At 36.9% G+C, this 144,179-nt stretch overlaps 3 protein-coding genes and 1 pseudogene across 13 annotated transcripts in view; 1 reads left to right on the top strand and 3 right to left on the bottom strand.

Annotated features, from left to right (window-relative positions):
* sh3d21 (SH3 domain containing 21) overlaps positions 1-3,250 on the bottom strand; it is a 15,879-nt gene extending 12,629 nt beyond the window's left edge. The window contains exons 1-4 of the mRNA XM_028471618.1: positions 3,083-3,250; positions 1,842-1,999; positions 1,604-1,661; positions 748-857 (exon numbers count right to left, since the gene is read on the bottom strand). Coding sequence (XP_028327419.1) covers positions 748-857; positions 1,604-1,661; positions 1,842-1,999; positions 3,083-3,086 — 330 coding nt within the window. The 5' untranslated portion in view covers positions 3,087-3,250. The remainder of the gene's footprint in view (positions 1-747; positions 858-1,603; positions 1,662-1,841; positions 2,000-3,082) is intronic.
* Positions 3,251-5,616: 2,366 nt separating this feature from the next.
* thrap3a (thyroid hormone receptor associated protein 3a) lies at positions 5,617-31,265 on the bottom strand. Of its 3 annotated transcripts, none has more exons than XM_028471615.1 (11): positions 20,488-20,684; positions 20,269-20,409; positions 13,853-14,758; positions 12,609-13,292; positions 11,924-12,096; positions 10,477-10,588; positions 10,119-10,203; positions 7,982-8,136; positions 7,719-7,905; positions 7,491-7,619; positions 5,617-6,431 (listed from the first exon to the last, which is right to left on the bottom strand). In XM_028471615.1, exons 1-11 carry the CDS (start codon positions 20,511-20,513, stop codon positions 6,237-6,239), a joined length of 2,793 nt encoding a protein of 930 aa, XP_028327416.1. In that variant the 5' UTR covers positions 20,514-20,684; the 3' UTR covers positions 5,617-6,236. The 3 variants fall into 3 exon arrangements, with proteins under 3 accessions (XP_028327416.1, XP_028327418.1, XP_028327417.1); XM_028471616.1 differs by lacking the exon at positions 20,488-20,684 and adding an exon at positions 31,135-31,265 and having other exon boundaries at positions 6,237-6,431; XM_028471617.1 differs by lacking the exons at positions 20,269-20,409; positions 20,488-20,684 and adding an exon at positions 16,074-16,233.
* Positions 31,266-42,974: 11,709 nt separating this feature from the next.
* On the top strand, positions 42,975-43,091 carry LOC114478662 (uncharacterized; annotated as a pseudogene).
* A 39,863-nt stretch (positions 43,092-82,954) lies between these two features.
* map7d1a (MAP7 domain containing 1a) lies at positions 82,955-138,734 on the bottom strand. Of its 9 annotated transcripts, XM_028470840.1 has the most exons (20): positions 138,378-138,734; positions 121,003-121,045; positions 118,703-118,897; positions 111,750-111,818; positions 110,092-110,112; positions 106,780-106,943; positions 106,594-106,705; positions 103,318-103,422; positions 101,601-101,723; positions 101,369-101,514; positions 100,317-100,447; positions 98,234-98,472; positions 96,852-97,110; positions 95,744-95,924; positions 94,187-94,291; positions 90,087-90,137; positions 89,938-89,992; positions 89,169-89,232; positions 87,661-87,902; positions 82,955-83,771 (listed from the first exon to the last, which is right to left on the bottom strand). In XM_028470840.1, the coding sequence occupies exons 3-20, from the start codon at positions 118,875-118,877 to the stop codon at positions 83,761-83,763; spliced, it is 2,253 nt and encodes a 750-aa protein (XP_028326641.1). In that variant the 5' UTR covers positions 118,878-118,897; positions 121,003-121,045; positions 138,378-138,734; the 3' UTR covers positions 82,955-83,760. The 9 variants fall into 9 exon arrangements, with proteins under 9 accessions (XP_028326641.1, XP_028326635.1, XP_028326637.1 ...); XM_028470834.1 differs by lacking the exon at positions 121,003-121,045; XM_028470836.1 differs by lacking the exon at positions 121,003-121,045 and having other exon boundaries at positions 87,661-87,899.
* Between the last annotated feature and the right edge of the window lie 5,445 nt (positions 138,735-144,179).

The raw sequence follows: 144,179 nt of genomic DNA, 5'->3' as shown, positions 1-144,179 counted from the left end.
CGTAGTAGGCCTAAGTATTCATTAAAAACAAGGCGGAGGTTTTATTTAACAAGTACTGTATATTTATTATTGTTGGCCACTGTAACATTACGCATGGTTTGAACACTAACACAGTGTTTAAATATAGGAAACCACAAGTGTTACACGTACCAAAGTTTGAGAATCAGTGAAAGAGTATGCGAGAAATACCCAGATGTATACTATATTGGACATTTTTTAAGTATGCACAGTGGGCACACTAGTCATACTCAACCGTCCCATGATGCATTGCAAGCAGAACGTAAAATGGTCCTAGGAGCTGCTTCAAGCTAAAAGTCAAACATCCCCTTTTCAAAATAAAATCCACAGAGATATTTAGCCTTAGTGTGAACAAGGTTTTTAACGCTGTAGGTTCCAAATGCATCTTGGGAAACTTGGGAGTATACTTCAGTGGGAACGCTCATCATCATAATCATATTTATAGTATATAGTAGACAGTATATACTCATTGAGTTTGTAGTGTGTAGTACGGAGGGTTTCAATATTTGGTTCAAAAGGATAAAATGAACCAGATTAAAAATAAATTACCAGTTCTGCAAAGTTGTTCCACAATTGTTTTACCTTTTTCATCATCAACTCTAGATTTTAAAACAACACACTAACAATTGAAAGCATTTTCTATAAATGTATACACAGTCACTCAGTCATTTTTGTCAGATAACCTAAGGTTTGATTTTGTTTAAGGAAAAAAGATGAATATTATTCTACCTCTCTGATGATCTCCAGAGTTTCTCCAGGTACCAGCTCCAGCTCGTCTTGAATCGTGGGCTTATAGGCGTACAGCACCTCACATCTACGGGTTTGCTTCATCTTCTTTGCTGAATGTGAACATAAACCAACGCATCATCTTTATCTAACGGTACCGTAATACTGATGAAAACCTGTTTATAAATAAAGTACCAGACCTTAAGAACACTAGTATCTGCACTTTTTTGTTTGTAATTTGGTGTTTTAGTGCCAATTTCCTTCCAAAATGCACACAATTGTAGATACATTTTACACAGAACCTACGTATATAACTCGGCAGATATGTAGCAATAATAGCCTAAGATGAAAATGTGTACATGGGTGTTTTTGAATATGCTCTATTTTTTATGGGATCCACACTGACAAACCAATGGTTCCCGCTCAAAATCAAGAAATCCAAGATGGCCGCCATCCATATTGCCTTTGGTTCTATTTGACATAGAAATATGATCTCATTGACAAAGTACAGGTTTCCAGGGTCAAGGAATTCAATGATAAATTTTAAAATACCGCAAAGTGTGCTCAGAGCAAGATCCAAGATGGCCACCATCTGTATTTCAATCTAACCATAACTTTGGTTCTGTTAGATATAGAAACATGATCTAATATACATTTTAAAAGTCAAATTATGTGGTTTTTGTGTGTGTTTGTGTGCCTTTTACATTCATATCTAAATACAGTATTTATACTAGATATATCAAATTACATTATTTGTTTTTATGCTTTTATGATGGATTATTTCTATATATTTTTGGAACAATTTGATTACAATTGTTTTTATTTGTTTCTTATTGTCATTGATGTTGGAAGTTTGTACTTGTTCTGATGCTCCGTGGCTCCCTTTGGCTGTCGCCCCTCAAATAGACTGGAATCTCCTGCAATAAATCAGAAAAAACAACAACACGAGAGTGAGGATAAACACGAACACACACACACACACACACACACACACACACACACACACACACACACACACACACACACACACACACACACACACACACACACACACACACAGCATAACGTGAACTGCATTCATAGCATTGATGTCAGACCTTAACAAAGCTGGCAGGGAAGATTCCTTTCTTGCCCCTCAGCTCCCCGTACAGCCATCCTTCGTCACTGGCCTTGGTGACACTTTTGATCACATCCCCCATCCTCACTGTGAGCTCGTCGCCCATGGTGCCCTCAAAGTCCACCAGCACCAGAACCTCTGCAGGGCAAGTAGAAACGGGGCAGAAAATGTTGGATTCCTTGCTTGCACAGAGGCTGATGTATTCAAACAGTAATCACCGCGTTTCAGAAATAAGGCGTAATGTTCAGCTACCAGGCTCCTCCCCTTTGGAACCAGCTCCCAGTCTTAGTACTGGAGGCTGCTAACCTCTCCACCTTTAAGGCTAAAGTCAAATCCTACTTATTTGCAAAAGTGTATACTGTATAATAGCGTTAACCTAACCACTAGGAACAAAGCTCTAAACCTAGAGACAGGAACTAAAAACTCAGATTTTATAGTAGAACATCAACATTACATTCAAACACAAAGGGTGATGTTATGGTTAAGATGTAGCCTCATCTCCACCACCTGACCCTTAACCTTTCAGAGGCATTCCATCAACACACAGTCCTCTAACGCAGTGGGTTTCAACTGGTCTCAACCTGGGACCCACATTTTCCCACGGTCATTCAATCACAACCCACTGTTTTTTTTTTTTGTTTTTTTTTAACCAACCAAATTTATTTTTGTGTTGAAAACACACACATATATATAATCTTTTTTTAAAAAATAAATCTATATATTTTCCAGTGCAACAGTCATTTCACAGCATGCCGGTCAAAAGAAAAGTTTCTTTCAAAATAAAAGACAAGTCCAACATGGGAGACATTAAGTATTTATTTATTTTTGACCAGCTGTCCGTGACCTACTTTTGGGTCCCGACCCGCCAGTTGAGAATCGCTGCTCTAACGGGTGCTGTCCAGACAGCTAGTGACCTCTGACCCCTGCTTACACAGCATATACACTGATGTCCAGTCCATACTCACAAATAGTGTAGCACCAGGTGTTTCCATGCAGGCAGACCTGCTAATACTGTATCATGTTTTCATATTTTGTTTTAAACAGATATGTACATTCTCTCCATGCCAAATGATGTTAACATAAACCAAAGCTGTTATTTACTTGTAACAAAACCTTGGGCTACAGCAGCAGTTCTAACATCAAGCACATAATAGATGTTTTTTTCTGCCACTCCTAAAGAAGTTTAAAAATAAGTCATAAAAAGTCATAACGCTGACTCACCCATCGTGTCTTTTATCTGTTTCTCCTTAGAAGTGAATCTGAAATCTGTTCACGATGGCAGCAAACAAGCAAACAGAGGCGTGCTGTGGTCTGAAACCAAGCAGCTTCTTCCTTCTTGTCAAACATTAAGATTGAGCAACTTTTCCTGAGGGCCAGTCATGGCATGTCTCGAGCACAGAAGTAGGATGGGTCACACGGTTCAGGAAGAAGAAACGAGAGAGAAAACCTGTGAACAGGTAGGACCAGTTTACAGTCACAGGCTCACAAAGTGGACTTTGTGATGCCTTAACAATGACTCCCCAAACAAAATAAAACAGTATTCATCAGCAAAACAAACGCATATGGATGTTCAACATAAATACACAGCTTCACTCATGTTAGATGTAAAAAAAAAAAAAAAAACAATGTTTTTTTTTTTTAAAGTACGTTAAATTTGGTTCAAAAGCTTCTGGCGAAACAATGTCGTCTCCACTTAAAGTAGCAACAATGGTCAGGATTTAAACTAATGATTATTTATTTAAACTGATTATTTATTTAATTAATTATAGCCAGGTTTTTTAGCTCATTTGGTCTTTTTTCTATTTATTTACATATATAATATAATCACACGTTTGCCAGCTATTATTATTATTAATATTTTAAAATATTCTTTCAATTCCTTTTTTATTGACCAGAAGTTCCTGTTATTGTTATGGTGGTTTTTTCTTTTTTTCCTCTTTTTCTTTATATTTTATTTACAAAACAAACAAGGTATATATGTATATATTACAGTACATCTATATATTATACATATATAATAGTGTGTTTGATTTATTGTTTCCATACCTTGTACAGATCTGGCTTCTACTTATAGGGCGCCAAATGTAAAGTTGTACGGTTGCAGTTTGCACTTTTATTTTCGTACTTCCGGTGAATATGCATATCAACTAAATATTTAGTTTCACCTGTGACATTTAGATTTGACATTTAGATTTAACATTATAATTTATAGTGAACATTTAGATTTATACCTAACATTTAGATTTAATATTTCACATTTAGATTTAACATTTAGATTTAGTTATAGATGATTATTTTCATCACAGTTTGATCACTTTTCTTTTTCCCCACATGAATAAGTATTTAAAATCTGAATACATTTAGTGTTAAACACATTGTTAAATAAATTAAGTGTTATATAAATTGTCATAAATTGTTAATTGTCAGTAAAACACACAGACACACACAAAAAACAAAGAATAATGAAAGTAATCAGTGTGTCTTTAATTCACAACCTTTGAGAAAAAAACAAAAACAAAAGCCTTACAGCTGTTTCAAAAAAACATTTCTTGTGAATTAGCATTTTCAAAATTCCTGTAAATCTGAGTGTGTGAAACAAGCACAGCGACAGAAAGGCACGCAGACGATGTGTAAAAACCTTTGGTATGACAACGACGGCCGTACGAAAAGGTGCTATCTGTGTTTCTTTCAATTCAAAACATCTTCACCTACGCCATTTTAATTCTTTCACTAAAGTTACATTAATGATGAAGAAAAAGTTAGCAAAAACATGAAAAATACACCAAATGCTTCAATATGAAAAAAAAAAAAAAACTCATTACAATCCAACTCATAATCCTGTCCGACAGGGTATAAAAGCTTGACAATATTCAGTTGTGCTATACAATCAATAATAAGATGATACGTCATCATCAAAGTGTTTTTCAGATGAAGGTGAATTGTTTGACTCTTCCAGCTAGAGTTTGTAAACTAGACCCACATTTAATAAATGACGGACTGCAGTAGTCGACCCTGTTAAGTTTTGGTCCCATCGTCGGATCACGGTCACGTGTAGAGTGGAGACTTTTCCTTTTTAACTTTAACGTTGCAGCAGTATAAGCAGTTCCAGTATTTATTTATTTTTTTGGTTTAAAAGGTACCTGTAGTGAAAATGCATCATTATGCCCATCATCGTAGACCGGTGGTGTGACAAAATCTGTAACCTGACAAAATGGTGACTCCAGTTTTGGAGCCTTTATTCCTAAACATGACACGATAAAGAAAAATAGTATTAATAATTCAATTTGTGGCCAGAAAATACACATTTGTTGCCACAAATCACTAATTTAAACTAGTATTTTATGTATTAGTATTTTATTTTAAATGCACAAAAACACACATAATAACAATACATATACAAATAAGTCAAAAGACAAAACAAAATAACAGAAAAATACACATGCCCCAAAAAGAACGTACAAAACACTAACAAAAACACACACAACGGCTCAAAAAACACTAAATGACACCAGAATATACACAAAATGACTACAAAAACACATGTAACAACAACACATGCACAAATGACTCAAAAGACACAAAAAATGCTGACACAAAATGACAGAAATTACACACAAAATAACTTCAGGATTCACATAAAATGACTAAGAACTCACAAAACAAACACTTAAATGCACAAAAACACACATAACACATACAAAATGACGTAAAAGACAAAACTAAATTTAAAAAGAAATTACAGAAAAATACAGAAAATGACAAGAACGTACAAAAAAATAACATAACGACTCAAAAAACACCAAATGACAGAAATGACAAAAAATGACTCCAGGATATGCACAAAAAGACTAAAAACCCACAAAAACAAAGATAAACTCCTTTGTTTTGTCCTGTATCAGTGCTCAGATTGAACATATTCTAAATGCTGACCAATGTTGATCATGTCAACATAAGATCTTTTGATGGAGTTTACAATTACAGTTCACAACAGGTACCCTTTAACTTTATTTATCAATGAAAACTTCTACCCTGTAGTAAACATAACGTCATCTGATCAAAGCGTGTGCAGTTCATGGTAATTTAAAACACATTTAGGGGTTAATCAGTAAAAGCCTCTACAAGAAAAACATTGACTTTCAGTTAATCACAAAAAAAGCCACAACTAAGAAATGTAAAAACCCAAATATATTTCTAGAAATGAGCAGTGAGCAGTAACACTATGTAGTGTTAAAGAGAAAGGCATCATCTGCAAACATGAATGCATAAAGCGTTTGTTAGCACTGACTTCAGACGTCGTATTTAATTGTCTTCATGTCACTGTAACAATATGTGATGATAGCGTCCCAGATCAGGTATCTGCTTCATCCATGTCTGCTCATTTATGGTCCTTCTTCTCCGTGTCCTCCTGCTTCCTGTCGCTCTGCTCCCCGTTCACTTTATCACTGGCCCATTTGGGGTTGCAGCTGTTTGGGGGGGCGGAGCCTTTGCGGATGATGAATCGAGCTCGTCCTCGTCCTCTTCCCCAGTTCGCCGTCAAGCTGCGTTCTGACTCCTCATCTCTGTCATCATGCTATGAAGTTAGAAATTTACAAAGATTATGCTTGAAGACAGATTATGCAACATTTCAATAGTCAACGAGAGGCGGTCCTCTTTTTGTCCAAGTGAGACATCTTTAGTTTTTATTCTCTTCTGAAGTAAATATATCTACAGTATTTAGTCTTAGTTTTTAAGAAATCGTTTTTTATGTTAAATATCATTTGTTCTATATTAATTCTAAGTAGCACAGTTTTTCTATTTTTAGAATATACTCCTCAAGTCTTAAGTAAGTCTCAAATCATGTCACTAAAGTCCCAGAGTCAATGAGTTTTCATTGTATTTGCATATTTGCAAAATATTTAGCTTCACCCGTGACATTTAGATTTAACGTTTAGATTTAGATTTAACATTTAGATTTAGATTTAACATCTAGATATAGATTTAACATTTAGATTTAGATTTAACAGTTAGATTTAGATTTAACATTTAGATTTAGATTTTATATTTATCATTTATATTTAACATTGACATTATATATTTACGAGAAAATTAAATTTGCACATTAACTAAATATTTAGTTTCACCAGTGACATTTAGATTTAACATTTAGTAAATGTAACATTTATATTTAACAATGACATTATATTTTTACAAGAAAAGAAAATATCACAAATTTCACAAATATTGCTGTAAATCTGGTCCAAAGTAACATAGAAAACAAAAAAAAAATTGGTTGATTGCAAATGCTGCAAAAAGTTGCTGTTTATTTTATCATTCCCAACTTTACAATCGGCGTCCCATAGATTTCAAGTTTTAAGTCAAGTTGCAAGTCCTTTGTGATTTTGTCAAGTCGAGTCTAAAGTCATCAGATTTGTGACTCGAGTCCACGTCATGTAACGTGAATCCACAGCTCTGAATAAAAGGCAGATATCTAAAGAAATACCTTCATGCTGTGACATGTCAATTATTAGAAACTTGTGAAAATATGTAATTTGTATTCCCTACTTCACAGCAATGTGTTTAAGAACAAACATAGCTTTTCTTCGTTCTACCTCTGAATACATTGTTACCGTGTAGATCTTTGTAGACGTACCAAGTAGTATTGTTTGCTTTTTGGCGTATAATCTGGGTTCCAGTCCTCACTTGTTGGGACAGGGTTATTTTGTGAGATATTCCCCTGGAAAACGCCTCTGTTCCAGGTCCTTCCACGAATTCTTACTTGCTTTGAATTAAAAAAAACAAACAAACACCAAAGCATATTTATATACTGTATGTTCACAAAAATGTGAAAACATTTGATTGTGTTCTTAATCAAACTCACTATAGCACCACTTGGCCGCCCTCTTTCAAAAGTTCCTTGTGTCTCTCTTTGATGAACAAGCTGGGACTTGTTAAAACCTTCATTTTTACCCTCACTCTTCTCCTCGGGGGAGCCTTCATCTTTCTGGGACTTGGAGGATGATGAGGATGAGGATGAATTGGAGCGAGAGCGCTTATTTGGACCTTTTCTACAAAATCAGATTGAAATAAGGATGCTTTTACGTCCAGACATTAGTAGAACACTCTGTGCTCGTCGATACGTACGTTGGCCTGTTGTGGTATTTGGAGAACCTCTCCACTGACTGTTCTGCACTAGAATTGGGGGATTCTCCCATTTCATGAGTGGAATATTTTTTACGACGCTCAATATCCAAACGAAGGTCCGTTGAATCGCCTTTCATTATTTTGTCTCCCCCAACCTGAGCAAATCAAAACACAAAACAACGTGGTGGACAGACTTTTGATTAGCAAGTTCATGCTAATCAATGTGTGAATTCTAATTAAAACGTGGAAAAGTCCGGTACACGGAGATCTGGTGCACATAAAACCACTAAAGTCCAGTGAAATAAGGATGTGTACAAACTCAGTAACCCTGCTTTAGAATGATCCTGTACAGCCAGACTAATGTCTTTTTTTACACATTATTATAAAGCAAGAAAGCCTCTTAAACAAAGAGGACTGATGTGTCAGAACTGGTAAACCAGTAGCATGCTATGTATGTAGCATCTAGAAGAAACAACCTAAACAATCCGAAATGTGTTAATGTTAAATATCTGTCTTTGTGTCTGAAGCCTTTTATCTGGAAGTAAAACATTATGTTTGCTAATTTAGCTAACACAAACTAAGATAGCTAATTTAACAAGTTAAGCTAAAACAAGCTTAGAAAATTTAGTTAACCGAAGCTTACATAATTCAGCTAACACAAAGTTATATGATTTAGCTAACACAAGCTTACATAATTTAGCTAACTGGACGCTAGATTCTTTAGCTAACACAAGCTTGGATAATTTAACTAATACAAGCTTATATAATTTAGCTAACCAAAGCTTAGCTAATTTAACAAGTTAAGCTAACACAAGCTTCGAAAATTTAGTTAACCGAAGCTTACATAATTCAGCTAACACAAAGTTATATGATTTAGCTAACACAAGCTTACATAATTTAGCTAACTGGACGCTAGATTCTTTAGCTAACACAAGCTTGGATAATTTAACTAATACAAGCTTATATAATTTAGCTAACCAAAGCTTAGCTAATTTAATAAGTTAAGCCAACACAAGCTTAGATAATTTAGTTAATCAAAGCTTACATAATTCAGCTAACACAAAGTTATATGATTTAGATAACACAAGTTCAGATCATTCAGCTAACACAAACTTAACTAACACAAGCTTATCTAATTTAGCTAACACGAGCTTAGATCGAATAGCTAACCGAAGCTTCGATAATTCAGCTAACACAAAGTTATATGATTTAGCTAACACAAGCTTACATAATTTAGCTAACTGATGCTACATTATTTAGCTAACAAACTTATATAATTTAACTAACATGACTTTGGATAATTTAGCTAACACAAGTTTATATAATTTAGTTAACACAAACTTGGATAATTTAGCTAACACAAGCTAAGATAATGTTGCTAACACAAATTTATATAATTTAGCTAACACTTGCTAGGCTATATTACATTATAGTGTGCTTAGTTGTTAATAAATGAACATTACACTTAATTAAATGACAAAGATGAAAAAAGAAATCTGATTCATTCCCACATTTAAAATAATTGAGCATTAGCAACAAATGACTTCCACTAATGGCTGCGTAAAGGGCAAACATTAAGAGGATTTTTATCATTGATTTTTTGATTTGGTTGAACATGCTTTTTTAAACTTGTGACACTTTTATTTTGAGAAAACAACATAGCATAACAACCAGCTTGGCCAGCATAGAAAATCTAAAATGACTGTATGTAGCTTATAGTCTATGTTTTTTAGAATTTATAATGAAAAATACAAACCTGTTGAAGACTAAAATGTTAGGCTGTGTAAATGAAAACTTGTGTGCAGTGTTGGCTGTTCCAAGCCTTATTTCGTTTTTTAAGAGAATACTTACAAGGGCAATGGCATTGCATCCTTTGAACAGCTTTGGCTCAGAAGCTTCCATTTCTGATCCTAGTGGATTATTAGCCTCGGTCAGGTTTGTGCCCGCAATACAATCAATTCACCGTGAGAGGCCGTATAACAAACAACAACTTCAAAACGTCTTATTTTGCATTTCTTAGACTTTGAGCATCTCTTCAATGAAAGCATGGAGCTTTGAGAGAGTGCAGTCTACGGGCGTCTGGCTCGTTTGTTGTTTGTTTTTCCAACACATTTCATACAGCAAAAGGATCAGTCACCTTGTGAGTGGCTTCGTCTGAGCTTTTCATGGCCTCAAAAAGCTGAGGGTGCTTTCTAAAAGCACTCGGAGAAACATCGATTCGCCTGTGAGAACAAAACACAGTTAAGGCAGGAAAAAGGACAAACGAACACATATACAAGCCAAGCTGCAGGTGCACCACAAATCCAACCAGCTTTAGGACACACTATAGTGGAAATGCCAACATCCAACTGACCTCCACCAGGCATGAAAAACAAAAAAAACAAGCCAAGATTATCAGGTAGGAAAGATGAGAGAAATACCTGAAAGCTGTTAAAAGAGGAGGTGAAGCCACAGCACACTGAAGGTGAGAGGGTCACTCAATAGGGCGACTCTACCTGTGAATTTCTGGGCTTTTTCTGGGCTTCATCATTTCCTTCTCAGCAGCTTGTCTCTGGTACAAGGTGAAGCGCTCGTTTAGAGTCAATCCAGAGGATGGAAAGTGCTGAGCTGCAAAGTTCAATAGTATCAGACGGACTTGGATTGGTTCAGTAGCAAACCTGTGATTAGGCTTGGCAACGATCAGACTAACTATAAATATACCAAACCATAATGACTTATTACAGAAAGGGCTCCATTTAACAGGTGAAGGTGTGATGTCATGTTTGAAACAACAAGTTTTACAGCAAATTAATACAACCTTTATGGACAGATTGCTTCTAGTCACTAGCTGAGTTTCCAATGCAGATTTTCGCGATGTTTTGAGCATCGCAACTCCTGTGAAATCTCATCCCGTGAGACTTCACTGCAGAAAGATGGACCTTATAACGCTCCATATTCCTTTGTTGTTTAGTAAGTATAAGTATAATACTAAGAAACGTCTGGGTGTCCTCTTCTGTTTACACATACCGCGCCATGTTTTCTCAGAGAGAAGTGGTCATGTGACCTGGTACGTCACATTCTGAGGTGTACTTGCAGAATAAGTGTTTCCATTTCACTTTTGCGACACATTTCAATATCAAAACCTCTGAAATACCTCCTCATGAAAGTGAAAAAACATTTTTGCAATATTTGAGTGTTTTTTTTTTTTTAATTCCAATGTTTCCATTACCAGTTTTTAAAAGCAGCTATGGATTGGCAGGAACGTAGCTATATACAGTAATCCATAAAATTTTGGAGGGGATCCAGATCAATATACTGATTCTGGATCAGTTTGAAAATTCCTATATTTCATTATTGGTAAAATTATAAAAATTCACATCTCGGTTCATACTTGACTGATTTTGACAAAATTTGACTCCGCTATGTCAGGTTGGTTCCTTAATTATCCCACTGAGTTTCATCTGGATCAAATCTGAATTGCGCATTTTATCGCAATTTTCTGGCAAAAATGGGGGTGCTCATATACATTTCGACCTACTGTATGGTTATTAATATGATAGAAATGTCAAAGTGTGAATGATAATGGTACCGTGATCCAGATAACTGCCAATATTTAGCAAAGAGGAGATTTGGTTGGGTTGGTTCCTCGATTACCTCACTGAGTTTCATCATCAAAAAATGGGATGCCCATACATTTGGAACAACTGTATTGTTATTAATGGGGATAGACATTTGTTCCAAGCCTTTAAAGTGTGAATGATCCTGGTATCATGATCAGGATCTCTGATCCAGATAACTGCCAGTCTCGAGTAAAGAGATTTGGCGCTTGGTGGAGTTTGGCGCTTCCTGAGTGCACTTGTTTTGAAATAATCTGTATCAGAGAAGCAAGCTTCCATAGACTGTAAGAAAAGGCTTTTTACACAAATACAAAGCACATGAAATGCATTGATATTAATGACTCACCTTTGATGTGATGGACAATAGCCACAATGTGTTGAGCAAACAGCTCAGAGGGATTCTTTTGTAACTGGGCCGACTGGACGTGCTGAAAGATGGAGCGAAACTCTTGATTCTTTTTCGAGGCTTGCACGAGGTCCTGAGACAACTGTCGCTCTTCAGCTAAAATATCTGAAGAACTGATCAAAAAGATATATGTGAATTAAAGATTCTATCAAAGCACATGTGTCAAACTCAAGGCCCGGGGGCCAAATCCGGCCAGCAGGAGAAAGTAAGAATGTCAGAGAAAACATGAATTATTGTGTAAATTACCAAATAATCCAGTTCTAGATGATGCATTCAGCAATTTAATGAAACTCCACTATACTATATTATAGTCATTTTGGAATTTCAAATTGTGGAAATAACTCTGTTTTTCTACAAATCTTGCAATTTCTCACAAACAATGGCACAAAATTCCTCTAAATTACACAAAAATTGGTGACAAAATCCAAAAAAATTAAAGTGAATTGGACTGATATTGAAAACTAGGGCACAATGATGGTAAAGTTCTTCTTTTTTTCACATCACCTATAATTCCGACTGGTCCGTATTTGGCCCCTGAACTAAAATGAGTTTGACACCCCTGTATTAAAGTCAAACATGAACAAAAAGATTTAAATAATGTTAGATATATTGATGAGCTCCTCACCTTAAGAGGCTTTCTCCAAACAGATCCATCCTAACATTGACCTTTGCTACTTTTTTCTTTGAGGACATTGGAGACGAGTCGTTGACTCGGACACTTATCGACTCTCGGTCAGAGTTCCTCCTCAGCAGAGAGGACGAACTCTGACATTGAATTGTGGGAGACTTAGCCATTTTTTTGGCTTCGCACATCATGTCAGGTGACATATCGTCAAACCTTCCTGTGAACTCCCTCTTGGTGAGGGCTGCTTCTTGCTTTGTGAGGCGGTATCTGTCCCCTGCCTCTGGGTCAGTGTCACTGTCGGCAAACGTTGAGTAGGACGTTTTCGGCCACTTCCCAAAGCGCTCCTCAAAGAGCTCCCGGGCCGAGTGACTGACATTTTCCTTTAGTTTCAAAGTCTCATCGCCGTTGTGCCGCTCTTTATGAAGCGACTTTAAATGAGACTTGAAGATCACGCCACCATCCTCTTCCTCGCCATCGGCGGATAGAAAAGGAGACGCTTTCAACAAGCTACACAGAGACATGCTAACATCTCCGTCCTCTTTGCATTTTCTTGATGCTGCGTCAAAGATACCCAAAGAGGGTTTACCATTTAGCCTCCCTTGCTCATTATCAGCAGCATTCGCTTCCATTTTTTTGCCATTTTCCAAAGTCGATTTAGCTTTATTGTTTTGATCTTCCAAAAATCTAGAAAGTTGAAGAAGAAGAGAAGTTGAACAGAGAAATAATAGGATTTTAATGTACAAGGAAAGAACAGATCATAGTAAAAACATACAAGATAATTCAAATACAAATAGTTTTAACCCTCCTATTATCCTTGGGGTCAATTTGACCCCATTTAATGTTTATCATTCAAAAAACAATAGTTTACTTTGTTTTGGGGTTTTTTGCTTCATATTTAATGACTTTTAAAATGATCAAGATCATTTTTTTTCAATGTGCTGAAGACATATTGCACTAATTTAAGAGTTTGTCCTGATGGTGGTGCTAGAGGTCAAGGTTACATTATCAATAGGTTATTCATGTATTAAACAAATAAACAAAGTGCCTGACACAAAAAACTTGGTCAACACTTGAAAATCATTTTCCGGAGGCAAATATCCCTGGGGTCAGATTGACCTCAAGGGTAAGTTGTGTTGGTAATATTTGAGGATAACAAGAGGGTTAAATCAAACCAGTTATCACGAATGTTTAACCATCTAGAACTGCAAGAGCAATACTGGGATCAAGAACAATCTTAATCTTACTTCCTAAAAGCGATGGAAATAGCTTTTTTCTCTCCATCCTGGAAGTCCTCACTGGAAAAGAAATCAAAACTGGAGAGCATTGGATTTAGGCCTTCGTTAGGGAGAGTTGTTTTAGTTGGAGATGTATTACATGCTTTCTTCCAGATGGAGGCGCCATTGCCAGTGTCATTAGTGCTTTTATTCAGGCCAGACTGAGCAGCCTTTGACTTGCTCTCTCCATTAGAAGGAGCACAACTTGCCAGAGGACTTTTTTTCTTAGGAGTGCCACTGCCATCCACCACGGCCTGCCAGCTCCCTAATGTTTTTCCACTCTCGACTCCTTCTCCGGCATCTCCGGTTACTGATTCCGAACATGCTGCCGGCTCCTCATTTCCTCCATCTTCCCTCCCTTGGACTTCCTGGGAGGCCAATTGCTTTGCCTTCACAACATTGGTGTTTTGGCTCGAGAGCATTGATGCAGGCCTACATTTAGGGGAGGAGGAGGAGTGTGACGAGGAGGAAGACTGGTGTGAGAGTCTGGATAAAGGAGAAGGGGAGCGGTCTGAGTGTTGGGGGTGACCATGATTGGGGCTTCCTGAGCGATTCTGCGATCGACCTTGTGAAAAGTTTTGCTGTTGTTGTTGTTGTTGTTGTTGTTGCTGCTGCTGCTGTTTGTGGAAGTTCTGCTTGTTGTTTTTCCAGTTTGGGCGAAAGTTGTGGTTGTATCCCCCACCACCTCCACCACCTCCGCCACGTTGGTAGCGTCCACGTGGAAAGTAGCCTCGTCCTCGGCCCCTAAAGTTGTACGGCCTCCGGAAGCCCCGGTGGTAGCCCCGGTACTCCCGGTTAGTCTGGTATCCCCTCTGGTATTTCTTTTCCCGGTTATAGGATGGAGAACGAGACCTTGATCGTGACCGAGACCTAGAGCTGTAGCAAAATAAAGATGATTAATGAAAATATGAAGCAAGTTTCTAAAATGTCAATTTGTAAGAGTGTGGTCCAACATTTTTAATCAAACTGTGCTAGGTAGATTAAGTGTGTCTGATTGTCAAAACAACGTAGCAAGAAAAAGTGATGAAAATAGGTTAAAATATGGCAAGTTTGGTGTAATTGCAGAAAAAGGGTAAAGATAATCAAAAATGGGCTATTCTTAGTTTCTTAAAGGCATCTGGCGACCCCCTCCCAGTGTTTCGCAACCCCAAATGGGGTCCTGACCCCGAAGTTGAGAACCCCTGCTCAAACCTACTGTTGCTGACTTTTGTTCTCTAATATCACTTGATGAAGCTTTTCGAACATTCCACGCTCCAAAGTAGTACTTAATAAAAGTATGTATGATTCATGCTGATATTGTGTCGGATTAATCTGTGTCCACCATTACTGGTATCATATCAGAAGAAACCCCTAAAAGTAACTTACAATCTGTGTAATGACATATCCAAAATTACAAACAAATACTCTGCAAAAATTCAGAATTATTAGAATTACTCAGAAGTTACATCTGCACTGAATGACACATGTACATTAGCCACTTCAGTAAAACGTGAGACATGAGCCATAATGGTTCACAAGCAGAACAGAACATATGGAAATGACATAAGTGCTTCAACACATGACATACACACATACAGTTAGCATCTAGGAAACATAGATCAACCAGAACGAGCAAAACATGTGTTGAGTACATGACGTGTGTTTATTTTGAAATCCACAGAGCTTTTAAACAGTGTAGTAGTGCTAAACTAGTGCTAAACTAGTGCTAAACCAATGCTGTACCAGCGCTAAACCAGTGCTAAACCAGTGCTAAACCAGTGCTAAACCAGTGCTTAACCAGTCTCGTCCACCAGGTGTCTCTGCTCTCCTTTTAAACCCATTAAATAAAGCTTGTGCAGCACTGGTCATAACCTTAATACAATGTTCAGACTCTAATATTCCCATGATACAATTATTCCTCTGTACTTTCACTGAGTCATTCCCAGCACTGCTGCTTTTTCCAAAACACCAACCACTCTCTTTAGAAATCACTCACCACTAGCTTTTGCGCTGTGTGAATTACTACTGCTTAGGAAGACTTCAAACTTCTTGTGCACGTTACTAAAAAATAAAACTACAACTGAGCAACAGAAATCCAATCAAAGTCTGTGCATCAGCAGTAAACAGCAGAAAACTCAACTAATGGAATTATAGATTTGCATAAAAGTAAGAAATGCATTAAAAGCCGAGTGAAAGCCAGCAGATAACTCACCGAGTTCGCCTTTTCATTGGTGTGATTAAAGGAGGCAGCGCTCCCAGCAGTCGTGCACACTCACACACACAGAGAGAGCTGCAGACACTGCATCAACTCTATCCAGCGTCAGAGCAGAGAGCAGTGAGTCACATGGACCACAAGAAGAAAAAAGTTTCACTCTCTGCTTGGCAACCACTGGAGCTTTGGATTAAGGAGATATAGTTTCACGTCTAACTCTCCTGCTCCTTCAACTAGGATTCAGTGTCATAGTTCTGACTTTTAAGAGAGATGTAAACCCTATAGCTGGGTCGTCTAATATGGGGGCCAAAGTCAGCCTTTTGGAGAATGTTCTGCTCTCTATAGTACTCTACACTATATAGTACTCTATGCAATCTCTATTTCAACAATTAATGTAATACAGTACGGTGATTTATAAGAAGAAAAAAATCTAAAGCTAAGCTGCAATTACATTTTTTTATTGAGTTTTAAAGGATGGTTCAAGGCAGTGGAAAATATAGTGTTTTGATGATATAGAGGAATTCCCATTTTACATGTCTTTGAAGATATTTAGATGTTTTATAATTTTATGCCATGGAACACAATAAACACAAAAAGTGTTCTTCGATTTCTAAACTATATTTTAAGTGAATCCGTGCAACATTCGTTCATTCATTTTTCATTATGTAACAAAAACATGAAAAACAAGAAAAAACACTCATTATTTGATATTTGTTTCCAAAACAAAAAATGAAACAATGGAAAACGCCTTGTTTTTCAAATTCAAGCTCTTTTGCTTTGGTACAGAAAACAAAAAACGCAAAACGAACACCTTATTCAATTTCGCCATTACCGATTTGCCAAAGTACGTGACCCGGAGGTGTACTCTCATCCGACGCTAACGGCTATGCTAACGGCAGTTAGGCATTACAATGTCGCTGTTTCCGACTGTGCATCAGAAACGTGTCCTTTTCTTTTTATCTGGTGTTGGACACAGAACCTCCTCACGGACATTTCAGAGGATTTAGAGACTCTAAGTGTTGCAGAGATAAAGATGTCTCGGAATGTGTAACGCTTCACTTCCGTGATGGAGAAAACGAATAAAGGTGTTCGTTTTCCGTTTTTCGTTTTCTGTACCGAAGCAAAAGAGCTTGAATTTGAAAAACAAGGCGTTTTGCGTTTTTTCATTTTGGTTTTGGAAACAAATATCAAATAATGAGTGTTTTTTTTTTTCGTTTTTCATGTTTTTGAAACATAATGAAAAATGAATGATACACGGATTTCAGTGTTTATTTTGCACAGTTATGTCCTTATATATCATTTCATGCTCTGCACATTGAATGTTTAGCTTTGGCCCACAGCCCTCCACCACCTTCAATTTTTGGCTCTTCAATGAAAAACGTTCCCAAAGTAGGGTACGAGTACCCCCAGGGGGTACGTGAATAGAAATTAGAAACTGCGTGACAACATTGGAAACTATACTGTATATAAATAGAGTAGTAGTCAGGAGCCTCTGTAAGTTACTCTCTCACAGAAAAACAATCTCATCAAAAAGTGCAAACATGACGAGAGCTATCACTGCTCTGCGCTAGCTAGCTAAACGTGCTCAATGCCCATTGCCACCACGTACTTGTGTGAAAGTAGATTTTCATCTTTGACAAACATGAAAACTAAATATAGAAAAAGAGTTTTCATGGAGAACGATTTAAGACTCAAACTCTCAAATTCAGCCAAACATTGTAGTTAAATTATAGTAAGTTGTATTTCACAGCATCAGGGTGATGAATATGTTGTATTATTACTGATATACAGTATGTTTAATCAACAATTGTTTGGTAAATTTTCAGATTAGTTTCTCACTGAAAATGCCAGTAGGTTAATGAATTAAATAAATCAAGTGATAAATCTGAATAAGATGTTTTCTTGTGTGCTTACTTCTTTTGTTTTTTTATTATATATTATTCTTCAACAAGAGTGGTACAATTCAGGGACAAATTTCACTGTCGAGCTACATTACACATGACATTACATTATGATGTTTTTTAAGTGTGCAGGGATTAGGATGGACGTGGTACTGGTGGTACGGGACTGGTGTAAAATTTGGGTCGATAGTTTTGAACAAGTTCTAATTGTAAATGACATTCAGTCCTATTGCATTAAAAAAAGTGGATTCACATGGACTATACTCACTGTATCACATCATTATTTTCATTTTTCTGCACATTTATCGTGTTCGTATAATTTATAATCACGTTTGTAGAATAATTTGTATTTAAATAATAATGTGTATATAATAATTGATTGGTTTCACTTTTTCTCCCCCAAAAAGAAGAGATTTGTTTCTCACTAAATTATTCCTCAACAGGATAGGTAAAATTCTGAGACAAATTTCACTGTAGGGCTACATTGTATATGACATTACATTATTATGTTTTTTGTGTGCAGGAGTAGGGGTGCATGGCTACAGGTTAAATGTCGGAAGGGGAAAGTTTGGGAACCACTGACTTAATTAATCACCGAGGTGACAACTTGAAGAACAAGATACCGTATAGTGACGAGAACACTGCTGCGAGGACAGAAGCGTTTACTGCCAACTTTAACAGCTGATAAATATGTCGACCCAGCAGGTTTACACACACTGAAGGGAAAGCCCTGCTGGGTTTCTCAGTCACACACTCATCATGAACTTATCAAAGGTAGGAGATCACTGCCATCATCAGGCGATACAATGGACTCTATGATTTGAAATATAATTTGCATGACCACGAAGCCGCTGGCTCAGGAAGAGTAAACAATGACATCATTTACATGTCTGATCTTTATGGTAATTCTGGTCAAAAAGCTGCAACGCCTTCAGGATATGAATTCTAACCATCATTTGAATGCTATGTCATAACGAAACCAGCAGAAAGCCCTTCAGAATAAAAGTCTGCTTTAATTAATTACCAAAGGCACCATTCTATACATCACCAATGGTCAGTATTCATGGGTTAACCCCCCCCCCACACACACACACACACACACACACACACACACACACACACACACACACACACACACACACACACACACACACACACACACACACACACACACACACACAAAACCCTACATAACACTAGGATGTAAGAAACGAGGCGTAAAGCCAAGACTAAAGTCTGTCAGAGTAAAACCAAGAGATCCACAGCTGGTAAAACACTAAAAAATTAACAAACATTGAGGTTTTTTTTTTTTTTTTTTTTACAAAACCAGAGTCGTGAAGAGTTTGAGAAAAAATATGCATTCTTTAAAAAAATAACTTAAAACAACCTTGGGGCTGTGACCTTATGTGGGTTTGCCCAAAATGTCTAGTTTTTTTGGTTTTTTTTTAATTGTATTAATTTATTCATTTTTATTTATCTATCTTGTACAATTAAAAAAACAATACATAATATCACAGAATTAGACATACAGTGCAGGAAGAGGCTTAAAAATCTATTATTATTATTATTATTATTATTATTATTATTATTATTATTATCATTATTTTTCAAACAACTGTATTCTATACTTTCACTTTTTCAAATATAAATGTAGTTCAAATAAAATGCAGTATAAAAAATATCTGAGCTGCACATTTTGTGAATTTGTCCAATAATTCTTATTACACAGTTCAACAAAACATTTTAGAAGAAAAAAAGTCACTTCTGGGGTCACAGGGTGATATAAAAATGAGGTCACGACAAGAAAAAGGTTTGAAACCATTGACTTAGTTTGTAACAATAGCGTGAGAGGAGAGCGTTAAGCACCTGCTGCACTTCATCTTTCCTCTTTTCCGTATTAGACGTTTTCCTTCTTTACGATAGTTTTAATTTCTATAAACCTTCCAAAATAAAAGCCTCTGAAACCAAAATACTAAAGTTAAGGCATTCTTCTCCCCCTCAAGGTATAAAGAGCTACTTAAAATATGTACTTTTATTAAACTAACGTCACAGTTTGGCTAAAATGGACTCATACAAAGTGAAAGCAAACAAGAAAATTTTAACCTTTATATATGTATATTTATTTATATAACTTCATACACATAAATTATTTCACTTGTATTATCTATATCAGTGGTTCTCAAACTTTTTTGACCCTTTCTTCTTATTTCTGAATCCAAATACCCCCTTTGTCAACTACAGTTATTGTTAAAACAGCCACAAAGAATGAACTGGGTGAGAAGTGCCGTTCAAACCTGTAACGGTGTTTCCTGGACCTGGACCTAGAGCGACTCCTGGATCGGGACGAGGAGCGAGACCTGGTCCTGGACCGGGAGCGGCTTCTGGATCTGGATTCTGATTTAGTAGATCTGGTCATCACTGCGTTTACAGCCCACCTTAAGATTAAATAACACAACTACTGTAAATTCTCCTTTATCAATACAACAATACAATCTGATCATATTTAATCATACTGGCTACATGGAGTAGAATCCATCATTTAAACCATCCATGATTTAAAAAAAAAAAAGAATATTTCAATAAAACTCAGCAGTGAAAAATCCCTGGGGGCAAAGCTCCATCTGAGACACTAGAAAAGGCGACAGTGAGGAGCCAGAGCAGCTGTGAGAATGGAAGAGGGTAATCTGTGGTGGATGGAGCCCAAACACAAGCCGTCTTATTTGGTCTTATTTGGTCTGACATCATTTGCATACAGGGCCGTCTCCTGCCTATCATCTGACTGTGTGAGCGTTTATCTTTAGAGACTTCAGCCCGTATTAATAGAGACTCAGACAAACACTAAAGTCACTTTAACTGTTGTTGAAATCACAAAACACTCAATAAAACCTTGAAAAATCAAACTTAGGTATTTACATCCAGTGATTTTGAACCTGGGTTCGATCGTACCTCATGTGGTCAGTCTCAGGGGTTAAATCTCTATGATAAACTAGTTTATTAAAATATAAACTACAATAACATTATTTTTGTATTATTATTTCATTTAAAAGTGTTTTAAACAAAGCTAAAGAGAAATCATATTTTATGTTTCCAATGACAATAGGTTGGGTGAATGTAGGCTTCAGTAGTACCTCCACTGTCCTAATCAATCAAAATGGATCAATCCATTGACACAAAATACACTTTTTAAAACCTACTTATTGTTTTTTCCCCTAATATCTTTCATAGATGTTGCATAAAATAAGACGAGATATTTGTCTGTATTGAGGGTCTTGAAACATATTATTAAAAAAAGTGTAAAAACCTTGATTTAATGCAAAAAAAAAAAACATTCATACAATAAACCGTTGACACTAGGAGTGGGCATTGCCATAAATCTGACGATACGATTCACAATTTGCATGTCACGATACGATATATCCCGATACTAAACAATACGATACACATTGAAATATAAATAAGAAAGTGTCTATTCATACAGTTGCCGTACGGACAACCCCTGGTGCTATTGGTACGTTTACGAAAGTACACGTACGTATCGTTTTAGGGTTAGGGTTAAAACTGGCCAATGAGGGGTGCTGGATAGAATGTCGGTGTATTGATACGATAGCCACTGCCTTTAAATAATTACACGTTGCACCTTTAAAAGTACATGCATGAATGTTGGTGGTGGTCAGTGTAAGCCACGCTTCTGTCAGTCTGCCCCAGGGCAGCTGTGGCTACAATGTAGCTTACCACCACCAGTATGACTGATGTAAGTGACTGGTGTGAATGAAGAATGATTTCTGTACGTGCTTTGAGTCTCCTCAAAAAAAGCCTCAATAAATCCAAGCCATTACTATTATTGATTAATAATTAAATACGAGAGTCGTGCGGTGAAATATCGCGATATATCGCAGAAATCGTTTTTTTACACCCTTAGTTGAAACTGAAAGATTCCTCTTCAACCATTGCTTTCTCAGTGTGAAAAAAATAATTCTTTTTTTTTGTTTCTAAGTTTAATGGGTTAAAATATGCTGGTTGAAAATATTTTTAATTGTCAAAAAAAATAAAAAAAATAAAGACTCCATTCAAAGAATTTGAATGTCCAGGCTTTACAGGGTTAATGCAAAAATAATCTAAACTTTAGTTTCCATTAAACTAAGCTGCAGCACATTTACTGTATTAACAATCGCTTTATGATCATAATTCTTTCTACTGTTGACTTTAGCTTCAGTGGAAATAATCTGCACTAAAGAGTTCTTGTTGCACTTCATGTTCTTCAAACACAGATGTGAGTATTTAGTCTTAACGTTGAAATAAAAGAAGCTTCTCCAGAGTAAACGTCCTGCTCTATAGTCGGAGCATTGAGTTCCTTCCAAGGTCCACAGTATATCATCCATGACACGTGAGCCAAAGAGCAGAAAAACTCCAGGGATCAACAAGGAATTGATCTTTCTTCACAGGAGGAATTTTATTCTGGAGGACACTGGTCCATGGTGGTCTTAGTGTTTATGCTTGTGCTACCATTCTAAACAGCCATGAAATAGATCCAGTTTGTGTGTGTGTGTGTGTGTACCCCCCCTCGGCTCCTCCTTGTGCTTGGTTTCTGGCAGTGTGTTGTTTTTGGCTTTGAGGGGATCATTTCCTGTGAGTCTGGCCTCAGCAGACGCTTGGTTTAGCTGACACAGCACAATTCAGAAGTAGCAACGTACGTCGTTTCATGGCTTAACGTCTACAAACAGTGGTTTATTTACTTTTACAAGCAGAAAATGTTGGACAACTGTAAGAAAAATCAATAAACACATCTGTGTCCAACGTTGGGAGAAACACATTACAAAAGTAAGGAGTTACTGTCATATATTCCTTTTTTTTCTGTAATGCGGTAAAATAACGCAACACTGAAACAAAAATCAGCAATATTATACTCGTTATAATCTCAGTAACGCAACGTACATGGAGACTTTAATGAATTCCACTTATATTACAATGAAGACGAAAAAAGTCGAAAAAGTGTTGACGACACCACCGTAATTTCTACCCTTTTCTGTGGCGTAGAAGAAGAAACTCTGCATTGTGATATAATTTACATTCACTCATTAAGTTATTCTATTATTATTCTATTATTTAGACATAAGGTTTTTGTTTAAGTTATACAAACTTGTATTTGATTTATAGCTCTAGGGCATATTTGATATGTTATGTTAATTACATAAAAAATGTATTTACAGTTACATTTTACATTTCCAGTCATTTGCTTTATGACTGATTGAATGTTGTTTTCCTAGATGATGTTTTTGTAACGTTAGCTTATGTTTAGACATTGTTTTGCAGATGTTGCACATTTATCAATGTAACAAGAGTAGTTTTTTTTAAACTGGCTTTACATAACATAAATGTGAGATTATGTAACTTAAAGTAGTGTTTATGAATTCATGGTAATGTTGTAATACAAATATGTTTTTATGTCTGTAACGAGTAATATAAAATGTATAAACTTGCCCAACACTGACTGTGACTCATACACAGATTGAAAACAGCTGCATTAACACACATTAAACCTCTAATCAGTGATGAATGAGCGGAACAGGCCTGGATGCTGTGTTTGCATAGTCACACTAAGACTGATAACCAGCAGCAACTGTCTGTGCTTCACAATGTGTGGTCCACAGACTAATTGTTGGTCTCAGATACGTAGGCTGTGGGAAAGTTTGGCCTTTGAGCAACTCTCAACTATTTTAGAACCAGCAAACACAACCATGGACTGTAGATGAAATACAAAACAAGGCAAAAACCAATGAACACTAGAGAAAAAACAACAGAAGCCTTTAAAACTTTGATAAAAGTTCAATATAAATTTGCATTATTATCCAAACTGATGCGACGTTGTTGTAATTAATGGTATAATTCTGCAATATATCGCAATATTTCACCGTACGATTGTCGTATCGATCTGAAAAATGTGCAAATTGATTTTTTTAATCATGTTTTTTAACAAAATTTTGTTTTTTTAATTGCGCTAACATATGCATAACACGTAAACGCCCAGTCACTAGGTGTCAGTGAACGCATCATCAGATCTTGTTAAACTACCTCACTCCTTTATGCATTTTAGCTGGAAGTTGATTTATTTTTCATGTGGTTACTTTAAAAAAAAAAAAAAAGAATTGAAGAATTTAACAGAATCTGAATCAGTTGTAGAAGTAAAAGTTAAACTTTTTTGAAAAATGTAATTTGACAGTTTGATAAACGTTCCACTTGTTTTTGATATTTGTACTTGAATTACAGTTCGTTACCATTTACTTGTTCTCCTTGTTAAAAAAAATGTGTGTTTTTTTTTTTTATTTCATCCCATTTTGTACTTGTGAATGTGAAATGTTTTAGTTATTGCAATATATTGTGATGTGTATCGTATTGTTTAGTATCGGAAATATACCGGGATATATCGTATCGGAAATATACCGGGATATATCGTATCGTGACATAAAAATCGGGAAGTATATCGTATTGTCAGATTCAGTGGACAGCCCTAGCTGTAAGGGAGTAACTTACAGTTTGACTTTGGTTTGAATTTATTTTTTTATTCATTTATTTTTTTAAATAGGGGGAAAATCCTAAACTAAAAGGTAACCCATCATTTAAAAAAACAAAAACAAGAACACACCGCCAAGTGCTAATCTCTACTTTACCAGATATTGTCAGTTAACTGGATCAATAATCCTGATCATGTGACCATAATCATTCACACTTTAAAGAACTCATTTCTATCTCCATTAATAACAATACAGTAGGTCACAATGTATGGGTGCCCCTATTTCGTCAAAAAATCACCATGAAATGCGTAATCCAGATCTGATCTGGTTAAAACTCAGTGGAATAATTGAGGAACCAACCCAATATTAATGGGTCAAAATTCATAAAGATCAGCCATTTACAAACTGTGATATTATTTTTTTAAATTTCACCAGTGATGAGAGAAAGGGATTTTTGAATTTTTAAAACTGATCCAGAATCAGTTTATTGATCAACATCCTCTCCAATATTTTATGGAATCTTCCATGGCATAAAATCTATCTTTGGTTAAATTGTTGTCAAAAATCTGTTGAGTACTTTTGACGTAATCCTGTTAACAGACAAACAAATAAATAAATACCGATAAAAATATTACCAACAAATCACGGACACTCGTTTATTTATGAAACTAAGTCTGTGTTTATGTAAGGTTTGTTTCTTCTTATTTCTCCGGTGTCATGAGTTAGATGCAATGGAATTCTTTATTTATTTATTTATTTTGAGTGAAATATTAATACCTCAACGTCACATATTATATTAATAAAAAGAAAAAACAGAGACACGTGCTCTTGCACTGATATCAGATCAGAAGTGTTTACAAAGTCACACACACACACACACACACACACACATGATTATTCCGCCCCCTGGAGAGAAGAAGAGCAACAGCTGCGTAATCCTCCTCAGCTGCTTCTTTCATGTCAGGCAAAAGTCTCTCTGATCAACAATGGTGCAGCAACTTGATACACATCTCAAAGTGCATGAGAAGAAATGCTGCGCTCAATCAGCCAAAGCTATCGTTAGAGCAGGGATGGTTGCCGCGGTAGCAGCTGGAATTACAGTTGCCATCTATATTATCGACCCCTGAGACACACTTCTGCTATTTCAGAAAGACACAACAACTGCTGTTGGCACAATGTTGGGTTTCTGAAACATGGACCCCCCCCCCAAGATTTAACATGCGTGCACTTTGGCAGCAAAGGGACAAAAAGCCAATGGCAGTGTTGGGTACGACATGATACAACTGAACAGCTTTAATGGAGGTGAACTCAGGCCATCATGGCTCTAGTTTGGCTTCAGTTCAGTTTTCAACACCGACGAATCCAAGAGCGTAAAAGCTGCACAATTAATCCAATAAGTGAAAATTGGCAAATCTATCCCACATTGCTAAGGACATGGTCCCTATACAGATTGTTGAAAGAACAGGTTTCAAACACATTTAAAGTGATAGACCCCAACAACAACCTCTTCTTTTTAAATGTTGATTTTTTTTTAGGTTCTTCAAAGATAATATCCAGAGTTTCTGAGAAATCTATGTTTATGTATCATTCTTTTGAAATGAGAAAAAATCTCTAACTAGTCTTTTACTATGGTCTACTGCCGGTGGTTATTCATATACATGAATGTATATAAGTCCCTCCTTCGTCCCATAGACCCCTGTACAAATGGAAGAAAGCGCAGACTTCACCCAGCCAATAGGCTTCGACTGTCAACTGTCAATCAAAGTGAATGCACGTGTACCGTCACAACATCAAACAGGTATCACTGAGCAGCGTAGCGCCATGGAGGACACTCCAGTTACACATTACACGATTGTCAACGTATGAAGCTTCTATTAAAAAAGAAAAACAAAGCTTGTGGATAAACGTCTTCGTGACCGCAACAGAATTTATGCTTTTCAAAGGGGGAGGGGCTTGCTGCTTTTAAAAGGATTCCGATCGGACCAGGATCTGGTGACATTTCTCATGGACAGGTAATAAACATGTTTTAATCAAAAGTTATGGCACTCTAACAATAATAAAAAAAAAAATCTAAATCTGAAATCAAAATTTCAAAGTAAAAAAATCTGGATTTTGTTTTTAGCTCAAATCGGACAGCCATACTAGAGCGGTTTAAATTGCTCTAGGATCCTTTTGCTCTGAATGTTCTCATCGAACACAGGAAGTGTTGAAGATGACGTAGAACACACAACATTGTGGGTAGTCAGGAGATCCGGCGACGGCCCAAACCGGAGCTTTAAAAACCACCAACTTGTTGCTGCTCCATTGTTGAATGTTGTGAAGGAAGAAGTCTCTGACCCCCCCACTTCTGCCCCCGTAGCACACCCACCACACTGCTTACACGCCATTTACACCCGTGTCCACACCACCCCAGACTCATTCACACATAGTCCAACACCAGGTGTTTCCATGCAGCAGACCTGCTGATAATACTGCATCATGTTTTTCTGCAGTCTGTGCCTTCTCCTCGCTCTTCTTTTCACAGTTTTTGTACCAATGTCACATTTTACACATTATAAAATACAGAGTTAAAAGTAATGGATTACAAATACTCATGTTACTGTAATTGAGTTGCCTTCATGGGTACTTGTACATTTTTGAGTGTATTTCTAAATCAGTAATTTTACTTGTACTTAAGTACTTTTTAAAAGTGCAAGAGTTTGTTCTTTTTCTGTTTTTCGCACCAATTACCAACTTAAATACCTTGTACTTTTTTTAATCTGTACTTGGCGAATAAAAACCATTCTGATTCTGATTCTGAAAAAAAAAAGTAAAGTAATTTGTCACATTTCCACACCCAACCGTTACTGAGTAAATTATTATTATTTTGTTTTAAAATGATTAACAGACAATGTGAAACTAAATGACCAGACAACGATTAAATGCATCACATCATAGCCGACCAATCAGATTAAACGTAATGCACCGCGCCAAAACAGGATTTTGGCGCGGTGCCAAAGAGAATTTTAACTTTTTTATTTTGAATTGAATTCATCGGTATTATTTTATTTAAAAAAATTTACATTTTGACAAACCTTTTATTTCATACAGATACATTTGTGGAAAATGAATAGATTGTCTCTCTCTTTTTTTTAAGTTTCTACATGAGATGTTTACTGTATGCAAGATAACCGTGCCAAGATTTATTACCAAAAATAAATGTGGGGGTTGAAAGTAACTAATAACTTTTACTTTGAGTACTATTTAATAGAGCTACTTGAGTATTTTATGGATGACATATACCTTTACTTGTACTTGAGTACAATTTCAAACAATTTCAAGCAAGTAACAGTATACTTCTACTTGAGTGGTAGACCACTAGTATACCACTAGTAGTACTAGTAGTAGTAGTGACTTGGCATATATGCTTAGTATGTACTTTGATTTTTTTTATTTAGATTACTTTTAAATACATGTTACTTACTAAAATACTTATGTAATTTATTCTGTTATTCAAAGTGTCAAAATATCATGTGGTGCGACTGTCTGGCCAAATTTTTTCCATTTTCGTACCTCACTACATACTAACCTTACCTCAGAAATGTGGGTGTTTTTCACATTTTTCATGCCTTACTGCATTTTTCCCACTGGTTAAGTGTTCTCATCATATTTGAAGCAGTTTTAAGGTCTTAAGATCGCCTTATCAAAAGAATATCCAAATGTTTTTCATTTTTATGTCTTATGATAGTTTTATCTCAGAATCAAAATTTTATGCCTTGCCTCTGTTTTTAAGTGTTTGACACTGTTTTCTCTTTTTATGCCTGACTTTAACCTTAGCTCCGAAATGTGGATATTTTCCCATATTTTTGTTATTTTTCATGTTTCACTGCATTTTCAACCCAGTTTAAGTTTGATCATCATATTTGCACTAGTTTTTAGGGTATTTTGATTGTTTTATCTCAGTAAAAAAAAAATCTAAAACGTTTCCATTTCATGGATTTTGGGTGTTTGCCCTATTTTATGTCTTACCTCAGAAATTTGTGTTTTTCAAATTTTTCTCATTTTTCATGCCTTATTGCATTTTCACCGCAGTGTGTGCTCATCATATTTGAACGAATTGGGTTCAAATATGATAGCCTTTATTAAAAAATATATATAAAATGATGAAAATCAGACAAACACCTATAATCAGATGTAAGTAAAAAAAAAAAAAGGCAAAATGTGAAAATTCTCTTTTCTAAATTCTATTCGAAAAATAATTGTACATTTTGACAAACTTTTTTATTTTTTACAGAAACCTTTGTGGAAAATAAATAGATTGTCTCTTTTTCCAAATAAACATGGGGGCTGAAAGTAACTAGTAACTTTTTTTTTCAGTACTATTTAATTGAGCTACTTTTTACTTGTACTTGAGTACAGTTTCAAGCAAGCAGTACTTCTACTTGACTGGCATTTATCAGTCCTCTTTACACCTTCGTCAGTTACTATAAACATACACATTTTTTATTCCTAACTTCCAATGAATGGGAAAATCAAGATAAAATGAATGGTTTTCAGCACAAGCTGCAGCCAAGTTATTTATAACTTCAACTTTATTGGGAATCTAAAAAGATGTTGTGGGATGAATGTGTAGAAGAGCTTTGTCTGTCTGTAGTTCATGATAACAGAGTAAAAGGTTCACTGGGACACAGACTACTGGTCTCTCAGCTGTCTGTCATCACCACATTCATCAGATAAAGATTTTAGTCATAAGGAAAAAACTCATGTGAACAAATAATGACTTTGGTCTTTTCTTCCTGTAAAGATTACTGTAAAAAAAGAAAGAAAAAGAAGAGAAACTCAGCTTTTCTGACGTGAAACCAAATCTATTCACGTTGCAATGAAAAGCATGAGTTTCTACACAGACACACCTTTAATTAATGATGTTCACTAAAGAGGATTGACCTCAGCTTCATCCTGCAGCACAGAAAGCTTCACTCAACGTTATTCAAGCTTTTGTAGACGTTTCACATGAAATAAAAGATTCAAACTTAAAGACTAAAACCAAATGTGCATCTACATGTAGGAGCATGACATAGCCTGGAATCAACACATTTCATTTGTGTTTAGTCTCTGAGAGGAGACAACTCTGTGAAATGTGTAATTACGCAACACAACTACCATTCACAGAACTGACGTAGCCCCAGCTCTTTGTAGAGCTTTGTACAGAAGCAGATTAGGGTCAATCTGGATGGAGTCAAGATGAAGTCAAAATGTCGAGATTAAAGTTGAAATGTTAAGAATAAAGTTGAAATACAATGTAGAGATTGAAGTTGGAAAGATGAGGTTGAAGTCAAAAAAAACATTAAAGTCAAAATTTTGAAAATAAAGTTGAAATGTCGAGATTAAAGCTGAAATTTTGAGAATGAAGTTAAAATATAATGTCAGGATTAAAGTCAAAATGCTGATAATGTAGTTAAAATTTGAGATTAAAGTCAAAATTTCGAGAATAAAGTCTGTATGGAAGCCAATTAGGGCCAATTTTTAATGGCGAAAAATATTTTGGGCAAATCAAAAATAAAGTGAAAATGTGGAGAATAAATATGAAATATAATATTGAAATTAAAGTCAAAAAACAACGTTTAAGTTGAAATTTCAAAAACAAACTCAAAACACAATATTGTGATAAAAGTTCACCATGAATTGGCCCTAGCCAGCTACCGTAGATTTGACTTTATTAGCAAACCTTCTACTTTTATCACAATAATAAGTTTATTTTTGAAATTTTAACTTTAATCTCATCTTTTCGGCTTTAATCTCAACATTATATTTCAACTTCCATCAGTCCATTTTATTGCCTGCTTGTTCCTGTTTTCAGGGTCGTGGGAGTAAATTTCAACTTTAATCTTGACGTTTTGCCTTTGTGGTCATTCCAGTCTGTCATTGGCTGATCTCTGTAGATCTCTGAAGCTAAGCAGGTCTGGGCCTGGTTCGTGTTGGATGGTGAACACTGAGAATTCCAGGAGCCACAGTGGGGGACAGTCACCTCAGTGGTATCTGTCATTGTGTCCTTGGGCAAGGCACTTCACCCACATTGCCTAGTGGTGGGAGGAGCCGATGGTGCCTCTGTCAGTCTGCCCCAGGGCAGCTGTGGCTACAATAGTAGCTTACCACCACTAAGTGTGGAGTGAAAGAATAATGCCTTCAATCTGTAAAGCGCTTTGAGTGTCTATGATAAAACACAATATAAAATCCAATGCATTATTATGATCATTTATTCTTGATTTGACCAAAATTATTTTCTCCATCAAAATTGTCCCTAATCCACTTCCGTAGCTTTGAGACACAAAAATAACTGTCTTATATGTGTTCTATATCTGTACTATTCCTGTCATTCAAATGAATGGTGGGAGTGTGCGCGTCCTCGTGCGCGTCAGAGACATGCAAAAAAAAAATAATAATAATAATAATAGCGTGAGGGTTCAGGAACAAGAATTAAACACACTATTAAACAGCCTGAACAAATACAGTAAAGGCGCAGCTTTGAATGTAAAATTGTGATTTTGTTGCATGGAAGGAGAAACAAGTTGGAAGAAGAATGATAGACTTTCTTTAAACTCTCTCTACTAATGGTGAAACATGAATAAAAGACCGTTTCAACACTAAATAAATGTGTTCATAAAGGCTTCTTACCGGTCGCTGCTGTCGTTCCCTGTGTTTTACAGACTCTCATTGGCTTCAGTAACAGACAGTAAGTCACATGCAGACTGTAGCGCCTCCTGTGTGTGTGTGTGTGTGTGTGTGTGTGTGTGTGTGTGTGTGTGTGTGTGTGTGTGTGTGTGTGTGTGTGTGTGTGTGTGTGTGTGTGTGTGTGTGCGTGTGTGTGCGTGTGTGTGTGTGTGTGTGTGTGTGTGTGTGTGTGTGTGTGCTGCAGAGAGGTTCAGATTTCATTAGAGAACAAAAAGCTTCATGGCTGTGTATTAACACACTGTCATTCTCTGTTCATAATGTTAGTGCAACACATAGTGCACTGTAAAAAAGAGTGATTGATTGATTGATTGATTGATTGATTGATTGATTGATTGATTGATTGATTGATTGATTGATTGATTATTCTGAGTTCATTGTACATTACATATACACATGACTCTTTTCAAACTAACATACTTTCATATATACATGAACTCAAAAAGGAGTGGGAGGAAGTAAAGTTATAAGTTCCCACTCCTGTAATTGTCATAATTCATTTCAGTGGTTGCTTTCTTTCACAAAACAATTAACATAACAGTTTACATGCAAGAAACATACATATGTATACACATAAATATACAAAAAGATGTTACTAACAATGGTAAGTACTTTAGTAGATCACAATCTATTGTCAAGCTCTTATACGTACATTTTTTTTTTTTTTTTTAATATATATTCATATCATTCTTATACTAAGAACACCTCCCACATTTTACACCATTTACCTTTATAGTCTATACATATATTTTATTATTTTATTTATTTTTTAGTCACAAAAATCACAGCTGTTGTTATAGTTCAGCGTCATCAATTGCAACATTTCTGTAAAAACGTACTAAAACGTAAAAAAAATTAGGTAACTTCAATTTCTGCCTCAGAGGCCTCCATTAACAACATTAGAGAGGTTTTTGCTCTTTTTTCTATTTTTGGGTTTTACAGTTAATTGTTTTTCAGTTTTTTTTTTTTTGAAATTTCCAAAAAAAAATAAAAAATAAAACAGCTTTAGTCTTGTTCAGATTTAAGGATGTTTGTTTGTCCATCCATTTTTTTCACTTTCCTTAATTCATTGTTGACAGTACTAATTAGTTTACAATAATTTTCATTTGAATAAAACATATTAGTGTCATCTGCAAATAGAATCATTTTTAACAGCTGAGAATTCTTAAACATGTCATTTATATACAAGGTAAATTATTTTGCACTCAAAATTGAACCTTGGGGCACTCCACAGGAAATGTCCAAACATTTTGATGCATGCGCACCCATTTTTACAAACTGCATTCTCTCCAACACATTATGCACTGTAAAAAAGATTGTGTGGAGAAAAGTCTTCTCAACTTTTAAAAAATCCTGCCATGCAGTGTTAATTTAATGGTTTTGATCTGTGGGTCATTGACGTCACCTAAATACTCAGTTCAATAGCATTTCTTTGGGTTAAAAAAAAAATAAATTTAAATGCATAAAAAGACACCAAATATGTGGTAACTTAGTATGTATGTATAATATCATGTAGTGCGATTGTCTGGCCATGACTGAAAAAAAATAATAATGTTTTTCCATTTTTATATTTTACTGTATATACTGTATAACCTTACCTCAGAAATGTGGGTGTTTTTCACATTTTTCTCATTTTTCATGCCTTACTGCATTTTTCCCACTGGTTAAGTGTTCTCATCATATTTGAAGCAGTTTTAAGGTCCTATGATCGCCTTATCAAAATAACATCCAAATGTTTTTCATTTTTATGTCTTATGATAGTTTTATCTCAGAATCAAAATTCTTTCAATTTTATGCCTTGCCTCCGTTTTTAGGTGTTTGACACTGTTTTACTGCATTTTCAACCCAGTTTAAGTTTGATCATCATCATTTGCACTAGTTTGTAGGGGATTTTGATTGCTTTATCATTTAAAAATGTTACCGTTTTATGCCTTACTATAACCTAACCTCCATTTTTTGTGTTTTTCAAATTTTTCTAATTTTTTATGCCTTACTGCATTTTCACCGCAGTTTGATTGTTCTCATCATATTTGAACAAGTCGGGTCTTTAATAGCCTTGTCTCAAAAAAAAATCAAAAGTGTTTCCATTTTTATGCCTTACTATAAACTTGTGACATCAGGATAACTCAGTGGTCTCCCATCCAAGATCTGCCCAAGTCCAACCCTGCTTCTCTCCTGAGATTTTACTGGATCAGCCAATGACAAGCAGGTTTGTCACTTTTTAAGCCCTATTTTTTGCCTTACCATAGCCTTATCTCTGCACAAACTAGGGCAAAAAATGTCAAACACCTAAAAATGGAGGTACGGGCAACATTTTATTTATTTATTTTTTAATACGGCTACCACAAGACCCTCAAAACTAGTGTCAATCTGATGAAAATGCAGCAAGGCATGAAAAATGAGAAAAAAGTAAAAAAATTTGAAAACTTTTAGAATTCTTTTTCTGAGATAAGGAACGGAAAAACCAGTGCAAATATGACAATCACACTAAAATGGGTTTGAGACTGTATTACAGATTACAAAATGATGAAAATCAGACAAACACCAAAAAATCAGAGGTAACACTGACGTGAGGCAAAAATAAAAATGAGTCCGTTTGCCATGTCAGGTCCTTTTTTCAAAACTGTTTTTGAATCATAAACACCACAAATCATTATCATAACAGTATGAAGCAGAGTTTAGCTTACCCTGTCAGAACGGCTTCTCTAACCAACAGTGTATGGGTTCAATACTCTCTGTTGGAACACATGAAGTTTTAGCTAATATCCACAAATGTTAAAGTCAAATACCCTATGAGTGATATAAACCTATAGTGTACATGTAGTGTAGTGGTAAAGCAGTTGCTACACTTTTCCTTCTTTTATCAGGAAAGTATTGTGTTCCTGATGGCTCACACCGCAACAAGCTTTTGGATTAAAATTAAATTAAAAGTCAAATATGATACGAGAAGTCAGCAGTACAAAGAGGTTTAGTGTAACTATCTCTGGCACAGCATTGGTTCAAATCCCATTTCTCCTCTAAAAACAGCACGTGTGAATACTTTGTGTTGGTAAAATTTTTCAACTCAATGACCCTAAAAACAAAAGTCAAATACGCAGTGAGAAGTGTAAGCAGCAAGAGGAGCTTTAGTGTGGTGTGTCATCTCTGTGACTCTGGCACAGTGGTGCAGGGGTTCAAATCTCATTCCCTCAATAGAAATGTCACCTGTCAGTGCTTTAAATGAATATAATTTTTCAATTCAAATAACCTAAAGTTAAAAGTTAAATACGCCACGAGCAGGTTTCAGTAAGTGGAGTACTGATGGTGTAGTGGATAAGTCTGTGTAAACCGGTGTCATGGATGTCGCTGTCCCCACACAAACATGGGTTCGATTCCTCCCAATAGCAGACAGAAATAAGCTAAGGCAAAATAAATTGTGAGAAGATTTTAAAAGCCTCCAAATGGAGGTAAGGCTATAGTAAGGCAGAAAAAATTGTAAAAAATTTTCAAACGGCTCCAAACGGAAGTAAGGCTATAGTAAGGCATGAAAACGAGCGAAAAATCTTCAAATGCCTCAAAATGAAAGTAAGACTATAGCAAGGCATAAAAACAGGCGAGAAAATTTCAAACAGCCAAAAACGGAGGGAAGGCTATAGTAAGGCATAAAAAAGGGCAAAAAATCTTCAAACACTGAAAAATGGAGGTGAGACTATGGCAAGGCATACAAATGGGCGAAAAAATTTCAAACACCGAAAAACAGAGGTAAGGCATAAAAACGGGTGAAAAATCTTAAACCCCGAAAAACGGAGGTAAGGCATAGAAAAAATTTCAAACAGTGAAAAACGGAGGTAAAGCTATAGTTAGGCATAAAAACGGGCGAAAAAATTTCAAACACCAAAAAACGAAGGTAAGACTATAGTAAGGCATGAAAATAGGCGAAAAATTTTTCAAATGCCTCAAAATGAAGGTAAGGCTATAGTAAGGCATAAAAAACGGGCAAAAAATCTTCAAATACCAAAAAACGGAGGTAAGGCTATGCCAAGGCATAAAAACGGGCGAAAAAATTTCAAACACCGAAAAACAGAGATAAGGCTATAGTAAATCATAAAAAACGGCAAAAAATCTTCAAATACCGAAAAACGGAGGTAAGGCTATAGTATTGCATAAAAATGAGCGAAAATGTTTTTAATGCCTCGAAACAGAGGTAAGGCTATAGTAAGGCGTGAAAATTTTTAAACCCCGAAAAAAGGAGGTAAGGCATAAAAAAAATGTAAAAAAATTTCAAACACCAAAAAACGAAGGTAAGGCTATAGTAAGGCATGAAAACAGGCGAAAAAAATTGAAACACCAAAAAACAGAGGAAAGGCTATAGTAAGGCATAAAAACAGGTGAAAAATTTTAAAACCCCGAAAAAAGGAGGTAAGGCTTAAAAAAAATGTGAAAAAATTTCAAACAGTGAAAATCGGAGGTAAGGCTATAGTAAGGCAAAAAAACAGGCGAAAAAAATTGAAACACCGAAAAACGGATGTAAGGCTATAGCAAGGCATAAAAACGGGCAAAAAATCTTCAAACACCAAAAAACGGAGGAAAGGCTAGAGTAAGGCATGAAAAACAGCGAAAAATTTTCAAATGCCTCAAAATGACAGTAAGGCTATAGCAAGGCATAAAAACAGGCGAAAAAAATTGAAACACCAAAAAACGGATGTAAGGCTATAGTAAGGCATAAAAACAGGTGAAAAATTTTAAAACCCCGAAAAAAGGAGGTAAGGCTTAAAAAAAATGTGAAAAAATTTCAAACAGTGAAAATCGGAGGTAAGGCTATAGTAAGGTATAAAAACGGGCGAAAAAATTTCAAACACCAAAAAACGAAGGTAAGGCTATAGTAAGGCATGAAAAACAGCGAAAAATTTTCAAATGCCTCAAAATGAAGGTAAGGCTATAGTAAGGCATAAAAACGGGCAAAAAATCTTCAAATACCAAAAAACGGAGGTAAGGCTATGCCAAGGCATAAAAACGGGCGAAAAAATTTCAAACACCGAAAAACAGAGATAAGGCTATAGTAAATCATAAAAAATGGCAAAAAATCTTCAAATACCGAAAAACGGAGGTAAGGCTATAGTATTGCATAAAAATGAGCGAAAATGTTTTTAATGCCTCGAAACAGAGGTAAGGCTATAGTAAGGCGTGAAAATTTTTAAACCCCGAAAAAAGGAGGTAAGGCATAAAAAAAATGTAAAAAAATTTCAAACACCAAAAAACGAAGGTAAGGCTATAGTAAGGCATGAAAACAGGCGAAAAAAATTGAAACACCAAAAAACAGAGGAAAGGCTATAGTAAGGCATAAAAACAGGTGAAAAATTTTAAAACCCCGAAAAAAGGAGGTAAGGCTTAAAAAAAATGTGAAAAAATTTCAAACAGTGAAAATCGGAGGTAAGGCTATAGTAAGGCAAAAAAACAGGCGAAAAAAATTGAAACACCGAAAAACGGATGTAAGGCTATAGCAAGGCATAAAAACGGGCAAAAAATCTTCAAACACCAAAAAACGGAGGAAAGGCTAGAGTAAGGCATGAAAAACAGCGAAAAATTTTCAAATGCCTCAAAATGACAGTAAGGCTATAGCAAGGCATAAAAACAGGCGAAAAAAATTGAAACACCGAAAAACGGATGTAAGGCTATAGTAAGGCATAAAAACAGGTGAAAAATTTTAAAACCCCGAAAAAAGGAGGTAAGGCTTAAAAAAAATGTGAAAAAATTTCAAACAGTGAAAATCGGAGGTAAGGCTATAGTAAGGTATAAAAACGGGCGAAAAAATTTCAAACACCAAAAAACGAAGGTAAGGCTATAGTAAGGCATGAAAAACAGCGAAAAATTTTCAAATGCCTCAAAATGAAGGAAAGGCTATAGCAAGGCATAAAAACAGGCGAAAAAAATTTAAACACCGAAAAACGTATGTAAGGCTATAGCAAGGCATAAAAACGGGCAAAAAATCTTCAAACACCAAAAAACGGAGGAAAGGCTATAGTAAGGCATAAAAACAGGTGAAAAATTTTAACACCCCGAAAAAAGGAGGTAAGGCTTAAAAAAAATGTGAAAAAATTTCAAACAGTGAAAAACGGAGGTAAGGCTATAGTAAGGCATTAATACGGGCAAAAAATCTTTAAACACCGAAAAACGGAGGTAAGGCTATGGCAAGGCATAGAAACGGACGAAAAATTTTCTAATGCCTCGAAACGGAAGTAAGGCTATAGTAAGGCATTAAAATGGGCGAAAAAATTTCAAATGCCTCAAAACGAAAGTAAGGCATAAAAACAGGCAAAAAAATTTCAAACACCGAAAAACGGAGGTAAGGCTATGGCAAGGCATAAAAATGGGCAAAACATTTTCAAACACCGAAAAACTGAGGTAAGGCTATAGTAAGTCATTAAAATCGGCAAAAAATCTTCAAACACCGAAAAATGGAGGTAAGGCTATAGGATGGCATAAAAATGAGTGAAAAAATTTTTAGCGCCTCAAAACAGAGATAAGGCTATTGTAAGCCATAAAAACGGGCGAAAAAATTTCAAACACCAAAAAACGAAGGTAAGACAATAGTAAGGCATGAAAATAGGCGAAAAATTTTCAAATGCCTCAAAATGAAGGTTATGCCTTTTTTTAAGGCATAAAAACGGGCAAAAAATCTTCAAACTGAAAAACGAAGGTAAAGCATGAAAACGGGCAAAAAAAATTCAAACACAGAAAACCGGAGTTAAGGCATGAAGAAAAAATTTGAAATCCCTCAAAATGAAGGTAAGGCTATAGTAAGGCAGAAAAAATTGTAAAAAATTTTCAAACGGCTCCAAACGGAAGTAAGGCTATAGTAAGGCATGAAAACGAGCGAAAAATCTTCAAACACCGAAAAACGGAGGTAAGGCTTTAGTAAGTCATAAACATGGGCAGAAAAATCTTCAAACACCAAAAAACGAAGGTAAGACTATAGTAAGGCATGAAAATAGGCGAAAAATTTTCAAATGCCTCAAAATGAAGGTAAGGCTATAGTAAGGCATAAAAAAAGGGCAAAAAATCATCAAATACTGAAAAACGGAGGTAAGGCTATAGTATTGCATAAAAATGAGCGAAAATGTTTTTAATGCCTCGAAACAGAGGTAAGGCTATAGTAAGGCATAAAAACGGGTGAAAATTTTTAAACCCCGAAAAAAGGAGGTAAGGCATAAAAAAAATGTAAAAAAATTTCAAACACCAAAAAACGAAGGTAAGGCTATAGCAAGGCATAAAAATGAGTGAAAATTTTTTTTATGCCTTGCTATAGCCTTACCTTCATTTTGAGACATTTGAAATTTTATTACAATTTTTTTTTATGCCTTTACTCCGTTTTTCGGTGTTTAAAATTTTTCCCCCTGTTTTTATGCCTTACTCTAGGTTTACCTCCGTTTCGAAGCATTAGAAATTTTTTCGCTCATCTTTATGCCTTGCTATAGCCTTACCTTTGTTTTTCAGTTTGAAATTTCTTCGCCCATTTTTTTGCCTTGCTATAGCCTTACCTCAGTTTTTTTGTGTTTGAAATTTTTTTAACCCGTTTTTATGCTTTACTGTAGCCTTACCTCCGTTTTTCTCTGTTTGAAATTTTTTCGCCCGTTTTTATGCCATGCTATAGCCTTACCTTCGTTTTTTGGTGTTTGAAATTTTTGAACCCTTTTTCATGCCTTACTATAGCCTTACCTCCATTTTTCTGTGTTTGAAATTTATTTGCCCGTTTTTATGCCTTACTATAGTCTTAGTTTCGTTTTTTGGTGTTTGAAAAATTTTAACCCGTTTTTATGCCTTACTATCGCCGTAGCTCCTTTTTTCGATGTTTGATTTTTTCTTGCCGATTTTTATGCCTAGCTCGAGCTTTACCTCCGTTTTTTGGTGTTTGAAATTTTTCCGCCCGTTTTTATGCCTTACTCTAGGCTTACCTCCGTTTTGAGGCATTGGAACATTTTTCGCTCATTTTTATGCTTTGCTATAGCCTTACCTCTGTTTATCAATGTTTGAAATTTTTTCACCCGTTTTTATGCCTTGCTATAGCCTTACCTCCGTTTTTCGGTGTTTGAAATTATTTCACCCATTTTTATCCCTTACTATAGCCTTACCTTCATTTTGAGACATTTGAAATTTTATTACATTTTTTTTTATGCCTTTACTCCATTTTTCGGTGTTTAAAATTTTTCTGCCTGTTTTTATGCCTTACTCTAGGTTTACCTCCGTTTCGAAGCATTAGAAATTTTTTCGCTCATCTTTATGCCTTGCTATAGCCTTACCTCAGTTTTTTTGTGTTTGAAATTTTTTAACCCGTTTTCATGCTTTACTGTAGCCTTACCTTCATTTTAAGGCATTTGAAAATTTTTCGCCCATTTTCATGCCTTGCTTTAGCCTTACCTTTGTTTTTCAGTGATCGAAATTTTTTCGCCCATTTTCATGCCTTGCTATAGCTTTAACTTCATTTTGAGGCATTTGAAAATTTTTCGCTCATTTTTATGCCTTGCTATAGCCTCACCTCTGTTTTTTGGGGTTTGAAAATGTTGTTGATCGTTTTTATGCATTACTATAACCTTACTTCCGTTTTGAGGCGTTTGAATATTTTTCGCCTGTTTTTATGCCTTACTATAGCCTTATTTCTGTTTGAAGGCGTTCAAAATTTTTTCACAATTTTTTTTGCCTTACTATAGCCTTACCTTTCTTTTTGAGGCATTTTAAATGTTTTCACTTTTTTTTATGCCTTAACTCCGTTTTTTCGGTGTTTGAAGATTTTTTGCTCATTTTTTGCCGTACTGTAGCCTTACTTCATTTTGAGGCATTTGAAATGTTTTTACGTTTTTTTATGCCTTAACTCCGTTTTTCGGTGTTTGAAGATTGTTCGCCCTTTTTTAAGCCTTGCTATAGCTTAGCCTCTGTTTTTCGGTGTTTGAAATTTTTTTGCCCGTTTCTCTGCCTTGCTATATCCTTACCTCCGTTTTTCGGTGTTTGAAGATTTTTCGCTCGTTTTTTGCCTTACTATAGCCTTACCTTCATTTTAAGGCATTTGAACATTTTTTTCTCATTTTTATGCCTTTTTATAGCCTTACCTTCGTTTTTCAGTGATTGAAATTTTTTCGCCCGTTTTTTTTGCCGTGCTGTAGCCTTTCCTCCGTTTTTCGGTGTTTGAAATTTTTTCGCCCGTTTTCATGCCTTGCTATAGCTTTAACTTCATTTTGAGGCATTTTAAATTTTTTCGCTCATTTTTATGCCTTGCTATAGCCATACCTCCGTTTTTTGATGTTTGTTTTTTTGTCCGTTTTTATGCCTTACCTATGTTTGTTGGGCTTTGAAAATGTTTTTGATCGTTTTTATGCGTTACTATAACCTTACTTCCGTTTTGAGGCGTTTGAATATTTTTCACTTTCTTTTATGTCTTACTATAGCCTTAGCTTCGTTTTTCGGTGTTTGAAGATTTTTCGCTCGTTTTTTGCCTTACTATAGCCTTACTTCCGTTTTTCGGTGTTTGAAATTTTTTGCCCGTTTTTTTGCCTTGCTATAGCCTTACCTTCGTTTTTCGGTGTTTGAAGATTTTTCGCTTGTTTTTTGCCTTACTGTAGCCATACCTCCGTTTTTCGGTGTTTGAAGATTTTTCTCCCGTTTTTATGCCTTACTTCTGTTTTTCAGTGTTTGAAATTTTTTCACCCGTTTTTATGCCTTGCTATAGCCTTACTTTTGATTTCGGTGTTTGAAGATTTTTCGCCCGTTTTTATGCCTTGCTATAGCTTTACATCCGTTTTTCGGTGTTTGAAAATTTTTTGCCTGTTTTTATGCCTTGCTATAGCCTTACCTCTGTTTTTTGGGGTTTGAAATTTTTTCGCCCGTTTTTATGCCTTGCTGTAGCCTTACCTCCGTTTTTTGGTTTTTGAAATTTTTTCGCCCGTTTTCATGCCTTGCTATAGCTTTAATTTCATTTTGAGGCATTTTAAGTTAGCCTTACCTCCGTTTTTTGGGGTTTGAAAATGTTTTTGATTGTTTTTATGCGTTACTATAACCTTACTTCCGTTTTGAGGCGTTTTAATATTTTTCGCTTGTTTTTATGCCGTATTATAGCCTTACCTCCGTTTTTCGGTGTTTGAAGGTTATTCTCCCGTTTTTTTGCATTACTATAGCCTTACTTTTGTTTTTCAGTGTTTGAAATTTTTTCGCTCGTTTTTATGCCTTACTATAGCCTTACCTTCATTGTGATGCAATTGAAATTTTTTCACATTTTTTTATGCCTTACCTCTGTTTTTCAGTGTTTGAAATTTTTTTGCCCGTTTTTATGCCGTGCTATAGTCTTACTTTTGTTTTTCGGTGTTTGAAGATTATTCTCCCGTTTTTTTGCATTACTATAGCCTTACTTTTATTTGGAAGCGTTCAAAAGTTTTTCACATTTCAAATGCCTCATTTTGAGGCATTTGAAATTTTTTGGCCCTTTTTTGTCCCTTGCTATAGCCTTACCTCCGTTTTTTGGTGTTTGAAATTTTTTCGCCCATTTTTATGCCTTGCTATAGCCTTACCTTCTTTTTTCTGTGTTTGAAGATTTGTCACCCTTTTTCATGCCTTACTATAGCCTTACTTTCATTTTGAGGCAATTGAAATTTTTTCACATTTTTTTTTTATGCCTTAACTCTGTTTTTCAGTGTAAAAAATTTTTTCGCTCGTTTTTTTTGCCTTACTATAGGCTTACCTCCGTTTTGAGGCATTAGAAAGTTTTTCGCAAATTTTTATGCCTTACTATAGCCTCACCTCCATTTTGAGGCGTTTGAAATTCGGTGTTTGACACTTTTTCGCCCTATTTCATGCCTTACGTCTGTTTTTTGAGTGTTTGTCAGTTTTTTTGCCCGTTTTTATGCCTGTATGTCTGAACCATTTAAACTCTTAGCAAAGGCATGGACCTGTATCTTCACCTAGAGGCATCTCTGTTTTGAGACATTTTACATTTTTTCGCCCGTTTTTGTGCCTTACCTCTTAAATGTAGGTGTTTGAGTGGTCTTCCATCCAAGTACTAACCAGGTCCAGCCCTGCTAAGCTTCTGAGATCTGATGAGACCAGCCAATGACAGACAGTTATGGACACATGGACTGGCCTCCTATTTTGGGTGTTTTTCCACATTTTTCTTATTTTTCAGGCCTTACTGGATTTTCACCCCAGTTTAATTCTTGCATTCATTTTTAGGGTTTTATGATAGCCTTTTTTCAGGGGGGAACCCATTTTTTTTCAATTTTATTGATTCGGCACTGACAGTTTTTATAGAATTTCCATGACAATTACAATTACAAAGTCAATTATCCAATCTCAATTACAACGGCTACAGATTTTTTAAGATACAATTATAATTACGTCATAATTGTACTGAATTAAAAATTACCTAATTACAGTAATAATTGACCCTAACCCTGGCTGTCAGTGCAGTGCTGCAGGTGGAGCCACAATGATGACAACACTTAAACTGTGATAATGCTTTACACAAGTACACTGTGACCAATAATATGCAGCGTAAAGTCAGACAACAAAACAGGCCTACAGTCACTCAACCAAGCGCTCACTTTATTATAACCACAGATGACAGATGAGGGGCAGCAGCAGAGAGGGAGGGGCCATGAACACGTGTAGAAGATGAATAAGAGACAGAGACAAGTAAACACAGACAAAACTATAAATAAAGCCTCAAAATAAATAGAAGTGAAAAAACATCACATTTAAACCAATAATTGTACAATGTTTATTACAGACATTAAAACATCAAAAATAAAAGATAGAATTAATAGCATTGATGTGGCCATACCAACCTGTCATTGCCCGATCCCATTAGATCTTGGAAGCTAAGCAGGTCTGGGCCTGGTTAGTAGTTGGATGGAGACCACTGAGAATTCCAGGTGCCACAGTGGGGTGGCAATCGCTGCAGTGGTATCTGTCATTGTGTCCTTGGGCAAGGCACTTCACCCACATTGCCGAGTATGAACGTAGTGTGTGTGTGAGTGTTGGTGGTGGTCGGAGGGTCCGATGGCGCACTATAGCAGCCTCGCTTCCGTCCGTCTGCCCCAGGGCAGCTGTGGCTCCAACAGTAGCTTGCCACCACTAAGTGTGGAGTGAAAGAATAATGCCTTGATTCTGTAAAGCGTCTTTGAGTGTCTATGATAAAGCGCTGTATAAAATTGATGTATTATTATTATAGTATGATTGAATTATATTTGGGTTCAACAACTTTACAGTAGCAACATTCAGCAGAGGAACAAAAAAACATATATTTGCATCACTCAGAAATAAAAAGATAATAACGAAAATGTGCCAATTCATGAAAATGTAAATATTAGAAGTAAAGGGGGATTATTTCATTCCTCTAAGTAGGTAAACCAGACTATTCATCTACATTCTATTTTGTATTCAACATCCCTATAGGATTAAAAAAAAAACTGGAAAATATACAGTGATGACAAAAATATACAAGATGACTCCAAAAAACACACACAATGACAACAACAACATGCAAATTGACCATAAAACTACACAAAAATGAGTGAACAATATAAAAATAGACTCCAAACACACAAAACAACAACAGAAATACAAGAAAGTGGGGAAAGATATATAAAAAGGCCAAAAAATGCCTCCAAAAACACACGTAATGACAACAAAAAAATACACAATAGGTGAGGAAAATGAACAACATGACTCCAAACACACAGAACGACAACAAAAATACATGAATTGAAAGAAAAATATACAGTGACAACAGAAATACACAAAATTAGTCCAAATACCACATACACAGAAAATGACAAAAAAAAAAATAAAATAAAATAAAATAAACAAAATGACAAAAAAATGACTGAATACACAGAAAAATACACAAAAGGACCATAAAATACACAAAAATAACAGAAAAGTGACAACAAACAAACACAAAATGACTACAAATACACAAAAATGACAACAAAAAGGGAGAAAAATGAGCAAAATGAAAAGAAAAATCAGAAAAAACTGTTACAAACTACACAAACCCTTTGTTTGTATTGATGCTCGGATTGGTCTTTATTTTAAATGCAGACATGAATGTTGATAATGTGGCCCTCGTATCAGACATTCAAATCTTTGTGGCCCCTGCTGTGATAAATGTAGCTCATGACATGGAAATATGTATCATTATTCTCAGATAATGATCCCAAATCAAAGTTAACATGTGGCTCCATGAGTATCCATGACAACGGTCGGATGCTCCAGCTTCAACACCTCACAGTTCATGCTTCATATCTGCTCTGTCCAGACCCTAGGGTGAGCTATTTCTAGAAATCCCACTGACACCACTTTCTCCCTCTGAGCAGAGATAAAAGGCTTTACCCCCCCCCCCCAACGGGCCCCCACCCCCTTAATATCCTCTCCACCTGTTGAAGCTGTCCATCTCTGAGCTCATGTTGTTTCTAATACCAGCTCATTATTAATCATGTGTAACTGAAGCTCTTTTTAAACACAGCATTTCTAGACCTAAGTTGACCTATTGTCTTTGTTGAGTGGCTACTTTTTTATTATTCTTAAAGATTATTCTAATCAAAGAAGTTGTTTTAGTTAAACATCAAAGCCCAGCAGATGAGTAGCAATATTTACTATAACAAGGATCTGCAACCTTTAACCTCAAAGGAGCCATTTTGCCAAATCTCACCTGGATTAAAGTCCTTCCGGAGCCAAAAAAACATCTTCTCAATGAAGAAAACTTATAAAATTCTATACAATTAAAATAATATTGAATATTTTTTTGAATAGTCTCTTTGTTAGTTTAATTATCTTACCAGGGATTTAAAACTTAAGGTGCAGGACAGTTGATGGTCTGTAGATGTTGCACAAGGTGAAGTAGGAAGGTGCTGAGTCATTGTACAATGTGATTTATTTTTAGGTTAGCCAATTGTTTTATCATAATTTTATTTGAAGTTAATGTCATTGTTCATCAAAACCCTCTGTAAAAAATAACAATTCCTTATTTTAACATTTTTTTAAAGCTACAGGGAGCCATTGCAAAACAGTCAAAGAGCCACATGAGGCTCCAGAGCCACAGGTTGTAGACCCCTGGGCTATAAAATGTTCACTTCTGGAAGAAAGCATGAACATTTGTACATGAAGGTTTTTCAGAATGCTCAATCCATTTTTAATGGGATCCATGCTGCTAAACCAATGGTTCACTCAAAACAAAAGAAATCCAAGATGGCCACCCTTTCCATGTGTAAAGCTTTTTTGTGGCCATCTTATATCTTGCTCTGGATCAATTAACAGTATTTTAAGCTATCTCAGGACAATCCTTGTCCTCAAAAACCTACTTTTTGCCACAAAGATCAAGTTTCTATGTCTAACAGAATCAAAGTTCTGGTAAGATTGAAATTCGCGATACAGATGGCGGCCATCTTGGATCTTGCTCTGAGCACAATTTTTAGTATTTTAAGATTTATTATTGAGTTGCTTGACCCTGAAAACCTAGTATTTGTCAATGAGATCAAGCTTCTATGTCAACGAGAACCAAAGTTATGACAAAACATCCAAATTGTCAAAACGGATGGCAGCCATCTTGGATTTCTTGATGTTAAGTGGGAACCATTGGTTTACCAGCGTGGATCCCATTAAAAATTGATTCAGCATCCTCAAAAACCCTCATGTACAAATATTGTGAAGTGACATATCTGCTGGCTATTAGTGTTCTGCAAAATGGGACGATGTTTGTTTTTTGGGGGTTTTTTGGTGTTTTTTTTTACTTACACATTTAATTGTTTAACACTCCTTTGATAAACAGATGTGATTCCTTTAATATCCTGTTTCTGGCTAAATCAGATCACTATTTTCCTGTTCCTGCTGAACTAGAGCACATTTATATTTAAATGCATCATTTAGATTTAACATTTAGATTTGGATTTCATATTTAACAATTGGATTAAGATTAATATTTCCATTTAACATTTATATTTTGATTTAATGTTTAACATTTAGATTTACATTCAATATTTAGATTTAACTTTGACATTACATTTTTATGAGAAACCCCCACACAAATTTCACAAATATTGCTGTAAATCTGGACAAAAGTATCTTTCATTAAATTCACGTGTTTTCTAAACATGGTTTGTTGCTAAATGTTACAAAAAGTTTCTGTTTATTTCAGCATGTGTAACTGTATAATCGGCGCCCCATAATTCTAGCCTGACTTTGGGTGAATCTGCGTTGAATTACATCTAAGCTTTAAATTAGTTGTCTGCATGTTTTCACCAGTTTACTAATTTGTAAAATCTGCTCCAAAGCTCACATTTCAAAAGTCGTTTTGAGCTTTTGGAGCAAAGCACTTTGCTGTGCCGTAAAAATAAATGATTTTATTAGATTATGGTGCAGTTTATACTGTAGGTTTTTATTTGCTTTAAAAGGTTACAGTGATCTTTAACAGATCAGGAGGAGGAACGCAGGCTAGAGTGAGGCTTTCCATTTCTATCTCCAAACTAAAAAGCAGTTTTTTTGGTTTGTTTCCAGTTTATATAAAAAAAAAACTTGAAAAAAAAAAAAAAAACTTACTACAAGTTTGCTTTGAATAATGACATGAATCTGTGATGCATTTCTCAAACTAAATTTTCTGAGCATTGTTACGTACAGTAAGCCCTGTTCACTTAAAGAAACATTTAGAAATAACTTTTATCTCATCTTTAGAACTGTTTGCTCATTAATAAATTATTCATCCCACAACATGTTTTTTTTTGCATTTAACTTTTTAACTCAGATTTTTATTCATTACACAATTTTCTTCTGAGTTGTGGATGTACATAATTTATAGATAATATTATTATGATGTGTATTAAACTGTACTCTCACACATAGTGTTGTAAAATTATAAATTATTATCATGTAATGATATTACTTCACTACCTTTATACACAAAAAGTACATCTCAACAGGAAACATGTTAGAAATAGTGTTTTCAGTCTGTTCTACAATTAAAAAAAGGCATTTATTGGATTTATTTTATGCATCTGATGAAAGCATTACTGTCATCAAATGAAATGAATTACACAATGACAGAAGAAAACACAAAAGGACGACAAAAAAAAATATACAGTGACGACAAAAATATACACAATAATTCCAAAAAAACACAAAAGGACAATGAAAATATATGACTAGACTCCAAACTCAGAAAAACGACAACAAAAATACAAGAAATGAGAGAAAAGTACACAAATGACTCCAAAAACATACAAAATGACAACAAAAATACAAGATATCTGATAAAAGCATTACTGTCATCAGATGAAATGAATTACAAAAGCAAGTCGGTCTAGAACAGTCATTTTCAAATTGTAGTAAATTCAAATTTTAAATGTTTTCACTTGTTCTGTTGAAATTCTTGTTTTGATCATAACATTCATCATGAACCTGTAAATATTGAATTGATGAAGCAGAAGATATTTGATGTTTCATGTTTATCTGTTTTTGTCTCAAATCATTAATCATCTTTCTCTCTTTTTTTTTACTACATTTAAAAAGTATCCTGAACAATCCAAAACTCAAGCAACACTTTGAAGAGTTTAAAAACCAATTATAGAGTTAAAGATGATTTACCACTGTCATCCAAAAACTCCCTCTGTGTAAAATATTAAAACGTGTTGATACAATGTCAATGTGCAATATTTTATTCTCTAGAAAAAAAAGTCCAATGTTGGTGTTTTAAAACAATGTGAACAATATAAGCATTAATACAAGAAAGAATAAGTTTGTTTTGTCATTTCATGTGTTTTTGGTACAATTTATTGTTTATTGTTTCCTCTCATTTCATTTGTTTTGGTTTTTTGTGTTTTATGAGCCAATTTGTGTTGTCATTTTGTGATTTTTGAGTCATTTTTTGGGTATTAGTCTATTATGTTTATGTTGTTTTGTAATTTTATAATTTTTTTTATCATTTGGTGCCGTTTTTGGAGTCATTTTGTCTATTTATGTTGTCTAGTGTATATTTCTGTAATTTTGTATCTGTTTTGACCTCATTTTGTGCGTTTACTTCAGGGTTCACTCAAAGTAAGAGCGAGGGCTACATGTCGTCAGTTGCCCACGTCTGTTTTAAAGTTCATCCAACCATTCGTCCATTTTCAGACCCACTTGCTTCTTTTTTCAGGGTGACGATATGTTTTACAACTAATTTCCTTTATGTCATCCAGACGAGAGTAGATCCACCAATGCCAACGATAGTACTTAATCAGAAAGAGAAGATACCCCTGCAATGCTGTCCCACTATCTTTTCCAGTCACCACGCGTACTCGTCATGACACCAGACACCTCTTCAAGGGTTGATGGAAAACGCTGCCGTCCTGCTTGTTGTCAACACGACCAGTGACCAGAGAAGATCCTGAGAAGGTGAACACGTAGGCAGGACAGCTGCTGCTTCCTGAACACTATTCCCTATTCCAGGATCATTATCACCTTCTGCTTTCCAAAGGCCTCGCTGTTAGCTCACTATGCTAGCCTCTGAGCTGTGAAATAAAGCACACCAAGTGAGCATCCCAAGGTTTTAGAAAAGCATTTTCTTCTTTCAGTGATACGATATATCGCAATATTAAACAATAAGATAGACGTTGCAATACATCGCAATATCAATAATTATATAATACATTTAAAAAAAAAAAAAAAAAACTTGTGAGAACAAGTAAATAGTAACGAACTGAAATTCAAGTATCAATATCAAACACAAGTGGTTGTTGAATTACATTTTTCAAAATAGTTTAACTTTTGTTTCTGCAGCAGATTCTGATTCTGTTAACTTCTTAAATGCTTAATAAAAAAGTAACCACATAAAATAAAGTCAACCTTCAAGCTAAAATGCATTGAGGTTCAGTGACACCTAGTGGATCGATACAATAATTGAAATATTGCTACACCATTATTATCTTGCGTATTTCCCTCTGCTGTTACAGTGCAGACTTTTATACTTCTGTTACAGTGAAATTTACGGTTACCTCGTCTTTGACTTGAAAACACACTCTGCGGTGAAAAATGATGAAGACCAGACAGGAAAGATGATGAAGTAATAAAAAATGATTTAGTCTAAACTAAATAAAAAGGTACAAAGCGGGATAGACAAAGAAGTGGTCTCCTCTGGCCAGAGGAGAGACGCGAAGAAGGCCCAAATGTTCCTTTCACACACATTTATACCCCACTGTCCCACCTCCCCCCTTCCACAGACAACAAAGAAGAGACCAGCGGGGGAAGGTGAGTCTGCCGGAGGTGACACCTCCGATGTCGGGGTGGGTTTGGACGTGCTCTGGCCTTGGAGATTAAACTGAGGCCAACTGACATTCCTTTAGAGAAGCTGTATCATGGGAGTATGGGCACACTGACTTTGCAGGAAGAGGAAAAGACATCAGACAGGAGTGGAAAGTTCCAAATTGGGGTATTAAGCTGAATGAGATCAAAAAGCAAATATATGAGTATACATAATTAATCAATTTTGCCACCACACTTCCAGCAGAGGTTATGTGTAAAGTGTAAAGGGCTAATACCAAATTTAGCATTTATTTAATGTTTTGTTATAACCACAGTGGACGGCCATTGCTGTGGGCCCTTGAGCAAGGCCCCGCAACTGCTCTCCAGGCGCTACACTACAGCTACCCACTGCTCCTCAGGGATTAGTTAAAAACAGGAAACGAATGTGGTGTACGTAGCACATAGATGAAAATAAAAGCTAGTAGATATATTACCATGAACTCATGTTACACATTTCAGTTCTCCAGCTGAGATAACAGTATGATACATTAGCATTAGCCGTTGGTGATTTAAGCTAACATGTTAAATCTTTGACGCCAGTGTATTTTAATGGTATTCTTGAGATTAAAAACATATGTTAGGAGCACACTCCAAACTCTAAACACACACACACACACACACTCACTGATTATCGTTTTTTATACAATTACTTTTCTTTAAAAGTCGAGTATTTTGCTGTTTTTCACACATCTCTATTTGTTCTAAGAACCACAACAACGTAATATTTGAGGTTTATTTTCCGAAACTCGCCTGTTTTCTAGAGTTTTAGCCTCTGAAAAGTGACATTAATGATGCTTCTAAAAACAAGCTGTTTTGGGGCGTTCATCAATATTCATGAGTGGGCGTGTCTGTAGACGCTGACTTCATGTCTCCCTCTAGGAGAGGGTAATCAGTGATCACCATTGTGATTTTAATTTGCTGTCCACACACTCTTGTTATTGTTTTTAGCCAAAAAAAAACCTGAACATTACAGTAAAACACATGTATATTAAAGAGGCTATTGTGATTGTGAGTCCGTCTCAGTGCTGCTTCAGGGTGTTTTTATCACACCAGCAGCAGCAGAGTAAGTCAGCTACTGAGTCACTTTCTTCTCCTCCTCATCTCTACTAACCACAGGAATTTAAGGTGATAATCATTTGTTTTGTAAAACCACTGCATCGCATTGTGTCACAAACATATAACGGGTACTAAAAGTGAAACTGCTCCATGGGTGCTACATTGTGGCTGCCCACAGCTCCTCGGGGAGGGGTTAAATGTAGCTTTACATATATGACAATAAAGTACAACATATATTCTATATTAAACCACAGTGTTTGTTTTAGCTGTGAGGTAGTTTGAGAGGGAGGAGCTCACATTGTTACAGGGTAGGAGGAGCCAGGATTGTCAGGAGGAGGAGTTTTCGCGATGTGATGTCACATGGTGAGAAAAATCCAACTGTCCCGTTTTGAGCTGACTTTTTACAAAATGTGGAATAACAGGGAGGGAGGAAGCAGAACTTGTTCAACTTTGTCCCTCTGAATGAGGCTAAAGGGATTTATATCACTGTAACAGAACCATTATAAAGTGATTTTTCTTCTTCATAATTCTGCCTTTTTAATGTATGTGAACTGTATCCACTTTATAGCCACTATGGAGTTAGAACATTTGATAGGCTTTTGGGCCAAATGTTTTTTTGTGAATCATTTGTGTGCCTTTCCTGTCACTCATCATAACTTGTGGTATGAATTTGAACCCTGTGAGGTATGAGTAATATTAGCTCTTCTCCAAATGGATAGTTTGCTTTCTTACTCTGATTTAAGATCCTTCTCTCGTCCCTGAAATTCCATCTTGCGCAACGTCTCCATGGTCTTTGCTGCACTGATCTTCTCACACGTATCCCCAACTCAACCAAATGTGTAAATGTACTCAGTCTTTCATTATTACATGCTTATTAAGAACCAGAATGATGCATCGTTCTTTCTCTCTTTTTTTTTTACTACATTTAAAAAGTATCCTGAACAATCCAAAACTCAAGCAACACTTTTAAGAGTTTAAAAATCTGTTATAAAGTTAAATATAATTTACCACTGTCATCAAAAACTTCCTCACATGTTGGTCATTCATGTAAAATATTATAACGTGTTGCTACAATGTCAAAGTGCAATCATGTGTTCCCAGAAGGAAAAGTCTAATGTTGATGGGGCCACAAAAAAAGGGATTATCAACATTCGTGTCAGTATTTAGAATAATGACCAATCTGAGCATTAATACAGGGAAAAATTAATTTGTGTTGTCATTTCATGTGTTTTTGGTACAATTTATTGTTTTCTTTCATTTTTTGTGGTTGTTTTGTGTATTTTTTTTTTTTTTTTTTATTTTTTATCATTTTGCACTTTCTGTTGTTGACGTGTGTTTTTACTGTAATTTTATATGTGTTTTGGAAGTCATTTATTGTATTTTCCTCTCATTAGGGTCCAAAGGCCATGAATGGCCGTAGGAGCCTATAGTTCTTGTGTTTATTATTATTTACCACCTTAGGACACCCACAGTCTCACCAAAATTTGCACTCACCTCAGGCCTGCTGAAAAATTAGATAATTTGGTGCAATGAAAAAAATTGCAAAAAAAAAAAAATGGTTGGTGCAGATCTGACAGCTGCGTTTAGGAAAGAAGATTAATAATTTTAAATGCAATCATTTCATTTACCAATGACATCCTTTAGGAAAGATATAGATTTATATCTGATGGACTGATCTACAGTCAGCTGATGAAGTCTGTGTTGATCGGTGTGCAAACGGCTGAAGTCATGAATTAGTTTATAAGCTGGGGCTGACATTATCAGCAGGAACATGCACTATGTGCTCTCATCCCAGTGTGTGTGATAAATAGGTCTGCTTGAATAGAAACATGTGTGTGCAGTAATAAAGTTTAACTGCAGAGCGCTGTCCGTTTATCATCATCTAATGGATTCATATAATAAATAATATTGCGCTGTTGTACATTAACAGTATCAGCAGCTTCCTGTCTGAGTTCTTTCATTCCTGCCTTTTCTGTAACAACAGGGTTGTCTTTGGTCTGAATTATGGATTTTAATTATTCATCATTTTAAACTTCAGCAACCTGGTCGGTACCAAGTTATGAAGTGGATCACATCTGAGCGAGTATTAAAGCTCCGCCTCCTGCTGTTTGATGCACTACTTCACTGTTGTTGTTCACTGTCATCATGGATTTATATTAATTATATTTATTTAAGATCATAAACTGTTCCTCCATTCATTGTAAAGACGCTCAGTCTGACAGTTCTCTCTATTGATTGGTCAGACACTGCAATCTCCGCCCCTTTCATGTGCACGTAGCGGGGCTGTAATCACTTAGCTTAAATTAGCGTGTTGTGATCATAGGTGATCAACGGTCGTAGTACAGCTTGTGTCTGAGAAGGAATGTTTGATTAGCTGAAACCAGCTAATGGACATTAATCCAATCTAGATTTGTAGTATAGCCCGTTGTTGTTGTTATTTTTGTTGTTGTTGTTGTTGTTGTTGTTGTTGCTTTTGTTGTTGTTGTTGTTATTTTTGTTGTTGTTGTTGTTGTTGTTGTTGTTGTTGTTGTTGTTGTTGTTGTTGTTGCGATTTTTGGAGTCATTTTGTCTATTTATATTGTCTAGTGTATATCTCTGTAATTTTGTACCTGTTTTGACCTAATTTTGTGCGTTTTCTTTAGGGGCCGCTCAAAGTAAGAGCAAGGGCCGCATATGGTCCCCGAGTCGTCAGTTGCCCATGTCTGTTTTAAAGTTTATCCATCCATTCGTCCATTTTCTGACCCACTTGCTTCTTTTTTCAGGGTCGCGAGATGTTTTAGATGTAATTTTTGGAACAATAGAAAAACTCTTGATTTTACAATAAATTTCCTTTGTGTCATCCAGACTAAATCCACCAATGATAGTATTTAATCAGAACGGGAAGATATGCCTGCGATGCCGTCTTTTCCAGTTAACACACGCGTCATAATTCTGCCCCTTTAATACATGATCTGTATCCACTTTATAGCCACTATGGCTTTTGGGCCAAATGTCCTTTTGTGAGTCATTTGTCTGCCTTTCCTGTCACTCATCATAACTTGTGGTATGAATTTGAACCCTGTGAGGTATGAGTAATATTAGCTCTTCTCCAAATGGATAGTTTACTTTCTTACTCTGATTTAAGATCCTTCTCTCGTCCCTGAAATTCCATCTTGTGCAACGTCTTCATGGTCTTTGCTGCACTGATCTTCTCTCACGTATCCCCAACTCAACCAAATGTGTAAATGTACTCAGTCTTTCATGTTTGTCCACTTCTTGGCCGTGAGTCTAAGATTCATGTACAGAACTTAATAAGAACCAGAATGATAAGACAGTTGTCCGACTCCCTGTAAATGTTGCTTAGTAACACATTGCAGCAGCTGGTGTGATGGAGTTACACCAAATCGCATTTTAAGCTTGTGCTAAAAGGTTAGCCAAAATGCATGGCCGACAATAGCGTCTGATTGGTGGCTCCATCTTTCTCTTTAATATGATTTGATTTATGATGTCGTCGTCCGTAACCCGACTCAGCAGAAAAGCACAGCAGGTGGTAAGGATAGCGATGGCTAGTAAATGACCAGAAAGTGAACTAAGCAGGGGTCTAAAGGTCACCTGACACCTCTTCTGGCATTCGTTCAAATACTTTAGTGACTTAGAAACCAGATACTGTATTTTTCCATTGCCCTCTTTTGGACATCTGAAGTAAAATATTATATTAACTGACCAAGAAATAAGTCTGTAATGTCTGTAGCAACTCTAGCTACGTTTCCATTAACGTTGGAAATGAGCAAAATCTGAAAACTGATGCTAAATCTAAATGATAATGTAAAGCTAAAAGCTAAATCTGAATGTAAATCTAAATGATAATGTAAATGTAAAATGCAAATGCAAATGCAAATGTACATGTAAATGCTAAATGTAAATGTGAATCTAAATGTAAAGGTTAAATTCAAATTTAAATGTTAAATGTAAATCTATATGCTAAATGCTCAATGGAAATGTTAAATCCAAATCTAAATGTTAAATGTAAATCTAAATGATAATGTAAATCTAAATGTTGAATTTAAATGTTAAATGTAAATGCTAAATATAAATATTAATGTAAATGTTAAATCCAAATCTAAATGTCAAATATCAATCTAAATGCTAAATGTCGATGTAAAATCCAATTCTAAATGTTAAATGTAAATCTAAATGATAAAGTAAATTTAAATTTTAAATCTAAATCTAAATCTAAATTTAAATCTAAATGTAAAATGTAAAATGTAAAATGTAAAATGTAAAATGTAAAATGTAAATGTAATTCTAAATGCTAAATGTAAATTCTAAATCCAAATTCTAAATGTTAAATCTAAATCTAAATCTAAATCTAAATGTTAAATGTTAAATCTATATCTAAATGTTAAATGTTAAATGTTAAATGTTAAATGTTAAATGTCGAATGTAAATCTAAATGCTAAATGTAAATGTTAAATCCAAATCTAAATGTTAAATGTAAATCTAAATGATAATGTAAATTGAAATGACAATGTAAATTGAAATGACAATGTAAATATAAATGTTAAATGTAGATTTAGAGTAGACATATTGAACTTTTGCATTCAGATTTAACATTTACATTTAGATTTATTTTTCATGTGTACGCATATTTGACAATGATATAGAACATGCTGTTTTACATGAATTTCTGCCTCAAATGAAAGAAAAAATAAAAAAATGTGAGACAAGTGAGCTAAATATTCAAAATATGTCAGCTATGAAACAGTGACTGTGTTTTTACATTTGACACCTCGTAGACGACATGTTTGTTTAGTGTGACACGCACAGGAGGAAAAACACTTTATCTTCCACTACAGCTGTCTGATCTAGAACCCAAAGGAGCGGTTCCTCTGAGGCCACGAGAAGCCTTGTCTTAATGAAACAGAACAGCTGAGGCTGCCACTCCTCGGTTTAGTTCCAATAGGGAAACAGAGGACAGTAGACATTAGACCTAAGCTGTTGGAGATGTTGACTGAAGACAATTATCTTTTATCTTAAACACGTGTTTGTGGTAGAAAACTGCTGCCTGTGTATCTCCACATCACAAACGGGTAAAATTAGTGTCTGTGCAAATCCACCTAAGCTTTGGTGTCCCATCTTCCAGAACTGTCACTCCATATTACAGCCTGTCATCGGTTTCAATTACAGTTAGCATTCCACCGGATCACCGGGAACCTGAGAATACAACGTAGAGAGACGGGGCAACGTAGAGTCTGGGCTTTTTTGAGTCCTCGATAAGACGCGCTCGTAAGATCCTGACACCTGAGCCGACGCTGAGCTTGTTCTTAGTTATTTTCGACCTCTGATGGGATCAAAGCTATCCTACATATTTTGATTCAAATTCTTTAAATCACATTGGAATGATGTCAAACTTTACAGAGCAAATACATGTTGGTTTTGTAGAGATTTTTCTGATAGTTTGTTCATTATCTTTTCCACTGTTGAATACGTCAACATCACATTAATGTAATCTTTCTGATGAGCTTTAAAGGTTCATCTTCTTTGCTGTAACTGAATAATAGCAATAAATGAGGCGTGTGAGATGGTTCCATATATTTCAAGCCTTTTAGGATGAGTATGTTATGATATTATGGAACACCTATAAATCATGAATTAGTTGCTAATTAGCATAAAAATTAGTAACATATTGACTCTTAAATAGTCATTATTAAGTACCTTTTAATACCTTATTATGAATGGCCTTATTATACAACCAGTAAGCCATTAGCTAAGAGTTTTCCCTCAATAACATCAGAATTATTACTTATTAGTAGTAAATAAGGAAGTTGTTGTATATGAATTAGGATCTCAATACGCTAGGGTTAACGTTAACGTTAACGTTAACCCCAACCTTGTTTAGACTGCGAGACTAAGGCATTAATAAGTACTCAATATGTTACTAATGCTAATAAGCAACTAAATAATGGTTAATAGGTGTTCCCTAATATAAAGTGTTATCAATTATGTATGTATTCAGCAGAAATAAATAGTTTTTGGGCTTTTAGTTCATCTTTGAGTGATAAACAACAAACAAACCTTTATTTATATAAAGAAAAGACAGGATTACAATTTTTTTTTTTTCAGTAAACAAAAGAGGTTTACATCTGCATTTTAAGTTTTCCTGATTATTAAGAGCAACCAAAAGCAGCACGAGTTGTAATTTTTCACTGAAAAAGCTGCTAAATGATGTAAAAATCAGGCTGAATGTTTCACTCTAACAGAAAACAATGGGATGTTTACAGGCAGTGGGGCCGTGTGACATCATCAATCACGTGATTTCAAGATGGAGGAACACAGGCTCTAGAACTGTGACGTAGTCCCACATTTTAAAAGGCAATATGGTTTTTTTAGACATGGATCTACTTATAAGTACATTTCAAAGGTTTTACATCAAACTTGTTAAAACAGTGGAGGATCCCGTTAAGATCGTGATGGTGTGAGATGTTTTTCATCTGCAGGAAATAGGGTTGTGATGAAAAATGAAATCATATGCAAACGAAGACAGACGACAACAATTGGTTGAATGCAAACATATTTTTCTGATTTTAGAATCCTATAAACGCACTCAGGAAGCTGTGGACACAGAGGAATGCAATGTGGAGACCATAGTGAGTCACATTATGTTGGTAAAGAACCAACAGCGTTTAACTAGTGTTGAGACGGAAACATGTGTCAAACTTTCCCAACATCTGCTTCTTAAGTGACTGGATGTTTGCTACGATTGTTGATGGTCTATGGGGATCAGACAGTAACAATCATCAGGCAGTAATAATCATAAGACAGTAACAATCGCCTTCCGCTCAGAGTTGGATGACTTTTCAAAGTTCTGCCCACGCAGCCTCAGAAGTGGTTGAACTATTGGCATCATTTACAGCCTGCGGACATTTTTTTCCTCTCTCTGCACAGAAGCTTTGTTGTACTTCACACTTCAATTTATCTTTGGAATTTTTCAATAAGCAGAAGTCCTAATAGATAAAACTGGTACATCGAAGAACTTTAAAGTGTAACTCCACCCTAAAACCATTTTTTCTGCTGAATACATATATGATTTAGCATTTTTTTTTTGTCAGAGTGACTGCCCTCTAGGGGTTGAACGCTGCTAATGCAATTAAATGTTGCTATTGGCTGTGATTAGATCAGTGACATCACTAACCATCACTGTTGGATGGGAGAAGGGACGAGGTTTCCTCGGTGAGCATTGATTGACAGCTCAATGTGGAACTGTGCAGCACTGTGTGGGCGGGGCTTCTGTGACTGGGCGTGTCCTAACCACGCTCATAATTAACGCATTATTTTTAGTTTTATATTTTAGTGGCAGGTCAGCAAAAATATGTGGGTGTACTCAATAAATTAGTGTTTTAGCTCTAATTAGCGTGTATTAGCATCAGTTAGCACACCTTGCTGAACATTGAATATGAAAAATAGAAAAAAATATTGAATATATGATTGCACATTATATATTATTCTTATGAGTTTTAAAGTTTTATGAGTTTTTACCTTTTACAATAAAGGTTATATGATTTTTTTATATATATTGGTACTTGAATTACATTTCCTAATTTACTTATTTTTGCATGTGGAATTGTGTGGCGCTGTGGGGGCGGGGCTGCTATGACTGGGCGTGTCTTAACTACTCTAGGAGCCACGCCCATAATGAAGGCTTTTCTTAATTTCAGTGGAAGAAAGTGTGTTACAGATACAGTAGCCAGAATTAGTGAATGACACCTTAGATATTTTCATACTGCATTTTATTTGAACTAGATATATATTTCAGAAAGTATAGGATACAGTTATTAGATATGTTTTAATCTGTTTTACCTAAATTATTATTATTTTTTTAACCATATACTAGACATGTGACCCCATATGGGGTCAGCAATAACCTAATGACTCCATATCCGTAATATTTTATAAATCTGTTCTACTATATTTTAGTGGTTTATTAAATATTATGTTTGAGATATTTTTGCACATGTGGGTCGTACCATTTGCTCTGTTTTAAAGGGGGTGAAAGCCAGGGTTCTGCTGCAGCATGAATAATTGTTTTTTAGTGAAAAACTGTGCTTGAGAAGCAGCTTATTTTCACTTATTCCAATATAAATCATCTTAAAATGTTTAAAATGAATAAATACATAAATAAAATCCTGGGTACTCAGTCCCCTTTACGCCCCCAGTCTGACGCCCCTAGTAACTGACCACAATGAAGTCAAATAAGTTAGTGCATTAATTTTTTAGTTTATTTAGTAAAATGGGAATAAATTGATGACGTGTTGTTTTCTTGTATTTTGTAATTCAGGGTCACATCACAGCCAGTAAAACCACTAGCCTGAAGCTCCTGGTTCTACTGCAGACGTTCAAAGGTTTAGTTTTTCATTAAAACTGAGTTAGTGAAGGGTGTGTTATAGCGTTTCCCTGGATTTAAAGCAGGATGTGACTCTACACCTGAAATTGTTGCTGTTTTTCCTCTGACTCTCTGTCGTGACGGAGAGGCTGTGACTGAGTCATTGTATGTTTAACAAGGGCATGACCTTCAAAAACAGAATCAACACATGCACTTAATGCACATGAAGCAGAAACAGTGAATTTGTCTTCAGGGAGTCATTTTTCTGTTTTGTTTTTTTGGCTTCATCTCTAACACAACACAGTCACACCTGTCCTCACACACACACGTGTTCCTTTGCTAAATAATCATCAGTAACTTTCACAGCCAAAGTAAATAAAGCAGCAACAGGAAATCGGTGACAGCAGAACTCTTTTTTTTTTTTACCTTATTAAAGCAGACACGCTTTACTTGGGTTCATGTCACTTTAAAGCAAAACACAAAAGATTAAATTATTAATATGGAGTTAAAGAAAAGTTCTGCAGATCATTTCAAAATCATCTGTTATATGTTGAACTTTGGAGGTTTGTATGTAGAAAACAAGAGGTTATCTCAGAAGTACACTTCAGTGAGAACGCTCATCATCCTAATCATACTTATAGTACAGTATATAGTAAACAGTATATACTTATTGAGTTTGTAGTGGACATTTCCAACACAGTCTATGACCTTTCACTGGTAGCGAGGGAAATGAAAAGCATTGTTCATTTGTACAACCTTCACATTGTACAGATGAACATGATGTCAGCTGAAGCTTCCTGTTGGAGTTTCATATTAAAGTTTAAAATCATATGTTTTGTTAAAAATATGTTTACACCCTTCTGTCAAACTATCACTGAAAGTTTTATTCCACAAATGAAAACCAAATGATGTCCTTGTGTAAATCCAGTCAATGCTGGAAAGTCTTGAAAATAAACATTGGATGGCAACAATTTTCTGTCCAAATAAACTATAAAGATTTATTTACATTCAGTGTGATCTCTGAGGCTTGTCAAACATGAAGCTACTACAGCACATGTTTCCTTTTTGCTTCTGAATGTTGAAGAGCCAACGTTCAAGAAGTGTTTCATAAAGTGCCTCAGAGAACTGGAGCTATTGATCTCATTGTAACACACGCACACACACACACACACACACACACACACACACACACACACACACACACACACACACACACACACACACACACACACAGACACACACACACACACACACACACACTCTTCTGTTGTTCATTCCCACTGTGTTGTGAAAGGCTGAACACACGCACACGCACGCGCACGCGCACGCACACGCACACGCACGCACACACACACACACACACACACACACACACACACACGCACACGCACACTGGGAATTCCTAGTAACTGAGTTTCTCATTGTGAGTAGATTTTATGTAAGTAAATGTATTTTAAGGACCTCTATGATAAATAATCTCTACTGTCAAACTTCATGTTGTGATTCCTCATATTATTTATAATTATTGATGACGCAAACACAAAATACAACACAGGTTCCCTGCGTCAGGGCTAATAAGCTTCAGGCTAGCGTTCAAAGAGGCTAATGGTTAGCGTTACAAAAGAGTGATAAATGTATTTAGGTGGTTCATCTCAATTTCTACCAAACAGACACTTCATTAATGTTTTCTATGTTTTACTTTAATTTACTTTTACTTTTTACTTACTGTACCTTCACTGATCTACCATGGGACTGCAGATGGAAATTAGCATTTAGCTAATCTGGTGTATTTACATTTTTTGGCTGTACATTAATACACACTGTCCCATTCAAATAAATAAATAAATAAATAAATGAAAACACTAGAGTCACAGACTGAAGTGGCCAATGAGAAACTGGCTCTATAACAGCTTTAACCAATGAGGGACAGGATGGATTACAGTGCCTATAAAAACCCTTAAAACATTCAAGTTCAAGACAGTTTTTTAATTGATTTTGTGTCTGAAATTCACCTAAAAACACTAGAATGGATGTAGTGATGATTAGGTTTACTTTGTGCAACAAACTGTCAGAGTGTCTAATTATTCATTTCACACCCAGCATTTTGACATTTGTGTGGCCTGTTGTAAAAAATGAGCCTTTCACTGCTGTGGAAAGTGAGACCAGACATTAGCATTTTAGAGTCTATCACTTGTGTTACCATCATGACGTCTACGGGGCTGTAATTGTTTTTCTTGGTGTTAAATCCCCTATAGACCAATCACAGGGTAAAGAAGTCTTTGGGGAAGTTCTTTACACAATCATCCTTATAAACACATGCAGAGTGGGAAGGAAAGGTCCAATGTGTAATTTGGTTATTTTCAGAGATTTGTCAAGTGTTTAACACATAAAAAAACTGCAGACACAGCTTTATCTTCTGTTAGTGGTTTAACAACGTCTGTAAACCATTGCCCAACAGATAAATGTGATGCATTGCATTGATTTTGATTCCTCGCTGGCAAAAAGTCAGAAAAAACAATGGATCTATTCTTAGATGAAACCATACTGTAGGCTAGTTTCACTGCACAGTGGGTTCAGTGGGACCAGATACTGTAACTGGTTTTCCATGACCACAGCAGACTGGGGAAAATCCCACAACATCTTTAGCCTACTGTGACGGATGTGACCAAGCTAGCTTAAAGCTAACAACAGTAGCCATGGTAAGAAGATACACAGAGGTTGTTTTTATGCAAGTGCTCATAATTTTGAGCAGCTGTCGTCATTGTTGCTAATAACAACTTTCAACTTCCTCCATAGTAACATGTTACTGTAACAGCGTTACTTTTTGTGGTAACTAAGGCCCTGTTTACATAGCAACGTTTTGCTTCCACTTCCGTTTTTTGTTTTTAAATAGTTCTGCATCAACAATGCAATGTTTTCAAACTCAGAGAGCGGGAAGCATAAACAATGACGTAGTAAACATGCCAGGCCAGTAGATGGCGGTGTAGTTTTGCAATGAACCAAACCGTGAACATAACCGTGACACAGAAAGAGTTGTTTACACGGAGACGGAGAGGGAAGCGTTTTCAAAAACTTCCACTCAGGTGCCTGTTTTTTTAAAACTTCCATTTTCAAGCGCCAAATTGCTGTTGCCGTGGAAACAGACAAAACGTTCTCGAGTAAACAGGGTCCTAATATTTCAATCTTAATTCTAATCTAACGGTGCGTTACTGCGTTATTATATATATATATATACAGTATATATATATATATATTGTATATATATATATATATATATAGGTAAACTAATAGTACTGTAGTTCTATGTCTTGCTTCATGGGACGGTTGAGTATGACTAGTGTGCCCACCATACATACTTATCACAAAAATGTCCCCATACAGTATACATCGGGTATTTCTTGTGTACTTAATTTTTTCATACTATCTAATGTGAATGCATGTATGAGTCTGTTAGTATGATATTTAAAACACAGCCATTGACTTGGTTTGTACCGTTTGATAGACTTTATTTTGTACTTTGTTGTTTTTGATCAACATTGAATTATTAAATGTAATTTTATTTAAATCTACTTCTGCCTTCTTTAATCTCTTTATTTGGGTCCAAACTCAACACAAAACCATGACAAACACAACACAGTAAATCTGACTCAGCTTCAAAAAAGTCGTCTGCTTTTAGAATATTAAAGAAAAATGTACATGTATATAATTTTACACACTATGCCGAGTCATCACAATTGGGGAAAAAGCTACTAAAATTGCACTGATAGAGATTAATGTTCTGTTAGTTGCAGACAAAGCCATAGTAAGAAGCTCTGAGAGAAGTGTTTATCTCAGTCATCAGCACTTTTCCTGGATTCCATCCCGGCCACTTGCGGTGTGCCAGATTCCCATCTGACTTTAATTTAGACTCAAACTGTGTTACTGAACTTCAAAAAACATTTTAAGCTTTCTGTCCTTTACAAAGATTACAGAGAAAAGACAAAACAGTAGTCATTTAAATCCATTCTGAAGCTATTATAAATATTTGACTTCTTTGTCCTTTGGATACGACTAATACTTAGGATTAAATGCCACTTCCCGCCTACACAGAAATGACTTTTTTATGCACTGAAAGCAGTTACAAAAGCTTCCTTTCAGCAGTTTTTCTCTTGCTGAGAATTTCAATCTGGGATCGTTTATAGGAGCAGAAAATAAGAAGATAATTTGCGTAGATCCAATAGATTATTGCTTGTTCCACATGAGTTGTTTGGAGGTATGCATACATATTGTCCTAAGTAGATGTATTCTTTCAAATGTTATGTCCAACTACATCAGTGGTTCTCAACCTTTTCAGCCCACGACCCCCAACATAAAGGTTCCACAGAGAGGGGACCCCCACTGTAGCTGAAGGTGGTTGAACACAGACATGAACATTGAAGAACAGTCATGTGGAGACAGGACCATCTATAAGGGGGAATAAAGGGGAGAGATTTTTGGGGTCCATCCATAAAGTCAGTAAAATGATAGTCCATTATTCTATGAATCTGTGATAACCACATTTATTTATTCATCTGAATAATATCCACTGTTATCCAGGAACGTTTATTATTATTATTATAGTCATCTTAAAGATGGAAATCCTTGTTTTAATCACAAATAAAATGGGTTCAAAGTGACCAAAAATAGTGGAACAGGTGGTGAAATGGGATTTTAAAAACCACCCAAATTGGTTCAAAGTTGTAAATTAGAGTGGACAAAAATGCAAAAAAGTGTTCAAAGTGTAAATTTTGGCTTAAAAGTAGGAACAATTATTTTAAACTGGCAAATAATGTGCATGACAAACCGTGAATGTGATTAAATTGGAAGAAAAAAAAGCATGGAATCTGGTGAAAAGAGGTTAAAAATGACAATAATGGGTCAACATATGTGACATTAGGTGGAAAAGTGGTGGAAAGGGTTTATAAGTGCTGAACATGTCTTAAAAAATGTAGCAAAACTGCATTAAAGGGACCAAAAATACAAGAAACAGTGATTCATGAAAATAGGTTCAAATGAGCTCAAGTTGTTCAATAAATATTCTTAGTTTCATGAAGGCATCTGGCAACGCCCTCTCACTGTCTCACGCCCCCAGGTTTGAGAACCCCTGAACTAGAGCATGTGTGCTTTGAACGATCTGAAGACTGCAGCTGACATTTGGATCTGAAGCTGTTGAAGGACAGAAAGCACATCATTGTTGTGAGCAACATCTATTCTAGTTTCTACATATCTTCTGCACACCTGTGTTTTCTCCTCGTATCAAATGGTCTGTGGGAGAATAAAGTGCTAAACTTAAAACTGTGTCAGGTTACGAAAATGTAAGAGGGAGTACTGTATGTTTTAGTTAGCAGCCATTTTGAACTCTACCAAGGAAGTCATATTTTCACTGGTGTTTGTTTATTTCTTTGTTTGTCTGTTAGCAGGATTACATCACATGGTTGGATTAATGTCCGTTAGCTGGTTTCAGCTAATCAAACATTCCTTCTCAGACACAAGCTGTACTACGACCGTTGATCACCTATGATCACAACACGCTAATTTAAGCTAAGTGATTACAGCCCCGCTACGTGCACATGAAAGGGGTGGAGACTGCAGTGTCTGACCAATCAATAGAGAGAACTGTCAGACTGAGCGTCTTTACAATGAATGGAGGAACAGTTTATGATCTTAAATAAATATAATGAATATAAATCCATGATGACAGTGAACAACAACAGTGAAGTAGTGCATCAAACAGCAGGAGGCGGAGCTTTTATATTCGCTCAGATGTGATCCACTTCATAACTTGGTACCGACCAGGTTGCTGAAGTTTAAAATGATGAATAATTAAAATCCATAATTCAGACCAAAGACAACCCTGTTGTTACAGAAAAGGCAGGAATGAAAGAACTCAGACAGGAAGCTGCTGATACTGTTAATGTACAACAGGGCAAGATTATTTATTATATGAATCCATTAGATGATGATAAACGGACAGCGCTCTGCAGTTAAACTTTATTACTGCACACACATGTTTCTATTCAAGTAGACCTATTTATCACACACACTGGGATGAGAGCACATAGTGCATGTTCCTGCTGATAATGTCAGCCCCAGCTTATAAACTAATTCATGACACCGATCAACACAGGCTTCATCAGCTGACTGTAGATCAGTTCATCAGATATAAATCTATATCTTTCCTAAAGGATGTCATTGGTAAATGAAATGATTGCATTTAAAATTAATAATCTTCTTTTTTATTTTGTAAGAGATCTGATTGGTCAGGAGGCGGTGCTTTAGGACTCGCTAACATCCAAGCCAGAGCAAAACCTGGTCGTGACCAGATTAGCATTAATTACCAAAGTGATGAAGCTCCAACGAGCTTTGTAGGACAGCACACACTGATCAAATCCCGGAAGTTAGCGTGATAAGAGGTCGTATAGATTCGTAGTTAACACCCCCCAAAAGTACAGAGTTTGACCAAATTCTTACCTAAGATAAACCTCACATCATATAAGATTTCATTAGATTTTGGAGGGATCTGGATCAATAAACTGATTCTGAATCAGTTTCAGAAGTCCCAAAAATCCCATAACTCTCATTATTGGTTCAACAAACTCTGAGTCTATCCATAAACTCTGAGTTAACATACCCCACTGATGGGAAACTCTGAGTATCTGATTTCATTACAGTTGGTATAAAGTTGGTCAAAGAGTATGTAAACCTTGGGTTACTTACGTGCATGAGCGCGATAAAAAGCCATCATCAATAGAGCAAAGATACCATGAGCTACCATGGCAACGAGACGGAAGAGAGCAACTTATTTCACCCCGATGGAGCCTATTATTATTATTATTATTATTATTATTATTATTAGAATAAAAGGTAACATCGTCACAGCCTAATGGAGAGAATATGGGCTTGGAGGTGATTGTTAACCGTACTTAAGATCCTATCAAACATGTATAAATAATTAGTTAAAAAACTTCACTTTTCAGCAGCTAAAAATGAAATATAACATCATTCAGAACGTTAATGCATATTTAGGTCGTCATCTCACCACATTTAGATTTTCATTTGACTTTTTAAATTGTTGAATCATATTAAAGGGTATGAATGTGTATTCCTTTAAATTGACGTATTATAATAATAACAAAAAAAGTGATTGAAAGCCAAACAGGTTTGTATCCAGGGAACTTTACACTGATAAGGACACCTCAAAGCGATCAGCAGATGCCTCTGAAGAAGACTGACAGTTTACAGTGGAAACGTGTCAAGTGATCAAAGTACATTTTCTGAAAAAGATGTCTGAATAAAAGAAAACCTTAACAACCACAGCAGTAATAATAATATCCAAAGCAAGAAATCAAAACAAACATTACAACATAATGACATTAATAATGACACTTGTTTTAGGATTAATTATTTCCATTTTCAGTCCTGTCTTAATTAAAAGTTATTCTTTCCATGAATCATTTTATTTTTCCTGCTCTGAACATTTCATTTCCTCCAAACACAAAGTGAACACAATGAATGAATGAATATTTTATTATTCTATTTACTGAAGAAAGTCTTTCCATTTCAAAAAAAAAAAAAGCATCATTAGCCATAAATCCAACATTTCTTCAATGTCGTGCATAGTTTAGTGATGAAACGTGACCTATAGCGACTCCCGTCACACACAGTGGAATCCATCTTTTCTCTGATTGTAACAAAGCGTGATGTGTTAAACTTGGACTAACTGGTGCCAGGGAAAAGGCTTTGGCTCTGGTTTGAATGGAACCAGTGTTTTCTGTTTAAACCAAACTCAACTGTTCTGCCAAGAAGCTCCACAGAGTTGAAGGAGACACTTTTGTGGTTGTTGGTTTGACTCCAAGTTCTGGTTAAATGGTATTTTTCCCACTTTCCTTTTCCACCATGTGAGCTGCTGACATATTATATAGGGACATACTGTATATGACTGTAGGGTACCAGGGGTGTCTGTGTGGGAGAATACACAGTAAATAAAACTCTAACCAGCGCAGTATGACTGTTTATTTAAAGTGCTATGAATGTCATGAAAAGCTATTATTTTGTATTAGCATTAAAAACCCAGCGTAGTATGATGTGTTTTGTGTTGAATGCAAACATTTTGAAATGTGTTTTTCTTAAAGGGCCAAAAATTCAGTCAAATATTTTGAAAAATAAATGGAATTTGCAAAATAATAATAACAATAATAATAATAATAATGAACTAACTTGTATTTGATCCAAGATTTTAATAAATCCAGGGGTAAATATGTCTATACCAGTCTGTCATTGGCTGATCTCTGTAGATCTCTGAAGCTAAGCAGGTCTGGGCCTGGTTAGTGGGTGGATGGAGACCTCTGAGAATTCCAGGGGCCACAGTGGGGGACAGTCACCCCAGTGGTATCTGTCATTGTGTCCTTGGGCAAGGCACTTCACCCACATTGCCTAGTATGATGTAGTGTGTGAGTGTGTTGGTGGTGGGAGGGACCGATGGCGCAAGATGGCAGCCTCGCTTCCATCAGTCTGCCCCAGGGCAGCTGTGGCTACAATAGTAGTTTACCACCACTAAGTGTGGTGTGAAAGAATAATGCCTTAATTCTGTAAAGTGATCAAATTGATGCATTATTATTATTATAATTATTATTATTATTATTATTAAAACCAGGCAGAGACCAGTGACGTGCCGTCAGGGTAGGCAAGGTAGGCAGTGCCTACCCAAGGGTGAATTGATATTTTGATTTTTTGTTTTAATTATATTATAATTATAAATGATTTATTTTTCCATTCCCGATAGCCTACAGTACCTATACGTTTGAAAGTGTCAGCATTTTCTGCTTTTCATAGCCCAAAGGACTAAACATCGCTATTTTCTGGTACAGCAGAGACGCTACACAGTCTCACTCCACTGTAAGGCAGGAGGAGGAGCCAGGAGGAGGCCACACCCTCTCCCAAAGGTCCATTGCTGCTCTGCCTCTGGCCCCATAGCGTGTTTTTATGTGTTTGCGTATCCAATATGAAAACTATTTACATCCAATGGCAGCTCTCTACGCTGCTTTTGGAGCTATGCTAAATGCTATACGTACGTTCACAGTGCATTAGTGAATTGATCCAGCGTGGCTGCTATGTTCTCTAGCTAGTGGGCGGGACAACACTATAGGCAGGATGACAGCACGAGAGATGATAAAGAAACACCTGAGCTACCAGACCTTCAGCAAAGGAAAGTTCCTTCCTTTAGAACAAGGGTTCTCAACTGGTTTCACTTTGGGACCCACATTTTGCCACGATCTTTAAATCGTGACCCACTATTTTTCAGAATTCAACCAACTAAATATTTTTTTTTTTTAAATAGCTGTTGGAAACACACATATGTAATCTTTTTTTTTTTTTTTTTCAAAATAAAAGACAAGTCTAATATTAAAGACATTAAGTAGTTATTTATTTATTTCTTTTTGACCAGCTGTCTGTGACCCATCCAGTACAGGTCTACAATCCACTTTTGGGTCCCGACCCACTAGTTGAGAATCATTGCTTTAGATGGAGTCATTGAACACTCACAGGTCTCAGAATCAGAAATAGCAACGTTGACACACGACACCTGAATGAGCCCATGAGCAACGCCGAGGAATTGTTCCGATCATAAACAACCAGAGCTTTGCCTGATGACGGTGAGAAGGACACACACTGGTTCTCTGCGTGGGAACAGAACCTCAGAGCAGCTTCATGTTGCTCAAACTTCACTGGTTACATCAAAGTTTTTGTGCAATAACTTAACACAATACATCATGAATCGATTAGTTTTTATTTTATTATGTAAATGTGAATTCATGCTTAGCCACAGAAAGCTAAGCTGAACATCTGGATCAGTGCTTTGAAGGAAATCCAGATGCACTTTGTTTGGTTCCCATCACTATTTGTTCTTTGCACATTTTTCTTTTTCACCGTTTCATGGTTTTTTATTTAATTCTAGTGAACTTTTAGGAAATTCTCTTCATCAAATCATCCTATTGCTTGTCATCATTAATTCTGTTTTTCTATTTTGGCATTTCTCACTACCAAGAAACTTTGTTGACTCACTACATTTTTGATTTACTGCCCTTTTTTTTTTTTTACAGCAGATGATGAAAATGTGTTTAAAAAATAAAAAAAAACATCTGCTGTTTCCTTTTATCTTTGTTTTTTACAAATGAAATTAAAAAAAAAACTAAAGAAATGAAACAAAATAATGGAGGTGGTTTACTAATGCCATAATAATAATAACTAGAATATTTACATTTCATGAAGAAAATTCAAGTGAATATGCAGGTGCTGGCTTGTATCATACTGCATTAGTTTAGCATTAGCATCAGTCTGGCATTAGCATTAGTCTAGAAATAGCATTAGCCTAGCATTAACATTACCCTAGAAATAGCATTAGCCTCAGATTAGCATTAACATAGCATTAACTAGATTTAGCATTAGCCTAAGGTTAGCCCTAATCTAGCATTAGCATTAGTCAAGAAAAAGCGTTAGCCTCATATTAGTATTAGCCTAGAAATAACGTTAACCTCACATTAGCATTAACTAGCTTTAGCATTAACCCAATGTTGGCATTCACATAGCATTGACATTAACCTAATGTTAGCATTAACTAGCTTTAGCATAAACCCAATGTTAGCATTTATGTAGCATTAACATTAACCTAATGTTAGCATTAACATAGCATTAACTAGCTTTAGCATTAACCTAAGGTTAGCATTTACCTAACATTAGCATTAACCTATTATTAGCACTAACCTAACATTAACATTGACCTAGAAATAGCATTAACCTTGCATTAACTAGATTTAGCACTAGCCCAAGGTTAGCATTCACCTAGCATTAGCAATAAATAAATAAAATGCACCAAAAAAAAACTGGTTTTGTTAATAATTCATTATTGAAGCTATTTTTTCCAACACAGGAAGTAGAAACATTTGCGCTGCTTGTGTATACTAGCCATGAGAGTTAAACCATAAATCTGAAGTAGCAGCCCCAGGAATAAGAATGAATCCATTCCTACTGCTTGACTTAACCTAAAATTGAACTATATTTGTGTATAACATTGTTGAAGAAAATGATGAATTATAACATGTGTTATTATCATTAGCCAAATCCACATTTGTTTTGCATTTTCTTTGATCCACTGGTACAAATAAATAAATAAGTAAGTAAGTAGGGCTTCTGAAATAAAATAATAAGCAGGGATTCTTTGTAAATCCACAAAATGCCATGAAACCATAAAACAGGACAGGAGGTTCTCTGGCTGACTGCAGGTCGTCTTGGCTCTACTCATTGTTTTGGGTTTTTTTGGTACAGTTATGCAAGATGTTGAACTAAAACAGCTCCACTTATCATTTTAACCTGAAGAATCTTTCACTATTGACACAGAGCACTGAGTCAACATCAGGTCTGGTTAATATATATCTAAGATTCCTGATGTAATTAATGTCTATGAGATTAAAAAAAAAAAAACAGTGCCTTTATTTTATCAATGTTGTTCATCTGTAATTTATCTAAACAGATTCAGCTGGAGCCATTAAGTTATTTAAATTTAGTGAATTTGCAACAGCAGATACTGATCATTAGTTGATGTTTTTTTCTAATTCATCCAATTTCTCTAAGGATAGAAAGAACTTTTGTTTTTGTTAATACAAAGAAGCTAAATTTGTATTGTCCCAGATTCTGATATTTTGATTTTATTTCTGTTAAAATTTTTTAGCAGATAAAGACAGTGTAGGCTTCAAAAACAGATGGAAAAGGTTGAAATTGCCACTTTAAAATTTTATTTCATATAATATAATAATATAGTAATCTTGAAGATGTAAATCTGTGTTTTAATCAGAAAAAATGGGTTTAAAATTACAAAAAATGGTGGAAAAGGTGGTGAAATGGGATTTTAAAAACCACAGAATTTTGTTAAAAGCTGCATATTAGAGTGGATAAAAATGGACAGAAAAAGTGGTAAAAAGGGTTAAAAGTGTCAATATTGGAACAATTAGTTTAAATTGGCAAATAATGGGCATGACAAATCATGAATGTCGTTAAATTGGCAAGAGGTTAAAAGTGACAATAATGGGTCAACATATGTGACATTAGGTGGAAAAGTGGCGAAAGGGTTTATAAGTGCTGAAAATGTCTTGAATGGAGGAAAAACGTGCAGTAAAGGTATTAAAATATGTGAGAAATGGGAGTAATGTAGCAAAAATGCATTAAAAAAAGCAAACATATGGCAAGAAAAAATTATGAAAATGGGTTTAAAAAATGGCAAGTTTGGTGTAGTTGCAGAAAAAGAGTAAAAATAAGCAAAAATTGGCTCAAATTGTTAAAGAATTATATATTATTAATTTCTTGAGGGGGTGTGGCAACCTTCTCTCAGGGTCCTGACCCCAAGGTTGAGAACCCCTGTTATAGACAAATGCATAGAAGCGTTTTTATTTCATTCTTACCTTGACTCCACATCCCACAATGCAATTTGCCAAGTTTTTCCAACAATGAGAAAGTTTTTACAGTGGAAATCAAAGCAAACTCTTTTTTTTTTCTAGCAACAGATCTCCTTTATATTAATTTATGAGACCTAAACAATGTTTTTATATGATATAAATAATGATATTCGTTTTAAAACATGTCCTTCCACATCCAGACGCTCGGAGCTGAGGACCTGGACAGTGGACACGGCGCTGGATAAACTCACTTCCTGTTATTTACGAGGAGGAAATAGCAGGAAAGTGAAAGACAGGAGCATGAAGTGAAAAGTGTCTCTGAGGGAGAGGAAGAAGCAGCTGGTCCCGACGTCCCCACAGGGAACCAGGAAAGAATATGTTTACTCAGTCAGAACCTTCATAGGTTTGGTTTGCTCACACAGTGAAAACATAAACAGAACAGGAACAAGTCTGATGCAAAGCAGCTCAAGTCAACATTTCACCAGCTTAAGGCGCCAAAATCAGCGAATCGCTGATTCCCTCTGAAGTGTATGAAAGTATTTAACATTTGATATTAAAAGGTTTATACTGTACTCCTCTGTGCTGTGGCACCTGTTAGTGGTTGGACTTCAACACATAGACGTTTGCTATGCTACCAAAACAACAAAAAACCATTTCAGAAAGAAAAAAATCAAAAATTTGGGTAAATAGCACTTTATGATGTTTAAAGCACAGAAACGTCCATTTAACAAAACATGGGCCCTTGAACGGAGGAGTAGTCATCTGAAAAATGGGGCCCTCTGGCGCCCCCGTAGCACATATGAAGTAATGTGCCCCATTCACATATTAGTATGTGTCCATGATTTGACACCACTAACTGTCACAATATTTGACTCACAAATAAATGAGAAATCAACTTTAATGGAAATTGCCTAAAAAAAGGGGCTCCTAATCAAATTGTGTGAAGCATTATCGTAATCTACGCTGAATTATCTTTGAAATGATATATCACACAACTATGTTCCCATAAATTTGGAAAGTCACAGAAATGGGGGGAGGCCCCCGGGCCCCCTACCCTATTTTAAAAAAAGGGCTCTTCTTATCATATTCATTCAGGCCAAACTGCATTCTGATCTAATGAGAACTAAAGGAGGAGGAGTCATTTGAAAAATGAGGCCCCCAGGGAAATGGGCCCCATTTATATATTGGTATGTGCCAATGATTCAGTATCACCAACCGTCGTAATATTTGACTCCCAAATAAATGAGAAATTGATTTTTGTTTTTTTCTTTTCTTTTGGAGCCCCCTTGGCCCCAAATCAAAAATTGGTTTCTGAGCATCGGTGCGTACGCGTCCATAGATTATAGCTACTAAATTTCAGCCTGATCCGTTCATGAATAACAGAGGAATAGTGATTAAACTAGTGTACACAACAACAAGAACAAAATGAGGGGGTTCTGTAAATACAGATGTTTATGTTTCTACCAGGCAGCATTTGTTTTTAGACTCCGTCTCCCTGTTGGCTCCGTCTGGTGCTAACTGCTGTTCTCGAGTATCTGTCAGGCTCACTACCTCTTTCACACACATACACACACTAAAATAAAAAAACAAACCCTCATATCTGAGCTCAAGAGTTAAAGTAAACACAGGTACGTTATACGTGCGTTATGGACGTGTCAATTCACACACATTTACAGTCTCTCACTTTTACACAAACACTGGTGCTCATGGAATGCTTAGCTCACAAACTGACCTCAGTGACCCTGTAAGCTAATGCTATACGTTTAAAGCCTTAGCTTAGCTAGCCCCACGACCACGAGCATATCAAGATTAGATGAACACTAAATATAATTTACCAGGATTCAAACTCACAAACATAAACTAAGATGTAGTTAGAGCCTTAGTAGAGTTAAATACTTTATTAAATAAAGATGCTGCAGAATTGTGGTTTAGATTGTGATTTTTTCCCCCCGCCCCCCAAAAAAAAAAAGTTAAATAAGAAAATGGAAAGTGGAGTTTTATTAAATCTTACATAACTGTTAAATTGCAAAAACATGTTTTGTTGGTTGGTTAAAGAGTAGTTAGTGGATTGTAAAATAGGAACATGATGATTCCCTATGAGATGTTTCAGAGATGAGATGAAACAATGGCATAAATTAGGAGAAATAAAGTGTTGCATGTTGAAACTTAAGTATGTACAGTTTTTTTTAGGCTGGGCTACCAGACTCAAAACACCCTCACTTTGTTCTTCTTGCTGTTGTGTACACTAGTTAAATCACTACACCTCTGTTATTTGTGAAAGGATCGGGCTGAAATTTGGTAGCTATAATCTATGGACGTGTACGCATCAACGCTCTGAGCCCGATTTTCAATTTGGGCCCCCCCCCCCCCCCAAAAAAACCAAACAAAAGTCAATTTCTCATTTATTTGCGAGTCAAATGTTACGACGGTTGGTGGTACCAAATTATTGGCACATACCAATATATAAATGGGGCCCATTACCCTGTATGTGGCACGGGGCCACATTTTTCAAATGACTCCTCCTCCTTTAGTTCACGTTAGATCGGAATACAGTTTGGTATGAATACTCTGTGAATGAATGTGGTGAGACGCTCTGAGCCCTTTTTTTGTTTTTTAACTGGGTCTCGGGGGCACACCCCTATTGCCGGTAATTTCCAAATTCATGAGAACATAGTCACGTGATGTATTGTTTCAAAGATAATTCTACATAGATTATGATTATGCGTCGCACAATTTGATTAGGGGGCCCACCCCCCTTTTTTCAGCAAATTCCCATTAAACTCGTCTTCTCATTTGTTTATGAGTCAAATATTGTGACAGTTGGTGGTACCGAATCATTGACACATACCAATATACGAATGGGGCCCATTACTCTGTATGTGCCACGGGGGCACCAGGGGGCCCAATTTAAAATGACTACTCCTCTGTTAATGCTTGTTGAATCGGGCTGTAATCTGAAATGGATATTCTATGAGTGGATCGTTTCAAAAGCAATTCAACGTAGAATACAATTTTACATGACACAATTTCACTTGTTTTACTCTCTGGAATAGAGTCATTTGACTGAATTTTCGGGAACGTGGACGTGCTATTCAGCACGGAGACGTTCCTAGGGGCCAGACATAGTTCATCAGAACTTGTTTAAGTAGATGCAAAGTCTTCCTTCATTATCTTTGTGAAACTGGGAAAATTATAGTAGTAATTCTGTGTATCAAACTGGTAGCCCTTCAAATTATTTTTTGATTTTGGAGCAGATCCCGGTTTCAGAACGGTTGGTGACCCCTGACCTACACTTTACTATATTTTGTCAAGCAGAAAAACAAGTATTAAAATGATTTTATTCCAGGCCCAACTGGTCTGTGTGGCTCTATCTGAACTCTCTGAGCTTTTGACGTTCTTTGGCGTCATAGTAATTGAGACATAAAATAGCAAAGCATTTCAATATTAGTCAGAGCGACATGAGACACTTTAGATGATCCAAGGGAAACCTTTTAGTGGATCACAGAGCAACTCCAGGGACTATCAAATGTCTACTTTACACCAATCTAGATCCTACGTTGACCTCAAGACGTTCCCATTGAATGTTTTACACTCAGAAAGAGATGGAAAAAAGAGGTGAAGTCTCCAAGCAGGAACAGGGTTCATGGTCAGATCAAGAACTGAAAATAAACTCACATGCAAGTTTGCAAAATTTAAGTCTCTTGTGCTATGTTTGCTGATTGGCTCTGATGTTGTAAAGCTGTCAGCGCTGAGAGGGAGTCACAACATACGCTATCCACTGATGTATTTTTAGCATGAGCAACAAACCCAGGTGAGCAGAATGGATCCTGCATCTGTGGGTTGAGTAATACTAATAATTCCGTTGGGATTGATTGATCTCGTTCAGAAAAAGGATTTGCAGACGTCTTGATGCGTTATCAATCATTTCAGTAGGAACGTCAACTGTGGGCCTGGAACCCAGTTTAAAAACCAAAGCCACCACCAGCTCACTATTTATTACCAAGGCATTGGTAGCCTTTCATTTCCTTAAAGCACACATGGATTTATTGTGGATATTGCTTCTCAAAGTTCAAGTCATGAGAGCTTTTTCCACAGACCTTGATGCATGTTTCATATCTGATTTACTAACCGTGGTACAATGGTAAACGCCACATTTTGCCTATAAAATGCCTGAAAAACGTAAGAAGAAAAATAAAAACAATGAAGCTGGAAACTTCGTCTTTGATCCATCCATTTTTTTAAACTATATTTCTACATCTCTCATATACTGCAGGTCAAGTTGTTTGGACAAAGCATAATTTCATATCAGCTCGTGACACTTTTCTCCGTCATTTTCAGTTCTTTGGCACTTGAGTTCTCTCAGGTTCCATCACCAACTCACTTTTTCCACTAAAGCAGTGGTTCCCAATTCCGGGGTCTCAAGCCACTGAGTGGGGGTCGCGAGATGATTTCAAGAATAATCCTCTGGAAGCGATAACGACTGACTTACAGCACCCACATTTTTATGTTTTGTTTATTCAGCCCGAGCATGCTAAAATGGTGCATCTGAGAGCGGAGTGATGCGCTCCTGTTTACTTTTGCTTTCATACCGGAAACTTCTGTCCATTTCAGGGCGGTGGTGGACACAGAAGCGCGCGTGTGCATGTGCGCCCCACCTCCACTGTGCACCTGTGAATACGGACTATAAGCAACAGCAGATTTTGCGATGCCACAATCAGGAAATATGTCTTTGATCTTAATGCTAATGCTAATGGAAGCTTCTCGTAGTTTCAGTATGGTCTGCCTTTACAGCTTCATCTCCAACTGTCTTGTCGCGACACAGCTGCTGTTCAGGAACTAATTTAAATAGTTTCCAAATGCTGGAGTGAAGCTCACGTTTACATCTGCCGTGTTTTTTTGCACGTGCTCGGTCTGCATCGCATTTAAAAAAACGGAGCCATGACGCTCTTGTTCGTGTAATGTTATGTTCAGGTCCTGCATGGAAATTCTTCAACTCTTCCACTCCCTCACAGTCACAAAGCTGTGTTTAGGTCCTGACACATGGTACCGTTTGATTATCCGTGAATCTGTAGTACCGAAGGAAAAAACAACCTGAATTCGTATGATCACATCGGAGATCAGTGATCATTTTTTTAAACAATCGGTGATCGGCCCAAACCTCCTGATCGTATAAAGCCGACAAACTAACACACTGCATTAAGCTTTGAACAATATTTTGAAAATCAAGCGTTGATTAAAACTGACCAAAGACAAAGCAGAAAGGCCAGTGGAGAGGGTAACAGAGGAGCACAGAAATACCGCTGTAAACACAACCACGGTGGCTCGGCGGTCCGCCCCTATTCCCTCACCAAGGGGACTCAGGGTCAACGCTTCCTCCGAGGGGTCACCCTGCAGATGGCTTCGGCCTCCCACATCAAGGGACAGGTTTGCCGCAGGCGCAATTGTGTGGGGATGCGCTGGTGTTAAGGTTAGGCCGTTCGTTGCTCGGAACTGAAACCCCACTCTGCGCCAGTAGGCGCAGTGGTCTCGCCCTGTACCGTCACCCAGTCCGATATGCCCCCCCGAATACCCAGCAGGCCTCCCTTTCTCCTCCGGGGGAAGGGAGGAGAGTTCAATGTTTCCAAAGTGCCAGCCGCGTTACCCTCGTCTTGAGGACTAAGAGAAACCAGTCTGTGCCCGGACCGTGTGCCCAGTTTGTGGCTATTAAACCTACCATGATTCATTATTCTGATAATAAGCAAATAATTTCATGAATGTCATGTTGTTCTTCTCTTTTCTGCTGCTGTTAAGCCTGTGTTTGTTTGAGGTAATACATGCATGAGTCCTGTGTGCACATTTTCTTATGTTTTCAATCACCACCTATGGGATAGTGGGGGTCTGTCAACGATATTTTGAGGATCGCGTGCTGAAAAGTTTGGGAACTCCTGCACTAAAGCTGCAGCATAGCGTTAATGACCAACTTATCCAGACGTACAATTTAGAAGTGCTAAAGCCTAATAAATCAGATACCACTTTGGCCGAGGTTGGAATTCTTTTTCATGTGAAGCCAAAGAGATTCAACTGGAGATCAGATCAAAATACTTTACAGTGGAGAAATGCCCCACATCCAACAGATGCTGTGATAAACTTCTGCTTGTTCAGGAGAGACCACCCTGAGACTATGGGAGAGTTCTTAGAGAAAAAACTCTTGGTTTACACATCCTTAAACTTTGCCATTTCGTGTCAGAATAGCTCAAAGGTTGACATCACTGGGTGAGTTCCATCCATACTGGAGCCTGTCTGTTCTGGTTCCATCACCTAGAACAGCAGCTGTTAGCAGAACGTGTTGCCGAGCAGATAAAGGACAAAGAAAGGAGTGAGTGTCTATAAACACTAAGCAGAGGCTTTGATGCCTGTGACGGACACATGGCTGTAAGCGCTGGTGGGCTTATCTGGAGTGGTGGCCCAGTGCTGACCCCTGGGGGTCCTATCCTATCCTATGCTGTTTAAACTGCTCTCTGAACTGGAACACTTGTCATTCTGAGACAGCCACAGGATTCCTGCCAGTCTTCAAGTGTGAAGATTTACGAATGAAACAACAGCCAGCGAGTGTCTGGAGTAGGTGTTTGCATTCTCTGCAGAGGGTTGTGGTGCTAGAACAACACGCCTATAAAGTCCTCACATTATCTATGTGGCTCTTCTTTTCCTTCATATATAAATCTTTATTCATTTAATACTCTCCATGGGGCAAATTGAGCTGTAAAATGTGACGTCTCAATTTCCAGTTACAAGAGATAAGAGATGATCCATCCATCACAGTGACACGGACATGGAGTGAAAGGCCGTTCCAGGAGGATCATATCCATGCTGGTTTCCATGGACACCGTCCTTCCACCTTTGATTCATGCACCAGTTGTTGCGTGTGGATCTCTTTTCCTTGGATCCACACACTCAGCTCTCCAGTCTTTTTTTAAACTCACTTTAGAGAAAGTTTATTTTGAAACTTGGCCGTTCCGCTAACCACGCTTCTCTAAATATAGCACCAACTAATCCTTGATACGGGGTGCACTGTTTAGACCAGTGCTTCTCAAACCTTTCTCATTTTACTCAGTATTCTGTGAAAAAACAAGCATAATGATGGAATAAATTAGTCATAACACATGTTAAAGAATCTAAGTTTGTAAATAAGTGGAATAAAACAGTATTTAGTGACTTTTTAATAGGTTTTCTTCTCGTTTTGTATTTTTCTGTTATTTTTGTGTATTTTGTAGTGATCTTGTGTATTTTTCTCTCATTTAATGTGCTTTTGTTGTTGTTTCTGTTCTTTTTATTATTAGTGAGGATGCAGGAGGCATTTTTCAACCCATTTTAACCTTAATGCTAATGTTCAGCTAATGCTAGGTTAGTGCAAATGCTAGGTTAATGCTAATGCTAGGTTAGTGCTAATACTTGGCTAATGCTATTGCTGGCAAATGCTAATGCTAGGTTAATGTCAATGCTAGGCTAATGTTAATGCTATGTTAGTGCTAAGGCTAGGTTAATGCTAATGCTAGGTTAGTGCTAATGCTTGGCTAATGCTATGCGAATGCTAATGCTAGGTTCATGCTATGGCTAGGCTAGTGCTAATGCTAGGTTAATGTCAATGCTAGGCAAATGTTAATGCTATGTTAGTGCAAAGGCTAGGTTAATGCGATTGCTAGAGTAAAGCTAGTCGAATGCGAATGCTAGGTTAGTGCTAATGCTCGGTTAATGATATTGCTAATTTAGTGCTAATGCTAGGTTCATGTCAATGCCAGGCTAATTCTATTGGTAGGTTTGTGTTAATGCTAGGCTAATGCTAGTTAAATTCTACTTTTTTCAACCTCAATGCTAATGTTCAGCTATTTCTAGGTTAGTGTTAATGCTAGGCTACTACTATTGCTAGACGAATGCTAGGTTAGTGATAATGCTAGGTTACTACTAATGCTAATGTTAGGCTAATGCTAAGCTACTGCAGTTCAACGCAGGCCAGCACCTGCATCCTCACTTGCGTTTCTTTCAGGAATTGCAAATATTCTACTTCAGAATGTTTTTCTTATTTTGTGTGTTTTTGTGATCATTTTGTGTGTGTGTGTGTGTGTGTGTTGTTGGTATTATTTAAATTATTCTCACTCAGTGTGTGTGCTTTTGGTGTTGTTCGGTTGTTTTTTATGTTTCTCTGTTATTTTTGTGTATTTTGTAGTAATATTGTGTATTTTTCTATCATTATGTGTCTTTGTTGTTTTTTTGTATGTTGCTGGTAATAGTACGTATTTTTCTCTTTAAGTGTGTGAGTTGTTGGTGTCATTTTTTGTATTTTGTTGTTTTTTCTTTTTATTGTTCAGTATATTTTTTTTTCTTATTTTGTGAGTTTTTGTTTTGAGAGTTGCTGGTAATATTCTGTACTATTATAAATTTTTTAAAATCTTCAAATAAACAATATAAATCCCTGTATTTTAATGCTTTGTTTATTTTCCTCTATCTCCTACCTGAACACAGTCTTTTACAGATTTTATGTTTTTTGTGACTGTTTTCTTGTTCTTTTTCTTCAAACCCAACATGAGCATGTTTTCCCCTCCTGCTGCAGCACTGCCCCCTGTTGAAGTTGATGGATTCACTTTTTCACACGAGACTATGTGGACAAGTCTAGGAACCAGATATTGAGTTATTGAGGTCACGTCCTCAAAACTCATCTTGTTCAGGGAAGCGTGTGAAGCTAAAAGGTCGGTAGAAATATGAAGAAGTGAGAGATTATAGAGTCCCGCCCATTCTTTATCATATCTAATTCTGTGGATACCAAACTGTAACGTTTGCATTCTTTTAGCATGTTCTGCACTGTAAATAGGAAGCTCCTAATCTACTTTGTATGACAATAAAGGCATTGAAATAAATGTCTAACTCACTCTACATAATTGTCAATGATTTACCTTTTTTTTTTAATTAATTTAAAAAAAATCCCCTTTCAAGCAAATGCTTCCATATGATAAGGTTTCATTTATTCAGAAAACTTTTTTTTCAAGAAATGCACTTTGATCTCCTCACATGTTTCAAATGTCAACTGCCAGTCTTCTCCAGAGGTGTCTGCTGATCGCTTTGATGTAACCTTGACTTCTGCGTAACAATTCCAGCAATTATATGCTGGAATTTGCTGGAATTATTATGCGTAAGTCAAGGAAATATCAAAGGGATCAGCAGGCGCCTCTGAGGAAGACTGGCAGTTGACAGTTGAAACATCTTAGGAGATTAAAGTAAATTTTGTAAAAAATTTACAGAATTTCTTAAATTTAATGTGGAAAAATTCCAGCAATTATTTGCTGGAATTATTACGCGTAAGCCAATGAAATATCAAAGGGATCAGCAGACGCCTCTAAAGAAGACTGGCAGTTGACAGTCGAAACATGGACTTTGATCGTGTAAAAATTACAGCAATAGTTTGAAGGCAATATTATGTGGAAGTCAAGGACACATAAAAGGGATCAGCAGACGCCTCTGAAAAAGACTGGCAGTTGACAGTCGAAAAATCTGAGGAGATCAAAGTAAATTTCATAGAAAATGTACAGAATTTCATCAATTTTATGCATAATAATTCCAGCAAATATTCGCTAGAATTATTACGCGAAAGTCAAGGACACATCAAAGCAATCAACAGATGCCTCTAAAGAAGACTGGCAGGTGAAAAACAGTCAAAACAAGTCATGAGATCAAAGTAAATTCCGTAAAAAAAAATGACTTTGATAGCGTAAAAATTCCTGCCATTATTTGCTGGGATTTCTATGCAGAAGTCAAAGACACAGCGAAGTGATCAGCAGATGCCTCCGAAGAAGACTGGCAGTTGATGGTCAGGAGATCAAAGTAGATTTTCTGAAAAAAAGTTGTCTGCATAAATAAAACCTTAACACATTATTCAAAATTAACTTAATAGAATGATTCCTCTTTATTTAAATGTTACCACTAGAGTGGTGTAAAATACTGCATTAGTTGGCTCACGTGGGTAAATAAAAGGTCATTTCAATAACAAATCAAACACAAGTAAACGTTACAGTCACTCGTTAGAACGAGTTCTCGTTCAGCTACATTTAAATCCCACCAGATTCCCAGTGTTGTCAGGCGTAAATCCTATTTATATCACATCTGTGCTGCCTTCAGGGCACATGGTGTACCAGGCCAGGCGCTCCCCACAGAAAGGACACGAGGGCGGGGCTGTGGATATTTTGTAAAAGGAAACCCCCCAAATGGAAGTGAGCCAACAGTATGCTTTACATCAAATGTTATGGACCAGTATAGACGAACACATTGTTTCCATTTGTCTGCTTTTTTTTTTGTTGTTGTTAAATTCACGACTGACAAACATTTTCCATGTGTCTATTGTATTATTTTAGTGCCTTTATTTTATAAATAATGTGGAAAAAATGTATTATTTAGTGAAGATGTTGATATTTTCTGTGTACTTTATTCTTATTATTATTATACTTACTGTAACTATTATTATTTTTTAAGGTTAACTCATCCTCCATATTTAGTCAGATTTGTACCAACCAGGGTCCCCCAATATATTCTGTTTTTGTAAATGTAATTACAATTAATTAATTGGCAAAAATACATTTAAATTACAGATTTAAACCTATTGGAACATTTTAACTGTTTGATTTGTATTAATCAAGTATTTCCAGCAAGTTAATTTTGTCTTCTTTTTTAAAAATAATAGGTTGTGGTTTAATTTATTCAGGAAATTGACTTTAATCTCCTGATATGTTTAACTGCCACCTGTCAGTCTTCCTCAGAGGTGTCTGCAGATCGCTTTGATGTGTCCTTATGAGTTGAAACATGTCAGGAGATTAAAGTGAATTTCAAAATTTAACATTAATATATTCTGTTAATTTAGGTTTTAAAAATGAATTTTAAGGGCTGTTAACAGTCCCACTCTCTCTAAATGTTTAAATAATTCAAGATTTCAAGGTAATTTTCACACTTTTCTATAAATTTGTCGAGAATAAATAATCACTTGCCAGGACATGATCTTTACATCAAACCACGAGTAATCTGCAGAAATAAATCAGAAGCTACTTATTTCATTCACAAAGGGTGTTTCATTCATTTAAGACCACCTACATCATAGGTGTCAACCTCAAGGCCCGGGGGCCAAATCCGGCCCTTTACAGCATGAAATTTGGTCCGCTCAAGATTTGTAGACATCTCGGCCCCTCCAAATTCAGAAAATGTAATTAAAGTTTTCCAGTTTTTATATTTCTAATCTTAAATTGTTAAAAGAACTCAAAATTTTTTCCAAAATCTGGTAAATTTTTTTCAAATTATTTCACAAAAAGTTCCCAAAATCAGGTGAATTTAAGTGAAGATCCTGCAGGCACTGATTTACTCAGATATTTCATCATATATATATTATTTATACGTACAGTAGAAGCGCAAACCAAGGCACATTAATGTTGAATTTTTCCACATATAATCTGTGGCCCACTTTAGATCAAACTGGTCCGTTTTTGGCCCCTGAACCAAAATGAGCTGATTTTAAAATGTATTGTTTAATCATCATTATTTTTCCTTCATACGCCGAACATAGATTTAATAAATGAGAGACGACACCACAGGCTGGACCGCTCGTCTTTAATAAGACTTCAAATAATCCCACTGACCTTACAAAGCACATTAAAACATGATATTTATAGCACGTACACGCGTCGACATGTGAAAGTCTGGTCAGTCCATCGAGTCTCAGTTAAAATGAAAGAAAACCCGAGTCATGCTTTCACAAAAACAGCTTTGGCTGTTATTTAGCGACGCAGATCCTTTTTTTTTTAAGGATTAGACGTCGTCTGTTCTCATAATGCTAACGTTTGACAGATGACGTCTCTGTGAGTGTATGTTTTCTCCTTTAGTGGCACAGATTGTAAATTTAATTTCTTCTTAAATTATCTTTACAGTAACTGTCAAATAGAGCCACATGTGGGCTTCATTAAAAGAATGTACTCATTCTAGAGTAGTTCATGACTCCCTTTTTTTATACAACTTCATTCCACAAGCTTTTACGTTCAAAGCTCCGCCCCCAAAGGCAAAGATCATTTACATTATTAACACAGTTATCCAGGCGTATATTTTTCCCTTTGACTTAAATAACTAAAGAACAAAGAAAACGTCTCTTTTTCTCGTGTCGTTTAATCCCTTGGCTGTGGTGTGATGTAGAAAGAAGCGAGCGTGTGGAATAAGGATGTCTGATGGATAGATTGAACACTGATGCACCTGCGTTGTGCCCCGTGCACGTGTCTCCCCGTGCACACTCGTCAGTTAGAAGCATGCTTCCTTCTCGTAGGAGGAATGAAGAAGCTGATTGGCACAGGTCACGGTGGGCGGGGCTGGGAAAGGTCAGAGGTGTGAAGCGACGGGTTGAAGACCGAGTCACAGGACTTCTGTGGACGGAGCAGATAAGGTCAAAGGTCAAAGGTCAGAAGGAGATGTGGTCGGTAACCAGGGCTGGTATTTTCTATCTAAACCAGTCCACTACATTATCAGAGCTGTTAATAAATCACTGATTCTCAATATGTGGCTCTTTATGTCCTAATTTAAATGATTATTATTCCCCCAGAAACCCTTAAAAGGGGGAACTTTTTAACCCCTTTTTACCTATTTCCATTTTTGCCCTTTTCACTTTTTTGACAATTTTTGCAAGTTCTTTTTGAAACTTTTATCCAACTGATGACCATTCTTTCATTTTTTTTGTCCTCTTTTCATCCAAATAATTTACCTTTTGCCCAATAAATACCACTTGTTTCCTTTTTCCCCTCGATTTTGCCTCTTTTTGTTCCAAATTTCTCCTTTTTTTTTTCCCTCATTCTTTGCCACGTTTTGCCCATTAAAGCTACCCTTTGCCATTACATACCACCTGGTTTCTCTTTATTTACCCATTTTCTGGCCTCTCTTGACTGCTTTTGGCCCATTTTAGTCACTTTTTACTTTTTTCTTGCCACGTTTGGACTATTTTTGGCCACCTGTTATAGCATGTCTGTCTCCACTCCCTCGTCATGCCCGGTATGCCAGCGGGCCAGTCCACCATTGGTTGTTAACTTCTGCCCTGTTCAATGCAGAGAGATTCTGAACTCTCAGAGGGCGACGACTAATAAACCTTTACTGTCTTGTTAACGCGTTGCGTTAGGAGAGAGTTTGAGTTCCGTCTGTAACAGTCGCTACTAAAGGCCGTACAGTCCTGGGATGCCCAAACACAAATGTCCCTGTTCCATGTTTTCTTGTTGAGCAGGAAGTCTGTGGGATTGTGGTCCTCTAGGACTGGGTTAGCGCTGAAGGATTTTGAAAAATAATCTAATTGTGATTTTTTTTCCTCATTATTGCGATGTCATTTGCATTTATTTCAAGGTCCTCTTCTCATGTATTTTTCAACAAACAATCAACTAATCAAGGTTAATGTGTTCGAATAAACAACATTAGATGTATTATACATTAATTGTTCTTTCTTATAGGCCAAACATTCCATAAACACTGATAATGTATAGTTTGCACTTTAATAAAGTGAATGTTAAACTTAAAGTCATGAATGGAATAGAAATGCCAGTGAAAGTAATACAAATAAAGATTCCATTGACACTAATTCCACAGTTTAGAAGATATTTATTTAGTAACACGTCCTGTGACTTTTTAAAACAGTGGCCTGGCTTTCCTCCTCTTTATTCTCACGTTCATTGGAAGGAGGAGAAGGAAAGTGAAAAACAATAATATGTTATAGACAGATCCTACAGTAACAGCCAAAACATTAAACACATCATTAATGGATTCTTAACCATCGGCTCATAAAGTATTTGGGATTTTGAGTCACGGCGGTGCCTCTAATTATTCCGTGTGTTTTTCTGCTGGAGCCACAACATTTAAAACACTATTTATTTTTCACATTTAAAGTCGAACTAAACCAAAAACCACTTCTTTCTGTTGAAAAACAAATGTATCTGGTATGAAGTAGAATTGTTGATTGATTACTTGTCAAACTCTTGACATTTAAGGCAAAGTATTTAAATTTGGTGTAATTTGTTGTAAAAATGTAAGAGTGACTGCCCCCTATTGGCTGAAACCAGGATAACTGCTCCACAAGCCCTGCCCATAATCAAGGTATCGATGCACTTTTCAATTTTTTTTTAACAATATTTAACATTATAAGAATAGCTTAACAAAGTTTGACATGTGAAATGCAGTAAAACAAACATATTCAGTTCACTTTCTTCCTTTGCAGCATCAAATTAGCCTTTTAGATTCATGGACACGCTCCTCAACACTAAATAAACAGAGCCAGGTGGAAGTCGTGTTCAGTTTCTTAAATGATAAGTGAAAGTTAGAGGAGACAGACGTGGAAGTAATAAAAAGTATGAGTTTAAAGGAGGTAATGGTTCTCCGTTTACACAGCATGGGGAGATCTTTGACTTGTCGTCAGGGTAACAGCTAACGGTTGACATCCATTAGGAAGGAGACGATGAGGGTGATGCTGACGTAGATTCTGGGTGTGGGTTACACCTTGGTTCGGTTCCTCGGAGTCCAGTTTCTCTCCATTCTTTCACATCTTCACGCTACACATTTATTTAAAGATCAGATTCACATCTCGTAAAGCTTAAAATGAAGTTAGCCAAGGGTTAGCATTACTGGTATTTAACTGTTCAAACGTAGAGACAAAGTAAGGAGAGATGGAAGTTAGTGAGCTGTGGCTTAAGTTCTACATCTGCAAATGTCTGGTCATGGTGGTCAACCTGAGGTTCCTACAGATTAAGGCAAGTTTAGACTTTTAAAAACTTTTGATGCCAGATGAAATGATTTTTAACTTCACGATAAACACAAATTGAAAAAGAAAACCCACCATATTAATGACGTAGGGACAATTAGTCCTAAATATTTAACGTAAAACAGGACTAACTGTATGAAAAATGATTCGTGCTGTTGTTTGAGTCAAAATATTAAAACAAATCAGGCCCTTTTTCCCATAAATAAAATTGAAAGAAAATTCTTATTTGGTGATGTTTATTAGTGAAATAAATCCTGTGGTGTGTCACATTAAAAGTAGGTTTAACCTGTTATTTTTACTGTATGTTATGAGATACAAAATCTTTCTACAGGACTGTAATATAATAATATACAAGACCAGTTATCATTAGAGATGCTAACAGAGAGCTAACACAAGAGGAAGGTTAACTTTGATTAGGTCATTTATTTCAGGCTCAGTACCGGTAATTGTGATTCATTGTAATTGAACTTTAGTAATTGAGAACGTAATTGCCTCTCTGAGGATAAATAAATAATTGTAATTTATTTGTAATTGGAAAAGCTGCTGGTCGCTGTAATCATAATTGAATTGTGTCTTTAAAAGTCCAAACATAAGCGGATAAAAACAAACATCTGATTTACTTTAGTTTGTAAGTCAGATGTTGTAAATTGTATTTATAGGAATTTAAACCATAACCAGGCATGTTGAATATTAGCTTCTTCCTGATGTGTCGACATTGTTTAAACACTAAATATCTGATGTTAGCCAACACTGATACATGGGTCAATGATGTCACACCTAAATATTTTCATCTGCATTTATTTTAGTAGAACTGGTTTAAAATATATAGTAACAGCAAATGTTACGGACTAAATTACTTCTGTTATTATTCTGTTATTCAAAATGTCAAAATATCATGTGCCATACCACTGTCTGGTCATTACTGTACTGCTGTTTTGAAAAAATCTTTAACATTTCTCTAAATCTGTTCAAATGTATTTTCTACCTGTAAAATACACTAAAAACAAATGATCCATCATCTAATTTCTTCCCTGTCTATTGGTTACATTGTTAGGTTTCCTAATCAATGATAATATAGGTTTGAATATTTTTGGTGTGGTCGTCTGAGCCTTTTTTTGTGTCAGTAATAGGATTCTAAATTTCTATAAAAATGGTAAAATGTGGCAAAGCTTGATTTGAAACATTCTTTAAACAACTGTTAACTACACATGTGTAGAACTGTAAATAGAACTGTACATAAAATGGTTCCTCTGTTCAGTTTAAATTTTGAATTTTATAGAATTTTCATGGCAATTACAATTACAAAGTCAATTATCTGAATTCAATTACAATTATAAATGACCCCAACCCAGCAACCAACACAGATTCCATTAAGAACCTGATGAGTATTAAAAATAAAGAGAATACTGAGCCATTATCTGTCACGCTAATATGATTCATAAAGATAACAGGACGTGTTTTTCCCTGATCAACACTTCCTGGTTGGTACGAGCGTCACTCATTTGTGATTGACTTCAGTTTACCTGCAACATGCTGAGGCTTTAAGACGCTGGCCTTTTTCATAAAAGACTCGTCGCTCTCAAACGACAGGATGGCGTTTGACGCCACGCCGCCGCTCTCAGACTTCACCCTGGATCCGTTGGTGGCGTTGCCGTGGTTTGCCAGATGGATGATGTCCTCAAAGTGGGAGGCGTCTCCTTTAGTGGAGAGGCCGTTTTCGTGTCTGGCAGCCTGCACGCCGTTCACCAGCGTGACAGAGACGCTGCTGGAAAACAAAGGCAGTGTGTGGTTGTTGTCACTGTGTGGCAAAGTGACTCATGCAACGACTGAATCATTCAGCAACGATTCAAATTATGGAAAATCACATCAATCCCAAGGGGTAAATTCAAACCCACAAAACAAATATTTAGAGGAACTGAATATCGTGGAGTGTTTACGCTGAGCCTAAAGCCTGTGGTTTGTGTTTTCCTCCAAAATCAACTGGTTCTTAAACTGATCCTCCACTGTTTTTAACAAATGTGGCTTAAAACCTTCTAAATGTCTTTATTAGTAGATCTATGCCTAGCAAAAAGCAGTATTTTGCACCATATTATTTTATTAACTTTTAAATATCGGACAATTTTACCATTGTAGAGCCTGTATTTCGCTATCTTGAAATAAGGTAATTGATGATGTCACACGGCCTCATTCACATGTAAACATCCCATTGTTTTCTACTGAAGTTTAGCATTCAGCCTGATTTTTAGAGCATTTAACAGCTTTTTCAGTCAAAATGACAACTTGTGCTGCTTTTGTTTGCGACAGTTCCATCTCTGCGGTTTCGTAATAGACAATGAAGCAGAGAAGAAGAGTTCTCCTAAAGAATCTTTACTCCCCATTAACCATTACCAAGTAAATCACGGACTGCTGAAGAACTCCCACCCAAAAGTCCTTCTATCCTCAGGATTTGTGTGTCTTCAACAGTCCGTGATTACTTGCTAACTTTAGCTATCAGAGCCTGTCAGCGCACTGTTTAAGGGAGAGTAAAGATCCCTTAGGAGAGCTCTTCTTCCCTGCTTCATTGTCTAGAGTTTGGTAGTAGACAATGTAGTATAGATTTATTTCAGGTCACAACTGTTTTTAGTCTCTTTCTGTAAACAAAAGAGGTTTACATCGACATCTTTAACTTTTCCTGTTTTTAAAAGAAACCAAAAACAGCACAAGTTGGCGTTTTCACTGAAAAAGCTGTTGATCTAAAAATCAGGCTGAATGTTTCACCTCAACAGGAAACAATGGGATGTTTACAGGCAAATGAGGCCGTGTGACATCATCGATCACGTGATTTCAAAATGGAGGAACACAGGCTGTAAAACTGTAAAGTAGTCCCATTTTTTAAAGGTAATAAAACAAATATGGTGCAAAATCTACTGATAAGTACATTTCAAAAGTTTTAAGCCACATTTGTAAAAACAGTGACGGATCCCGTTGAGTCATCTTGGGTTCTGGCACAAATGGGTCACTTTTTTATTTTATTTAAGAGCTTCCACTGTACCTTTCTCTGACATTTTCCATCTTCTTATTGGTCAGGTTGATCTCTGGCTGTGAATCAGCAGCTGCTGGACAGAAAAAGATAGAAAGCATTAAAATATTACTCTAATTATCATTTGATATTTTGGTTTGGCCTTTCCTTCCTGTGTAGTCCAGTCCACCGACACACACACACACACACACACACACACACACACACACACACACACACACACACACACACACACACACACACACACACACACACACACACACACACACACACACACACACACACACACACACACACACACACACACACACACACAGAGATGCACACACAGCTCTGAGGTCGGGATGCAGAACACAAGGCTGCTGCTGACCACATCTAATCTCTTCCACACATCAGGGAAAGAAACGCTGCAGTCAGAAATCTAAGCCGCGTGTATAAAAAGAAGTCCCGACACTCGTGGGCTGTTAGCACAAACTCATCCGGGGGAAAAAGACAATAAGTGAGCACACATGGGTCAGATTTATGCAGCTGTACAGGATATGAGGTGTAGATGTAATCCCATAGCCCTTTTGTTCAACAGGCTTCCCTGTAAATCTGAACCCACGTGAAAGCCCAGAATCAACACTCAGACAACACTAGCCCCTTTGTTTACAGATCTAAAAAGTGCATTTTAATGGATTCACTGTGAATCAGTAAGTAACAACATCTGTATCAACAGGAATCTGACAGTTTGAGTTTTTCCTGATGATTCTTCCTGGATCGTCACTAAGTTCCTGCTCACCTTTGCTGCTCTCTGCAGGTTTATCGTCAGCGAGCGGTGAGGTTTTTATCTCCTTCTGTAAATAATGTAAAAATAACTTTAATCACTTTAAATGCAGCCATATAATTAACATCTTAGCAGTCGAGAAGGAAAATGGAGAGCACATGCACCTTGTCGACTCCCTCTGTCTTGCGTGTCCTCTTCATGATCTCATCGAGGCGCTGACAAAGAAGAGCAGATAGGGATGAAACCAAAGAGAGGGGAAAAATAATAATACCAACACTGCCATGCATCCAGTATTGATTAGGGTTGGGCATCGATTGGTCCCGGGACTAACTTTCAGATTCTCCCGGTATCATTAAAATTTTTGAATTTCGATTCCTACTTTCGATACGAAGTTCGCTGAATAGAAGAAGAATCGACCGAAACATCAACAAAGAAAAATCCACCAGAAGTGTTTGCGTTACCACATAACTTGGCACCCCACCATCCCCCACCGCCCAAACCGAGGGGTTAAGAGCCGCCCCGCCATCCACCGCCAAGCGACACATTTCGGGGCCTGCTCCGAGGACCATGAAGGACTCGTCGTGGGCGCGCTCAAGGGGGATGCACCAGTGTGCGCGGTGGTCTTGCCTTGGCCATCTCCTCGTCTGGCCGGTGCCCCGGGCACCCAGCAGGCCCCCCCATACCAAAAATAGCTTCCCGCAGCGCCCGCAATGTTGTAGCAATCCACTGCTACCTCTGAGGGTGAAAGTATTATTATTATTATTATTATTATTATTATTATTATTATTATTATTATTATTATCCATAAACAGTGTGCAGTGGAACTGTTTCTGAGTGTATCATGTAGCCACTGCTAATCTGGACAGGGTAGTTCCTTATTGTATGTTTGATATTATGAACCAGGTGAGCACTAACATGTTTAAGTAGCTGCAGCATCACATTAAAAAAATGCTCTAATGAAAAGAAAAATATATATATATAGTTGAAAACAGCCTGTGAGAAATTAATAAAGAAAAGTTCACAATAAGTAAAAAGTTCTCAGGATTAAAATTCATATAGAGGTTCAGACTATTTAATCCAGAAAGACCTTTGGTTAGCGAGCTCATTTAAAACATGTCAACTTGACCACGCCTCTTAAGGGGATCCTCCACTGTTTTTACAAATGTGTCCTAAAACCTTTGAAATGCCCTTATTAGAAGATCTATGGCTAACAAAACACATTATTTTGCACCATATTTGGTTAATAAACTTTGAAAAATGGGACTACCTTACAGTTGTAGAGCCTGTGTGTGAATCGTCCCTTTTAGTCCATTGAGTTCTATAGCGGTGAAGCATTCAGGGTCATTTAGCAGCTTTTTCAGTCAAAATGACAACTTGTGCTGCTGTTGCATGTAAATACAGGGAACCAGGATCCACTGCTGCTCATTAATGCCGATCCAAGTTGCAGCAGATGGATTTTGTTTTGTTTTGGTAAACAAAAGACCTTTACATTAAGTTATTTTTAGAGCAACAAAAAGCAGCACAAGTTGTCATTTTGACTGAAAAAGCTGCTAAATGACCCTGAAAGCTTCACTGCTATAGAACTCAATGGACTAAAAGGGGCGGTTCGAGTCACTAATGATGTCGTTTCAACTTGGCGACGCACGGGCTCTAAAATGGTACAGTAGTCTCATTTTTAATAAAATGAATATGGTGAAAAATAATGCTTTTTGTTAGGCATCTATCTTCTAATAACGACATTTCAAAGGTTTTAGGCCACATTTGTAAAAACAGTGGAGGATCCCTTTAAAAGAATCAGAACGATGTCCAACCCTAGTGGTGAGTGAAGGAAGGCTCTTCAGCTCTCAGGTGGAAGGATGAGTTGTTATCAGTAAGGAGCTACACACATACTGTATGTACACTACACTACCATTGACCATTCACCGCTAGTGTTAGTCAGCAGCAGCGACACGGCTGAGCTTTGAAACAAAGGCCATGTGAGTTCACAGCTACACTGAACCCATCCAGAGCTGCAGCTGCCACTCATAAACTTCAGGAATTTTTGAAGAACTAAAAGATTTTCAACCAAACCTCACAAACGTGTGGGTCTTCATGGGCGTGTATTGTATTTAATTGTTTACAAGGCACATTATTACTGTGTGTTTGTCTCGTCCAATGGCTTCAAGCTGAGTTTATTGAATGAATGAAGGAATGTTTTTTTTCAGGATCAACGTTGGCACTATAAGATTAAAGCTTTTTTTTTTACACATGGAAAGAATATGAAGGAGGAAATGAAGGCTTAGCTTGTGAACAAAGGCACATTTTTTTCATGCTGGTAGACTGTGGTCACAACCTGCTCTGATCACTCTTTTTTATTCTTTATTTTTAGATCTATAAGCTTTCTCATTGTAGAGTGAGAAAGACAAACACATCATTGATCATGATTACAGGGACAGGACGTCTAAGCCTGCTTTGGTCACATCAAACAACAAAGACTAGTTTAAATACATCTATATGATCCCACCACTGAGGGAGCAACGCTGCTCCATTACAGGCCTCATGTTGTGGAACGCTGACGTCCAATAACGGAAAGGGAAGTGAGCCAGAGGATCACAGGGAAATATTTATTAACTAACCAATGAAACTGCTTTCAAACACAACCATTAAAGCTCCAAATTAATCATTTTATATCAACGAACAATCCTTCAGTCTGACTTTAATTTGAAAAGAAAACGTATTCAGACCCTCCACTGTTTTTACAAATGAGGTCTAAGACCTTTGAAATGTACTTATTAGTAGATCTATGGCTAATAAAACACATTATGCACCATAATCGTTTTAAAAAATTAAACTATTTTACAGTTTTAGAGCCTGTGTTCCTCCATCTTGAAATCACATGATTGATGATGTCACACGGCTCCACTGCCTGTAAACATCCCATTGTTTTCTATTGGAGTGAAACATTCAGCCTGATTTATAGATCATTTATCAGCTTTTTCAGTCAAAATGACAATTTGTGCTTTTAGTTGCTCTAAAAAACAGGAAAAGTTAAAAATGTTGATGTAAACCTGTTTTGTTTACCGAAAGAATAAAACACTTGTGACCCGAAAAAGATCAGTGACCGCAGGGGGCGACAGTTCCAACTCTGCAGTTTCGTAGTAGACGATGAAGCACAGAAAACAAGCTCTCCTAAGGGACCTTTACGCTCCCTTAAACAGTGCGCTGACATGCTCTGGTGGCTGAAGTTAGCGAGTAAATCACAGACTGTTCTCTGCTTCATTGATAAGAGAGAGAGAGAGAGCATGAGCGAGCAAGATTCAGTGAGTGTTATTGCAGCGAAGCTCGTTGAGGCGATGGCTAGAAAATAGTCAAAGTGTGCGTGCGTGCGGGCGTGTCACTCAGTGAAATTATCTGACGGCAATTTAACTTTTACTGCAAATAAATATCTGCTCGAATTATCGGTGATCGGCCTCCTTGACTACTAATAATCTCTTTGATGCGTCATAAAAACACATCAAAGTGATCAGCAGATGCCTCTGAGGAAGACTGTCAGTCGACAGTTGAAACATGTCAGGAGATTAAAGTAAATTTCCTGAAAAAAGTTGTCTGAATAAAAATGAACATATCATTCAAAAAAGAAGACAAAATGAACTTAGTGGAATTACTAATGATCGGTATCTGCCCTGAAATAATCCATGTTGGTCTATCGCTAGTGAAAGCTAAACCATATATGAGAGGGACTACATTGCTATTTCAAATCATAAAAAAGTTAAAGAAAAGGTGGGGAACTTCTAACACAGCATTTAGAATAATGGTCAATCTCAGTGTAAACATATAAGATAACAAAGAGCTTTATTAGAAATTTTGTGTGTTTTTCTGTCCTTCTGTATATGTTTGTTGTTGTCTTGCTTGTTATGATTGTATTATGTGCATTTCTATAGTCCGTTTGTGTATTTTTCCTGTAAAATGTATGTTTATTGGAGTCATATTGCATATTTTTGTTGTTGTTTTGTGTTATTTGGAGTTATTTTGTGTATTCCCTGTTGTCATTTTGTTCATTATTGCAGTCGTTTTGTATGTTTTTGGAGTATTTTCACTGTATTTTCCTGCAATGTTGTAATTCTATTTTTTTCTGTATTCTTGTTTTTTGTTTTGTGAATTTTTCTGTCATTTTGTACGTTTACTTTGGGGGCCACATAAAATTAGACCGAGGGCCACATGTGTCCCCCTGGCCACCAGTTGTCCATGTCTGGTTTAAAGTGACCACAGATCTACTGTTGTGTACCTTTTTCCTCTCCAGTCTCTCCTGCTCCTCCTTCTGGAAGTGTTTCTCTCTCTCCAGACGCTGCTTTTCCGCCTCTTCCCGTGCCCGGGCCTCAGCCTCCTCTTTCTGAAACACACACACACACGTACACACACACACACACACGAGAATTCAGCCACTATTTTATTGCCTCCAAAAGGAGAGAAAGGGAGCGAAACCTCATTCCTTGCGTAACACGGGTGTGGCTGTCATTTAAAATTATTGTTTACAGCCCCGTACTGGATATTTTCCTGCAAAGCGTTACCAAATATGGGTCTATTTTAAGTATTTACAGCTTCCACAAAAATATCCAAAGTTTAACACTATTTTTTTAATGTTTAGCCATGTGTAACTGATGCTAAACACCACAAGGGGGCAGCAAAGGATTAGAAAGGTAAAAACTGCAGCCCTTTGACAAAGAACAACACTAAGTAAATAGCTACTGTATAAATTGATAAATGTTTTAATTCACTTGGTTCCTCCTGGGGATTAAACATATTTATTAGAAGTTATGATGAATAAAAAGTCAGATTTAAAGAAGAAAACAAAAGATTTACCAATAAAGAAACAGTAAGTGACTTATTCTCTCCGTTTGTAATCAAGCAAGAAAATTAAAAGAATAGAAAAGGAGACAATCAATGACTTTAATCCATAAGTGTCAAACTCAAGGCCCGGGGGCCGAATCTGGCCCTTTAAAGCTCCGAATTCGGCTCCCAGGAGAAAGTAAAAATGATGACTCATTGTGTAAATCACCAACTAATTCAGCTGTAGATACAGGGTTCCCACACTTTTTTCAAAATAATTTTTCAAAACTTTTCTAAAATATTTTACCAAATTTCCATGACTTAGTTCTGAAATCCCTAGATCTTTTTTTTGCATTTACCATTCCTGGTTTTTAGCGTACGCCAGCTGAAGTGATGAGATGTTGTGATTCCCGCTCAATTCTGTTGTCAGAATGCAGCACTTTCACGTTGAGATAACACTTAACATCTTTGGGGTTAAACATAAAAATAAAACAGGCTTTATTTTCGAAACTTTTCCAAAACAGTTCAAATATTTCATACATTTTCAAGACTGGAAAATCGGTTATTCAAATTCCAAAACTTTTCCAAAAATGTCATGACCATGGGGACCCTGCAGATAACTCAATCTCTCCAAATACACAAATTCAATGAAACTGCACATTTTTTTCAGGTCTCACAGTTTCCCTCATGATGGCATTTTTAATCTGAAATTGTTGTAATTACTCTTAATTTTTCCAAAATCCTACAATTTTTCTCAAATTACTTGCCAAAATTCCCCCAAATTCAATAAAAATGGACTGAAATATGTCACTTATTGTTTGGATATTGTCGGTGCCTTACATAATATAAACACTATTATACGTTGAAGTGCAAACTAGGGCACAATAATCATTATAAAATTGCATGTTTTATATGCAACCCACTAAACTTAGTTTGACACCCCTGAATGAATCCATAATTAAGTACCTCTTTGTACTAATGTGATCTTTAAACGCGTGCCATGAGGTCAGCGTACCTGTTTCTGCAGTCGTAGATTCTCCTCCTGTTCAGCTCTGGCTTTCTCCTGAGCCTCCTTCTCCTCCAGGAGTCGCTGCTCCTCGTCCCTCCTCCTCTGCTCCTCAGCCATGGCCCGGGCCTCCTCCTCCCTGTGGCGTTGCTCCTCCGCCTCCCTCGCTATTCGCTCCTCTTTCAGGATCCTGAGAAGTTTGCAAACATTGGTAACATTAACATTTCTGATTTGAACTATGTGCGCTTTATGCAGATTTAATCTATAAAAAATGTATCAGTTTTTTTATTTTATTTTTTTATTTTTTAATGTTTATGTAATGGACAGGTCAGATTTTTGGGGTCCATCCATAAAGTCAGAAAAATGATGGTTTATTGTTCTGTGAATCTGTGATAAACATTTATTTATTTATTTATCTGAATAATATCCACTGTTATCCAGGAACGTTTACTAGTATTTGGGCCATAGTATATAGTCATTCTAAAGATGTACATCTTTGTTTTAATCAGAAATAAAATGTGTTAAGTGACCAAAACGGTGGGAAAGGTTGTGAAATGGGATTTTAGAAACCACAGAAAATGGTTAAAAGTTACAAATTAGAGTGGATTAAAAACAGACAGAAAAAGAGGTTAAAAGTGACAGTAATGGGTCAATATATGTGACATTAGGTGGAAAAGTGGTGGAAAGGGTTTGTAAGTGCTGAACATGTCTGGAAATTGGAAGAAAAAAATGAAATTTAATGGAGAAGTGTCAGAAATGGGAGTAATGTAGCAAAAATGAATTAAAAGGAGTTGTAGTTGTAGAAAAAAAGTAAAAATAATCTAAAATAGGGTTGAATTGTTCAAAAAATTATTCTTAGTTTCTTGAAGGCATCTGGCGACCCCCTCCCAGTGTCTTGTGACCGCCAAATGGGGTCCTGACCCTAAATTTGAGAATTCTTGGTCTACAGAACGCTCCAGTTTTCTACAATCCTGCAATTGCCGTAGAATACACAAAAATTGGTCACAAAATTACAGAACTTGCCTTTGCCTTTTTTCCAGCATAACCCTAAACACATGAGATCACACTACTGTGTATTTGTCCCTTGAACTAAAATGAGTTTAAAACTCCATCTTACCTGTCCCTCTCCTCCTGTTCACGACGCTCCACCTCATCTCGTTCTCTTTGCTCTCTGGCTTGACGTCGTTTCTCCGCTAAGATACGAGCTGCCTGTTCTGGGTCGTTGGTGCCGGCCATCGGCTTAGATGATGGAGACGGAGCGGGCGACGCTGCACGAACTGAAGAGGTGACGTGCACCAGGTCAGGAGAGGAAGAGGCAGCGTTGGGTGGGAGAGGTGTGGTGGATGACGGAGGAGTAGCAGGAACCACAGGAGAACCTGGAACAACACAGACACGATGTCAAACATCAACCACAGAGAAATAGATGTAGTATTTACATTAGTCTTTATAAAGTCCACATTATTCTGACGTCTCATAAGTCGACAAGTTGTATAATTAGGAGTGATTAGTGCAGCCTCTCTGCGCTGTGTGAGAAACTACAGATGATAAAGCTGTGTGTAGCTCAGTGTGGAGTGCTTTAGTTTCAGGGTCTACTTACGCCTCATTTGCCTTTTGCTTCTTAACAGAAATACTATAATTGAGAGATCAACACGTACTGGATGATCAAACCTAATGATCTCACGCACACAAGTCACACAAAAACACTGGCGCGCACACACAAACACTCGTGGTGCACACAAACGCACGCACCACTCACTCAAGGTGCGCGCACACAAATACTCGTGGTGCGCGCCCACAAACGCACTGCGTGTATACACAAATACTCGTGGTAGGCGCACACACAAACGCTCGCGGTGCGCGCACACAAACACACTGCGTGCATACACAAATACTCGAGGTGCACGCACACAGAAACACTCTCCGTGTGCACACAAAACACTCATGGTGCAAGCACACACAACCACTCATGATGCGCGCACACAAACACACAGCGTGTATACACAAATACTCGTGGTAGGCGCACACACAAACGCTCATGGTGCGCGCACAAACGCTCGCGGTGCGCGCACACAAACACACTGCGTGCATACACAAATACTCGAGGTGCACGCACACAGAAACACTCTCCGTGTGCACACAAAACACTCATGGTGCAAGCACACACAAACACTCATGATGCGCGCACACAAACACACTGCACAAACACAAACACACTGCGTGCATACACAAATACTTGTGGTGCGCGCGCACACAAACACTCGCACGTTGTGCGCATGCACAATGCTTTTAGTTATAGATTTTTTTGGATTGTTATCATTTTATTGTTGCAGCCCTAAGAGGAAAAGAAAAAAAAATAATTGCGAGTGAAATGTTTAAATAACTGCTGTGAGAATTAATTTTCGTACATTTGCTGAGGACTGTCGACTACTTGTAAATAAATAAAGACCTGTGTATTCTAATGAATGTAATGTAATAATAATCTCTATATTTCATACGCACTCTTTCTGCCCTCTGGTGTGGCTGCGCGATGAGCCGCTCTGACTCTCTCTAGAGGAACAGGTGAGGATGTGCGGTGGTTGATCCTGGCTGGGGTTCTGGCTCTTTTGGGCCGAGCTTTGGGGGTTGAGGGGCTCCCCTGAGGTGGAGGTGGTTTGGGTGATGCTGCAGGGCGGGGGGAGCTGGTTCTACCCCTGTGTGTGGCAGGAGACGCTGGCCGTTGTCTTGATAAAGGACTGGGACTGCAACAGTAGGAGAAAATACAGGGTTTTTAACACAACACAGCTGAGCTCATTATTTATTTATTCATCTGAACCTGAGCTGGAATGTTTATTTAAAGGTTCCATGCCCGGAAACACACTGTCACAACAAAGTCCTCAAACATTACATCAACCTTCAGATGGAATTATCAGACATGGACTCATGCACCGCTGGAAGGAGAATCCTCCATTATGAGCAGGAAGTACATAGCCTGTGGCTCTCAGAGTGTTGCTCAGCTCTTTGTTGCTCATTGGTTGAGTCTGTTTGGTCCATTTGGGTATGAATGCTATTTATTCTGTAGCTTCAGGGGTTGGAGGTGAAATTCCCTCCTCACTATTTATTCTAACCTCTAACTTTAAACACATCCAACAAACTAATGTGGTCTAGTGGGGGCAGGGCTGAAGCAGCCATTTTTAAAGTGAGGGTCTTATAAGGCTAGGGCAACCATCAACTCCCAATTTATTTAGTTTATTAAAGTAATTTGCTAAAACCCTGATGAAGCTGTTATTAAGTCAGTGATACTCATCATGTGTCTCTTTATGTCATAGTTTTAATTATTGTTCCCCAAGAAAACCTTCAAAGGGGGAAACTTTTTAACCTTTTTTTCCTTTGGACATTTTGCAACTTCCTTCAACTTCCTTCAACCTACAATTTTTTTTTTTTTTAGATTTTAGCTTCCTTTTGCCAATAAATATCCCTTTTTCCTAATTTTTGCAAGTTATTTTTGACGCTTAACCAATTTTTGTCAATTCTGTAATACTTTTTGCCACTTTTCATCCAAATAAACTACCTTATGTTGAATAAATAACATTAACTTCCTCTTTTTGTTCCACATTTTTGCACTTTTTCACTATTATTCGCCACATCTTACTCATTAAAGCTACATTTTGCCATTGCATACCACCCGTTTCCTTTTTTTTTGCCACTCTTGACTGCTTTTGGTCTATTTTATTCACTTTTCACTCTTTTCTTGCCATGTTTTTGCCACTTTTTGACCATTTTTTGCCACCTGTTACTCGTTTTTTTGTCACTTTACTCACCACTGTTAACTCCGTTTACCTTCTCGGAACGGTAGATTTGTCAAATGGCTGGCTGTGATTGGCTTGATCATCATTCGATCAATCTAACTGGACCAATATGTTTTCAATAATGAATCCCTCTGTAAAAACTGAGGGGGATGAGTTTTTGATTTTATTAAAGTGCGGGTGTTGCATCTCCCACGAGAGAGACGTGGCTGAGTGGGGGTCACAAATATGAGGTTATTACATTATCAACATTCATATCAGTATTTAGAATAATGACCAATCTGAGCATAAATACAGGAAACAAAGGATTTTGTGTGGGGTTTTTTTTATTTCTTTCCTTTAATTTCTGTATCTTGTTATGGTTCTGTGTGTTCCGTTTGAGTATTTTTAGAGTCAGTTGGTGTATAGGGTCATTACATGTCATTTCAACAAATGACCCTGGTATCTGAGGCAACATTTAATTACTGTTATAATGAAGATGGATACGGTATATATTTATGTTTTTTGAAGGAGAAACACCCCTAAAAAGAGAAAATGTAAAAAGAAATGTGTTCATTTTGTTTTTAATGTGTTGTTTTGTGTGTTTTCCTGTAAATCTCCAGTAAATCACAAGAGGTAAAGAATTAAAAAAAATAGCTGACTCACTTTAAACAACACATTCTCCTTCCTATATACGTAAATAAAAGAAATCTGTGATGTTTTAATGGTTAATGTGATTAATATTGAGATTTAGGGATAATATCACCAATGAAGTGTGAACTGAAATAACAACTGAAGAATAAGAATAAGAGTACGTTTACCTTGGATCAGGTCTGTGTCTCAAACTGGGCATCGACTGTCGCTTCTTCAACACCTTCTCCTGTGTGATAGCACTCTTTTCCATCTCATTCTCACGCTCTTTGTCTTTCTTTTCCTTACGGTTTTTATCCATCTGTGTCAAACAATGAAAACTCATTTGTATACACAGGGCAAGTCAATGTGCATTATATCAGTGGTTCTCAAACTTTTCAGCCCACAACCCCGAAAATAACGGTCCCAGAGACCTGAATATCTGAATAATATCCATTGTTATCAAGGGAGGTTTATCATTATTTGCACCATAATATAATCATCTTAATGACGTAAGTCCTTGTTTTAAATAGGAATAAAATGGGTTAAAAGTGACCGAAAATAGTGGAAAAGGTGGTGAAATGGGATTTTAAAAACCATTAGTGTGGGCAAAAACAGACAGAAAAGTGTTAATATTGGAACAATTAGTTTGAACTGGCAAATAATAGGCATGACAAATCATGAATGTGGTGAAATTGCCAAAAAATAAGCCTGAAATAGGGTGAAAAAAGGTTAAAAGTGGCAATAATGGGTCAACAATTGTGACATTAGATGGAAAAGTGGTGGAAAGGGTTTATAAGTGCTGAAAATGTCTTGACAGTAGAACTAAAGTGCAGAAAAGGCAATGAAATGTGATGGAGAAATGGCAGGAATGGGAGTAATGTAGCAAAAATGCATTAAAAGGAGCAAAAATAGTGGTGAAAATAGGCTAAAATATGGCAAGTTTGGTGTAGTTGCAGAAAAAGGGTTTAAATATGCAAACATGGGCTTGAATTGTTTAGAAAATATTCCTAGTTTCCCTGTGTCTCATGACCCGACCCCATGCAGTACACGACTAAAACGGCAACATTTAGAAAGCATTAAACAAGGTTTAAAATCAACAATAAAATAATGAAAAAATCTCATTCAGTCATAGAAAAGTAGAGCTTTGAACTTGTATTTAAAAATGTTTAAAAGTGTAGTCAAAAGTGAGCAGGCATTAAAATTGCTCCTAAAGCTTCTTCTGGTTGAACGGGTGACGTACGGGTGTGGAGCTGCGTCTCTGTTGGCGCTGCGGGATGTCGGGCGTGCTGGACGTCACCCTCCAGCGGTCGGAGCAGCGGTGGTGAGGCTGGTGGGTGTACAGGGTGAGGGGACTGGCCGAGGCCGAGCGAGGGCAGAGATGAGAGTCTGAGGAAACCAACCAATCAGAGTCATTCACAGATGAACCTTTCTGATGATAATTTCTTACGTTTGCGGTGTGTTTTGTAACTTACGACCGTCTTTGCTGTTACTGAGAACATTGGTGGCGCTGCGGCTCCGAGCCAGAAAAGAGAGCGTGGGCGTCGTGAGCCGGTCCACTATACTGCTCTCCCACGGAGTCAGGGCCACGCTGCGTGCTGTGTTACAGAAAACACAACCATTAATAGTCTTTTCCACCTGATTTCAAATGTCATTGTCATACTATAATTATTACTAAAGTCTTTTCTTTCATGTCGTACTCAAAGGATTCCTCCACTGTTTTAACAAATGTGTGAAAAATATTTTCAATGTACTTATTAGAAGATCTATGTGTAACAAAACGCATTGTTATGCACTATATTAGTTTAATTGCCTTTTAAAAATGGGACTACTTTACATTTTTAGAGCCTGTGTTCCTCCATCTTGAAATCACATGATTAATGATGCCCCACTGCCTGTAAACATCCCATAGTTTTTTATTGCGCTGCTTTTGGTTGCTTTAAATCAGGGGTCATTAGCATTACTGAAACTGAGCTACTTCATAGGAACTGAATAGTCTGAAGGGCTACCAGTTTAAAAAGCACTTCTTAAATACTAAATGTTCACAGTTTCACTTTAATTAGAGGGCAAGATAATAAGGAAGGCTAGCAGTAACCTAAAAAGGTAGGAAATGTTTACATTTCTACATGCAACACTTTATTTCTCCTAATTTATGCAATGTTTCATTTTCATTACATTTCATGGGAAATTATAATCTTCCTATTTTACCTTGTGTTTTACAAATATATTCTTCATGTGCTGTTGACTTCTGTTCTAAATAATCAGGAAATGTTAATGAAGTCGATGTAAACCTCTTTTGTTTACCCAAAGAGGATAAAAACAACTCTGACCCAAAAAAAGATCTGTGACCGAAGGGGGCGACAGTTCCAACTCTGAGGTTTGGTAGAAGACAATGAAGCAGAGAAGAAAAGCTCTCCTAAAGGGCCTTTACTCTCCCTTACACAGTGTGCTGACATGCTCTGGTGGTTGAAGTTAGCACATAATCACAGACTGTTGAAGAACTCCCAACCACAAGAACTTCTATCCCCAGGGTTTGTGCTTCTTCAACTGTCAGCGCACTGCTGAGCTCTTCTTCTCTGCTTCATTGTCTACTACCAAACGCTGCGAACAGTTGATAGTTGAACCATTTCAGGAGATCAAAGTAAATTTCCTGAAAAAACGTTGTCTTAATCAAAAAGAAGACAAAATGAACTTGCTGGAATCAAAGAATTTTCACTTTTCCAACAATTTTGGACAGTTAGTTAGCTTCTCATTCTGACAGTCCTTCTTTGGTATTGTACAAGACAAAATGCGATGAGACTTTAATTACCAAATATAGAGTAATGAAGAAGACAACCCACCAGTCACCAAATGAAACATTCCTTACCCAGTGTTTTAAGATGGTTGGGAGCACAAAATAAACCTTTTGAAACACGAGGAAGAAACATCTTTGACCAAACAATGAATAAAACCAAAGGACCCAAACAACATGAGCATGCGGCACAACAAGTCAACCAAACCCCAACCAAAAGAATGAAAAACAAACCCCTCAAAAAATGGAAATGGGTCGAACCGTCCACCATCGAGTACAAGGGAGAAAAAAACTCATATGGAAACAAAGGAGAAGAAGATGGACGTGTTGGGAGGTGAAACATTTACACAGAGGAGGGGGGGGGGCTCGGGGGGAAGTCCAGAATCCAGATGTTGCCTTACTTCTGCTGGGGGAGTTCCAGAGGGTGGCAGAGGACTTGGAGAGACGTTTGTTTATAACAGAGTCCACGTGTTTGGGCAGGTTGACCGTTGACAGAGAACATCTGCCTGAGGAGCCAAAAGAGTTCCACACAGATGTTCACAGGAGGAAGTGTGGGAACTGATGTGGCATCATGTGTTTTACACTCATTATCATCATCATCATCATCATCAACACAGCTGCTAACATGAGACGCCTCAATCAAAGGCAGCTCTCATACACTGAGCGTATATATATAGAAACAATGACATGATTAGATGTGCATACAGCGCAACATCTGTTCACATCTGGCAGTCTTGAGGCATCAATTGTACCACATTAGGTTTACTTCAGGATGTTTAGAATACTGTTGTGTAGGAGTTTTCCTCCAATGCAATGACGTGTTTTACTCTGAAGCAGTGGTTCTCAACCTTTACAGCACACAACCCCCCCAAAATAGAGGGGACCCCCACTGTAGCTGAAGGTGGTTGAATACAGACATGAACATTGAACAACAGTCATGTGGAAACAGGACCATCTATGAGGGGAAATAAAGGGGAGAGATTTTTGGGGTCCATCCATAAAGTCAGTAAAATGATGGTCCATTATTCTATGAATCTGTGATAACCACAATTATTTATTCATCTTAATAATATCTACTGTTATCCAGGAATGTTTACTATTATTTGGGCCATAATATAGTCATCTTGAAGATGTAAATCCTGGTTTTAATCAAAAATAAAATGGGCTAAAAGTGACCAAAATGGTGGAAAAGGTGGTGAAATGGGATTTTAAAAACCACAGAAATTGGTAAAAAGTTGCAAATTAAAGTGGACAAAAACCGACAGAAAAAGTGGTAAAAAAAAAAAAAAAAGGGGTTCAAAGTGTCAATATTGGCTTAAAGGTTGAACAAATGGGAGAGGGGTGTAATGCAATTTAAAAAGTGCCAAGAACTAGTTTAAACTGGCAAATAATGGGCATAACAAATCGTGAATGTGGTTAAATTGGCACAAATATTCATCAAATAATGTGAAAAGAGGTCCAAGTGACAATAATGGGTGAACATATGCGACATTAGGTGGAAAAGTGTTGGATATTGTTTAAAAGTGTCGAAAACGTCGAAAATTTGATGGAGAAGTTATAAGTTATGGAGTTGAAATCACATTTTTGATGTGAAACATCTTATTGCTCCACTTTCTGCAAGTCAGAAAAAAAAAGATAAGTTGAATATTCGTGAAGTTCTACTTCCAAATAAATCTGTTCAAATGTTGTGTTTTTTTTAATTGTATGATTTTGCATGGATGCTAATATTTAAATTTGGATAATAAAATAAATAATATATCCAATAAATAATTGCCATGAAAACATCTGAAAATTCAAAAAAATAATCCCGTGGTTAATTTCCCGTGGCAATTTACAGGAACATACGAATAAAAAAATGTTTTATCCATCTCCTCAATGCCTCCTATTAGCTGGAAGCTTTCTGATGTGATGAGTCTTAGATCATCACAGTGATGATGATGAGGATGCAGAACTAAAAACAGGTCGGCCGTGAACATTTCACTTTATTCAATTAATGATGCAACACACTCTCGGACAAACACTGAGACCGAAGCATTTCCTGAATAACATCCAGAGCTTTCAGCCATCAGAGTGCAGCTCCATGTTTACTCCCATCACAAGACAGACGGCAGACAGGATTGATTAAAAAGATCAATAATTGCTCTTAACACTTGAAAGAGCCGACAGCGCTGTGTGCACGACATGGGAAACAAACTTCAGGACTGCAGCCTTTGTCAATTGCTCTGCTGTAACCAGTAACTTCAGTAACATCCAGTAACCAGTAATATCAGTAGCATCCTGCAACCAGTAACATCAGCATCATCCTGTAACAAGTAACATCTAGTAACATCCTGTAACAATCAGTAACATCCTGTAACAACCACTAACATCCTGTAACAACCACTAACATCCCGTAACAACCACTAACATCCCGTAACAACCACTAACATCCCGTAACAACCACTAACATCCCGTAACATCCACTAACATCCCGTAACAACCACTAACATCCCGTAACAACCACTAACATCCTGTAACATCCTGTAACATCCTGTAACATCCTGTAACATCCTGTAACATCCTGTAACCAGTAACATCTTGTAACATCCTGTAACATCCTGTAACCAGTAACATCTTGTAACATCCTGTAACATCCTGTAACATCCAGTTACATCCTGTAACATCCTGTAACCAGTAACATCTTGTAACAACCACTAACATCCAGTTACATCCTGTAACATCTAGTAACATCTAGTAACATCTAGTAACATCCTGTAACAACCTGTAACAACCTGTAACATCTAGTAACGTCCAGTAACGTCCAGTAACATCCTGTAACAACCAGTAACAACCAGTAACATCCAGTTACATCCTGTAACCAGTAACATCTCGTAACGTCCTGTAACATCCTGCCACAGCCAGTTACATCCAGGCCTAATATAGAGATGTATAGAGATGAGACCCTCAGGTAACGATTTGCGGAAAGAATCACAGATGGATTATGGAAACACAGAACAACGCCTGCAACGTACAAACTAAATCACATCAAAACAGAAAATCAGCACCTGACTGTGGATTCTGTGACGTTACCTAGGAACGTAAACATCACAACATGAGAAGGTGTTCAATCAAAAAAACTGTTACATCTTGCTTCAAAAACAACATTTTCTAGTTGCATACACTATATAATGATTTTAAAACGGTTTCAGAATGAATCAACAAATTAACCAGGAAAAATAAAAGAAACATCGCTGGAAATTTTAGGACATCCTCTGGTCTCGGTGAGGTATCAGGAAAACCTCTGTTATTTATCAGCCCAAACTGAGTCATGACTCAGCAAAACCTCCATCAAATGAAACGTTGTCAAATAGCCTCAGGCTTCAAAAAAAAAGTCGTGAGACTTCATGGCCTCCGGACGTAAAACATCGAAAATCGAAAATAAACATGACGTCATCAATATGTGCTGCTTTGGATACGTCTAAGTCTAAAGCTGTTATTTTCTATTTATTTCTAAAGGTTAAGATATATCAATGTTTCATTTAACTATGTATTTATAAATCTAACAATATGTTTTTATTTCTTAACTTTTAAGAAATAAAAGCTTTTCAATTTACTTCTTCATTTGTACAAATAATAAGATATTTCATTTCTACAGCCTAAAGAGCATCTTATTTTGTAAAAGTTTACAGTGCACTCACTCTCTTTCTGGCTGGAGTTCTGTTTCAGAGCGCCCCCTAGTGACGACCTTTGCTGACGGATTTCTGCCCACGTCTTCTTGGTTGACCTGTGAATCGCTGCCTCATAGCGTTCCTGAAAGAAGTCCAGTGATAGTTGATATAATGGCAAACAAAAGCTGCAACCATCAACAAAGTATTAACACACACCTTGTTCTTTTCTAATTTCTGTTTTTGCCTCTCCTCCAGAGCGACGCGTCGTTTTTCTAACTTGATACGTTGCTCCTCCAGCTTCCTGCGGCGTTCCTCCAGCTGCTGCTCCCTCAGCTGACGAGCCTTGTCCTCCTTCTCCAGCCACTGGTTCTTTTTAGCAGCTAGGACGGAACAGAGAAATAACAATCAGGACTAGCAATACGTGCCCTCTCTAGAAGCTCCGTCTGAATTTACATATGATCAAGTTTGATTTTTCCACCTTGCCCCACAGTAAGAAAACATGTTGACAATATAAAGATAAACAGGAGCAGAGGGAGAATGTTGATCTTTATGATGCCTCACTAGGTTAATGCTAAGCTAATGCTAGGATAATGTTAATGCTAAGCAAATGCTAGGCTAATGTAAATGCTAGGTTAATTATAATGCTAAAGCTAAGTTAATACTAAATGTGAATGTTAGGTTAATGCTAAGCTAATGCTAAGTTAATGCTAAGCTTAAGCTAAATTGAAACTAAGCTGCAGCTAGGTAAATGCTAGGCTAATGCTAAGTTAATGCTAAAGCTAAGTTAACACTAAATTAATCTTAAGCTAATGCTAAGCTAAGCTCGGCTAATGATAGGCTAATGCTAATGCTGGGTAAATTATAATGCTAAAGCTAAGTTAATACTAGGTTAATGTTAGGTTAAGGTTAAGCTAATGCTAGGTTAATGCTAAGTTAAAGTTAAGCGAAGTTAATGCTAAGTTAAAACTATGTTAATGTTAAGCTAATACTAGGCTAATGCTAAGCTAATGCTAAAGCTAAATTAATACGAGCTTAATATTAATGTTAGGGTAATGCTAAATTAATACTAGGTTAATGTAAATGCTAAATTGAGGCTAAGCTAGTGTTAGGTTAATGCTAAGCTAAAGCTAAGCTAATGCTAAACTACCATTTGGCGAATGCTAGGCTAATGTTAATGCTAGGCTAATGTTAATGCTAATGCTAATGATAATGCTAGGTTAATGTTAAACTAAAGCTAAGCTACAGCTAGGCTAATGTTAATGATAGGCTAATGCTAAAGCATTCTCTCTTTATTATTTTGGGATAAACAATAAAAACACAAATGCCCCACTCTTAACACTGTATGGCCCAAATACAAAGAATCAAATAATAACTAAAAAAAAAGTTTTTAATCAAAGAAAAAAGTGTTCAAATGCATTTTTGGGGGGTGTCAAATATTTGTTTGCTAACAAACATTTTTCTTTGAAATAAAAGTTTTTCATTTAATTAAAGTTTTTTCAAATAAAAATATAGATTTTTTGATTTAAGCAACTTATTTTATTAAATAATAATAAAGACACAAATCTACCTTCGTATATAGATAAAGGACATTTGCAATATCAAGGCCATGACAGAATATTGTTGCCCATGACTACAATGAAGCCCCTCCCCCATTACAAAAAATCTTTAAAACCCGACTTCACAACAAAGTGATGATATAAACAAGAAAACACGTGTTGATTATTCCCAATAAAATTAAATGATTATTGGAAATGACAGAGGCCTCTTATGAACAGGGTTTTTGATCACATCAACAAAGACACAAGTTGTTCCACAGTGAGCAGATGAAGCCTCTAAGTGACAGTGATCAGTGATGACGTGCATCATTCAGAGCCACTTCACTAAGATCATTAAATAATCATGACCACGGTGCTGCACATTAACTATTCATCAAACATTTGCTCCAAAGACAGATATAGAAACCAAAGTGACCTTTGTCTATTCCCACTGCAACTTGAAAAGAACAAATCATATAAAACTTCACATAAAAATACTCTAATCTCTTTTTTTTCTCTCTTTCTAGAAATGTGAGTGCTGGCGTGATACAACTAATCTGCCTTTTAAGCTTCAACTCTAAACACAGGCTTTAGATTTTGTCCTCATCTGTATTAAATGGGCCAACGCCATCTGTCATGTCAGTGATCACCAAATTAAACAAGCCCACACTAAAGATGTGTGTCAATCTCCTTCTATTGTCCTCAAACATTCAGTTGGTTTAGCTTTTCTAGAAGGAGGAATCAAGAGCAACTTAAAAAAAAAAAAAATAAAAAAAAAAAAAAAGCTGATTGTCACCAAACCGTTCTTGGACCAATTCAAGGCCTATAACCACCATTAGTAAACTGGATAAAAATGAGCTTTGCTTCTGACCAAACGAGGCCACAATACATCCGTCCCTTGAGAGGGTTAGGGTTCAACCCGCTGGAGAACGTAAACATGATTCGTTAAGTACATTAAAGCGATACTCCGCTGTTTTTACAAATGTTTACAAGATCTACTAATGAGTACATTTCAAAGATTTTAGGCCACATTTGTAAAAACAGTGGAGGATCCGTTTGAAGACCATTTCAGTTGTTGATATCTCAGCTCTGCCAAATGCACAAATTCAATGAAACTCCACAATATTTGCCAGGGCTCACAGTTTTCCCCAAGCTCACATCACACGATGAGTCCCTTTCAATCGCTAATTGTTCAAAGAACTCCGCAAATACTGCCATTTTCCTTAAATTGTTCCACAGATTTCTCCCAAAATAAACAAAACTTGGATAAAATAAATCAAGGAAATATAGTGCAATATACTGCAGAGACTGGTATCAGTCACTTGTTGATTGGATATTGTTGGTGCCTTCCATACCTTAAATATTAATCATATGCGGAAGTCGAAAGTAGGGTTAAACCATTTTTGTCAAGTGTGAAGGACACAACCTCAGTATTTAAATTATGAGGGTTAAATGATCTTCATGTGAAAGATGGATTAATGACATCATGGAAAAGAAAAAAGCACGACAATGATCACGTAAATCAGCTGACAAGCTGGGCAACAAAACCAAAAGCTGAAGTTTCCGCATAATTATTTTTAAACGGCACAGAATTTTTTTTTTGCAGAATCGATGGAAAAGTATAAAGAGGAGAGTATTATTCAATATTTTTCCTCATTCAGTGAAAATAGAGCAAACCTTTAGGTTGTAAATATTTAGGACATGCAGCCAATATGATGATGTTAAAAAAGTTACATGAGAGACTTTAAAAGTTATTCAAATCACATTGAAACCTGAATAATTTATATTTGGGAATGTCCAAAACAGCTTGAAAAGTTAACACAATGTTCATTATGATGAAGTATTCTTTGGGTATATATATTCAGTATGTTTTGGTCGAGTGCCCAGCTCCATCTGAAACTAATGAGCGTCATTGATGAGAAACGTCCACATGTAACAGGATGATCATCATCGACTCGTCACCACCACCTTCACCACATAAACAAAGGCTTACCTTGGAGCTGGCCCAGTTCTTCTGTAGGGTGACAATGTGAGAGAGAAAGAGAAAGGCAGCTGTCAATCATGCAAAGCAATGCACGGCCTGTGTGTAGCCAGCGGTTAACATAATGTAATGTAACGCAACGTAACGTGCGACAGCCGCGTAAAAAAAACGTGTAAAGAAGGAAACAAGACAAAGAGCAAAAGTGGAACAAATAAATTGTAGTTTTACATTAAAGCTGCTGGAGATTGACAAAATTCTATCAGATAAACACATTGGCTGTGTGTGTGTGTGGGGGGGGGGGGGGGGGGGGGGGGGGGGGGTTAATACAGATTTACCAAATTCACTCAAAAAACTACAATTCTTAACATAATGTAGGGCTGCATGATTATGGCAAAATGATTATCACGATTATTTGGATGAACATTTCAATCAAATATTAATCACAATTATTTCTCATTTTAGGGAAAATGTCTGTATTTTTATTTAACTACTTTTTAACAAATAATATAATAACAGTTTCGAGTGCAAAAGAAACGCTTTAAACAAGAATATTGATGAATACTAAAATTTACCCAAGAATTTGCCAAAATTGACTATGGGCTAACTACAGCCTGTCAACATTTTCTGGCTTGAGTGTCCACTGGATTAATTAACTAAATAATTAAGTAATTAATTAATACTAATTAATTAGGTACTTATGTCAATCAACTCAATGAGGCCTGTCGACACGTTCAAGAGGAGCACCCCACCTTTTAGAGGCCACATTTTAAACGTAAAAATCACCAACAATCAGGTTAATTTAATTGTGGAGGCCAAAGTCATAATCACGATAAAAATTTGATTCTTTGTGCAGCCTTAATATAATGTACATAATTTACAAATGTTTTAAGTGCCATAAAACACAGTGACAGTTTTAAAAAAACAAGTTATTTTTGTCACTCGAGTCATGATGTGACCATTGTTTCATTCTTCACATTGTAAACGGTGAAGTGACACTGTGCCCAGTAGTTCATAGTATGGTAATTGGCACCTCTTCAGATTCTGTAGATCTGACTTTATTAGCAAACCTTCGACTTTTGTGACAATATTGTATTGAGTTTATTTACAAAACTTAGCCTTTAATCTCAACATTATAATTCAAATTTATTCTTGAAATTTCAACTTTATTCTCGACATTTGAACTTTATTCCGTATCAAAATTGGCCCTAATTGATCTACGAGGCCTACACTGTCTTTGTCTAATTAGAAATTATCATCTCCATCAGCTTTAAGCTACAGGTAAGCTGCAAATTTTATTTCATCACTCTGTTTGTGATGCTTTTTGTCAGCTCTGCAACAGTGAACATTCCTTTATGTGTGTGTGTGTGTGTGTGTGTGTGTGTGTGTGTGTGTGTGTGTGTGTGTGTGTGTGTGTGTGTGTGTGTGTGTGTGTATGTGCATGTGTTAGCTTAGCTGAAGACAAGAAACACACATAAAGCTGTTTTTTTTCCCCACTGTGCTTGTGAGTATCTCAGCGTACATGCAGGATTTCAGGTGGAACACAGTTTATAACAGAAGATACAGAATGCACCTGGAGAATAACCCCCCAAACAAACCAAAAATCACCAGTTCCACCCCAGCACCAGGGGGCGCTGTCTGTCTGATTGCCCCCTACAACTGTTTACACTCACCCAGATATTTGGCTTTCTCCTCCCGGCGCTCTTTGGCGAGCTTCTGCCTCTCGTCTGACTTCATGATGTCTGTAAGGAACGATAAAGAAAAGAAGTAACAATGAGGCGTGTATCATCATCAGGGGGTACTTGAGACACAGAGAGGAAAATTAACAAATGGAAGCATTAAAATATGGGGTTTCATCACGTTTATTTTCAGTTAAAAATGATAATACCACCAGCAACTCACAAAACAACAACAAAAACACACAATAAGAGAAAAATATACTGAATAACAAAAAAAAAACAGACAAACAACAACAAAATGCACAAACTGACACCAAAAACACACACAAAGAGAGAAAAATACTTAATATTACCAACAACACACAAAACAATGACAAAGACACACTAAATAAGAGAAAAACACACAAGATCACTACAAAAAACACAATCATAACAAAAAAAGAAAACACTGTACCATTTTCCTTTTATTTTTCATTGTGAAAAGAATCCCTTGATAAACTATTCAAAACAATACAATTTAACTAAAAATAAATATTGGATTAAATAAATAAAGGAATAATACAAATGAAGAAGAAGCCTATTCATTTAAATTCTGGTTCTATAGTAAATAATGCAAAACTGCATAATAGTTCTTTTTCTTTTTAAAAGTGCAACTGAAAATGTCATTGCACTGTTTTTACATCAGATATTTGTTTGGACCAGCAGAGGGCGCTGATAACCCAGTGGTCGGTTGGCATGCAGATATTCTTGCAGTGAAGAAGAGATGCTATGCGCTAGCACACAGAGCTAATAGAAAAACCTGACTTTTACAGATATTCACGTAATATTACAGATATTCTTTTGGTGCTAAAGGGGTAAGGAATCATTTATGAACATGTTTAAGAGTAGTAGGCAGCCAGAAAGAAAGTAGTAGCAGGCCTGCCGCCTACACTTCTGGACAAGAAAAGGATAAATAGATACCGCCCTCTGCTGTTTAAAAAAAGTACTGCGATTCAATTTTCAGGGCATCGATAAGAACCGTGACACCTATCAATCGATTTTTAACTGCCTTACAATTAATCGTTACATCCCTACTGGAAATGATAAAAACTATAGAACTAAATCTATTCAGGAGGGACTTAATACTGTTTAATTTTTATTTATAAATTGAGATTCTTTGAAATGTGTGATCACTCATTAATTCCATCATTATGATCTATAGTTGTATTTCACAGAATTCGGAGCAAAATGTTCTAGTCGGACAAAGGTGGAACTTGGACTCTAAAGTAAAAGAAAGGGGTACTTGGGCCTAAAAAGTTTGAGAACCACTGTATTAACAGATGAGAGCCCCTGTTTTATGTTTCTATTATAGTAGCAGCAATGCCAGCATTCATTAAAGCCGGGGTTCTCAACCTTGGGGTCACAAGAAACTGGGAGGTTGTCGACAGATGCCTTCAAGAAACTAAGAATAATTTTTGCAACAATTTGAGCCCATTTTTATTCCTTATTTTTACATTTTTTCTGCAACTACACCAAACTTGCCATATTACTTTAATTTTCATCACTTTTTTTGCTATATTTTTGTTCCTTTAATGCATGTTTCTACATTACTCCCATTTCTGACACTTCTCCATCAAATTTAAAAGCCTTCTCTGCGCATTTTTCAGAATTCCTTTATTAATCCCAGGGGGAAATGTCTTATTTTTTCCCACTTTCAAGACATTTTCAGCACTTATAAACTGTTTTCACCACCTTTCTCCACCTAATGTTGCATATGTTGACCCATTATTGTCACTTTGATGCTTACATTTGCCAATTTAACCACATTCACCATTTGTCATGCCTATTATTTGTCAGTTTAAAGTAATTGTTCTAATATTGACACTGAACATTTTACCAACTTTTCTGTCTGTTTTTGGCCACTCAAATTTGCAACTTTAACCAATTCCTTTGTTTTTTTAAATCCCATTTCACCACCTTTTCCCAGCATTTTTGGTCACTTTTAAAGGCTGAAAAGGTTGAGAACCACTGCCTTAAACAACCAAACGTAATAATGATGATGCACCAAAACAAACACATGCCTGACCGTTTTCTTCTACGCTAATCAGTCATCAATGCAAATCTGACTGTTAATGAGCTTTAAATAGTTCCACAGAGAAAATGCATGGAGATGACACAGCTAAACGTGTTTGTCGTGTCTGTGAGGGGAAAAACCTACAGATAGGAATTCAGTGACTATTATTTAAACATCTTTAAAGAATGACCTACAGTCAAGCCAAGCTTTCCACAATAAAAGCTGCAGCATGTGGTGAGTACGTACAATCTCCTGTGCCATCTGGATGAGGGAGGATGTTTGTCTCCTATATGTTATGTCTACAGTGGGAAACGCACAAACATACTGCACTGTACAGGGTGTTTGTATAATTATTTATGCTTAATCTTCTTTTGAAATCCCCACATAACAAAAATATCAATGCTGAGCTAATGAAAGTCTCAGCCCCACGTGCTTTTTTAACGCTGCGTGTGCTTATGATCATGAAAAATCAGAAATGCATCTCATCTGTTCCTGGTCACTTTTATGTGGTCCTGAATTAGAAACACATGGCTTCTGACACATGACCAAGGAACATCAATCTGATGATCAAATCAGAAAAATAATCCCAAAAATGTATTTTTACATTTTAATGCAGGAATATTATTGCAACTGTGCACACTTGAAATATTTCACACGAGGAGATGTGCCTTTGATTACTTTAGTTTAAAAGGTACGTATGGAAGCATCTTTAAGAGTAGTTGGTGTCATGATGATAATGATGATGCCATTAACTCCGGAGGTGTTGTTAGTCTGAGCTTTCAGGCCTTGAATGGTCCTTTTATTCCGTGTATCCTTCGTTCTTTGGTTATTACATTTTAAAACCACATCAAAATAACAAATAAACGGTGTGGTTATTTTATTTTACTGAAAAATCAAAACAAAAAACGGATGTTACAAAAAGCACACATGATATGTGGTTAAAGGAATCAGAGGTGGTGTAATGAATCTACTGGTGCTCCTCATTTCTTGTGATCAACTTCCACGTGTGTTGACTGCTGCCGTTAGTGGTTAGCGGTATTAAAACGTGCAAATAAAATGTTTTTTATTGCCCTCAAAAAAGCTGTAATTGTTTTATCAAAAGTGTCAAATGGTAGAAGTTCTAACATCTACTGTTCCACACACCAGCCTCACAGTCAATAGTCCGTCACCCGTTTATTTGGACTGTAGCACCGCAAAACAAAACAAATGTGAGCAGGTTTTTAAAAGCTAAAACATCCAAAGACTGAATGAAAACAAAGGTGGAACCAGAAAATTGCTGAAATAAATCCTAAACAGTCTTATTGTAGGTCCAGAACCTGGAGAGGGGACCAAGGTGCAGCGGACTTCAGTTCTGGCTCTAATTTTCCCGTAAATATACAAACAGAACAAGATTTCCTTTTTAAAAAAAAAAAACAAAAAAAAAAAAACAGGAAAACGCTGCTCATCTGGTTTTGGATATTTCTGTAATAGATGAATTACTATCTAAAATAATAAACAACACAAGCAACATATCTCAGAAGAGCTGATCCACCCCCCACCCCCCACCACACTATGAGGAATCATTGACACAGACATCAGGCTTTAAACTTTGTCATTCCTCAGTCCAGATGTTCATCAGCAACCACTAAGACGTTGATTATTCAGCTGCTTCTATCAGGGGGAGGTGAGAAAATCTGCCACAAAGCCTCCTTAGAGACCAGGCTCTGACCCACTTGTGTATTTTTGGTATTTGGTTTGAGAAAACATGCGTGGCCAAGGTTAATTTAATGTCCTCACCACCACAGACCTTAAACATGAGACAAAGCATCAAAGTAAACACTCTAACCCTGACAAACGGTGCTATTTTTCCAGCACTCCCAATTGTTTCTCTCTGACTGGGGCTTTAAAGGAATCATAGCAGGAGCTGGAAAATGGAGGGGGAACAACTGCAGAGAAAGGACAGAAATTCCAGGGCGTAACTGATTCTCACACTTTGTTAAAATGTAGCACTCTTCTTTTCAACTGTGAAACCATCTTTGGCACCGTCTACATCAGCAGGGTTTCCTGCACTGATGCTAAACAATGTCATCATGGGAAAAACTCATAAAGTTGTGTTCTCTGTAGAGCACAGGAAAAGTTACGCACTTTGAAAAGTAGTATGAGACGTGCCATCTTTAAAGTACGAAAAATAAAGATTCAGAAAAACAGATTTTTTTGTTTGATGACACTTTTCCCAAAAAAAAACAAAATTTAATAAGAATTAGTATTGGGATGAAACACTTTTATCACCGAAACAGGATGTTGTGATGACGCGAGCAAACACTGTGATCAGCACACGCGCGCTTGTCTGGAAACGGGTAAACTTGTCCATGGACCAGTGTAGTTTTTGGCAGCCTCTTTAGTCTTAGTCTTAGTCTTATGAACAAAAATGCTTATTCGTTTTAGTCGCACTTTAGTAATTTCAAAATATAATAGTTTAGTCGACGAAAACTCAAAAAGGTTTTAGTCTAATTCATTAATTTATTAATTTCAATAAATGTTTGAAAGTGGAATGAAGGTTTACAGGTGGTATTGAAAGTTTCTCTTTGTGTCAACGGAAACTCAACAATGGCCACGTTTACATGGAGCTTTAATTCCTCTTTCAAGCAGAATAAAAGTGAATTCCTCTTTAACCTGACCGTGTAAACACTTAATTCAGAATGCTAATTTAATTCCGAATTAGGTGGCTGGTTTATTCTGTTTTTTAATTCCAAATTAACTAATTTCTCTTTCTTGTAAACAGTTAACACTTAATTCCGCTTTAAGTTAATTCCAGTCGTTTTTGCGCATGTGCGATTTACTACGATGACGCGCTGGGTGACGTGGACCACAGTGTGTTATTGTCGAGCTGCTGCTTCAAAACTACAATCAAAATAAAGGTGAAAACAGTTCTCATGTGTGGTATAGTCGACAATAAAAGGTTTGTTGTGTGTTTTTCCTGATAGACGTGATACGTCATGTTCGCCCCCTGTCCAATCAGAGCCTTTCCAACCCCCAGACATAAATTAACTAAAGCCGAATAAACCTGTTTTCCATGTGAACCTCAATTCGGGAATTACTATTTCCATGTAAACACGAAGCAGAACACTTTAATTGCGAATGATTTTACTAATTCCGAATTAAAAAACATCATGTAACCGTGGCCCATGTATCGCCATGTTTTAGTCATTAAAGAACCATGTTTAGCTCGTCACCGTTTCGTTACCTTCATGAAAAAAAGGGGCGTCAACAAAGTTATTTTGTCATTGTTGACAAAAACACTGCCGTGGAGCGTCTGTATTTCACCGAATCTGAGCACTAAAGCGTTTTCTGAGCAGAGTTGACAGAGCACTAAGTGTGTTTCATGTTTCTGTGTCACGTCAACACTGTAGTTACGTCTAGCCCTCCGTTAACACGGACCCCCACTGAGCAGCCTGACGCACAGCTGAGCATCGATAGGATCGGGTTTCAGAGTCAGAGCACATTTCATAGAGATCTTTTTTACTACATCACGACTGTACTTGGTCTGCGTTATAAAGATCATTACTTGGAGGGGATTAAAAGAACATACAGGGCACATAAAGGTGTGTGCGCGTTCAAGAACATGTTTGGATAATAAATAAAGCCAAGAAGCTGATTTTCAACAAGAACTTCAAAACGCTTTGTGTTTTAATGAGAACATATTTCAGTCAGTTATAGGCCTGTACAATATCATTTAAAGGGCCTAATTCATGCTAAATCAACTTTTTGAGCTTTTAACCTTGTTACAATGGTAATTCCTTATCAAAAACACCCCCAAGGTATTATTGTTCTTCCTTCCTGCATCTCTGAGCAATCCTCACTAATCCTGCTCTCTGAGCTGCTGCTTGGCCCTCTTCTGAAAAATGAGCAGTCAGACATTTGTGACATGACAAACAAGCCACGCTATTTATCGCATCGTATCGCCTTTGACTTGATCTGACGCGTTTGTAATGGGACTAATCATTTGCATCATAATATATTTTGATGTTTCGGTTTTCGGCCTTGGTTTCCTCATTTTTGTTTTCGGCCAAGAATTTACATTTCGGTGCATCCCTATTATAAACGAATGAATAAAAACATTGATTATTAGACAAAGAGGAGTCAAAAGCTGTATGAAAGAAACTGTGTAATAAATATAAGTCAATTTCACTCAATTGCTTTCTGATTTGCTTTTTACATTAAATGTTTAAAATCTACGACAAAATATTCTGATCACTAAAATTAATCAAGGTTTATTTATGTTGTCATCATTTCTTTACTTATTTTTCTAAAGACAACCAGCAGAGCTCAGTAAATTGTGTTAAAATGGGAGAAAATGGGAGGATCAGGCTGTACATATTTGACTTTGAGGAATCAAAGTCAGCATGTGTTGGATTAATTATTCTAGAGCGTGTGTCAAACTTAAAGTCCGGGGGCCAAATCTGGCGCTTTAGATCATCGATTTTGGCACATGAGAGAAAGTTAAAAAGACAGGAAAAAACTAAATTATTGTCCAAATTATCAAATAATTCAGCCCTTCTAAATACAAATTCAATGTAACTCCACAAAATTTGGAGGATGGCAATTTTCCCCATGCTTTTTTCACATGACTGCAGTCCTTTTAAATTTCAAATTGTTGAAACAACTCCATTTTCCTGCAATTGTTTACATAATTTCCACAAATTAAATAAAAAATTGTCACAAAATCAATGACATTTTAAAGAGAAAAATCTGCAGGACCACAAATCTGTTACTTATTGTTTGCGCCTTACATTTGTAAAGTACAAACTTGGGGACTCTGTGGCCCACTTAAGATCAAACTACTTCATATTTGGCCCCTGAACTAAAATCGTTTGACACCACTGATCTAGAGAGAAAGCTGAAGTGTTTACTGTACCTCTTTTTGAGCGAGGACTTGGCGATGCTGGCGACCTGGGTAACGGAGAAACAGACTTTGTGGGGGTCACCAGTTTTGGGTCTGTAGCTTTCTGAGTGGGGGGCTCCATCCTGGGGGGGTCGTCCATGTTGGAAGGGCTGCTCTCCCCCTCTGGGTCCGGCCTCGTAGGATTCATGATTAAAATGGAGCAGGGAGCTGGTGGAACAACAACAGGTAAGTACACGAGGAGTAGAACTCAACCTGTTCTTCTTCATTCCATTCACTGCTGAGCCTGTGAGTCACAGTGAGGGTTGTAAACTACAGTGCTGAGGGCCAAATTAAAGAAACAAACCAATTGTGGATATGGTTTCTTTTAAAAAGCGGAGTTAAACAGATTGATTTATTGACTGGTCAAAGTCCCTAAAAGAATTTTACCTCGTACTGGCTTTTTGGGCCAATCGATGATCCTTTGGAGGCAAAATAAAGGGACGAAAATGACTCGTTTACGATAAATTTCCATTAAATAGAATAAACGCAGTAACTTGGCTCCACTTATCTGTTCTCTGAGGTTCTTCCAGGGGTGGACTGGTTCCAGACCAGTGATGCTCAACATGTGGCTCTTTATGTCTTAATTTTAATTATTATTCCCCCAGAAAAGGAGGAAACTTTTTATCCCCTTTTTACCTTTTTCTCATTTTTGCTCCTTTTCAAAAAGTTCTGACACTTTTTCAGACTATAGCTCCTTTTGCCAATAAATATCCCTTCTTTTTTGACACTTCTATCCAATTTTGTCCTTTCCTTATTTTGTTTACCACTTTTCATCCAAATATGCTACCTTTTGCTCAATAAATACCACTTGTTTCCTTTTTTCTACATTTTGACTCTTTTTGTTCCACATTTTTGCCCTTTTTCACTATTGTTTGCTTATTGTTTTCTTGCCATGTTTTGACACTTTTGGGCCATTTTTGGCCACCTGTTACCATGTCTGCGTCCACTTGCTCGTCAAAAAAAAGATAGACCAGATCAGCCCACTCGATGGCCAGTCCACCCCATGGTTCTTCTGATAGAACCGTAGCATTAGGGCCGTTCTGTCATTGAAAGCAGCTCCACTTACAGCACGGTGACTCACACTCAGCAGGTTGCTGGACTGAATCTCACACTGAAACATTCAAGCTTTGACGGCCTAACAAAGCCCACATCATGGGAGGAAGGCGAGGCTTTGTCTACTCAGAACTGTATCGCCCCGTGGGGTAACAGTTTCTTCAGAAAGTAAACACTGAAGCGACATGCTGGAAATTATTCAGGCTTTGGCAAAAAACAAGGAAACCTGGTCTGTTCTATGTATTTGTTTTGAACAGGCATTCTCAACCTTGGTATCAGGACCCCACTTTCAAAATACTAAGAATTTTTTTTGAACAATTCTCCAACTACACCAAACTTGCCACATTTTAACCTATTTTCATCACCTTTTCTTGCCATATTTTTGCTACTTTAAATGCCTTTTTGCTACATTACTCTGATTTCTGACACTTCTACATCAAATTTCAAAGCCCTTTCTGCACAATTTTTCCACTTTCAAGACATGTTCAGCATTGTAAACCATTTCCACCACTTTTCCACCTAATGTCACATATGTTGACCCATTATTGTCACTTTTAACCTCTTTTCACCATATTTCATGTATATTCTTGACAATTTAACCACATTCACCATTCATATTTATTATTTACCAGTTTAAAACCACTTTTCTGTCCAGTTTTCACCACTAACTTGCAGTTTTCAACCAATTTCTGTGGTTTTTGAAATCCCATTTTACCATGTCTTCCACCATTTTCGGTCACATTTAACCCATTTTCTTCCTGATTAAAACTAGGATTTTCATCTTTAAGATGACTAAATACTATGACCCAATTAATAGTAAACTTCTTGGATAACAGTGGATATTATTCAGATGAATAAATAAATGTGGTTATCACAGATTCATAGAACAATGGACCATCATTTTACTGACTTTCTGGATGGGTGAACTAGATCTTGTTGGATCCTCAACCATCAAAAATACGTAAACTTTCAGTCCTGCAACGACGACGTCATCTCACGCATGGAAATAATGAGTCATTCTGGGACAAAGAGGCTGATGGAGGTGATCCTGAAGTCAATGAAAGTGTGGAGCTGGAGGGCATTACATTGGGCCTTGATTATCAAAGCATGCCACTATTAAGTAAGCATCCCCCAGGCAAAGAGGGGCCATTGTTGTCCTGTCTGCATGACAACAGGACTGCAGCCAAAGCACTGCAATGACAGGCAGAATAGGGACGTACTGTAGGAGGAGAGCTGGGAGGGAGATGATCCAACATTAAATAGCTGGAGACAGAAAAAAAAGTCAAGTCATCTCCTACAAACATTCATTGAGGCTAATGTGTCAAACTCAAGGCACAGGGGCCAAATCCGGACCTTTAAAACATCCAAATCGGCCCCTAGGGGAAAGTACAAATGACTGAGAAAAGTCATATTGTGTAAATTATTAAAAAATTTAGTTGTTCAATATCTGACAAAATTTACACAGGAACTTAAGCTCGGGAATTTTGGCAATATTAAAAAAAAAAGAAACTTTTCATTTGAATTATTTATTGAAATTAAGCAGAAATTGGAAGCAAATTTAAATCATTATCATATCACCACATAAATATTAACATCCATGCAAAATACACTTTTAAAAAACATAATGGTTCAACATATTTTATTTGGAAGTATAACTTTACAAATTTTAAAGCGGAGTTTCATTGAATTTGTCACAAATTCAATGAAACTCCAAAATATATGCAGGATTTCCCATGCCTGTATAACACAATGGAAGTCATTTCTACTCTCAAACTGTTGAACAACGCCTAATTTTCCCAAAATCCTGCTCAACCCTCAAATTATTTGACAAAAATTTCCCCAAATTAAATAAATATTGTCACTACCCGTCACCTATTGGTTGGACTCTGATTTATCCTCTAATCCTCTCCTTCTGCAAATTAAAGGCCAATTTACAAACCTCATGTGTCAAACCATTTAATCTTTGGTCAAATATTGGATTATATCAGACGGTATCTGAAATCTCCAATAGAAGCACTCTGATATATACATTGTTTTCACTGGTTTTATTGAGGTTCTTTTTCAGGGTTTTCTGCATTTAGTGCTATATTTTCATGACAACTATGCATGTTTTATTCTTGTAAAAATAATATTAATACTACAGTTATTATATTGATTAGTTGTGACTTAATACTAGTTGCTTTATTAGACGAGGAAAATACAAAAAGAGAGGGCAGTGTTACACCCTCGTGAGGAGGAAAAACCAAGGGAGCGTGAGTTAGGGAGGGCAAAAAAAGGAAGGATAAGAGGGAAGCCATTTTGGTTGTGCTAAAAGTATATTGTGATGTTCCTATTGTGAAAGTTATTATTTATCTATTCTCTTTAATTGTAGAATATTCTTGATAAATGGGTCAGTTTTTTCTCATGCCTATTGTTGCTGACTATTGTTCCAAGTTTGAATAGAATATCACTTAATAAACTTTTTATAACATTGCACTTGCACACTATAAAATAAGTAATACAAGTATGTGTTATCACACATACGTATTACTTATGAATCTGTTATTATATCTGATCAATATTGGTATCGACCAATTCTCAAGGCTGCAACATCGGCATCATATCGGAAGTGACACCTGTAATTATGATCAGGATTGTGTGTCTTATGAGCCCAAAGGGAAACGTGCTCATGAGAATACTGCCCTGTGACAGACGTCTATTGTGTTTCCTTACATTATACACACAACATACGCTTTGGAACTTTGTGAGGCAAACTATGTAGAGGAGTCATCAGGTGATCGATGTATGTCGCCAATGAGGAGAGTGAGAGGATAACACCCCTTGGTAGGAAGGAAAAAGGCACCAACAGTGAATACCAATGAAACCTAAAGCTAAAGGGGGGGGGCTACTGCTGCAGCTAGAGATGGAAACAAGGGCTGATTGATCCTCTCACTGTTTTAGCTTCACAGCATAGAAGATTTTGGTTTATGACTGAATCAATGAAAACAATAAATGATCTTAAACAACTAAATAGTGTTTGTTATTTCTATCACCGAGTGCAAACATAATGTGTAATATGAATAAATAATATTATGATTGCATTGTTCACAAAGCACAAACTTATATTTAACTAAAATATATTCATGCTTTTCTAGATTTTGTTGGTAAACTTTCTAAAACAAATGTGTTTTTGTATTAAAATTTTAAAAAAAATCACTTAGTCCAGAACATTCCAGAGAAGCATAAACTGAACAGTGTAAAATACTTAGAATATCTGTGGATATCATGAAATAAACAGAGCAGCTGATGAAGATGATGAATTTAGTTTGAAATAGTTTTTCTACATAGCAGTTGATAAGACGATGTAGCAGCACTTCTAGCCCCGCCCACATCCTCTACCACAGAGTGGTCGACTGTCACTACAATCATTTATCACTGACTTTGTTCATTTGTCACTCATTTTATTATTTTATTCATTTTGGTTCTGAACCCTGTCTGAGTGTCAGTGTGGATTGGAGACACTGCTCCAATAGGACCATTGTCCCTGCTAGCTGCTGCATGTTAGCATTGAGGTGCTAGCTGCTAAAAGTTTTCCATTAAGGTGCTAGCTGCTACATGCTAGCATACTTTACTAGCTGCTAAATGTTTAACATTAAGGTGCTAGCTGCTACATGTTTAACATTAAGGTGCTAGCTGCTACATGTTTAACATTAAGATGATAGCTGCTACATGTTTAACATTAAGATGATAGCTGCTACATGTTTAGCATTGAGATGCCAGATGCTACATGTTTAGCATTGAGATGCCAGCTGCTACATGATAGCATTGAGGTACTAGCTGCTACATGATAGCATTGAGGTACTAGCTGCTACATGTTTAGCACTGATGTGCTAGCTGCTACATGTTTAGCACTGAGGTGCTAGTTGCTACATGTTTAGCAATGAGGTGCTAGCTGCTACATGTTTAGCACTGAGGTGCTAGCTGCTACATGTGAGCATTGATGTGCTAGCTGCTACATGTTTAGGATTAAAGTGCTAGCTGAAGCTAGCAGAGCTTCACTGATCCACAAACTCTTTCTCTAACAATTTTCACACGACTGGGCTTTACACGACTGAAAGTAGCTGCTGTGAAACCGCTGTTAAAAAAGAGAACAATGGATGCCTCTATACTGGCTAACTATAGACCAATCAGAACCTTCCATTCATGGCCAAGATCATTGAGAAGGTGGTCTTCAACCAACTGAGTCAATTTTTAACATTCAACAAAATATTTGATAAATTTCAGTCAGGTTTTCGTTCTCATCACAGCACTGAAACTGCTCTTATCAAAGTGATCAATGACATAAGGTTGAACACTGATTCAGGAAAAGTATCTGTTCTCATTCTGTTGGATCTAAGTGCTGCATTTGACACTGTAGATCATACAATTTTGTTGCACAGATTGCAAACATGGGTTGGACTAAATGGAAAAGTAATGCAATGGTTTAAGTCATACTTGGAGGAGCGAAGCTATTTTGTAAGCATTGGAAACTTTGAATCTGACAGATTACCAATGTCCTGTGGGGTTCCTCAGGGATCTGTTCTTGGACCCCTTTTGTTTAACCTTTACATGCTTCCTTTAGGACAAATTTTACAGAACTGTAAGGTTGATTATCAGAGCTATGCAGATGACACACAACTATATCTATCACTGAACCCAGATGACCATGGTCCCATTGAGGTGTTGTGTGACTGTTTAGAAAAAATAAACTGCTGGATGAGTGAACACTTCCTTCAACTAAACCATGACAAGACGGAGGTGATTGTCTTTGGTAACAAGGAAAAGAGGACTGCTGTCAGCAATTATCTTGAGTCTCGATCTTTAAAAGCTAAAGACCAAGTCAAAAACCTTGGTGTTCTGATTGACTCAGATCTTACATTCAGCAGTCAGATCAAATCTATCACAAAAACATCTTCTACCACCTAAAGAACATCTCCAGAGTGAAAGGTTTAATGGCTCAGAAAGATCAGGAGAAACTGGTCCATGCTTTTATCTCCAGCAGACTGGACTATTGTAATGGTCTTCTGACAGGAATCCCCCAAAAGAGCATCAAACAGCTACAGCTGGTTCAGAACGCTGCAGCTCGGGTCTTAACCAGAACAAAGAGGTCAGAGCACATTACTCCAGTTTTAAAGTCTTTACACTGGCTCCCAGTCAGCCTCAGAATAGACTTTAAAGTTCTGCTGCTGGTGTATAAATCTGTGAATGGGTTTGGTCCAGAATACATCAGTGACATGTTAGTCAGGTATGAACCCAGCAGGTCTCTCAGATCTATGGACACAGGTCAGATAGTGGAGCCCAGAGTTCACAGTAAACATGGTGATGCTGCTTTTAGTTGTTATGCTGCAAAGAAGTGGAACAAACTGCCAGCAGAGCTGAAGTCAGCATCCAATGTGAACATTTTTAAATCAAAGTTAAAGGCACTTTTTTTCTCTACTGCATATGATTGAGAGAGAGATTTTTTGTCATGTTGTTGATGTAATGATGATTTTACTGATGATTTTAATTGATTTTACTGATGATTTTAAATGTTCTTATTGATTTTACTGATGATTTTAAATGTTCTTATTGATTTTAAACAATTGAATGTTTTATCATGTAAAGCACATTGAGTTGCCTTGAGTATGAAATGCGCTATATAAATAAATTTGCCTTGCCTTGCCTTGCCTTTTGCGGAACCGTTCTCATTGCACGAGTTCCCGTTATACCCATAATACTGATGCACAGACCACAACACAAGAAACAGGAGAACCAGAGGAGAAGTTGTTGCTGTGTTTCGTGGGCGTTAATTTTAGTTCAAATAAAAACACGATGCGCTGTTTAACGTGGGGAAAAAAAGCGAATAACTGAGGGGGGTTTTAGTGTGTTATTTTTTTGTAACAATTAATGACTGTTAAGGCGATAAAGTCTCAGCACTAGTTAAACTATTTTTTTCTTTTCATTTTGGCAACAATGCACACAAAATGATTTGGAGAAACGACTCAAAGGTGCTTTAACCTCAGCGTAAGGACTCATGTACTATTGCTTTACTTGGTGACTCGCCTATGGAGTGACCCCTTTGGAGCAAACAAAACCTGAGTAAACTCATGCTGCGCATTTAAAAAAGATAATTGAGTAATATTTACACTGATGATGACAGTGTTATTAGTCACTCAGCAATTATTGAGCTGTACGTTCTGCTGTGAATCACAGAAAAGCCAGGAATTAACCAGTTTAAACTATTAAGTGTTTAAATACAGTGTATTACAGTAAAGTAATCAACTGCCTCCTGTTTCTGTACTTAAATGACAACATTACTGTATTACTCCGGTCATTACCTACTTTAAACTGAACCTAGAACCTAGAAATTCATTTAAAGAATCCTCTAGTGAAAAAATTCCATTATTCAAATTCATAAAATCAATGCATACAGACATCTTCTGGTACACTGAAGCCTGGACCCAGAAAAACATATTCATAGAAAGCTGAGGGAAGAAAACAGAGTAGGAAACCATCTGGTCAGTGTTGGTCGACCTCCAATCTATTTATCTTTTCCCAATTTTCCCCTGTAACGTCCCATGTCCCACTGTCCTATAGCTTTGTTATACATCCATCCTGCATATCAAGTGTTGCAAAGACATTTGAAAATGGGTCAGAGTTGTTGGTTGAACATCTCACTATCACATTCCTTAGTGGTCCCCACCAGGTCGCCCTATGCTCTGTTTGTAAGTGTCAAACAAAAGCCCGAGGCCCACAGCTCACCCCGTTTACACGCAATCAGCCACACAATGGCGTATGATATCTGTGAAAGTCAGCAGAAATGGTAAAGGAAGCCCAGAGCAGTGTGTGTGTGTGTATGCATGCATGAGCACAGTGTGAGAACATGGAGACACAATGAGAACTTTAGGTTACTCTCGTATGAGTCATGTGAGTGAGATGTCTCACTATAGGTCACATCCTTTCATAAAATATCATGAAATAGAACCAGGAAGTAGTTAGTCAACAATGTCAAATGAAAGACTCCTAATGTTGAAATTGAAGGTTAAGAAATATGAATATGAAAAGAACTGAAAAAGCTAAAATCTATACTATCTATCTATATAGTTTGGCTGATGATAATTACAATGAAACGGTCAAAAAATAAAACTGGGTCAACTTGTAAATAACTCGTGATGCACCAAAATTCTGGAAACTGAAAATTGTCAGCCAAAAACCAAAAATGCACTTTTGGGCCATTTTCGGCCAAAAAAAAAGGTCATGTCATTGATCAGATCAAAAGGACTCATGACTCAGCAAAACCTCCATCAGATGAAACAGCATCACTTACCAAACACCATCAAAACAAAATTTTAAAAAAAAGTCTTCAGGCTAAACGCCAACGGTCTCAAATAAAACCACCTCATGTCGTAACACACATAACATTGTATTTTGAATTAACTGGAAATACACATGATGTCATCAATATGTGCTGCTTCAGATACAAGAGTAAAGTTAAAAGCTCTTATTTTCAATTATTTTTAAAGCTTGATATAATAAAGTTTAATTTAACGATGTATTTATTAATCAAACAATACAATGATATTTCTTAACTTTTAAAAAATAATAGGAAAGAACGGCTTTTCAAATGACTTTGTTGTGTGTACTTCCGGTTCCTTAAAAATAAAACGTCATGTTTTACGATTATTAATTTTAAAAAAACGTTCTGCGGGGGATGCCCATGGATCCCCAACAACACTTGCGCATGCCATGCCCCACTAAGCGATCCCCACAGCCACATGTATCAAACTCAAGGCCCGGGGCCAAATCCAGCCCTTTAGAGCATTGTTTTTCAAACTTGTTTGACCCAAGTACGGAAGTACTCCCTTTATCTGTGTTTTTGGCATCGTTTGGTTGTTTCCTATGTCGTTTTACATGCTTCTCTGTTATTTTTGTGTATTTTGTAGTGATCTTGTGAGTGTTTTTATGTCATCTTGTGTATTTTGTTGTTGTTTGTCTGTTCTTTTTATTATTCAGTATATATTAATTTTTCACTTAAAAATAAACATTATAAACCCCATATTTATAATGCTTTCATTTGTTATTTGTCCTCTCACTTTCTCTAAAGTGGTCCCCTGTAGTGCCATTGCGTACCCCTAGGGGTACACGTAGCCCCATTTGAGAAACACTGCTTTGGAGCATCATATTCAGCCCCCATGTGACAGTAAAAACGACAGAAAAAACATTAATTATTGTGTAAATTACCAAATAATCCAGTTGTAGATATATCAAATTCACCAACTGCACAATAGTTTTTGGGATATAAACATTTTTCCTTTGTTTATATCCCATGAATCCAGTCATTTTTATTTGCAAATTGTGGAAATAACTCAATTTTTCCACAAATCTTGCAATTTCTCACAAACAATTCCACAAAGTTCCTCTGAATTGCACAAAAATTGGTGGCAAATATAGAAATATTTGAAGCGAATTGAACTGGTATTGAAAACTAGGGCACAATGATGTTAGAAATTTTTCCCCACCCTATAATCTGTGGCCCACTTGAGGTCAAACTGGTCCATATTTGGCCCCTGAACAAAAAAAGAGTTTGACACCCCTGCCCTATGCTGTGAAACAGTCCTGTTGAGAACCCTGATAGAACATTCCTATGTTCATCCCAACAGTGAGCAGCAGCAGCAGCAGCAGCAGCACACTGAGAAAATGCTGAGGCTTTTAGTCCCACATCTGTTTCTTTCACCTGAACTGAAAATCAGGGTGAGATAGCATGCTTCCTCTGCAGCTGAGCAAAACACATGAGTCACTGCATGACAGCATGGACTAACGATGACAGCACATACCGCCCATGACTGGATTTGTTCAATTACAGCTGAGGGAGGGGACGACTCCAGCTGAGACCAAACCTGCCTACAACGTGTTATTATGAGTGTGCAGACATCTCCTCCCTATACTGTGTTCCCTAGATACAGGAAGAGCAAAATATAGGTCAAAGACATGAAATATTTACAACAAGGCGCCTCACCCTTACTCTGACTAGCACATATGGAAAAGAACAGGAAGCACAGGGATTAGGGCTGTACCCATGCAACGTTCTCACTTCAATGCTGTTTGATACAACACAAAGACTTCAACAAATAAAAACAAAACAAAAAAAAGAAACTTGGGGTGCATGCAGAATAACAGTCTGCTTCTCATTTAGTTTGGGCTTTGGGACAAATGAGCTAGGCAGCTAGCTCACTGCTAACTGACAGCATCCCCTCACTTTACCCTGTTGTGCTCCTCCTGAACCCGAAGGGATGATGTAAGAGTGAAAAGAGGTCCAGACACAGGAAACACAGTGTAAACAAGCAGCAAGGCTCTGCTTGTGTTTGTTCATAGAGGTTGAAGCTTCTGTTAATAAATAGGTTTGACTATGAAAGACCATCATTAGCAGTGCCATAATAGTGAGATAGAAGGTAAATTTACCTTTTTCTTTAAATGCTCAATGACAGCTTATATTAGATTTATTAATATGCCTGTAAATAACAAAAGATGTGGGCAATAGGGCTGGGCAATAAGGACCAAAACTCATATCTCAATATTTTTTCTAAAAACGCAGATACACGATATAAATCTAGATCATTTTAATTCAATTAAGTTTTACCAGACAATTCAGGGTTACATTTGCTGATGCAAAATACCAGATAGGCAATTTATGAACAAACAGTTGATTTGGTTGATCAACATCAGGCATCTATGTTGTAAAATGAAGAAATTTTTGGTCAATGTTAAATATTCACAGGTGGCCATATTGGATTTTCTAATATGGCAATTCCAGTCAAGGTTACTGTCAAATAGGCATCATATTTACAATCCCTAAGAAACAAAACCTTACAAATGTGTTTTTAATTTTCATAATGGGACTTTTTGTTGGCTAGTAACAGAAAAACCTGTTTTTGAGTGGCCGCCATTTTGAATTGTCCAATATGGCAACCCCATTGCGATTTGGCCCCGTGATTTGAATAGAGCAGGTCAAAAACGGCAAGTTTGCCAAATTTCATGCTTGTAGACAAATATGCACAATTCTTCCCCAACAGACCAGACTACGAGGGATGTAACGATTCACTCAACTCCCGATTCGATTTGATTCACGATACTGAGTTCTACAGTAAACAATGCAAAACTGCATAATAGTTCTTTTACTTTTTAAAAGTGCGGCTGAAAATGTATTTTGTGCCTTAACAATTGGACTTTTAAAAAAACAGTCAGTGTACTGTATTTACATCAGAAATTGGTTTTGATCAGCAGAGGGCGCTGGTAACCCAGTGGTCGGTTGGCATGCATCTATTCTAGCAGTGAAGAAGAGATGCTACGCTATCAGACAGCGCTAATAGAAAAACCTGACTGACAGATATTCACATAATATTATAGATATTCTTTCAGTGCTAAAGGGGTAAGGAATCATTTATGAGCATGTTTAAGAGTAGTAGGTGATTCTGCCCGCCGCCTACGCTTCTGGATGGATAAATTATCTTCGACATGACGAGTGCTGTTGTTTGTATCAGGCATTTTCTATCACCCTACTTGCTTACAATGAGCTGAACAATCGTGGCATGGTCAGGTCCAACGTCACTCTCGGTTGCCAGTTTGTAATTACCAACAAATGCATGGCTGGATTGACTACTGGAAATGTGGCCTGCTGTTTTGATGCGTGCAATGCACCGCAGTACCAGTAACACGCAAGTAAGGTTGCCAGGTTGGGGGCCCTCTAGTGGCCACGGGGCCCGAAGCAGCCGCTTAGTCGGCATATAGGCTGGGCCGGCCATGCCTGGTGCCGACGCTCACGTCACGTGTGAGTGACTTAGTTCAAACAACACAAGGATAAACAGATAGCGCCCTCTGCTTTTTTTAAAAAAAATATCGATATGAACCTTGACAACTTTTAATCGATTATTAACTGCCTTACAATTAATCTTTACATCCCTACAGACTACTATAAGAGACATCATGTGTGAGTGAGTTTAGTAGTGGAATGTTTAGGGCAAGAATTGAGTTAGGACTCACTGAGGAATCCATCTAGCTAAGCTTTTAATGCTGTTCTGAGAAGTAGTGAAAGCAGTGACTCGTAAAACAAGTATTTTAAAACAAAATAAGCTATAAAATAAAAATATATAGACAAAGGCAATATTGTAATTTTCAATACTGCCAAAAATGGAAAACTTGTTACATCTTAAATTTCAATATATTGCCCAGCCCTTGCGTATACCAATGAACAAGTCTGTTTAAAAAACATTCATCCAATCAGCCAATGCAGTCAGTGACTGTAGCAGCTCTATCCAATCACTAGGCCGAGATGACCAACAGTTGGATGGTCTCTCTCTCCTGCACCTGCCCCAGTGTGAAATCCATGGTGTAGATGAAGAACTGCTTTTATGTGAGGTAGCAGCACCTTGTTGGAGGACACATCTGCTGCTGTCACTAGACATTAGTGGTTAGTGGGTCAAAATCCTATAAGCTCTTGTCAACAACATGAACAAACACCAAAGGGTTTCTGGGAACACATTGGTAGGGTTGCCAGATTGCTGCTTTCAGCAACCTCTAGACTCAATATAGATAGAGTGTGAGAAATGGACGAATATTTCCAATTGCAACCATAATCCAGTTCAAAAGCATTACAGTATTCTCAACCATTTAAAAAGTAAAATGAATAATAGTAGTTTAATTTATTAAACATTTTGCACCATTTTGGGAAGCTAAATACCCCCTAAAGTCATCTAAAAGGGAAAGACAATGAAGCAGAAAAAAATGGAGAAGTGGCACGAACTTGAGCCAAAAATAGGTACACTTTTAAAATTGGGGATGTTTCTATAATACGTGAGATTTTGAATGGCAATATGACACTGAGACTACCATTTTATTTTGTTTCCCTATGAATAACTTGTTTAAAGGCTGGTTCAACATGCATTTACACCCCAGAGGTTTCATTAAATAGATTAGGATCTCAATGAGAACCGAGAGCATTCCTAAATACAAGATTCCTCAGAGCGTTCCCACACAGCAGAAATATCTGTTAGCCCAACAGTGTTTTTAATAAAACTTAATTGTCACGGTATATTTTAGAAACTGGGCCAATATGAAATGGGATTAAATATGGCAACCTTGCTCTGTACTGTGTAAGTACCCGCTATAAAAAGATTGCCCTTCAGTGAAGAGACAACATAAATTTAGCCCAAAAGTCGTGTGACCAAAGTGTCAGCTGACCAGAGCACAGACCAGTCATCTCTGGGGTATTTGTACAGCTGGTGAGGGTGGGAGGAACAAAACAAAACAATCCAAATCAAAACTTCCTACAACTTGTCCTTCCTCTACTGTGCAGAACAGAGGAGGATGATACAGCTGCATGATGGTAAATTTAGGATCAGGCACTGCAGCATCAGCATCAGCCTTTTAAAAGGATGCCAGGTCTCACCAGAGGGAAAACCACAGCAGGAAGCTGTAGCACATGTACATGAATCACTGATATTTTAAAGGGTACCTCTAATGGAAACATATATAACAAAAAATGTTCAATGTATTACCAATAAACAAAATATGTGCACAACCTGATGAGCTTCGGCATCGGGCGCCTTAACCCGGCGTTCGGTTCATCCAGTAGCGCCAGTTCTGCTTACCAAAAGTGGCCCACTGGGCGGCTTGCATTTTTTTTAATGGACTTTTTAGATGCCACCCACTCAGCATCAGAATTACCCTAACAGACAGAGGTGTTGTTAGCAGCAGAAACGAGCCATGGCTGAGAAGTTAGGTGTTGGAAGTGCACAAATATTGAGCAACTGCGAAGAAAGAAATTGACTGGAAATTCTCCACTCATTTAGAACCCTTCTTGCAGCTGACGGTTCTGCGTATGTTCTCCCCTTTCTCCTGGAATGATCAGCTGTGTTCAATACCAAAAAACAGCTCAAGGGTTAAAAATATGTTTGTACTCCTCAGTGTCCTCACAACACAGTCTAATAAAACTGTAGGTTCCAGAAAATTTGTGATTGACTAATACAAACAGAATTGCTTAAAAGTAATCAGTATAATTAGCTTTTTTATTCTATTATTTGTGTTTGGTTTAAAGGTAGACATGGGTCATTATTTCATAGCACATAAACATGTGATATAAAGCTGGTTTATCTTAAATCTTTCTTTAATTCCAACTCCAAACTTGTGTGAAAACTGTGAGGCCAAATCAATCTAGAAGTTCCAAATCTCAGCGTAGAAAAAACAAACATCAGCAGTGCCCGTCTGCTCTGCACGTATTGACCAATGCTTTCAAAAGCCATTTCCTGGCACTGCGGCACCTGAGACTTTGCACACACTGAGTGCTGGAGAATAGGAAAAAGGTTTCATCTGTGATTTGACTCTGGAGACGTCTGGAGATCTGCCTCTACCCATTGGCTGGTGAGAATGTCTGTGTTTGGGAGGTGTGGTTTACATTTTCCAGGATACCTCGTCATTAGCGGAAAATCATGTATACATTTAGTTGCTAAACTACTCCTTCTGTCCTGTTCAACAATGAGGATGTATATTTGGATTTTGCTGATCCAAAATGATTCAAACATCAGACACCACTAAAACTCACTCATGTAAACAGACAAGAAAACACAAAGAAGCCAAAACACCATCTAATAACTGCACTGTCACCTGCTGCAGACCTCAATGCTTCAGTGCTGGCATGGTTTCAGACAGTTTCTTGATTCTCAGATCCCGCCCCTTTGGTCTCTATTAAAACGTGGGCTTTGAGCATGTTTCCACATGTGGAAACAAGAAGCTTCTGTGATGGTAGCAACACCCTCTCCAGGGCCTTTGGAAGAATAAGAATTGACTAATTTATAAAGCATTAAAGTCCCTTTACTTTGTCTTAACAACTTAATAATCTCATCATGTTACTCGGTGGTCTTCTTGCTTCGCTTGTGATGAGTCTTTTTTTTTTTTAGCATTACTGTAGCCCTTTTGTGTATTTTTCCAGTAAAATGTATATCTTTTGGAGTCATATAGTGTATTTGTTTTATCATTTTCTTTTTTTTTTTGCAGTCAATTTTCAAAGTTTGCTCAGCCTTTTTTTTGTGTTTTTCTGTACTTTTGCATGTTTTTTAGACATTTTGTGTATTTTTGTGCGTTTGAGTATTTTTTGTGTTTTTCTCTTATCTTTTACTATATTTTTTGGTATATTTTAGTGTTTGCCACCTCTGAGTCTGGTTCTAAAGGAAATTACTTGTTCTTGTGGATTTGTTGGGTTATTAGGCCGGGCTACCGTACTCAAAACGCCACGCACTTTGTTGTTGTTGTTGTGTACACTAGTTAAAATCGCTGCTACTCTGTTGTTCGTGAACAGATCAGGCTGAAATTTGGTAGCTATAATCTAGGGATGTGTACGCATTAACGCTCGGAGCTTGATTTTCGATTTGGGGACCCAAAAGAGAAAAAAAAAACGAAAGTCGTTTTCTCATTTATTTGTGAGTCAAATATTGCAACAGTTGGTGGTACCGAATCATTGACAACAGATGAATGGGGACCATTACCCCGTACGTGCCACAGGGCTGCCAGGGGGCCTATTTTTCAAATGACTACTCCTCCATTAATGCTTGTTGAATCGGGCTTTAATTTGACATGATATTCTATGAGTGGATGTCTAGAGCCTCTCGGAGACCTTTATTTACTCGGTGGAACCGAGTCATTTGACTGAATTCTCTGGAACGTGGTACGTGCTATTCGGCGCAGAAACGTTCCGTGGGCCCGACCGTAATTCATCAGAACATGTTTTCTTAAGAATTTTATATTTTGAAAAATGCTACGAGATGACTATTGTTGTAATTGGTGCTATATAAATAAAGTTTAATTGAATTCTTACAAACAACAGAAGAATATGCTTTGGGACAATCAAACTATTTTCAATTAATTCTGCACAAAAGCACAGATCAATCATGAGGAGACGACGACAAGACTGTGTGAAATGATTTCCATGTTTATACACAAAGATGCTAAATAGAGTTCTAAAAATAGGACGTAGTCACACATATTCCCCTGTTTCCAAAGCTCCTGTGGCTCAGACTATGTTACTCACATATCCAGGTCGTAATAAGTTGGGATTTTTATATATTCAAAAATAAACAGGGAACATGTGACAGTCTGAAGCAGCAGTGACTGGTCACTCATCACCACCATCTATTCCAAAGAATATTTCTTTCACAAATACCTGGCCTGCTTTAAACTGCATCACAGCGAGGTAACAACCAACCGTAACCATGTTTACGAGGTCATCATAAGGATGGAAAATTGGAAATGATAACAAGTTAAACCAAAACAGGGTAATTATCATTAGGTTGGCAAAGAGGAGGAACACTTTCAATATATTTCCACTCTAAGCTCTAGAACTTAAAGAATATTTAAAATTGTAAACTTTTCTTCTGAATTATTTATTAATTTGAACTGGAAATTGAGAATAACTTTGGAATAACCGATGCTGATATTTTAGACAATAACTAAAATATATTTACCCAAATATATATTATTAAGGGCCAACCTTCAATTTTGAAAAATGTCCCATTATTTCACGTTATTTCCAATGGAAAGTTTCCAAATTTGAAACTTCCCGTATTCTTGCAACACGAGTTTAAATTTTAAGTTTTTTTTTTTTTTTTTTTTTTTAAATAGATGCTAATATTGATGTTTGGATATGATACAGTTCATAAAAATTACTCCCAATTTCTGGTTAATTTCAATAAATAATTGCCATTAAAAAGTCATATTTTTTTCAGTCTTTTCAGCACTTTTGGGCACATTTATGCCCATAAATGCAGTGTTACTCATAATAATAATTCAGCGTTTTTCGGCCTTGGTTTTCTTATTTTCAGTTTCGACCAAAAATTTGTATTTTGGTGCATCCCTAAGATATACAGTATATTACAAAAAAGACAATATTTACAAACATATTATTATATATAATTATGGAGGAGTTACTTATGATATGAGGATGGGGTGCACACACATGATTTGACAAAATTGTAAAGGGGTACACTGGAGGAAGTGAGGAACTACTGCTGTGGAGACGTTGGATGTCTAATGAGTTGCACGTGACGACTATAACTTCGAAACCAAAAACTCTTATTTAAAAAAAGGTTTTCAAAACAAACACTGCAGGCTAGTCAAGACACCCACAGGCAGGGTGGAGCGGATCTCCTGCTTCATCAGGAGCCAAAACAAACAGGCCGTCCGACGCCGAGACCCCATCAGTAGGAAGGAAGTTTGGTTGTTGTTGTTGTTGTTGTTAAATATGGGGGGCCTGTGGAGGGCCTCTATGTACAGAAATACACAGCATAAAAGCCTTAAGCAATGAGTTGTGCCTACATTCAAATGTGCAGATGAAGCTTTTGAAGATTCAACCATTGGCAATGAACAGAGTAATCATGGGGACACAAAGTTTGTAATTACGTGTATAAATCTGAAACTAAAGATGAATCAATCTCTCTCTAACTTTGCACTTTGACCTGGAGTTGATCTCATTAAATCTATCACAGATTACAGAGGTGGGTTGATGCTTAAGAAGGATTTAAAGCCATAGTTGAACCTCCTCTGGATGAGCAGACACAGACACAAGGCCCTGAATGCATCATCATGGATGGTCGCGGTGATCTGAACATAAGGAGGGGGAGGGGACGAGAGAAGTAAGATTACCTCATCATCCCACAGAGGACTGTGTTATTGTCAGGGATGCATTAAAAAAGATCTATTATTAAACTTTCAACAACTATTTAAATTATTTGTAGAATTAGGGAGGGAATGTTTGCATGATAAATTAATGTTCAGATTAAATTCTGCAATAAAATGACCAATAGGGAAATCTTGGTTATTCTTCATCGATCAGTGGTTATCAATATTTTTTGTCCATTTTTGTCAAATCATATGTACCCTCTCTTCATATCATAAGAACCATCTCCATAATTTCACATGCTTTTTCATTTGTGGAACAGTGGACTCTTCTAAACCCCTAAATGTGTCTCCAACATTGGTTCCTTAACATTTAACCTACAAAATCTAGACTTTTACGTGATTACTTCAATAGTCAGTAAATATAGTCTTCTTTGTAAAATGTAGTTAATTATTGTCTCTCATTTTTTAAAGTGTGATAAAACGGCCTCTACAAGCATAAAATAATCCTGTTTCAATAAATTACAAAAAAATATAGTATTTTATTGAGCAATAGTACTGTTAGTTTGAGGTGAATTTGTCAAAAAAAAAAAAAGCCTAAAAAGGAACTAGGAGCATTTCTGGATTATTTTCAAATTAATTAAATATTTCCGAGTACCCCCGCAATGTGCTCCTGTATCCCTGTTTGGGAACCACTGTTATAATGCATAATAAAGGTGATAGACTTCAGTATTTGTTATAAAGAAATATATTATGCATCTACTATATCAGGGGTGTCAAACTTATTTTAGTTCAGCGGCCAAATATGGATAAGTTTGATCTCAAGTCATTTCAACATTAGTGCTTTTTTTGCATTTCCATGTATCAATGATATAAAGTATGTAGTGTATGAGGCAGGGTCAATATCTAAGCAATAAGTGAAGGTAGTGACTATATTTAGTTATTTTGGGAAAATTTTTGCAGGATTTGGAAAAATTAGGTTTCTTATGTCCAACTACAACCTTTTACTCAGAATACTATAATAAAAATACAAAATAGAAAAAAAAACATCTATAGAGCATAATGATGGAATGAATGAGTTATAACACACATTTTTAAAAACCCATTTTGTAAATAAGTGGAAATACACAGTATTTAGTTCAGTGGTTCCGAATCCAAACGTTTTTTGGATCATGACCCCATTTTGATATCTAGAATTTCTGCCGACCCCAAAGACCTTTTTTTTTTCTAGAATTACTTTTTGATCATGTTTGAGCTCATATTATTGTCATTATTAACTGAATTTTAGTTGATCATGATTTATATTTCACAAAGTGGAAGTATAGAAATACAGTTGTTTAAGATTGTGTGTTGTTTTAATTTTAAAAACAATTCAACAATTTCAAAAATCTATTTAAATTTTTCAGAAATTTCAGGTGACCCCATTTAATCTCATGCGATCCCACATGGGGTCCTGATCCCAAGATTGAAAAACACTGATTTAATGCCTCCTGAATAGATTTTTTTCTATAGTTATTATAATTTATGGTCATCTCACACCTGGTGTGGAACCAAAACTGACACTTATTGGTTAAAAAATTAAAAATTTAAAAAAAAATCTCTCTCTCTCTAGGACCCCCTGTAGTGCCATTGCGTACCCCTATGGTTACACGTACCCCCATTTGATAAACCCTGCATTGCAGAGTAGCTCCAAAGACACACAAACTTTGAACAAAATTGCACAAAATGTCAGAAAAGCGCACATAATTACAACAAGAAAACAAAAAAATAAAACACATACTGACTGTAAAAACAACAATGCTCAGATTGGTCATTATTGCTGTGTTGCATCACTTGCACCAATGCAGTAGAATCTAAAGCCTCATAAACACAACTGCGTTTGAATATTAGCATTCATAAAACTAAAGGCTTTTCACAATAATATTATACAGAGACTTACACGTCACTCCTTGTCTGGAATGTTCGTCCATTCCAGTGGCGACACCCTGGATTTCTGCTCTTTTGTTCATTCAAACCAGTTGCGGTGGTTCCTCTCCAGCAGTTCCTCTCATTCCTCAGGAATCAGAACCAGGAGGAGGGGGTGAAACTTGGCCACGGTCCCTGAACGCAGCACGAAGGAAATCCTCCCGAAAGCCTCCAAATAGGTCCAAAAAACGATGTATTTGATAACAAACAGAGCCCCGCTGCGATAAGAAGGTGTGAGTGGAGCGAGCGCTACTGACAGAGGTTAAATAAGAGGACGTATCTACCGCTGAGCAACAGAGAGAAGTTTCACCTTCCACAGTCTCACTCAGCTGATGGTTCCTAGTGGACGATCCCACGCGGGGCTCCACACCGGCCTGTACCACTATTAATGTAGGGGATGTCCTCGATGTGCAAACTTGTTTATCTGTAGTTTTTTTGCTAAATAAGTTATCTGAATGGACTGTATCACAGGAATGTTGTTCATATACTCATGTTATTATCTCCTAAAAAGTCTAAACCGAAGAATTACATTATATTCAATGTGTAAGAACATTTTAACACCCCCTCCGCACCGGCGCTGTTTACTTCTACCATCCCAAAAAACTACAACGACGGCGGTGTTGCCAGATTTGGCGGATTATCCGTTTAAAAACATTTGTTTCTGAATTAAATAGGAATGTGTGGAAGCCCATTCCCGTCAGTAATAAAAAAAACAAACAACAAAAACAGGAAGAGTCAAATAATAAATTAAATTACACAATCTAAGTCATAATTATTTATTGACTTTTTTATTTCGAGCCATTTAATACAAACAAAAAAAGCGTTTGTAGTATGTGTATGTGTACATATATTTTTCCATTTGTAGCCTATATGGCTATTATGCATGATATGCATTAACATAAATACTGTAGATGACATGAATAAATACACTGCTCGATACTTAGTATCTCATAAATATGAGAAATTGAAAAAAAAAATAAATCTAAGTCATAATTATGAGATAGTAATTATAATTTTATAATTATTATAGCACAATGATGCGTTGGACCCTATTATAATGCACCTCGTTTTTATTCATATTATTTTATTTATAGCGAAATGACCGCATTTTTGAGGGCATAAACAAGTGATAAAAACTAATGAAAATTTGTACGCATTATATGACTGGCGAAAAATGTGAATTGCACGTGAATGGCAAAATGACTCAATAGCGCCTCCTTGAAAATGGTATCTTGGCTTCAAGCTTGGACTGATGACATCATCAATGTGAAACTTCTGCAAAATTCTGACATCATCACTCTCTACAGTGATGATGTCAGAATTCTACAGTGTACTGAAGAACTATTACTTCAGTACACTGAGGATTTCCCTAATCTGGATAAGTAATGTTTTTTTTTTTTTCGACTACACTACCACAAACACATATTCCCAAAGATGACACAGATGTTTCTCTGTTTTATACCCACAGAGAAACAAATCAAGCACCTCCAGTTATGGTTTAACCCAATCGTCATTCATAGTCATAGCGCCACCTATTGGTAAAAGGAAATCGAAGGCATTATTTGCACAGAACATTGCAGGAAAGTTTGTGAGATAATCCTTGAAAATGGTCTGCTACGTCTCAACACTTTAAAATTTCTGCCACGCCCCGACATGTGTGTGGTTGCGAGGGCGAATGTGTTTAAATGATTTAATGTTGTGAACCGGTGTGCAGAGTTACCAGATACAGCTGAAGAAGAATGTTATTGATTTTAAATTACACTCAAATTGCAAAATGTAAATGTAAAGGTAAATGCAAAATAAAAAATGACTCCAAATATACAGGAAATGACAGAAATATCCACAAAAATTACTTTAAAAACAAAATATGGCAACAAAAAGGCTAAAAATTACTCCCAAAATGCGCAAGATGATTACAAACGTATTCAAAATGAGCAAAAATTTTACAAAACTGCAGAAAAATAAGCAAAATGGCAACAAAAACAAACAGAGACCCTATGTTTTTTCTGTATAATGTTCTGATTGGTCATTTTTCCAAATGCTGACATGGATGTTGATAATGTGGACCAGAAAATCAAATTTCTTTGGCCTCCTCTGTGATTAAAACTGCTTATCTCCAGTTTAGATACAAACATGTACAAGTAGCTTATGCAATAGTCTTGTCTTTCATCCATTGATCCACGAACACGTGAATGTGACTTTTCTCATTAGATAAATGAGGTTGTCCTGTAGCTGATTTTAATATGTGATGTGTCAGACCAATTACTCCTCCTAAAAGTCAAATGTTTAAACAGTGTTTGTTGAATTTCATTCAAGGTAAACCATCAAAACAACCACCTTAAGAAGAGTCTTTTGGTAACTCTTCTCATCTGCCACCTGTGGATTTCTCTAAGCATCTGCCAAAGTAGGGGTGGGGGTGGGCCAGTGGCCGTACGGCACACTTAGGAGGGGCCACACAATAAAAAAAAAAAACCCTCACAGGGGTCTTTTGTGCAGCTGTTGAGTTGTGTTCTCCCCAAAACCCCCCAAGAGCCACCTGTCACTGCAACTGGAAAGCGGGGGATGCTGAAGGATGTGGGGGCTGGGTGCTATGATAGCTCTGTGGCCAGCACAAGAAAATAATCAGATACCCCTCCCCATGGAAGAACAAAACACAACTGTATTTTTAAGTATGATATATAAGAAGTGATAAAACGGTTCTTTTGGTCTCTAGAATTAGTGGCAGTGGTGTTTCTGAGGAGCATTTTAAATATATATCCTGGGAAAAATGTTTGCGATTTATTGAAGATATGAAATTGTCAAATAAATTTACTTCAAAACATTTGTTTATGTCATATTTGGTACCAAAATGTGGACAATGATGAAACACATCTTCAATAAAACTACTTGAGTCGCCATCAGATGACAAAAAGTGACAATCAAAAAATTTTGACTTCGCGGTAGCACATTATAATACAGCCCGCTGTCTTTCGGGGTAACTCCTGCTGTCTTACGGGGCAACTCTTGCTGTCCTACGGGGTAACTCTCACTGTCTTACGCGGGTAACTCTCGCTGTCTTATGTTGGGTAACTCCCGCAATCTTACGGGGTTACTCCCGCTGTCTTATGGAGTAACTCTCGCTGTCTTACGGAGTAACTCACGCTGTCCTACGTGGTAACGCTCGCTGTCTTACGCGGGGTAACTCTTGCTGTCCTACGCGGGGTAACTCTCGCTGTCTTACGGGGTAACTCTCGCTGTCCTACGGGGAGACTCTCACTGTCTTATGGGGAAACTCTTGCTGTCTTACGCGGGGTAACTCTCACTGTCTTACGGGGTAACTCTCGCTGTCTTACGGGGTAACTCTCGCTATCTTATGCGGGGTAACACTCGCTGTCTTACGCGGGGTAACTCTCGCTGTCTTATGGGGTAACTCTCGCTGTCTTACGCGGGGTAACTCTCGCTGTCTTACGCGGGGTAACTCCCACTCTCTTACGGGGTAACTCCCGCTCTCTTACATGGTTACTCCCACTCTCTTACAGAGTAACTCCCACTCTCTTACGGGGTAACTCCCACTGTCTTACGGGGTAACCCCCGCTGTCTTACTTGGTAACTCTTGCTGTCAAGGGGTAACTCCCGCTCTCTTACATGGTAACTCCCGCTGTCTTACGGAGTAACTCCCACTCTCTTATGGGGTAACTCCCACTCTTTTACGGGGTAACTCCCACTGTCTTATGGGATAACTCCCGCTGTCTTACGGGGTAACTCTCGCTGTCTTATGGGGTAACTCTCGCTGTCTTATGGGGTAACTCCTGCTGTGTTACGGGGTAACTCCCTCTGTTTTATGGGATAACTCCCGCTGTCTTACGGGGTAACTCTCGCTGTCTTATGGGGTAACTCTCGCTGTCTTATGGGGTAACTCCTGCTGTGTTACGGGGTAACTCCCTCTGTTTTACGGAGTAACTCTTGCTGTCTCATGGGGTAACTCTCGCTGTCCTATGGGGTAACTCCCGTTGTGTTACTGGGTATCTGTCGCTGTTTAACGGAGTAACTCTCGCTGTCCTATGGGGTAACTCCCGTTGTGTTACTGGGTATCTCTCGCTTTCTTACGGATTAACTCTTGCTGGCTTACTGGGTAACTCTTGCTGTCCTACGGGGTAACTCCCGCTTTCTTACGGGGTAACTCTTGCTGTCTTAAGGGGTAACTCTTACTGTGTTACGGGGTAACTCTCGCTTTCTTACGGGGTAACTCTCGCTGTCTTACGGGGTAACTTCCGCTGTCTTACGGGGTAACTCTCGCTGTCTTACGGGGTAACTTCCGCTGTCTTATGGGGTATCTCTCGCTGTCTTACGGGGTAACTTCCGCTATCTTACGGGGTAACTTCCGCTGTCTTACGGGGTATCTCTCGCTGTCTTACGGGGTAACTTCCGCTGTCTTATGGGGTAACTCTTGCTGTCTTACGGGGTAACTTCTGCTGTCTTACTGGGTAACTCTCGCTGTCTTACGGGGTTACTTCCGCTGTCTTACGGGGTAACTCTTGCTGTCTTACGGGGTAACTTCCGTTGTCTTACGGGGTAACTCCAATCATCTCAATCCATTCAGAATATTAGAGGGAAATGTTAGTTAGGGGACTATATTCATATTCACCCAATAATTGTTTTTTTTTTGCCAAAAGTATCATATTATGAGCTTTAGGAATGGACTGAGATGATCAGACGTTAAATAAATTTATTCCCAAAGTCAAAATATTCTTGACTGTTATTTTGTCACTTTTCTCATCTGACGGCCAAAATATATTTAGAAGAGACTGAAATTGTTTTGTTGAAGATGTGTCTCATTGTTGTTGACATTTTAGTACCAAATATGACATAAACAAATGTTTTGAAATAAATGTATTTAATGATTAATGTGTTTTCAATAATATCTAAAAATCGTCACCAGGGTACATCAATAAAATGTGCACAAAAACATCCCTGTCACCAATTCCGGTGACCGTAAGAACCGTTTTCTGACTTCTTACTGTATATATCATACTTTGAAACAAATGCAGTTATGTTTTGTTCTACCATATAAAGCTCTTTTGAGATATGGCCGTTAATAAGTGGAGGTTGTGTAGAACTGAAGGAAAAACAAAACAATAAAGGACGTAGTTAAAGACACATGACTCACTGTGTACTTGTGTTGTAACAACAGAACTCGTACTTGATCCTCAAAGTGTTTTATCAAAGATCCATGTGTGTGTGACTCCAAAGTCACCAAACTGTTGATTCAACACGGAAATCACATGTCAATGTTAAATAGAACAATCTGTCTGTTTACCCTTTCTTTCCAGGCTCTTTAAGTGAAGAACCTCCATATCAAATATGAACTTTCCTAACTCTTACTTAAAAATCTACATGTTTAGAAGACTTAAATTAATATTTAAACAATTATTTTCACTTTATCACTTGCTTAAACACTGCATTTAGTTCACCAATTTTAAATTAGACAAAGTATTTTCAACTTATCATGATTAATATTGTTACGCCACTGAGAAAGTATTGTTTCCACTGGCATTTATGTATTTATTTCATTTTTTTGTCTCCAGTATAGACTAGGTTAGTTCATAAAAATCATAGTGTGTTTAGGTTTTTTGCGACTACATTCAGATAATTTATGTATAGTTGGTTTTATTCTTTTAAATATTCTTGATTTGTTTCATCTGTATTTTCAACCAATGGCAAACAGTTATGCCAAAGTAATCAACCATTAACATCTGAATCACTCTCAGACCATTTTTACACTCAGCATGTGGAGTTC

The sequence above is a fragment of the Gouania willdenowi genome, chromosome 16 (assembly GCF_900634775.1).
Source record: "Gouania willdenowi chromosome 16, fGouWil2.1, whole genome shotgun sequence".
Taxonomy (NCBI): Eukaryota; Metazoa; Chordata; class Actinopteri; order Blenniiformes; family Gobiesocidae; genus Gouania; species Gouania willdenowi.
Note: the sequence above shows the minus strand (reverse complement) of the source record. Positions and strands in the feature narration are given on the sequence as shown.

What these genes read in the sequence shown, in the direction of transcription:
- thrap3a (XM_028471615.1), bottom strand. Translation starts at nt 20,513, where the DNA reads ATGATGGATTCTACTCCATGTAGCCA. An exon ending in GATTCTACTCCATGTAGCCA is followed by an intron (nt 20,410 to 20,487) that starts GTATGATTAAAT and finishes TTTAATCTTAAG; the next exon opens with GTGGGCTGTAAACGCAGTGA. An exon ending in GGCGGCCAAGTGGTGCTATA is followed by an intron (nt 7,620 to 7,718) that starts GTGAGTTTGATT and finishes TTTAATTCAAAG; the next exon opens with CAAGTAAGAATTCGTGGAAG.
- map7d1a (XM_028470834.1), bottom strand. Translation starts at nt 138,447, where the DNA reads ATGAACAAAAGAGCAGAAATCCAGGGTGTCGCCACTGGAATGGACGAA. An exon ending in GGAGAAAGCCAAATATCTGG is followed by an intron (nt 110,113 to 111,749) that starts GTGAGTGTAAAC and finishes GTCACCCTACAG; the next exon opens with AAGAACTGGGCCAGCTCCAA. An exon ending in CACACCAGAGGGCAGAAAGA is followed by an intron (nt 97,111 to 98,233) that starts GTGCGTATGAAA and finishes GTGTTGTTCCAG; the next exon opens with GTTCTCCTGTGGTTCCTGCT.